Source organism: Callospermophilus lateralis, chromosome 9, assembly GCF_048772815.1.
Source record: "Callospermophilus lateralis isolate mCalLat2 chromosome 9, mCalLat2.hap1, whole genome shotgun sequence".
Taxonomy (NCBI): Eukaryota; Metazoa; Chordata; class Mammalia; order Rodentia; family Sciuridae; genus Callospermophilus; species Callospermophilus lateralis.
In genome coordinates, this window is record NC_135313.1 from 5,856,802 (window position 1) to 5,966,964 (window position 110,163).

The 110,163-nt window shown below is 49.0% G+C and overlaps 1 protein-coding gene and 1 non-coding gene across 2 annotated transcripts; one reads left to right on the plus strand and one right to left on the minus strand.

The window, feature by feature from the left end:
* Positions 1 to 10,544: 10,544 nt before the first annotated feature.
* On the minus strand, positions 10,545 to 81,286 carry Trpm8 (transient receptor potential cation channel subfamily M member 8). The gene is made up of 24 exons (XM_076865950.2): positions 81,170 to 81,286; positions 78,038 to 78,111; positions 72,661 to 72,817; positions 71,677 to 71,854; positions 69,259 to 69,431; positions 64,516 to 64,690; positions 63,488 to 63,555; positions 61,362 to 61,559; positions 56,888 to 56,990; positions 55,837 to 55,955; positions 51,739 to 52,029; positions 50,149 to 50,244; positions 48,414 to 48,543; positions 46,951 to 47,096; positions 44,291 to 44,403; positions 43,739 to 43,955; positions 39,131 to 39,222; positions 37,922 to 38,063; positions 36,808 to 36,979; positions 34,906 to 35,083; positions 26,778 to 26,968; positions 19,338 to 19,437; positions 18,337 to 18,370; positions 10,545 to 10,595 (listed from the first exon to the last, which is right to left on the minus strand). The coding sequence occupies exons 1-24, from the start codon at positions 81,284 to 81,286 to the stop codon at positions 10,545 to 10,547; spliced, it is 3,315 nt and encodes a 1,104-aa protein (XP_076722065.1).
* Positions 13,680 to 13,751, plus strand: Trnav-cac (transfer RNA valine (anticodon CAC)). Its single transcript has one exon. It is a non-coding gene; the product is annotated as a tRNA-Met (tRNA).
* Positions 81,287 to 110,163: the final 28,877 nt, after the last annotated feature.

The following is a 110,163-nucleotide window of genomic DNA, read 5'->3' on the forward strand; positions in this document are numbered from 1 at the left end:
GAGTAGCAGGCGACTAGATTTTCACTTTGAAGGTGTCGCTTCTGGCCTGGGCTTGGAGAAGAGGTCAGAGGGGAAGTGCAGGTCAACAGGGAAGTGCCAGAGTCTAACACCATGGTCAAGGCCAAGATAGCAGTCCATGCTAGACAAGAGTGACAGCCGCAGGGGGGAAGAGCCGTGTGGGTTTCAGAAGAACTCAGAGGGTTTTACCAACCGCACGAGAAGGGAGAGAAAGGAGAGCACACCAAAGATGAGGCTGAAGAGACGGTCAGGCCTAAGTGGCCAGGCCGAGGGGCGCATGCACAGCCGGCGTGGGGTATGGTAAGAACCCGAGCTGGAGTTGTATACCTGGGAATGCCCAGCATCTAAATGGAAGTGAAGCCATGGAGGGAGGGAGATGACGGGGGTGACAGAGAGCCGGGAGGAAAGCCACGCTTCGGGGAGAGAGCAGAACAAATCGCAAAGGGCGCTGGGAAGTTGTCGTGAAAGGTAGGAAGAAAGTCTGTAGATGCTGGGTTCCGAAAGCCAGAAGAGGGGCTCGGAGAAGGAGGTCATCGACCTGGGACTGGGGAATGTCCTTGGTGTAAGGACGTGAGCTCACCGGCCACCCTGGGGAGAGAGCTCTGAGGGGACTGAAGGCTGAATCACGTCAGAGAGAGAAGGAAACGGAGACGGGGGTCAGGGACAACTCCAGACTACGACAGAGGACACAGAAAGGCCAGTGGAGGGTGCAGGGCCCGGGTTCGTATTTTGAAGATGCAAGAGGTTTGGACAAGGTGAGATCGTTCCAGTGGGAAGGACTCGGTGGAGATGAGGAAGAGAGACGGGAGGAAAGCGCGAGAAGGGGTCAAGAGCACGCAGGTCCTGGAGCCCATCCCGGGAACGGCATCCGCAGCACAGAGGAGGGGTTGACCTCAGTGAAGACCAGGGCCAGCGCCTCCGTCCAGGGGCGAGACCCCAGAGCTGGGCTGCCAGGGGAAGAGGCTGGGCGGTTCCCACGCGGACGGAGGTAGAGAGAAGACTGCCTGCCAGGGTGTGGGAGGAGACCCTGGGACCGGGCAGAGGAGGTCCGCAGGACGGTGGAGAACGGGGATGAGCCAAGGGTCAGAGAAAAGCACAGGAGTTTCAGGTGCTTTAGGCCACACGCGCACTCACACGTGGCACACTCGTGGCCCCGACACCCACGCGGGCAGGCGGGGCCCACGCCACTCCTCCCCACACTCCCTCAGGGTGCTCTCAGGCCCACTGCAGCCTCCTCCCCCTCCACGCCTGACCGTCCCTCATCTTCCCTCCACCAGGTCCAGTCTCGGGACAAAGGTGCCTGATGAACTGAGCGGGGACCTCAGCCTCCAGGGATCTTTGGAGGAGGGCACAGGAGGACCGCCTCCAGAGCTCCTTGTTCTGCATCCGGCCTTTCCCCTCAGCCCCATTGGCAGAGATAGACGGAAGGGAGCCCCAGTAACCAGGCAGAGCAGACGCGGGGGCTCCTGACTCCCCCTTCAGAGAGTGAGCAAATGAGGGCACCCAAGAGGGCACAGCCTCAGCGGCTCACAGTCCAACTCCTCCTCCTTCCCCTCATGAGGAGGCTAACGCCCAGGGAGGGCTCCTGATGGGTCTCGGGTGGGGATGGTGCCTTCTCTTGGGGACAGCTCATGGGCACACCAGCTGCAGAGACCAGCAGGGCGTCCCCAGGGGCAGGAGCTCATCCTCCCTCCCCCACTGAGAAGTGCTGCCATTCAAGTCGGCCGCACCCCTGGCCTGAAAATGAAAGCCCGTCTTTAATAGGGTGAGAAACTGTGCCCCCTAATTACAGAAGGAAGAGAAGAGGAAACAGCCCAGAACAGAGACCTGAATCCGGGCTCTGGAGCTGGAGTGCAGAGAGCTCCTGGGGTGGAAGGGAAATTGCCTTCTGACCGGGACATGCCCTCACTTGGAAGAGACTTTTGCAGCTTCCCAAGATTCCACAGGACCGAGGGGGCAATGCCCCAGAGCCCTGCTGGGCTCTGAAGGGCCTGCTGGGTAGGACGGGACCTCTGCAGCAAACAGGCCGGGTGCTGGTGCCCTGGGTGCTCCCCAGAGGGTGGGCTGTGCAGAGACCCGCAGGGGCACTCAGCCGCTCCCCCTCACCGGGCCAGGAACTCCTGCATCTCCGCAGTTCCAGGTCACTGAAGGTGCACCACTCAGGGTAAGCATCCTGCATCATGTTATGCATCTGAAAGAAACTGACAGCTAGCAGAGCTGGCGAGGAGACCCAGGCAGGGCGCAGAGCGAGCTGCGGCCCAGCAGGCTCAAGGCAAAGCAGGGAGAGCCCCGGGGAGTTTTCATCTTGCAGTGGTTTTGCCTCCACGGGGAGACTCATCCAGAGGACAGGAGAGGTGAAAGGAGGGCAAGAGCCTTCTCCATCCACCTGGAAGAGTGGCTTCTTGTGTTCTTCACTCATCTCAGGAAAAAAAAAGAAAAGAAAAAGGAAAAGGGAGCAACATTGTGAGTGTCCCAGGACTAAAAGGAAGCAAGCCGGAGGCAGTGAGGGCAGAGGGCGGGGGAGAGCACCCGGTGGGGCAGGCCCTGAACCACCTCCCTGGCTCTGTGTGGGCGTGGCCTGGGTCACCGCAGACCTAACAGGGAGCAGCACTCGGTGGCAGGGGTCTGAGGTGCTTACTGAAGAGCAAAACGGCCAACTGAGCTCAGCGAGGCTGTTGCAAACATCGTCCTCCTGCTTCAAACCTGAAAATAAGGCCGAATGCTCTCTCTGACATGCAGATGCTAACTCACACTAAGGGGGGCTAAGGAAGAATAGAGGCCTGTCGCGTTCCACACGACTCAACACTCAGGGTCACTCCAGGGGAACTGGGCTAACTAGGCTGCGTGACATAACCACACAACAGACAGATACCTTTTTCTTTGGGGGTGCTGTGACAGCTCCTCTGGCCTTAAGGGTCCGCAGAGAGAGAGCGAGCGAGAGAGAGAGAGAGAGAGAGAGAGAGTGCTGACCCCTTTTATTGAGGAGAAGCCATTCAAATGAGGCAAGGGGTCAGGTGTCAGGGGGCTGAGTCTATCTTCATGATGTCCACTGTCAACAGGTGACTGACATCTAGGAAGGCCACACCCAAGGGCACAGTAAGAGAAGGGGACACACAAAGGGTGTTTCCATGGAATATGCCCCAAACAGGGCAAAGGGGTAATATCACAAAGGAACAGGCGAGCGTAGCTCTACCCATGGGGCTGCAGGAAGGCGCACCCACACAGGAGGACACATTTGGTTGCATTTTTACTGCTCTAAAGATCAGGGCTACCATCTTCAGCTACTTCTAAGCAGCCAGACCACGGGGAGTGACCCACAGTGCCTCAACCAATCAGGAGAGGAAAACGCTGGTCACAGGACATGACGGCCTCCCACAGAGGTACTCTGGATTAGGCAGAGGGGAGTGAAGGGAGTGGAGAGGGTCTGGGGGTAGGAAGAACACAGAATGAATCAGACATCATGACCCTGTGGGCAGCTATGACTACACAACTGGTGGGATTCTACGTCAGGCACAACCAGAAGAATGGGAAGCTGTACTCCATTTATGTATGATATTTATGTTTGGAAGGGAGACCCAGCCATGGGCACCGATGGTGACTAGTAACGCAGCTTCCCGGTCAGCGTGCCTGGCCAGGAAGAGCTGATGGAAACACCAAGGCGCTGAGTCGGCAGGTGGCATGTGAGAACAGTGACGATTCGGAACGCTGACATTCGCAGAGCAGCTCCAGTGGGCCAGGCCAGGGCCTCGGGACTCTCCACTCCCCCATGGAATCCCCTCAACCCTCCGAGGAACTGCGGGCATTTCACAGATGAGCAAACCAAAGCATACGGAGTCCATGTGACCTTCTCAAAGTCACAGAGCCAGCAGGCAGCAAAGCAGACTTGTCCCTGGTTCTGAGTGACGGCACTCCACGGCTCCTAGGAGAAAGTCCACTGAGACAAGAAACAAAAGAGGGAAAGAAACCCACGATGGGGGGACAACCCAGGCAGCTTGGTCTCCCCAAGGCACCGAGTCTGGATGGCCAGGGTCAGAACCTTCCAGGAAGAAGACACGTGGCTCAGGATGGGCCCCGCCATGGGGGCTGGCGAGAAGTCACCGCCCACACGGCTTGCCCAGGGTTGAGAACTAGGCGGGCAGGGTCACGGGATGTCTGCTGAGACAGCAAGGGCCAGGAGCCGAGACCTGCAGGCCCCACAGTCAGAACTCAGTGGGGAGCCACTGATGACCCATGAGCAAGGACGGGGAGGCTCTTCCCGGGTCCCAGGGAGATGGCGCCCTTGGCCACAGTGAGAATGAACGGAGCGGGGAGAACTCTGATGGAAACGTGGGTCTGAAGGACACCTGGTGACCGGGTCTGCTGGGAGCCACGGGAGCCTCAGGCGTGGCGCGATCCGTGTTCTGGAAGACTCTGAGCGTTTGGCTTGTTTTTCTGCTGGGGATGGAGTCCAGGCCTGGCACGTGCTAGGCGAACTCTCTACTGCTGAGCTGAAGCCCAAGACTCATATACTTCTTTTCTGAAAATTTGCACCATCGCAGAGAGGGGTCCCCCAAACACAAGCTCCTCAGCTCACCCCTCTAGCCTGCCCCACCTTTGTGTCCTTTCTTCCTTCTCACTCAGTCCTCCCCAACATCCCCAGCAGCCTCAGATGCCTCGCCCGCCCCGTCACAGCAGGTGGTGACCATGTTTAGCTGCTTACGTCTTGCTCTCCACCATGAGGTGCTGGTGGGGCACTTCTGCCGCTTGAGGGGACGGTCTGGTTGCATGCCAGTGGAAGAAATCCCCCTTCCGGGGAGCTGACTTTCTGCACCCACTGCCCAAGCCAGGGTGAGTGTCCCCAGGGACGTCTCTAATGCCTCCACCAGAACCTCCTGATTCTGGGTCCCTCTGCATTGGCATCTGGCCCTGTGTCTCTCAGCATGAATCCTCTTTTTTAAATGCACCTCATCTACTCCATAGACTGTAAAACGGTAGAAGACTGAGCCCGCCAATTCCTTTCATCTATTTTGCAATTCTATGACCAAAGAAGTGTTCACAGGAGACATTCAGTGACAACACAGAGGGCGGGTCCCAAAGGGTGCTTTTCTGCAGATTTCCATCTTCAGGACGATATGTGTCTTCATGTATGGGCTGAAGGGTCAAAGTGGACAGCGAGTGGCTGCATCTCCAGCTCCCACTTGGGGTACAGGGTTGGGGGACCTGACTTGTGAGCCTTTATTTCTGAGACAGAGGCTGTAGGTAGCAATCGTCTCCATGACAACCACACACTCAGTTCCCCATGCACCAAGGAGGAGCAGTTGGGGAAGACAGGCTTTCCCAATTTTTCCAGGGATATCCATGGATCTGGACCAGAAGGACCTAAAAGCACTCAAGGGGACACCACCTAAGCAAGGAAAGCCTGTCCCACACTGGAGAAGGCTCCATTGTGGGGTGGGATGGTGGACAACGGATTTCCATGTTGGCCCCAAGACAGAGCCTGTGCACCTGTGTGTGAGACCCCTGCAACCTCAGAAATAACTGCTGTCACATCAGGGTGGCTCTAGGTGAGTGAAGCTGGTTACAGATGTGACCCTAAACATAAACCCACCAAAGATCCAAAGAGTGCCTCTGCTGACAAGAACCGGAACCACAGGGGGCTTCCTTCCACTGGCGTGCAACCAGAACGTTCCAGTCACCACTCAGAAATGGCAGCTCTCGTAACTCCGGAGAACCAAATCCCTTCAAAAATGACTCGGACTCAATGAAAGAATTTTATTTTTTTCCACTCTCAGGAAGAATAGCAAAAGGAACACACGACAGATAATTCCTCTGTTATTTAATTATTAACAGTCATTTGGATCAAGCCACAGAGTTCTCCAGTTGTGCCTAAGACCACGGAACACACTGATCATACACGAGGATGTAGCACCTTTGAATGAGGAAGGAATTTCCATACGTGTGCTGTTTTCATGAGCTACACTGGAAGCAATTTCGCATAAGCAAAAACCACGTCGAGCAGCTGTGCAGAAACGTCCAGCAGACGAGACGCACTGGAAACCATATGAATAAGTCCTCTAGGGGGTGACCAGCAAATAGGTGGCGCTGACCTTCACCTCTGGGCGTTCTGACTTGATTTACTGATTTCATTCAAATTCCTCACCTGAATTGAGGGACTGGCTCCCTGAGCCGCTCTTTGGCCTGCACAGTCTTGTGTTTGCCATATGCGTTCCTGTTTCCAACCTGCATGGAGAGGAATGACCTTCCTGGGAGTTTCGGAAACAGCAGGTATTCAAGTCGCCATGGTGACATGCAAGTGACATTCTCTCTCTAAGGGAGAAATTTTGAACTTTCTATTCATTGACCATTTTTGTCATGTAAATTTTGTCCCATCCACTTCCCTCACCGAAGCCATGAACTGATAGACCCTATTGAAGAGGATTCCCTTTCAGGCCATTACTGGAGTTGAGTAAAAAGTCACCTTCTATTTGAATTCATTCCCTGAAAACCTTATAAAGGTGGTGAATAGTCATTTTAAATATTGCCCATACAAAATGGAACTCAACTTTTTTGGTCGATGCTTTGTGGTTTCTCTAATTAGCCGTTCACTGAATAGCTGCCTTCCAGGGTTCCCTTCTTCAGCCATGGCATTTATAGTCTATTCAAAGCTGAAAAACCAGTTATGGCATTTAAATCGCCTGATACACCTCCAGTGCTTCTCTTTGGAGCTCAGATACCACCACTTTCAGAAAAAGAGAGGCCTAAGGAAGCTCAGTAAGAGAATTCTCAACTCTATACCAATGCCTTCACCACCCACAATGTTTAAATAAGCATAGGAGCTTCTTCCTAAACTAAGGATTAAATGTGATATTTTAATAGTTGTAGCTTTATGTGTCTCATATCATATACTCAAGTTAACAATTCCTATTTGCTATACATTTATGAGAAAGCCTTGGAAGTGGTTTGATAATCACTATAGATATTCCTTGAAACCTAAGCCTTGGGGAATTGGCCCAATGCAGAAAAAGATTCATGCACAAAAATGTTCATCCCAATGGCCAACTGGAAACAGCCTTCAATGACCAACAGTAGAGGCATCACTAGAGGTGGAATATCATGGAATGACTGATACAACATTGAAGAATACCATGAATACAAAGAAAACATCTTTGATGAAATATTATGTGGAAAAGCTTATACAAAACCATATATGCAATATAATGGCATTATTTAACATTTTGAAAGGGAAATAAAATGTGCTTAGAAAGAAACTAGACTTGGAGAAACTCCCACAAACATGAACGGTGATGACCTTTAGGTGTGGGTGTTCTTCTACGTCTCTGTGTGGTCTAAAGCTTCTATCCAGGTATTATTTTTAATGAAAAAATAATAAATCAGAGGAGCACCCAGGGAGATCATAGCGCCTCTTGAGGGTCCACTACCGATGACTGTTCACATGGTCAGGAGCAGAGCAGCCCTCAGCAGCAGCACCCCCCGCCAGGTGGAGAGGGAGTCACCCCTGGGCCCCTGCCCTGGTGCTGAGAAGCTGGAGGAGGAGTGGAAAGAGCCCGCCCCCCGCCCCCGAGCACAGCGGGGTCCTCTTGCTACAGCACATTTTAGAATCTGACCTGATTTGGGAGACTTTTAACAACAGGTCAAGAAATCAGTCCCACAGTACAAAAAAGGAAACGGTAAGGACTCAACTGGAAATAAACAAGAAAACCACACGGAGTCAGGCAGCCAGGCCGTTCTGTGCATGGGGGACGCTCTCCTAGTAGGATTGTGGTCAAGAGTAAGAAAGGCGAGGGAAAGAGTCCAGAACAGGCAGACTCTTCTGCAGGTGGCTCGGGACACAGAGCAGGGGACGCACTTTCATCGTCTTCATGTTGCTTCTCAGGTTCCGGCACCCTGGGGTGGCTAAGAACCACCCGCTCTGTGTCCAGGAACCTGGAAACTCTCATGGAGCAGCCAATAGCAGGATGGTGACCAGCTTCCCTTACACTTGCCTGGCGGGAGGGTGGCGTCACCTGTGAAAACAAAGGCAGAGCCTGGGTAGGAAGAGGCCAGCCGGGTTTGCTCCGTGGCATGCCGCGCTGGGACTGGGGCCACGTGTCCCACCACAGACAGGGGTTTCTTTTGGTGTTGAAGTGGCTCCAAGAAGGTTTCTTTCTGAAGGATGTGTGCTCTGGCCAGTGGCCGGGGTGAACTCGAGAGTTAGGTAGGATGCCCAGGCTCGACTCATGCAGCGAGGTCAAGACCCCGAAAGTCTCTGAGCGCGTTCTTTACTCAGTGGTTTCTGCACAAGAAAAACAGGGAGTTGATAGTGAAGCGAAGCCCGGGAGAACCTGTCCAAATGGAGCTCTAGAAGACTCCCAGGACAGCCTCGGATCCTCTGGCTGTCAGAGGGCAAGCGCTGTGTGAGGAGGGGCCATCTCAGGGAGCTCCGCTGCTCAGGTACAAAGGGGGTGGAGAATGGCCACCTCTCACCCTGGACTTCCTTCCTTTTAACCACAGTGTGGAACACAGCCCTCTGTTTATTCCCTCCCAAGACATGGGATGAAAGGCTGATGTGGGGATAGAGATGCGAGAACTGGGAAAGGCCTGTCCCTGGTCAGCTCTGCCCTGCTGGACCTGTGCCAACTCACGGTCTTCTGAGCTGAGCTTCGGTTCCCTTGACTGAGACCCAGGGAAAGGCGGCCACCTGACCCTTCAGAGACAGAGGCATCAGGAGGCACCTCAAGAGGAACATCTTAACCACCTGTAGCGGGATGCCTATGAAATCAAATTTTCAGCAAAATTCTTAAGGATACAACAGACAGAAAATGTCCCAAAAAATCATCTTATATCTAGAGGTAAAAAGTACACAAAAATTAGATGCACCAAAGTCACTGTTCCCAAAGATGTCAGTGGCTGAGGGTGGGTGGGACACCTCTCTCTACCTGTTCTCCCGCACGCTGTCTTACCCCAGTCTCTTTCATAGGTGTGTGTTCTCATACACTGGCACACACGGCAGCCAGGTGACGCCATCCCAGTTCATCTCTGCTCACCATTTAATTAACTCTCAATATACTACTGAAGGCCTGTGGCCGAGCAGAGGGCAGTGGACAGGGATGAAGCCCATCTATCACCCACTCACCACAGCCAGAGCTTCCAGAGGTGGATGCAGGTCTGAACTTGAGTCTTTCCTGGTTATTACAACTCCTTAATCACCACTTAGCCATCCTGAATTGTTTTATCTGTTCATGATTGGGTTTTATCCCCTATCTTTTAGACCATAAAACAAAATGGCAAGTATTTCAAAATCCAGGTTATAATTTATTACCAGGTTTACTAGTATTGTTATTGAACACTGCAGTGAACAGTTGAAATGTTATTCCTGAATATGCAAGGCTTATTTCCTTTATTTATATTGTTTTATTTCATTTTTCAGTGCAGGGCATGGACCCAGGGCCTCTCCCATGGTGGGCAAATGTGCGCCCACTGGGCTACACCCCAGCCCCGGCAGCTTGGTTCCTGAGCGCTCCAATGTCCTTGCCTTTCAGATTATGTCAGATACGCCTCCATTTTTCTCTAACAAAGCCCTCCACAATGAAGGGCTTTTAACATGATCTGTAAGTGTCAGCACTCAAGGGAAAGAGCTGAGTGACCAGAAGGATGGCAAGGAACACAATGCCCCACGATTTCCCCCGGAGCACAGCCACTCCACAGATGGAAATGCTGCGGTCTGAGTGCTTAATGCACAGCCCTCGGTGCAAGGGTCAGTGCGGGTGGCCACACAGCTCCGGGCGCCCAGCAGCCACTCGCTGAGTAACAATGGCGGTGGGGTTGGGGGAGATTCTTTGTTTCCATTCTCTGAAATGTAATAAGCCCACAGCTGTTCTGCCCTAACGTCCCACGTCCTTTAACATTTGGTCCCAGGATTTGGACAGGTAACAGGAAACATACTTAGAGAACACGGTAAGACCCTGGAGCAAAGCCTTGAGCTCCGTCTTCCCAGTTACCCTAATTACATCCTCACCGTGCAGAGGAGCTATTGCTAAAACCCCTGACTACCACACAAAAGCACTTTGAGCTAGAAAACATGATCACCCTCCATTTATCTATCCCAAATCAAGAAGACAATAATGAATTACAAGATATGTACATCTTAGGTGCTGATGTATAAAGATATCTCCGATATAATGTTAAGGGGGAAAAAAGTAGCAATTTTAGAACAGCGTGACCGCGTTTCAATTCATGTCAAATAGCGGAATAGGCTGCAAGCACTTTCAAAGCTCCCAAAGGCTACTGGTGCCCCACAGCTAGCAGTAGGCAGGGACACGTGGGGACAGGCTCCCATGTGCTCATCTCTGTAGCCCTAAGTTATTTGGTTTTCGGTTTTTGCACAATGCTTTATTTTCAAATATGATAACATAACATAAAGCAAGTGAAATTATTATCATGATTTTAAAATCATCTTAAAGTATAAAATTTCCAGACCAAAGAAAAAACCCATTAGAACAACTCACCTTGACATAATTAGATTTTTCTCCACACACGTTCATGCCATTTTATTTGATTTTATTAGCAATCTCTTTCAGAAGACCCTTGAGATCATTAAGCTTGAAAAGGGAAAAAAAATATGTTCTTAAGATGAATTTTCCAACATTCAATTTTAAATGATTGCTCTATGGCTTTTCCATAAAACAGAGATACATTGAAAGCAAATTCCAGACATCAAGGTTAGGGAAGAATGAGAGTAGCACATGAAATTTCAAACCCTGTTTATTGCTGACTTCCTGAGATCATAGCACTAGAAATTTATAAACCAATTAGTAAACCAATTGATATTATCTTTACTCAAATGCCAATCACTAGCGGTTCCTTCACAGAAAAAAAACAGATTGCAAGGATACAAAGGAGTGAGATGTAAAAATAAGAATGTTACTTGTAATATTATACTAAAATATCATCAGATACTATTGGTTTTGCTTTGTGAAAGTATAATACTGATAACATTATATGAGATGATACTAATAAATCAAAATGTTTGTCAATGAAGCCTCCTCCCCAAACACACCCACAAATAGTTTAAACGTTAAAACATGATTTAAATAAAAAGTGTAATAAAATTATTACTTATGCACATATGTTTCACAACTCTATTACACAAAATGTATGAAGTCATTTTAAATTACATGTCACATTGGTATTTTGATTAAAGTCCATGGTCATAATGTTATTTCTTTTTTAAATATTTATTTTTTAGTTTTAGGTGGACACAATATCTTTATTTTTATGTGGTATTGAGGATCGAACCCAGCACCCCGTGCATGCCAGGCGAGTGTGCTACCGCTTGAACCACAACTGCAGCCCCTCATAATGTTATTTCTATACACCTGGCTTAGTAACTTGGTATACCATTCATTAAAGAATCTCTCTTTAAGTTGGACTTATTTTCAGTAATAACCTCTTCTTTTAACTTAGAAAAAGAAGAAGAAGAAAAAGAAACCATAAGGACTAATGGATACCTGACAAAAAATAAAAATAAAATAGGGCACAGTAAGATCTCTATTTACATACTTAAGGTCAGTTGTAAGTAACTTTGTTTCTGATATAATGAGATGGAGAAATTTTTTCATCCTATGGGAGATTTTGTTAATAGTGAATTGACTTTAATAAGCTGTTTAAAGTAGAGCAGAAGACTCCAAGAGCAAAATAAATGAAATGAGGAACAGAAAAACAGTTTTAAAAGAATCAGCAAAACAAAGAGATTTTGGTGTGTTTGTTTTTTTTTTAATTGATAAGCTTTCAGACTAAGAAAAAACTCATTTCCTATTGTGGTGGCATCTTGAATTCACACCTTCCATTTGTCTTCAAATGGGGCTTCCTCAACCCAGACCCCATGCTGGAAAGAACAGTCAGCTCCCAGGCCCAGAGCAATGGTCAACAGGCACATGGGATGTGAGGTGGACAAGAACCACAGAGCCTCTGCCGGCACACACAAGTCTCCCGTGTGAGGAACTCCCTGGTCACAGGTCACAGCTGTGCAATAGGCTGTCCCTGCAAGGGGCTCTCTGTGAACACTCCTCCAGCGTCTCACCATTTCCTTTAGTGCAGGTTCCTAACCGTTCTGGTCTAGAGCCTCAGTTTAGCTTGGGGCGCTCAAGACACATACAATCTACCAAGACTGAATTAAGAAGCAACATAAGGCCTGAGCAAACCAATGGCAGACAAGGAGGCTTCTAAGGATGGGGCTGGGGCTGGGGCTCAGCGGTAGTGCACTTGCGTGGCATGGGTGAGGCACTGGGTTCGATTCTCAGCACCACATATAAATAAATGAAATAAAGAGCTATCAACAACTAGAAAAAAATTTAAAAATTAAAAAAAAAAAACTTCTAAGAAAGAAAAGCCCAGGAACAAATGGATTCATGAGTGAATCCTACCAGATATTCATACCAGCCCTTCTTAAACTCTTCCAAAAAAAATAGAAGAGATGAGTTTGAAGCAGGCATCACCCTGGCACCAAAGCCAAAGACAACAGAAAAAAAAAAAAAAACAGATTCATATCCCTGGTAATAAAGACACAACAATCCTCAATAAAATACTAGCAAACTAAATTCAAGAGCACATTGAAAGGATCATACACCCAGTGATATTTATGTCTGGGATATAAGGATGATTCAACATATGAAAATTAATCAATGTGATGAACCACATTAACAGAAGGAAGAACAAAAACCACATAATCAAGCTCAATAGATGCAGAAACAGTAGATGACAAATTTTGACATTCTTTCATGATAAAAACTCAACAAAAGAGGCATAGAAGGAATTTACTGTGACACAATAAAAGAGATGCATATCTATATCTATTATCTATGTATCTACATAGAAACATACATTTCTCCAAAGACAGATGGAGAGACGTTTCATGCCATGTTAAGTGGGGGAAAACAAAAGCTTTTCTTCTAAAATCTGAAGGAAGACAAGGATGTCCACTCTCATCACTGCTATTCAAAATAATATTAGAAGTACTAGCCAGAGCAATCAGGCAAGAAAAAGACATAAAAGGCATCCAAATCTATTTACATGTGATATTATATGCAGACAACCCTAAGGCTCTACCAAAAAAAGGCTGGAAATATTTAACAAATTCAATAAAATTTCAGGATACAAAATCACCATACAAAAACCAGTAGCATTTCTATACACCAAGAATTAACTGTCCAAAAGGGATATTAGGAAGATAATATCATTTACATAGTAACCAAAAGGATAAAACAACTAGGAGTTGACTTTGGTAACCAAAGTTAAGTTAGTGCACCAAATATTAAAATAACTGATGAAGAAAATTTAAAAGATACGAACAAATGGAAAAGCAACCCATGCTTATGGATTGGAAAAATAAAGAGTGTTAAAATGTCCCTACTGTTCAAAGTACAGTTGCAAAGCAATCCATATCAAAAGCCCAAAAGCATTTTTTAACAGAAATGGAGGAAAAGCCTGAAACTTGTATGGAACCACAAAAGACCCTAGGTAGCCAAGGCAATTCCGCCCAAGAACAAAGCCAGAGGCAACATTCTTTCTAATTCCAGCATACATTACAAAGCTAAAGTAATCAACACAGTATGGGACTGACATAAAAATGGACACATAAACCCGTGAGGCAGAATAGAGAACCTAGAAAAACACAAATGGGGCTTGGGATATAGCTCAGTTGGTAAAGTGCTTGCCTCATATGCACAAGGCCCTGGGTTCAATCCCCAGTACCACCACCAAAAAAAAAAAAAAAAAAAAAAAAAAAAAAAACACCATGTACTTGTAGCCAAAGGATCTTTGACAAGAAGACCAAGAAGGCAAAGAGGAGTCTCTTCACCAAATGATGTTGGGGAAAAGACAAGCAAAAGAATGAAATTGGGTTTTAAAAAAACAACTAAAAATGGATCAAAGAGTTCAATGAAGCATAAGACTTGAAATTGTAAAGCTCCAGGGAGAAAGCATGGGGAAATCTCCACATCTTTTTTCTGGGCAGTGAGTATTTGGGATACAGACCCAAAAGCACAGAACAAAAGGAAAAACAGACACATGCGTTACAGACAAGAGCTTCTTCACAGCACAAGAAAGTCAGCAAGAGGAAGGGCAGCATCCAGGAAAAGGACATCTGCAAACCATGTGTCCATGAGTGGTAGCAACCGAAATCTGTAAGGAAATCCATGCACAAATGCAAATAACCCGTGCAACTAGACACGTCTTCAAACAAGCAATTTGAATGGCTGACAGGTATGTGAAAAGGTGCTCAGCATCCCAAATCCCCAGGGAAAGGCAAATCAAAACCACACGAGATGCCTCCTCACACCTACAGGGTGGCTATCATCACAAAGACAGACATTGGTGAGAATGTGGAGAAGAGGAACCCCTTGTGCACTGTTGATGGGAACAGAAATTGTATCACTATATGGAGAACAGCATGGAAGTTCTTCAAAACATTGAAGACAGAACTACGTAGGATCCAGCAATCCCAGTTCTGGGTAAGTTTCTGAAAATTTGAAATCGGGGTTATGAAGAAATGTCTGCATTACCAGGTCCATTACAGCATTATCTCAGCAATAGCCAAAATCGTGAAACAACCTGTCAATTAGCAGATCAAAGCATAAAGAAAGTGTGCTGGACGTGCACAATGCAGAACTCTTCAGGTCCATTACAGCATTATCTCAGCAATAGCCAAAATCGTGAAACAACCTGTCAATTAGCAGATCAAAGCATAAAGAAAGTGTGCTGGACGTGCACAATGCAGAACTCTTCAGCCTTTAAGGAAGGAAGGAAATGCCGCCATCTGCAATAGCAGAGATGGAGCCAGGGAGCACTGTACCTGGTGAAATGAGCAAGACACAGAAAGATAAAACCTACATGATCTCACTCTCATGAGGAACCTAAAATAATCAAACTCATAGAAGCAGAGAGTTGAAGGGAGGTTGCCAGGGCCTGGGGTCAGGGAAATGGGGCGATGTTGGTCCAACAGCATGAAGTTTAGTTATGCAAGATGCAGAAGTGCTACAGATCTGCTGGTCAGCATGTGGACACTAGTTACCAACACTCTATTGTGTATGTGAAATTTGCCGAGAGGCAGGCCTTACGTTAAGTCTCTCCATACACACACACAAATAGTGATCAAGAAAGAGCTGGATGGCGGTGATCATTTCACCAGGCACACCCGCAGCAAACAGCCAGCCATCTGCCTTAAATAGACACAATTTCTAGGTCAGTGACATCTCCATCAAACCGTTTTAAAAGAAAGCTAATTTAAAAGAAAAAAAGACTCCAAAACCTTGCTCAAGAAATAAAACATCAGAAGATGATCCTGAAACTATGCAAGTGGAAAGGAGGGGACTTTTGCTGTTCAGGGTGGGGGGACAGAGGAGGAAGTAAGAAAGGGGGTCAGGGCAACACGGGAGGAGGGGGAGAGGCAGCGAGGCAGCACAGGCTCTGCGCTGTGCAGCTGAGGCTTCCTGGGATCAGCCTCCATTCTGCCCAGACCTATGAGATGCCTGGTACAGAGAACCTAGAAACAAACCCATCTACTTTAGCTGAAGGGGGGAACCAGAGAAGGGCTGAGCTCCATCTAGGTGGGTGCAGGGGGGGACAGCCTGCACCACGTCTTCAAGGTCTACAGAGATCCCTGGCTCAGGTGTTTATGGGGACAGCTTTCACTTCTCCGTGTCTCCCCAGGTCACCACCACCATGACCCCACTGCTCAGACCCACCGCCCCCCGTGACCTCACAGGTTAGGGGTCAAGTTCCACAAACAACCTGAGAGTCTGGACAGCTTGTCCAGTGTCCCCAACACTCTCAACTCTCCTGACCCCAGGGCACTGTGCCATGTTCCTTTCGGGCACCCTCTGTCTATTCTGTGCATGTCCCACCGGAGGGTCTGGACGAGGTGTGGCGTGGGGCAGCTTCATCACAATCCTAAATTGGCTTTCCACCCAAATAAATCCATAAGTAAAGACAAAACGACTAACTAACACAGACAGTGACTCTACAAACACCAGGCCTGGACAAGTGCCTAGCACCTTGACAGCCCCACCAGATTGCCCAAGCCCTTCCCATGCAGCCTCGCTGTAACTCCGTGCCGGGCGAAGGAGCACCACAGGCACGTTCCTCTTGGTGTTTAAGAGCCTTCTTTTGCATGGAAGTAAAATTCAACTTTCCACAGAGGCAAGTGGGTTTCCATAGGCAATCATCCCAGTCTCTCCACATCCTTCCTCCCCACTCCCCTGGCCACTGCTATGCTTCCTTAGCTCTTAGAACAATCCTCACTTCTTTCCTAGATCTTCAGAGTTGCCCAACCCTGCTTCCTTCCCAGGCAAGCTGTTGAATGCCTGCCTGAATCTGCAAGAATTGATATTACCATTCATTCCTACATGAGTCAACTTGAAAATGACCCCCTATACCCAAACCGTTTAATAAAGGATTAATTCATAAAATTCAGGGGCCAGGTTTGCTTTGAGAGTCAGCCCAATGCCTGGTAGATAGCAAGTACTCAGCAAAACATTCTGTGCCGTGTGGTGCACATGCAGATACAGCAGATGACACATTTAAATATAAATGTGTGATGTGGAAAAATTCAGGTATTATAGAGGGTTCTATAAATGTCTAATGTAAATACCCCATCTTAGAATCCAATCTCCTGTCTTTCATGTGTTCTGTTGATAGTCTTCTCTACTCCTTCAAAACATGCAGAGCTTTGCTCTCCTCTCTCCTCTGACTATAATCATGGGGCACATCCTGGCATGATCACCAGTGTACAGGTGCTCAGCTCTAATGACTTGGGGTCTTCCCAGACCCTCAGGAAAACCCACGTGGCTACAACAAGACATGCTACTGTGTGATAGCAAGTCTCCAGAGATGGCCACCACCAGCCCACTCTCCTGTATGTACAGGCCACTCCCACACCAAGGGGACACATCTGTTCCTCCCTCACCTGACTCTGGTGACCCCTGGCTGCTGGGACACTGTACTGGAAGGGACACCCTGCCAGTGCAGGCCTGGCCTCTGAAGCACGGGAGGCTTGTTTTCTCACTCTTAGAAGCCAGGCTGGCAGGTCCCTCCCAGTAAGCAGGGGGCTGCTCCAGGACCCCATGCTGTGGCATACCCAGCCACATGGAGACCTTGGCAAATGGGACACCATGTGGTGGGTACCAGCTTCTGGCCTGGCCATCGGCTGACCCAGCCCAGTAAACCCAGCTGGGACCACAGGAAGCAGAACTGCCCAGCTGAGCCCTTCTCGGGTTCCTGACCCATAGCACCATGAGGAAAATGCTTGTCTGAAGCCGCACCACGATAGGCTAATCAGGTGTGGTCCGGAAGTGGACAACCAGATGGTGACCAATGCGTCCAGTTGTCAGCACCACACCTCACCGCCTGAGTAGTCTCTCCAACACAGAGGCCGTTCCAGGGGAGGGAGCAAGAGGAACTCGAGGGACGGAGGAGCTCCAGAGGCAGGAAGACCCAGCACGGGGCTCAGACCACCACGCGGGTCTTCGAGGTGCCCCAAGGGGGCCAACAGGAGAGGCCCATGAACAGCCCTGAGTGTTTAAAGGGTGGGAAGCTACACAAATCAGTCAACAGGGACCACGAACAGAGAGTTCTCCAGATAGAGCTGGGCCACGGCGCTTTTCATCATCCATTCCACAAACACTACTGAGCCCCTATGTGAACAGGTGACCGGGTGCTGGGGGTCCTGCCAAATCAGATGGGGTATCGTCAGCTCTCAAATGGCACGACACCATGTGAGTACATAGATGTCACCATCCAAGATGCCATTTCCAAAGCACCAGGGTAAAATACCCAAAATCTCCCCCTCGGAGCCTGGCAGGGATCCTGCACTTAGGACTCAACTCCAGCTCCTGCTGAGGCTGAGCCCGGCCGGCTGCCTGCCAGTGTGTCCCTGCGTGTGCCCACGGGCTGGCACGTCCCTCCCAGTCAGGTAGGTAAGGAGGCAGACTGAGGGCGAAGCTCCCTCCAGATGCTCCTGGGGCTTCCCTGGAGTGACCTACATCTCCTCCACATCAGAGAGAGAAAGATAAAGACGCACACCATCTTGGAGTTCCTGAAAGCAGCACTCAGAACTTCTCTCCGTGGGGTCCGGGAGCATGAGCGGCCATTCCCCAGCCGCAGCCCCCAGCTCTACCCAGTGAGTGGAGACAGCTGAGCATGAAATAGTTGCATCTGATTTTTTTAAAAAAATAATTAACTTCTTTTGTTTTTCTGACCACTGCCTCTAGTTGAAAATCCCAAGATATTAAAGATTAAAAAAAAAAAAAAAAAAGCCCAGCTCCCAAACTACAAATAGAGCCATACCTTTGTATCCAGCTGTTTAAACCGATGCCTCATCCTAGAAGTGGGGAAATGAGGAAAGGAGAGGAGTGAGAGAGAGAAAGGCTCCCCGGCCCCGTGTGAGTCTTTCCAAGGACAGGGACCGGAGCTTCTTCATTTTCAGTTCCATTAAGGGTCCACTGCATTTACCTTTTTAAATTCCTTCCTAATACCCAAACGAGTCAGAATTCCTTTCTCACCCCAGTCAGAAGGACAGCAAATAAATGCTGCTTCTGCTGTTGTCTGTCCCCAGTTCCACACCCAAGATCTCAGAGTCCAGCACCTCCAGGCACCCACCTTGCTGTTCAGAAGAGCGAGCTGCCCTTGCCTCCTGAGAGCTGTGTCCAACCTGGTCAAGGGACTAGTTGTGCTTGTATTTATTCACACTTTGTTAAAGCAAATTTGAGGCATGTTCTCAACTCTTGGGAAGAGTGGCAGCTGTCAGGGAAGACAGCTGACCTTCATAAGCAGAGCATGCTTCTGTGGACACACACACTCTGTGCACACCTACAGTCTGAGCTGGGGCTTCTCTAGGAGATGTGTAGTGACTGTGTGTATGGATCTCACGGACATCCATAACAACTGCATACAATTCAAAAATGATGTTCAGGACTTTTCAGAGACAGCTTGTATCAGATCAACCAAACGTTTCTATTTTGTAATCTCTGTACTTCTGCATCTCAGAGATAAACAGGTGAGTTGTCCCTGCAAGATAATGCCAATTGCCCGAGTTCTTCCTGGAAGCAATTTCTGCAGGCCTGGCTCTTGGTACCTGGTTCCATGCTCCAAATACCTCTTTCTCCCCCAGGGCCCTGAAGGACAATCAGGATAGCCAGGCAGGGGGTGGATAATATTTTATGGGTGCTATTGCTTCTCAGTAAAGCTTTTCTGAGCCTTACAGAGCATGCTCACATAAGCTGCCTGCATCCCTCCAGCTTACGTATACAAAAGGGGCCTTGCAGAGCGGAAATGAGTGACGGACATACTCCTCCGAGGTGTCGTTGGCCTTCGTGTTGATCTTGACCAGATAATTCTCCTTCATGACACCCTCCCAGGCCAAAGTCTCATTGTCCTCATTTCTGAAACCTTGAATAATAAGAAGAGAAAAACGTTTGAATTGTTTCATTTGCCTCTTGCTTCCTAAATCAACACCTGCTAAGCCTTTGGGGAGGCTCTGGAACCAGGAGGATTAGATTCGTCCTGCACCAGTCAACTGGTGACTGCTACTTACTAGCCGCGGCACAGAGCAATAGGGATGATGTGTTGGTAACACTGAGGAATTGGCGCTGCCTGCATGAGGTGAGAATGCCATCTATAGTCTAAGTAGGAATCTGCTCAGATACTGTCTCTGTGTTTTGTGACTCAGCAAAATCATCTCACTGATGAATTTAGTTCTCCTCTTCCATTTTGATGACATTACAACACTCAATCACTCAGTTGAATAATTAATAGTGTTCACTAATTCTCAACCTAAAAACAGGGTAGGAGCTTTGAGGGAGAGGAACATAAGCCCATGGCACTGTTCCTGTCCTCCAAAGCATGCAGTCTGGGAGTGGACCTCAAAGAAAACCCTTACCTCTGGCCTTTACCTGTAAGCCAGGGCGTGCTGTCAAACTGGCCTGGGACAAGTCCCCATAAGATTGTTAGTTCAATTTGTTGAGGTGCCTGAGCCTTTCAGATGTCAGGCAAACGTCATCATGCCACCCAGGTTTTAGGTACCATGCCACAATGGACATCAAAGCTCCTCGTAAACTCATGGGTTCAGGAAGCACAGGTTTGTGCAGGTGGCCACTTGGATTTATGTAGGTTTTACTTTTAACTTACCACTTAAAGGTATTGATTCTCATGTTAGACTTCAGGGATTATAATATCTTTCTGGATTGAAATAGAATTAATTAGGGCCAAAGACAGGATCACTATGCAAGTGGCTGATCTTAAGCAAATCCTCCACAGCAGATTCATTTCTAAATGCTGATTACTCACTTTACAAAGTTATTCTTACCCAATTTTTCTTCAATTGTATTTTTCCTAGCAAAGTAGTTGGCAATGTCATTTGTTCAAACTAAAGTCTATGCAGGAGCCCAACAGAAATACTTAAAAATCAACACAGAAAGGTTCAAGGCTCCTGACCACGGGTGGGCAGAGAACAGGAATGACAAATGACCGACCTCTTTAACAGAGAAATGCTAGCTGGGCTGAGGACATAGCATTTTCTCTGATCCCACTGCAAAATTAGCTGGGTCTAAAATATTGACTATGTGCTGTGTTGGCAAGGATGTGGAGAAGCAGGCCACCACAGGATGGAAAAGTCTGTCACTACTACAGCCTTTGGGGTGATGGGATGAGAAGCTGGAGGTGGGACAGGCAATGCACAAGCTTGAAAGTATGCATAGTCTTTATCTGGAAATTTCTTTTCTAAAAATGATTTCTAAAACTGGTTCTATAAATCATTATTTCTAGAGTTACTCTAGAAAAAACATTAATGATGTGCTAAGAAAATTAATGATGTGCTGGGAAATTATTGCATAAAATCCTTTATCATAATATCATATGCTAATAAGAATCAAAACAACCTACATGTTTAACAACCAGGGATTGGTTAAATTAATTATATAGCCATACACTAGAATGTTCCACAGTTCACAATTATTATATATTTTAAATTTATGGATGTTGGATATTGAAAATGCTTACAATGTAATGTTAGTAAATAAACAAATTCAATTAGAGTGCATATGCATAGAATAATTCAATAATTACATATCCACATGAGAGTAATAGAATAAATGCCAGAATGCTGAAAATATTGATCTCTGAATGGGGGATTACATGTGCCCTTGATCTGTACTTGTGATTTTCTGTATTTTCCAAATGTTCTGTAATGAATATGGATTGCTTTCTGAATCACAAAAAATATATATTTTATAGAAATGCAATTACTGAGTAGCATACTTTTTATTACTTGAAAGTGTTCCCAAACCTGAAAGTTTGAATTCAGCCTTCCTAAAAGTTATTGGACAAATCTTGCACTTTCTTCCAAAGAAGGGCCATTTCAAAATTAAACCATGACTTCCCCATCATCTGGAGGCAAATGCAAAGTACGTTTAGGAAGAGGATTGCCAACAGGCGGCTCTGGCCATGGCAGAATGCTGTGGTTTCTGGAATCTCCGAGAAGCAAATGAGCAGGCAGGCCCAGACGGCCTGGGCGTCTCTAGCAGCACACTGGCTCTCCATCCTCGCTGGCCATTGTGGTGGAGAGGACCCTGGCCTGCTCTGGACTCCCCTTCCCTCTATTTCTTTGCTCCATCCCGAGAATAAGAACTGATGGAAGAAGCAGAATGCCCGCCGCTCACAAAGGTGCTCCACTTACTGTGCGGTCACACTCCCCCGGGGCTCATAACAGGACGGGCCACATCACACCAGCCATTTCTGGCCCATCTGTTTGCCTCCTTGAGCTGAAGCTCTGTCCCACTTGGGGCCAGTTGGGGGACGTGACTGCATCCTGCGCTCACATCACACTTAAGCACTGGACGCGCATGGGGGAAGGCAGTGCTTCCATCTTGCTCTCTCAACCTGGCCCGAACCTGGGGGCTGCTGGGTCTCCTTACACACTGATTTTCCTGGTTCCCCGGGACCTTTGGAGGGTGGACCTTAATCCCCTAGAGCCCTTCTGCCCACCTCTGCCCCCCTGAATCCCGGTGCTGGGGGGCCATTCACTGCTGCACGGGGCCGTTGGTCTCCTTTCCAGACAGCACAAGTCGCAGTCACTGCTTTCTCTTCACACTGAGTCAAAATCACCCTCACTGCGACCTATATCTGCTGATTGTTTTTTATTTGAATTCACTGAGGAAAACAAGTAAAAGAAACTTAATAAGCCTTCCTAAGGCATGTGTTGGTTCCCTGAGTCTTCTCCCAGGTCCTACGGCTGCTAGTCTATGAAATGGTTTCGAGACAGAGCCACATCAGCCCAGGGAATGCTATTACGTGCCCCAGCGACTTAGATATGGTCTTAGTGCCCTGAGATTCCAGAACAGGACTTCCAGTGCCCACTCTCAGCTAAGACTCTTCATTCTTTTATTGGGAAGTGACTCACTTTGCTTTCTGAGGCAAAATTACGGGAAGAGAGAGCAATTTCTCCAAACTGTCAACACACCTTCCTATAGAAAGGCAACTTCTTGTGGGTCACAGTAAAGGACATCTCCAAAGATACAGTTGGTGCCTTGATAATGCTGCTATAAAAGGTGACCATGACACTCTAGAGTGTGATTGGTACACTGACATTCCGGAAGCCTGTCTGTAGGGGGTCAGAGCTCTGGGGATAGCCTGAAATATGTTAAACCAACGTTTAAGGCCATATTTATGTATATCTGGCCTCTATTTCTACGTAAAAAAAAAAAAACTACAAAAAATTATGGTTCTTGGCAATTTCAATTTTTCTTAATTGTCATCAATTATCATGTTTAGGTTAGTAAAATTCATATTTTTACTTTCTGCTCAATGTGGAACAGGAACCCCAGGGAGGGCAGCTAGCGACCATTTTGCCTAACACCAAGGAAGGGACAGGACCCGACACATCCAGCAGCCACTGGAGACGCACACCTAGCAGCAAGAACAAGTCGGCGATGGGAGAAACCCTAGCTCACCCGGCAAAAAGCCAAGAGGAGAAAAGAACACGCTGACCATGTTCCTCCAGTGGCTTAGACTGGATTCTCCTTAGATTTCCACCGTCCAGACTGCCCTCAGCTGAGATGGGACACCCTCAGGTCACATGCAGATATGTGGCAACAAATCCCACCATTACGTGTGACCATTATGCACCAATAAAAATAAGCAAAGAATTGTCCTCAACTCCCGTTTTCTCCCATTATAAGGAAGACCATTCCCTCCCAGTACTCCCTGGGGAGGAAAGATCTTAAAATCCGACCCTCCACTCCTCAGGGGCTACTCTTCCCAGGTCACGAGAACGCGCATCGGGAACTCAGAGGCAGAATGTCCCCCGGTGATCGTGACAGCCCCAGAGCAGGCCTACAGGTCCTCTGCTCACGTCACCTGAAGAGAGCAGGCCCGGTCACCACCAGGTTTGGAAGGCACGCTCCTCCGTGACCCTGTCACCGTCTCTAGCTGAGTCTCTTGTCTACATTTTTCCCTCTGGGATTCAGGAAGGTGCACTGGGACACTGGGGCCTGGGGCACAGGGAGGGGCAGCGGGATCCAGGACTTGGCTGGGGGACACGCATAGACCTTATGTTAGCCTCCACAGCCCCCCACTTCCTCTGACCTCTGACCTGCCTCTGACCACTCCTCACTGCAGCCCCATCCCAGCCCCGCCTCTTCCAGTCCACTCCAACCCCTCCTCTGAGTCTCGGTCTGTCTATTCCTTCCTCTAGAAGGTCTTCCCTGCAGTCCAGGGCTTAAGGGTCCTTACGGGCTACCCCACCCCCGACATTCACTCTTCAAAAGGAGCAATTCCCAAGCTTTTCAATAAGGCTTTTTAGTTTTCGTATCCAACCCCTAGTCTATGGGCCCTGGCGGGGGCACAGAAAGTCTCTCTCTCACTTTCACTGTCCACAGCGCCAGCTACTAGGTGAACTGATGTCCCTGGGCCCCCTTCCCCCCTGTGCCACAGGCCCCCCACAGTACTCTGCTCCATCTCTGGTTTGGCTCCCATGAGACCTCGGCCAGTAGCCCAGCGCCACGGGCCACTTTCATGGCTGTGCCCCCAGAACCGAAGCCGGTACGTGTGCAGGACCAGGTGCCTCCTGCTGCAGCTCTGCTCTTAGGGTCCCCAATTCCTGTTTGCAGAAGGGGTGTGCCCCCCCCCTGCTGAGCTATTCTTGCCTACCCACAATTCCATCCATCCTGGTTCTTCGTCTGTCTTTAAATTCGGATCCTCAGGAAACGTTGGTTGGGTTTCATAAAAACTCTCCCAAAGAGAATGGTGGGAAGAGAAGTCGGTCGGCTCTTGCTTTTGAAAAGTACGTGAACCCGGCGATTTCCATTTCCTCTTTGACATTTTATGAGAACATGTCCACCGGCCCTTGGATAAGTGGTGGTGGGAGGCAGGACAGGCTGCCCCAGTACAGCACCTTGCATGTCAGGCATCTCAAGCTGCAGGGGTTAGGGAGAGCGGCTGTGGGGCCTTCTCTCTGACTCTCCCTGCCCTTCTCCCCTGAAGCAGGTCATAAACCAGGACAGGACCCTCTGACTCACCCTGAAGCAGGCCTAAGAGCCCAGGTGAGATGGGCCGTCCTCATGGGGAGGAGAGAGGCATCCCAGCCTCTGAGGCTGAGGGCACAGAGAGGAGGCTGAGCCATGGGCCCCGCCACATCCCTTAGTTCATCACCTTTAGAGGAGACCCCTGGCCCTAGCCTGTTCCCTCTACCCTCCACTCTTCATCAACCCTGCTATAAAAATAAGTCTCCAGTCTGTCTCTCCCGGCCTTCACCTCCTCCGGAGGCCCCTGGACCACGTGAAATCCATATGGAATAAAGGCCCGGGCTTTTCTGTGGCTGCACGGTGTTTTCTCACAGGAGCCTCAGCCACCACCTGAGACGGGGAGAGGGAAAGGTACCCTTCCTCCTCCGCGGTCACTAGACTGACCGGATCAGTCATAACTTCACGCAGATCTGGGAGCTCCTTTCTATCCCAGTTGCTAAAGGCCATGCTCTGGATTCGAGTCGGTGCATTTCCACGGCATCCGCGGCGCCCGCAGGTCCTGTCCAGGGAGGCCTTTCCAATGATGGAAGTAAAATCGGATCTTCAATCTACTCATGGGAACAGTGGACTTCAGAGGTGGGGCAAAGGGCAGCGAGCTGAGAATGGGGTAAGAGGAAAGAGCCATTCCTTTCACAGGCTGGGCGCCCCATGCTGGGTGCTCAAGCCCAGGTGCCTGTGGCACTGCGCCTTCCTGCAGGCTGGCTCCCAGGTGGCACCGTCGGGAGGTGGAGGGACAGTTGAGCAGTGGGGTGGAGGAAGGTCCTCAGGTCCTGGGGACGCACTTGGGGGGTGTGCACCCCAGTCTCAGGCGCTGTTTCCTGGTTCACCACGTACGTAAGTGGTCCTCTCCACCACACGGTCCCTGCAGAGCCACCCAGGGCCCTGGACAGAGGCCCAAAGCCGTGGGGCTGCCCCATCTTGACTGGACCCACCACCACGAGATGATTAAAGCTTTTCAGGTTCATCCTCAGGCATTCAGAGTGACAGGAAGCCAGTGAGGAGGGGCGGCCACTGCCTGGTCACACCTGAAGGTGAGGGACAGCCCTCGGATGTGGCCTACAGGGGAGTCTGGAGGGGTCCGGGGGAGCGGGCAATTCTGGTGGGTGTGCAGAAAACCAGAGTGGTGTGGACAGACAGTGGGCAGCAAAGACAGAGCTTCACATGGGAGGGGGGCTGTCCTGGGACGGGCTAGAGGCCACCCTGGTTGTACCACAGCAGAGACTCTGCGTGTTTGTCTTCCCCTGGGACTTCCAGGGAGGCCACGCCTGGAAGGGATGGACTGGCTCACCAGGGAGGACGCATTCAGGCTGTAGCACGGACATTCTGGCTGCTTTCAGCCAGACTCAGAGCCAGAATCAGAACAAAAAGGAACAGAAAGACTTGGAAATTTTACAATGTGGCCAGGAAAGAATAGAAAAAGGCTCTCCAGGTCCAGCCAACGAGGGCTCGGCTGCTGAAGAGACCAGTGCCAAAGAAGCCAGCGCCCGGTGCCCCCATGTCCAGCCAGCAAGACCCACAGAGCTAGGCAGCACTGTTGGGAGGTGGGGATACCTCTGATAGGTGGGGCCTAAGTCACTGGGAACTTGCCCTTCAAGGGGATGACGGATCCGTCTCTGAATCACTCCTGCTTCCTGGCTCGTGATGTAAGGCATTTGTTCCACCATGTGCTCCTTGCCATTGCCACCCAGTGCCCCCGCCAGGCCCAAAGTAATGGAGCCACCCAATCTTGGAATGGAACCTCCAGAACTGTGAGCTACATAAACCTTTCTTCTTCATAAGTTAATTGCCTCAGGTAGTTCATTACAGTGCTGGAAAGCTGACAAAGATAAGCAACCCAAAAAGTCATGCACCCTGCTGAAGTCAGGGCTATGAATTTCATGTACCAATGAAATGCAAAACCAAAGTCACAGTTTGATACTATCCCATGAACTCTGCTAGTTCAATATCCTGCTAGTTCAACTCTGTCAGTTCAATTGTTTTACCTAGTTAATTAACATACTATTTATGTTATGATTATGTCTGTCCAAAAGTTATCCCCCCAAAATAAGGCTACCCAGCAGATCTATAATGCCTTCCCAATCTTCCCATGCCTCATCTTTAGAGATGTGCTGATGTGAGCGGGGAACTGAGAATCCCCCCTGTTGCGGTGTGGACCCCACGTTCTTCCCTGAGTCCCTCGCTGAACCCAAGCCCTGAGGCTGAGCCACTCACAGCAGGCGGAGGATCCCACGCTCCTCTCCTTGCAGCAGCACTTGAAGCACTTCTTCACCACCATGTAGAAGTAGGCGAAGACGACGAAGGGGAAGGGGATGTTGAGGCGGCTGCAGTACTCCTGCACCAGGAAGTACCTCTGGAACTTCCAGACCTGGTCATTGTTCTCCTGGACGGTGCCCACCGTGTAGCTGGCCGGAGGGGGAAAGGCAAGTCTTAGCGTCGGCACGTGTCCACCATCCCGAACCCCGTAACAGTGACATTAAACAACTCCCACCACTGCTGTAGCCCAGATGGGACCCAGTCCACGCTGACACGAGGACCAGGTAACCTGCCACCAGGCCACCTTCAGTCCACGCTGGCCCCAAGAGTGTCTACCTGTTGCTTTGTTCTTTGCTAATCACAAAAAACATGTTCAATGAACTTTGAAATCATTTTAACTTCAAGATCTTTCAAGGATTCTCTTTTTCCACTTGTTTGCTATTGTGTTAGCTAAAGAGGCCCAGAATGTCGACCCCCTGGGAAGAATTTGCCCCCTTAAACATGCCTAATGCAACCAGTCTGGAGAAAGGGTTTGAAGTTTTTATCAAGACTGTTAAAAATGACCTTCCCTTTGATCCAGGGACTTCACTTCTGGGAATTTAACCTAAGAAGGAAATACTAAGGAAAAAAGATGACAATGGCTATGCACACACAGGGGTATTGGCCACGGCACTGCAGGTGACCACTGTCCTCGTCCAGAAGAAATGAACTACCTGATATTAACAGGAAGACAATATATTGTGAGATAAGCTCATCAATAAGGTTCTTCAAGCAGCCTTGAAGATGTGTTTATAGAGCTGTTTGCACAATTCATGTAAGGGACAATGACTAGCCTTGAACTTGTTCTTACCACCTAATCTATGAAAATCACACACAGGGAGAAGGGGCCTGTCCCCAGTCAGGGTCATCTCCAGCACTACCTCTGGTGTCCTTTCTCCTCTTTTCTGCTTTCCAAGTGTCTTACAATCAGTGTGAGATCTTTAAGGGTAAGGAGTTTGTGTTTATTGAACACCTACTATGTGAAAGCTCCTATACCTGGCCTATAAAATGGTCACTTGACTGATCTTCACACCAACCTTCTGTGGTAGATTTTTTTAGGTGGAAGACAGTTCCGTGCTCTGTCATAGCACAGCACACTGAATCCAGGAGTCAGCCTTGCACTTCTTCCAAATGTAGGCCAGGCTGCTTGGAAGCTAATACCAAGCTGTGCTACCCACCTTCTCTGGTTCTGATGCCCACAAAGGACACCGTGTACTGCTGCTGCTGCTGCTGCAGTAAGACAGATCCATGGCACCTCCCAAGTTAATGACATCCAGCCTGAGAACTTTCCAGAAATCACAGTTTCAGACTTTGTGCCAAACAACTGGCCCAAGTTATTGTCCCTAAAAACATCTTAAAATTTGACCTATCTCGTCCAGAATGGATTATACTGACTGCCCGAACACCAATGCACATGAAAAAGGTCTGCATCTGCTTCGATGGGTCAGATGCTGTCTGCAGAGGTTTTATCTGAAAGAAATTCATGAGTCCGGCTGAAGGGAGGCACGTTTCTGCAGCTTCCAGTAGGGCCCTGGCCTCTCTAGCAGGTGGGCCTCCCTCCCTTTCTTAGGGCTCAGAATAGAGCTGCTACCAGGAAGGGCCACACAGGAAGAGACGGCGCTGTGGCTTACCTGGTCACTGGGGGTCAGTTAAAACATCGGGCACCTTCTAGATTTGCAGGAGGAGGGGTTGGCAAACTGTAACCAGGGTCCAGTCCAGCCCCTCACCTGTTGTTGTTACCGTCCTTGAGTTAAGAATGGCCAAGAGGAGTAGAGGGGCCAAATGGGTGCCAGTTCACTGGGCACTGCTTCTTTGGGGGCTTGGAACAAAGCAGAGACCCCAGCTGCCCAGACAGCAGGTCTGCACCCCTGACCCAGGGCCTGAAAAACATGGCTTTGCGTTTGTTTCATTCTCCATTTGAAAGAGCTCTGCCTCACATGTCATTGGGTCATTTCTTCCTTGGGAGAAACTTCAAGGACATCTTGCTGTAACAGCAGCACTCAGAGGAACGTGTAAATCCCAGAACCAGCACCCTTTCCCCACAGTGGCCCGGATGTCAATCCCACGAGCGGCTCTGCTCAACCCCACGGGCCCTAGTTGGCCATGCGGAAGCTGGCCTAGACACTGAGGTCCACCTTCCCTGTATGAAGGCAGCTTCCACAGCCCCCAGTCAATTCCAGCTGGAGCCACACAGAACAGGGTCCCCCTGGGGTGGCTGATGGTTGAGCACTGCTTTGCTAAAGGACTTTATATATTGTTTAGCCATTACTGTCATGTCTGTAGAGGACAAAGGGTATCACAGAGAAGGGCTTTCTGGTGCCAGCATGTGCACACCGCACCCCAGGGCCACACACGTGTAAGAGTGGCCTAGGGACCAGCCATGCCCAGGGTCTCACCACCCTACGGATGCTTCCTGTCTCCCCGCCAACCGCTGACCCCAGCCTGCCATTTTCCCTTCAATGCCACATCTCCCCTGGTGCCTGTGACCTTGAGCGTCCTGCCCCTGGTAACCCTTCTGTTGGCTGGAGATGACCAAAGTCAACTGCTGAGACCAGCTGAGCAGCCCCAGCTGAGCAGGGCAGGAAGAGGAAGCAAAAACCCCACAGAAGGCCAAGTCCTTAGAAATCCACTGAGCCTGGAAATGTCCCTGACAGATAACAGACATTTAGAATTCAGAGAGCCTTGTGCACAACGAAACCCAGAAGTATGTTAAAAGAATAATATGCCGTGACCACAGGGTGGAAAGATGACTAAATATTCAGAACAGTTCTATGATTTATCATTTGTATAATACATCATAACACTAGACCAAAAGGAAAATATGATTCCAACGTTGCTAGAAAGTCTTCTGGCCATGCCCAACATCCTTCTCTGATTAGGAAAAAGAGAAGAAGAAAGGAGCTTAATAAATAGGGAATAAGAAGAAACTACCAGAATGTGATAAAAAGAAAAGAAAAAAGAGTCAGTTCAGGAACAAGACTTGTTCTAAAAGAAATAAGCAAAACGTTAATAGCCTTCCTACACATCAGAAAGTAGCCATTGGAAAAAACATAATAGCAATTCTGTTCAGAACCATAAAGGGCTGGAAATAAATTAACAAAACTCTGCCAGACCCACAAGAAACCCAGGTGACTTTACTGAGAACTGTATATAGTTGAATACACGGAGATCAACTATTTTCTCTAGATAGTAAGGCCGACTTCTCCTAAATAATTCTAAAAAGTCAGCATCCTCACAGTAAAATTCACAAGATTCTTTTTTTCCTTTTGGAAGGAAAAAGAAAAGATTTGCAAGATGGGCTTTGAGTTTCTCCACACAATTAAATACACAAGAACAGCCAGGAAAGCTTGGAATAGGAATAATGAGAACTTGTACAACAGATGTTAAAATGATTAAAAAAATTAACATTTCAGTAATGAAAGCCATTTGGTAGTAACACCAAAATAGAAAGACTGATTACACCAGAATGCAAAGTCTGTGCAAATTTCACAAAGAAAGAGTAGATGCTAATCCCATGGAAGGACCTCAGGATAACCCGAAGCACAAGAAGCGGGTCAGCTGGACGTGGCTTAGTGGACACCCCTCCCAGCTCCCAGCTGATCCCAACCTTCCTGGGCAGTCCAGCCGCCATGTCTATCCAGTACTGCCCCACGCCTGGGGGCCACCTATGTGCCCTCCAGCTGTGTGGGGGGCAGTTGACACATCCGGTTCCCTCTCATTCCCAATAACAGTGTGTTTCAAAATAACCAGAAGAGAGGAATTTGTTTTACCAACATCCAGAAATGGTAAATGCCTGAGAAACTGGATATGCTGATTATCCTGATTGATCACTACACACCATGTACACGTAGTGAAACGTCACACCGTGCCCACAAACATGCACAATTATCACGTGGGGATTGGGGAAAAAGTTTCTTTTCTGAAACTTAAAGGCAACTGAGCAGCAGTCAAGGAAAATGGTGAAGATGTCCTAGTTTCACTATTTTTGAAATGAAGTGACTTTTTTTTTTTTTTGAAATGAAGGGTGTGGGTGGATCTGAAGTGGGTTAGGTAAGATCCGAGAGGATGTGGCTGATAAGAGGAAATAGTGTGATTATCCCAAGATGAGAGGGGAGGGGCCAGCAGGAAGCCAGCAGCTCCAGCAGGGAGTGGCACTGGCACCAACAATGTCAACTCACTGGCCTTTAAGTGATAATTCAACTTAGTCCATAGTGTTGCTATCACAACCAAGATGGCGCCACGCACCTGTGTGGAGGCCCAGGAAATCTCTTTCACGTGCAGGAAATGCCCAGGTCTTTAAAAGAACCTTCCGCATCCACTGCCCACCTCTCCGCCTCCTCCCAACCTCACTCATGGTCCCTGCTTCTCCAGCCCCCACTGGCTCTCTGGGCTCTGGGTACCAGGACCTCTGAGCACGGCTCCTCCACTTGGTCACGGCTGACACCAGCTCTGCTGCCAATATTCCCTCTCACGTCACGACTCCCCCCCCCCACCCCGTAAACAGCTTTTCCATGATGATCAGATTACGTCACAACGTATCATAACGATATCTATGATATCATACTATATAATATCATGTCATCAGGTCACATGTTGTTGAAGTAGCAGCAAGCCTTTAGTCTACACGGGGGATTATTTTCTTCCTCCTACTTTTCTGCATGTTGATAATAAAGCATATATTGTTCCTCAGATTTGTAAGTAATCATTCTCGGAAATAAGTCCAGACCCCATGGTTGACGGCTCCTGGCCAGAGCCGCAGTGGGTGAGTTCCCCTTCAGGACACAGTGCTTCAAGGGCCACTCCAAGTTCACTTCGTGCCTCTGATAAGCCACATAGGGCCTGGGACAGAGCATTTTAACGTAAAAAAAAAAAAATCACAGATGTTTGCAACCATTTCCTTTACCACTAAATACCGCCCTGCAGCCTGCCTGTGTGACTCAAAGGTATGTGTACAGTGCCTTCATAAGGTGGCCTTTGGGCACGGTGGAGTTTTTAAAGGAGAGTTTTGATGTGGCACCAGTCGGGGGTCACAGTCAGGGACAGCTCAGACAGTAAGCCCTGAGCAACATTAAAAGTGACCAGAAACAGTGCTCTGAGGACTTAGTCCAGGGACCACAATGGCCCCTCCAGCTGCTCTCAAGCCAGGGAGTGACACAGGAAAAGGCCCTGGGTTAAGCCAGGCTAATCCAGGCTCCCAGGAAGGGGGTCCCCGGCTCTCACTCTGAAACACCAAAGGGGCAAGAACCGCTAGGGCACGGCTGGGGGCTCACAGAAGAGACGAGTCCAGCCAGACCCCTGGGGTTGGCCCAGATGGGAGCTGCGGATTTACCTCCTTACCCACCAATGTCAGTTTGGGCTCCTATTCCTCTGAACTCCAAATCCTACCACCCACGATCATGATGTAGATGATGAATTACAAACACAGCAAGGCCTTCGTAAATGGCTTTTGTGAACAATTTGCAACACAGATTCTGAGACCAACTGAGCTGGTGCAACTCACGGGTCACAGCCTCGTGTTTAATTTCTGCAGATAGATTCACTTCCGGCTTTTGCTGCACCTCTCCAGGGTAAGCTCAGTGGAATCTGTTGTCACTGTAGAGCACCAAGCCCCACTCCACCGCCCTCTTGCTCAGGTTTGAGACCCACTCTTCTTCCCTTGCCTGTGATGCATCGCTACCTGTCACCTGCCATGTCTCTGCGGCTGGGAGGTGGGGGACATGTAGATATCATTTGGACATGGTGACACTGCCTGGCTTGCTGAGGGAGAAACTTTTGGGTTCCTGAGTCCCTCCCTAGTCACGAGTGGGAGGGAAAGGGTGGCACATTCCCTCTGGGGGAACTTGGGACACCAGTGGCCACACGGCCTCCGTGGCCCAGGCACGTGCACAGAGCAGATGCTGTACATTTTGTGACGGATCTCCTGCTCTGCTGCTCACCACGAGGCTCCTCAGCCGTGACACCCCAGGAAGCAGCCTCGGGACCACCAGCTGATTAGTGAACAGGACGTGCAAAGGACACTGTCCTCCTCCTTCACCAAACCCACAGGGTCCCAGGGCTGAGATCAAGGCGCAATCGCCACCCTCGGAGCCTCCTGTCCAGAAGAAACGTGCTTCGTGGTCTAAGGACCCTCTCCACAAAGGAAAGAGGACACCAGGGAGGCTGAGCTCATGAAGGGAAAGAAAGGAGAGGACAGAGCCGGGAGTCCGGAAGCAGGAGGAGCCTGCACAAAAGCATGGCGCCGAGCAGGTGGCCCTGCTTAGGGAGGGACAGGGGGACTTCCTGGGGGATAGACCTGACAGTGTGTTCCAGGGTCAAGTCACACAGCCCCCTGGGGAAGATGAGGAGACTGGAATTAAAATAAAATCCTCCGAGGGTTCTAAGCAGAGCAAGTGATGCACTGGACCATGGGAGACCAGAAGGCCACTCCGCGTGATGTCCCCAGAGGCACATGTCCCACGTAGATGTGCCTGCCTCTGACAAACAAAGCAGGTGACCCTCCTGGGTAGTCTGTACTCCTCACAGCCTCAGGCCTCTGTGTAGCAACTGACTGTTCTCGTTCTCTTCCTAAATTAAAAAGCAGTATGTGGTTGTAACAAGTGAAATGTATAACTGAAGTTTTAAGATATGAGTGTTAGTGATTAGAAAATAAGAGTACACCCTAAAACTAGTCTGTGTTTTTTATATTAAAAATGCCATCCTTCAATAAACACAGAACTTACTTTATCTTTTTAAGGATTGTATAATATTTTATAGTACAGATAAAAGACGCTTTATTCAATCATTCCCCTACCAACAGGTATTAAAAATGACCCAGGAAACACCTTTGTATGCCCCTCTGTCAGATTCCCAGGTGTGAGAAGGTTTGATTAAAGCCTGTGTGTTTTTCCCTTTAGTAGCTATGATCAGATTACTTTCCAAAGACTTGGTGGCTGTTTGTGCCCCAGCAGCAATGTCACTTCCCAGCCTCGTCTGTGACACCACAGGCTCCCTTCAACTTGCGCCCATCCGATGGTGCAAAACCAGCATCTGTCTTAATCTGAACTTCCCCTCCCAGAGGGTGGAGCTCCTTTTCACAGGCGGTTAGCTACCTGAATTTCCTCCTCTGGACGCATGGTCATTGTCTCTAGCAGTTTTTCTCTGGGCTCATCTTGTTATAAATTCAGGAGTTCTTCCTTTATTAGGAATTAAAAGCCTTTGTTCATCATATGCATCAAAAACATTTTCCCCAGTCTTTACCACTTCATTTCAGATCTCTTTTATCTTAAAAAAAAATGTTTTATGAAACTAAATGTGTTTATTTAGTTTGTCATTCATAGCTTCTGGGTTTCTGGTTTTGACTGAAGGGTTCCGATCCACATCAAGCTGTAATAAATAATTTGTTAAATTTGCGTATTTGTTTGCAAACGTCTGTCTGCCAGAACTGGTGTGGCTGAAATTGACCGTCTACCCTAAAGGACAAGTTCCCCCGCTGACACCACCACCGGGGACTCTGAAACCCTCTGGGAAGATGAAGTGTGAACGCACAACAGCGTTTTCTAAGTGTATGAAGGAGAACTGCCTAAGCCAATAAAGATACGGTCAGGTCCTGGCAGGTCCCACTCAGCCTCGTCAGACATGTGTCCCAGAGAAGACGCTCTCCGGGCTCCACTCCCTGAACTCCCATTTAAACTGAACCATTGAAAGCAGCAACTGAGCTCCTGTAAACGCTAGAATCTACACTAGCGAGTCCCACAGAGCACAAGCAACCTCGGAGCGGAGCAGAGCTGCCCCAGGGTCACCGTTGTGCCGGCATCTGGGCGCCTGGGGACACTGCTCTTGGGTGCTGAACACCGGGCCTCCATTTGTCACAGGTGGCTGGAGGTGCTCACCACTGGTGTCAACTTAAGGCTCAGCTCCTAACGGTGCTTTAAGTACGGTCCCTTTAAGGCCCCAGCCCTGAGGACCCTGCTCTCAGCCCCTCCAGGGAGGCCCTTGGCTGCTGCGCTCACGGCCCTCCTGGCCTGCCCGGCGCGGGGTGGACACCCGTGAACACGTGACGGGCACATACCCGAACATGGCGACCAGCAGGTTGACGAGCAGGATGTTGGTGGACAGCATGTAGATGCACACCAGGGGGATGGTGACCCACTCGGGGAAGCGGGGCAGGCTGTGCTCGTCCAGCTCCACGCACAGCGGCTTGGACTCGTTGCCGGTGAAGGTGCAGTGGGCGAAGTCGTACGTGGTACCTGAGCGGGTGGAACCAAAGGCCCAGTGAGCCCCCTCCGAGGGCCCAGGGCCCTGGCACACCGGGGACCCAGGTCGCGGTCATGGAAATCCAAGCCAGGGACACGCCTCAGAGTCACCGGTCCCTCCACCCCGAGCTTCCTGAGCTACCTCCCCACTCCTTGGGGACTTCACTGAGGTCAAGATAAAGCAAGGCACCTGCCCCATGGCCTCCACGGGTCAGCAGGTACCGGGCACAGAGCTAGAGGTCCAGCCTGTGAGACACGCACAGGGGCTCTGGGGCCACAGACGGGGGCAGTCCACCCAGAGGGAAGGGTCTCTGAGCTGAGAGCAGAAGGCTGTGCAGGAGCCAGCTACGGGGCGAACGGGAGGAGCAGGGCGTCCCAACAGAGCCAAGGCCTGCGGCGCGGGCATCACTGAAGACATCATCCCTCCCCAAACGAGAGATCTAGATGCCCAGCGACTGGACACACTTTTTTTTCTTTTTTTAATTTTTACACTAAAACAGCGGGAAGCCATCAGACTGTTTTAAGCAGGGGACAACACATCAGACTCTCCTCAACTGGCTGCAGCGAGGATTGTGGGGAGCCAGAGAGGGAGCTGGGAGGTTGGGAGGAGGGTGCAGGCAGACAGAATGGGATGGTTAGGGTGAGCTGGGGGCGGGGACACAGCAGGATGTCAAAGCATCTTAGAGACAGAGTCCACACAGCCAGCTGAGGACATGGATGTTGGGGTAGACTCAGAAGAGGATCAAGAATGACATCGAGGCTCTGGGGTGCACAGATGAGCTCATGGTGGGGAGACTGGGACAGAAAGATGGAGTCGCCCCCAAAAGGGCACACAGCACACTAACAGCCGAGATTGCTGTCCCACTGGCCACCATGTATACTCCCAAGTGGGACCAAAACACCAACATGGAGGACCGTCCCGAGGACAAACGCAATGGCTTATGGGAAACAGCAAGAACAGTGAGCAGACGGGATAATAATGACGAAGAGGAGGAAGAACCCTGTTTCTAACGTCCTGGAAGAGGCTCCAGCACAGGGGGGCCAGAGAGACTGAAGAAGAGAGAGCCACAGGACACTGAGAGGTGCCACCAATCAGGGCAGGCGCTGGCTCCAGGAGGCCGTCAGCATCGTCTATGGCGGGCAGACAGGAAATGACGGGCAGACAGGAAATGACGGGCAGACAGGAAATGACGGGCAGACAGGAAATGACGGGCAGACAGGAAATGACGGCTGGGCTGATGTCGGCACCATAAAGATGCTTCGCACAGTTCACGGCCAGCACCAGCACACGCCCTGCTCTGCTCGCAGGCGCTGGGTATGGGCGAATTAAGCCACCGGCCACCACCGCTGCCTCCCCAAACCCGCTGGCACTGGGCTGATGTGAAAGTTTAAATTCCAGGTTCAGACCAAATTTCTCCACGTTGCTCTTTTTAAAACAAATAGGTGCCCCGTTACCCTGTTGTAGGAAAGCACAGCGGGGTTCCTCCAGCCGCCACGTTACTCTGAAAGCATTCTTCAAAAGGTTTGAAAAGTGAAACGCTGGGGACAAGGGAGAATCCTGCTTAGGAGTAAAGACAAGGTTTGGGGCTTGCTTTTTCAGTCCGTGGCTCTGGCCCCCGCTCAGTGAACACCTGGAGCTGCGGTCAGGGTCAGCCCCGGAGGCTGCCTCCTGGTGGCCCCCTCCCAGCCCCATCTCCACCTGAGCTACGTCGGCTTACCGTCCACGTCGCTGGGGACCTGGCCGAACATGGCCAGGTAGGGCTCGTAGATGACGGAGCGGAAGATCCACCTCCAGCGCTGCTCGTTTTGCCTCAGGATCCCTTGCCTGGCCACCCCGAAGGCCACCATCCACACGGCAAAGAGGAACAGGAAGAAGAAGACATCGACCAACTGCCAAGGAAGGACATCAGAACAGAGTCGGGGCCGTGCCCACGGGCAGCGGGGCCGCAGCCTGGCTGTTCTCAGTTAGCCCTGGTCCCGGGGCCCTGAGACTCTAGGTTACCTGTGCTCACTTGCTAATTTTTAAAAAATGGCCGGCATCACCTTTGGGTCTGGGGACAACACTTTTCCAGAATTAAACCTGAAGGATGCCTGTGTGTCCACCAGTCTCCAAACCAGCTCGGCACCCGCCGCTGAGTGACAGCTCAGCTCAAGGACATACAAAGACCTACGGGGAGGACCTCTCTGTGTCTAGACCTCACGTACTTGCATTCTTTAAACCCCTAAATTATTTCTGTAGGTTTCTTTTCCTTGGGAAACAAAAGCAGTTCTTATTAGACAAGAATGGACAATTTGATTTTTTATTAAAGTTTTTGCACACACAGCATGACTTCATAGTGACTCCCTGCCTCAGATATGCTTTGAGCGAAAACCACAAGCTCAGCCTCAGTGTTGGAAAGGAACGTCCAGATGAGCTCATCCAGACCCATCTCGCTGCAAGACAGACAGTGGAGGTCTGAGCCACATGGAGAATCAGCCTAGGGAGCCACTGCCATGTGTGATTTCCCCTCTGGTGCAATGTGAGCCTGGGGGGTCCTCCCTGCATGTGTCCCGGGGTCTGAGGTCAGGTTCCAATCCTCCCCTCCCTGCCCACGCTCTTAGCAAGTTGTTCAGACTCCATTGGAAGCCCACTGTAAAGTGTGCATCTGAACGCGGGTGTTTATTTCCTACTCCCAGCCGTCTCTCCTGAAAGTTCAACCTGGGAGACGCCCCTCATGAGGACACGTGGAAGAAAGCAACCATCACTGATTGAGAAATGCATCCTCCTGTCAAATCATTAGTGGAACTGAACGGAGCAAGAGAACCGTGGCTGGAGAGACTCTTGACTCTTACCATCCTCTGCAACATTATGATCTTGGGTCCTAAATTTCTGCTTACAGTGAAAATGTGGATCAACCTTAGGGTGAATATAATGTAATCCAGGCAGAAAATGACTCGGCCGGAGTACAGCGAACTTTTATTAGAGGGGTGGAGCCTATGGAGAGAAGGAGAACAGATCTGTGAGATGTGGACAAAGCATCACAACGTCGAGTTTTTAAAGTAACCAAGCATCAGGGAGCGGCTAAGAGCCAGGAGCTGAGCGTGTGGAACAGGACAGGAGCACCACCACTGCCCTCTGCCACGTGGGCGCCAAAGAAGGCCCCAAGAGCTCTGGAGGCTCCTGGCTCCCTGTCCCTCATCCTCACGTCCTCCTGCCATCTTTCCTGGCTCACAGGGAGGTGTCCAGGATGATGCCAACCCCACCCCCAACCCCTGGACTTGGCTCTGCCAACTTCCCTCAAAAACTCACCTGGGTCTCCCTGACACTGATCAGCTAAGCCCTGCTACCAGAGGACACCCCTGTCAATTCTGAGACCCTCAACCTCAGCAGGAAGGATTGAGGAGGAAATGGCATTCTCGCCCCTTAGCCGTGGAGGGCGAGCATGCCGTCTTCACAGGGGCAAAAGGGAGCAGATCGGCTCCTCTGCAGAGTGGCGCCCTGTGGGCCTGTCGATGAAGCAGCCCCCCCCTTTGGCCTGGAGGGACACGAGCAACGGAACCACGCCTGGGGCTTCCCAACCGCTTCCACAGGGAGGGCGGCTGGTGTTTTGCCCTCAGGGGCAGCATTGGATTTGTCTGATGACACACTCTGGCTCCGGGATGGAGGATTGTGCTGGCAGCTGAAGGACAGGCTCCGTGGCCAGTTTTCAGGTTAAGGTCACATGTGTCTTAGGTTACACACCCAAAATGAACCAGTAGCCTAAGGTATTCGGCATCCTCATCACCCTTTACTCTCCTTGGTGTGTAGTTCCCTCTCCCCAAAGCCTAGAAGGCCAAAAGGAAAGATCACAGATCCCCGAGAGGGAAGATAGGAAACGCTACCCCATGCTGACCAGGCTGATCCGGCTGACCAGGCTGACCAGGCTGACCAAGCTGACGGGGGCCTTTCCAAACAGTCGACTCCAAGCAGCAGCCCCCAAGGGCTCAGAGGGTCCCAAGAGTTTCTCTCCACTTTGGTGCCCACAATGTCAAAAATTAGGGAAAGCAATGAGGATAACTCACCGAAATACAATCCCCGCTATGAAGTAGAACAGCCCCAGCGTGTCCATTACGTTCCACAGGTCAGTGAAATAATTCACCCCGTTCATGTACCACTGCAGCCCAGGGAAAGAGAGAGGTGTCAGCAGCCTGGGACCACCGTGTGCTTCCCGTCCTCCCCCAGGTCCTCTCTGTGCCAAGAGAGCCCTAACATGCCCCTGCCACCCGGGGGACCTGAGGCTGGGCTGGGCCCCAGGGGCTCTGCTATTCATGTGGTGCTGGTCTGACAAGAGAAAGGTCTCCTGGTCCTTCTGCTCCTTCAAGATGAAGCCGCAGAGGGCGAGCACCACCTGCCTGGGCACCTGGGAAGCACGGGGCCACCTTGTACGGTGAGCAGCAGTCACACACCTCACAGTTACAGAGGGGCTATCCCTGCTGGGCTCGTTGTCAGCTTCTGTATCCACGTAAGATTTGTCTGGCACATGACAGTAAAAGGCCTTAACTAAAGGACTATCCAGGAGGAGACGCCTCTCTAGCCACCGTAGACTGGATTTGGGGAGTTCCAGGGGGTCCTCTAACCTGTTATCTGTCCTCCTACTCCAAGTATGTTTCCTGGGGGCCCACAGGATTGCAAGCCCTGGGCCAGCCTCCTGGACACAGAGAGATCAGTGGGTGCAATACCCATCCCCAGGAGTCCACTGTTCCATGGAAAGACAGGTGTGAACCATGTTAAAACCAAGTGTGAAGAGGATGGGAGAGAAGACAGAAGTTCACCGGGGAGTAAGCTCAGATAAGGGCCACCATATTCACTGTGCACACCAAGAAAGCCATGGCAAAGAGGGCCCGGAAGGGCCAGGCCCACTCATCTCTCCACCCGAGATGGCTGGTACTCGGGTCCTGCTTCCTACCCTGATGGGGACACCGAGGCCTGGAGGCTAAGGCGCCGCCCTGAGCACAGGCCTCCCTGTTCTGAATCTCCAGGCCCCTCAAGCTCCCACCTGGAGGAGTCAAGACGCACAGCCCCAGGCACCTCCTTCCCCATGAGTGAGTGGAAAGAGCAGCTGAGTGGGCAACAGAGGAGGCTGCTGGGAACCAGTACCCCTGGGAGGCCACGGCTGGAGCAGCCCTGGATGGACCGCGTGCTGGGAACTGACCATTGGGGAGGTGGCAGGGGTGTCCACCTGGCTGGGCAGCATGATTCCAACTGCCATTTGCTTTCCCTGTGCCTGCTGAGACGAGGGTCTGCCCTGGCACTGGTCTGCCCCTGCCCTCCGGGACCCAGGCAGATACCAGCAGCCTACACAGCCTACACGATCTTGCCCAGGTCACCTTCAGAAGCCACCCTGGCCTTCATGCAAAGACACCTTAGGCCAGTTCCAGGGCTCCAGGAACCAGTGCAGGGAGAAAGCTCTTTTTATTTCTTCATCATCATCATCATCATCATCATCATCAATGAGAGGAGGCCTCTTCTCTGAGCGTAAGAGCAGAGGCAGACTGAATTTGTAAACTACCAGGTTTACAGGTTCCCTCTCAGGATCTGGGGACATGGTGGGCCTCGAGATTGAATGGTGTGCTTTGTGAAGGTGCGGGCGACTTGCTCCATCTTAAGCAAACACTCATGGTGCCTGCTTAGCAGAGCCCAGGTGATTTAGCAACTGTGCCGTGCTATTGACTGTCCTGGTTAAAAACCCCAAGTCAGCAAATCAGTATCTGCCTCCAGGCCAAGGTCACCTGGAGACGCTACAGAGCAAGGCTCTTTGACTCCCAGACACAATTTAAATCAGGTGGCCTCTATTTCAGGGTTGTTTTCCTCTCACAAATGTGAATCAGTTTAATGAAGACCACACCCGGCCAGCAGAGCCACTTCCTGGGGGAAACTAATCCCTTAGGAGTCCAAAGGCACCGGCTGCAGAAAAGAAGAGCAACAGCGACCCCAAGTGGCAGGTTCTTTAACAACAAGCCCCTCATGGCTACAGTCTGCGGACTCCCTGGAAGGCCACGCAGCCGCCGCAGGCAGAACCACTGAGTTAGCACAGGCTCAGTGTTGGATAACGAACACTGACTGGACACCCTCAGTACCACCCACCAAGCACCCCCATTCTGGACGCAGAGGGTAGGGGCTCTCCGGCCTTGCGGGCTTCCCTTCCTCCAGCAGCCCCAGGGAAGACTCTAGCCCACTTTCCCTTCTGATGTTCCTACCCCCCTGTCCTCTGTCCACTCACACTCCATGTCCCTGCCCTGAGCCCTCCTTGCTCTCAGCCTAACCTGCCCCAGGCCTTCTCCAAGCAGGATAGCTGCCTGGGTCTCCCCCCACAGGCCAAACAGGTGACTTAGTGGCTAAATGCACAGCTGATGCTTGTATGGAGATGTCTGTGATCACAGCAGTTCCTCTGGGCCAACCTGTCCTACGGTGCTGGCCCCCACTCAGCTCTCCTCAAGAGCTCCTGGAAGTGACCCCACCAGTCATCCCTGAGGGGACAGCTCCACGGGCACAAAGATATCTGTCTGGTTCATTGCTGTATCTTCAGGGTCTCGTGCAGGGCCTGGCACGCAGTCGGTGCTCACTAAATACTTGGTGAAAGACAGGATACAGGAAAAGGGACTGGGCTTCCAGAGTTAGGCCCGTCTCCCTGCGGTTCCAGCCAGGCCGGGCTCTTCCTTCTACAACAAACAGAAACAAGCCCCTTTTCTCAGTGTCATGGTTCCTGTAGATGCCTAAGGACCCGCCTGGCAGCTTCTGTGTCCTAACGTGACGGGAGCAGGGTCCGGGATGAGACTGGCGGGGGAACGTGTGAGAAGATGGGGGTGGAGGAAGCAGGAAAGCTTTTCTTACTGTTTACCAACATTCCAAGATGAGGCACCAAGGTCCCCTCCACTTGGAAGGCCGCCCTGAGCACCTTGAGGCCAGGGAGCACCTCCGGGTGCTTGCTCCCTCCCTGTCCTCGGGACTCACTTCCCGCTTCCCTTTGCTGCTGCCACACAGTAAGTCAGAGAAGAACTGGGCACAAGGCTGGCCACTGCAGAGCGCATGGGCCGTGTGATGGGCTGAATCATGTACCCCAAATGGAAGTCCCAACCCTCAGCACCTCGGAGCAGGACCTCGTCTGGACGGGTCACGGTGATGTGACGGAGTGAGTCAGGGGGGAGTCGAGTGAAGCAGAACGGCCCCCACCCAAAGTGACCGCTGTCCTCAGGAAACCAGGAAATCAGGACACAGACAGGCTCACAGGGAAGACACCACATGGATGTGACACAGGGTCACAGTGTTGCATCAACAGGCCCAGGGACAGCAATGATGGCCCAAAACTACAGAAGCCAGGGAAAGGAGCCAGCCCCGCCCACACCTGACCTCAGACTCCAGGCTCCAGAACTGTGAGCAATGAGCCCGTGCCACTGAAGCCACCAGGCCATGGTGTTTTGTCACCACAGCCTTACAAACTATCACAAAGCATGACCCGGACAGGGCCATGGCCTCAGGAGGCAGAGCATGGGGCTCCCATGGGGCTGTCGTGAAATCGGGAAAACGCTCTGCACCCCTGCAGGACCTGGGAGAGCTGCAGGAGACAGCCCAGCAATCGGCCACGTCCAGCACTGATGGTCACTTAGCCCTTCCTCTTCACCTCCACCCAGCCCCACCCCACCCAAACCTCCCACCTCAGGGCACAGGAAGACAGGAGGAGGGCACTGGCCCAGGACCTCCCGCTCCTTCCACCTGGCAGACAGAATGGATCAAGAAGCTCCCTGCTGAGAACAGACGCCCTCAGACTCTTCCCAATCCAGGGAAAGGCTGCTCAGACCAACGTGGGGTTCTCAGGGTCGTCAGGGCCCTGTGACGGACAGGACAGCATCTTCTATCACTGGGCCTACTACTCCCAAAACTGCAAGCACCCCGTACGTTCTAAGGGCCTGGCACACACTGCGGAGCCCACACATGTTGAGGCTTGGGCTCAGAAGGGACAACAGCAGTGGCAGCAACAGCAGTTCCTAACAAGCTGTGAGCCCCGATCTGAAGGGTTTCTCAGACAGCTTTTCCTACAGGTTCAGGGACAGCCCCACTCTTCACCATCAACATGATTTCTTTGAGAATTACTAACTAAACACCTGCGACAGGTGAGGCCAGGGCTCAAGTTTTGGATTCAACAGTGGAGAGGGGAAGCCCAAAACCGCAGATGCCCAGAAACCAAGAAAAACCCAATCATCATTTCACACCGACTCCCTGAATCCCACAGGGAGCCCCGCTTTTTGCTCTGACACAAGGCATCACGATGCCCTTAGCTGCTGGAAAGTCCCCCCAGATACCCTGCCACCTGCTATACTGCCCCCTCCCAGGGCGACAGTCACGGTAGGAACACGGATGACTCCTGATAATGGCAGGGGCTGCAGACCAAGGTCTCTGTCCCTTGAACACCACCCCACCCCTGACTGACCCATCGTCATCGATTAGCCGCAGGCAGAGGGCAGAACATGGGGCTGGCAGATCTCCCCAGATGACCAGCAGCTTGCGAATGCACCCCAGGTTCACGGGCAACCAGCCAGCAGGGACGCTGACGTCTGACTTTGAGCCCCAGCTCCCCAGCGGCTCCCCTCTGCTGGGCACTAGGAGGACGTGGCCGCGCCCTCGAGCCCTCCTACCTGCCTCACTTCATCACAGAACAGGACGAAGACCAGCGCGTACAGGACCAGCTCGGGGGTGTGCGGCACCGCGTGGAAGTCCATGAGCAGCACGTAGGCAAAGAGCAGGAGGAAGGCGATGTAGAAGACCACGTTCCAGGAGAAGACCACGAACGGGGAGGTGAAGAAAGCCACGTAGTGCCACAGGAGCCGCTTGTGCTTGTCCACCGGCTTCTTCCTGAAGGAGAGGCCAGACGCCACGGTCCAGGCACGCGGTGGAGCCGTCGGGTCCAGCCCTCACGACACACACACATCCAGGAAGGGACCACACAGGGCTCCAGGACTGACCCTGCCAGACAACGCCGCCTAGATAACTGGCCCCACCACCCGCCGTCTGGAACCAGACTCAGGAAAAGCCTCCCTGCACTGAACCATCCCTTACCCAAGAGCGCGCAGGTGTGGACGCGCATACACACATCACGCTCGCACACGCGCACACAAACACACACACACACACACACACACACACAAACACACACACACACACACACTCGGGGGTGCCCCAGTTCCTACCTGAACGACACGAAGCCACAGCCCACCAAGGGTATGAGAAACAGACACAGAATGATCTTCCAGTTCTTGGTGTCCCGGGAGATCTCTCCATACCACTGCTTGGAAAGAAAATTCTACAAGGACACAAGACAACACAGATTTGATTCATGCAGGTGAACCTCTCTCCCAGCCCCCACGCCGCCCCAAAACTGATCTAAGTTAGTATTCTTATAAGCTGCCTGGACTCGGGAGGGCTATGAGAGAACAACTTAAAATCCTGTTTGATTTTAAGTTTTCTTCCATGTTGGGTATGTGAGCTTTCAAACAGCCACATGAGTGCGAGTTCAATGCACCGATGGATCTTTAACCAGCTAATTCTCACTACGTAAGTCCACACCAGTATCCTTCTGACTCCCTTCTCTAATGATCACAAATTCACGGGCATGGCCAACCCTGTCTGTAGGCCCCCAGGGATTCCTTTCTAGACACAGGCAGGTGTCAGTCTTGCTGGGAAACTAAAAGGAAATCAGGGAGGAAGAGACCAAGGTCAATGACAATCCAAGCTAAAATGCTCCCAAAACTTTGCCCAGACTGTGCCGGCCCCTGGAGGTGGGGCAGGGCTGTTTCTCCAAGGTGGAAATTAGAAAGAGCTGGGGTAGGAGAGAGGGTGAACCTGACCACAGCCAAGGGACCCACAGCTCTCAGACAAGAGCCCGACGGTGGGAGGAGCTTGTGGGGGGAGCGGAGCAAAGGGAAAGCTGGGGCCTCCTCGGTGCCCACCAGAAGGGCTGGGACTGGCCAGCAGTGCCCACAGCTCCTCAAGGAGAAGGAGGAGCATGAGGACCACCAAACTCAGAGGAGGAAGAGGGCTTCTGTGACCCTCTGTTCAGGAGGGGCAGGCTGGACCCCAGGAGCAGCCCCCAGTGAGCAGCAAGTGCAGGTAGTGGGTGAGGACCCCCGGAGGAGCCACATGGAGGCCGACTCTACAGGGTCTCCAGGGGTCCCAGCGGGCGGAGCCCCAGTGGCCTCAGTGAGTTTCCTCCTCAGCACTTCGCGGCTCTCTGCCTCCAGGGACTCCCCGTGGAAGGCACTGCCTGCCGATCCTTGCTTGGGGGCCCACTGGATGGGCAACAAGGCAATGAGAGGTCAGACTTCCTCACTCCCCAGCTCCTGCTAGAGCCGAGCGTACCAAGCCATCACCTTGTGGCCCCATTAGGCCCCAGTGGCAGCGCTCCTTGGCTGTCACGGTCACCAGCAATGGTCTGACCCCACACAGCAACCTGACTGCAGGAAGCAAGGTCCCTTCCCTGGCGGAGCCACCAGGGACCCCGTGGGCCCAGTGGTGGATCTCCAGTGAACATTAGTGACCCGGCATCTGACCAAACCCTGGAATAGGAGCACCGGCCAGTCGCCCCAGGGACTCCAGATCCAAGACCTCAGAAAGATGGGCTGGGGCCTGAGAGGTCATGAGCAGAGGGACTCTGCCCAGGCGGCCAGCCCAGCCTGCCAGGTACACCCCAAGCCCAGGCCAGCCTCACTCCAACCCCGCCCACTGCAGCAGAGGCCAAAACAGACCAAAGAGACCCTGAGTCCTTGTCCTAGCCCAGGGCTAGTGTCGGATCCAGCTCCCTCATAGGAGCAGGTGGACTCGCTCATGTTTATGGTGAGACCGAAGGCTGCATGCGTAACGTGTGCATCGTGGTAGGCTAACCACGTAGGAGCAAACCCAGCCTGCTGCTCCCTAGCTGTGCAAGCAGGGGCTTTCCAGAACCCTGAGCCCCGAGCCCCATCAGCAAGGCGGACACCACCTCCATGTGGGCTGTGATACCAAGCGTGTAACCGTGTGCCTGGCAGTCACTCGCTCCTCCACCCCTCCTGCCCCATCTCACGCCCACAACCCTCCCGGGAAGCCTGGGCACCAGGTGTGGGCGGCTGCTCAGTTCAGAGCAGAAGCCATCAGGATTGACTCTGCCCATTCATAGGTCTCTCTACTCGACCCCTACTGCCCGTCACTGTGAGAGTATCAGCTAATGTGGGGACCGGCCCTTTCACAGTCTCCGGCTGAACCCGCACACACTCCTCCCCACAGCCACCACAGTCTCCCACTTGCCCATCAAAACCTAAGGCCCAACCCACTGAATGTCCCCCACACACCCCACGTGTTAACGACTTGGTCCCAGCTTGGTGCTAGTGGAGGTGGTGGAATGTCCAGGAGGCCAGGCCTAGTGAGAGGACGTGGGTCTCCAGGGGTGTCCCTGTGAAGGGGACAGCGGGACCCCAGCCCCTCTTCTAACTTTGCTTCCTGGCTCCGTGAGCTGAGCAGCTTCCTCTGCCACATGTCTCCTGCCAAGGTGTGCTGCCTGGGGCCTAAAACCCACAGGGACAACCGACCCCAGACAGGAACCTCCAAATCCGTGAGCAAGGAAGCATTCTCTCTTTATAAGATGATTATCTCAGATATTTTGTGACAGCAACAGAAAGCTGATTCATACACTCCTGTAGCCCTCTTGAAGCGAGGATCTCGGCCCCCACCTAAGGCAGCCACCTCCCACATCATCCCCCAACATCTCTGCTATGGCTTTTATGTTGCAGAAGTTTAATTTTCAATATTTTTAAAGCTGCTAATGGCATCTGATGTCAAGGCCTATTTCTGGGCACCTAGTTCTGTGGCTGGTGTTTACCTGCACCCCAGGTTGGGCGATGAAATGCTGGTCTGTGGCCTCCACCGCCAGCTCCAAACAGTTGCTTCCGCCCCAAGCTTCACAGGAGTAGACCAGCAGCTGCTCTGCCAAGTCCTCATCACTGCTGTAGCACTCTGTGAAGAGCTCTGCACCATCACCAGAGACGGAAGCCAGAATCAGGGCTGGCACCTCAGGGAGCAGCTGGCTCCCAGCTGACCCCCAATCCAAGGACAGCGTGGGCACGAGAATCTCATAAAAGGCACAGAGAAGCCATCACAACACAGTCACTACCCAGCACAGAGCTTTTTAAGATGCACCACACCCTGCAGGGCCAGTGTGATAGTGGGTGTCAATCAGAGCTCATGGGATCAGACACAGGAGCCTCCCTCGTTGGTGGGCTTTGGTCTCGGTCCAGGCAGAAAGACAGGAGACCCTCTGCCTCCCCTTAGCTAGCACAGATTCTCCATCCCCTGGGCTTCTGTGCTTTCTTGGTAAAATTTCTTCACAGATAAGTCACAGCATATAAACAATAGAAGGTGGAGGAAACACTGACTTGGAGCATTCAGGTGTGCTCAGTGACAGAGACCGCTGGGCAGAACCTCAGAGGAAATGTTTTAAAGTAAAAATACTAGAAACCATGGCCACCTGAGGTCACCTGGAAATTAATATATTGAAAGAAATGGCTTCCCACCTCTTTTCCAACACCAAGAAGCTAAACGCATTGTTACGTTAGATTAGACAGTAGACAAAGGTGTCAGGCAGATGTCACCCTGCAAACTTAAAGCTGCAGAGGAACAAGGGAGACACTGAGCAGACCCAGAACTCTCTGCTGTTGGATGACAGTTGCTCCCAACTCTCCCATTCGCACGTGGTCCTGTCCTCTGCAAAAAGGGGTACTGACCAGCTTTAATTAAGGATTGGATAGCAAAGAGCAGCCAGATGACCGGTCCCGAGGCATCCAGGAGAGGACGGCTCAGGAATGCCTGCTATCCCAGGCCGTGGCTGATCTCCCCCAGCCCTCCTGGAGCTCCAAGGCTCCTACCTTCAGGGACCTGCTCGCCAGTCATCACTGGAGTCGCCCTGTGGGTCACTGAGGCCTAGAAACCCAACTGCTGCCTTTGCCATTAAAACCAATTCTGCATCAGACCCAGGGACCTGAAGTCTTCTGAGAGCATTTATGTATACACCAAATGCAGACTCACTTGTTCACAGTGTCTTAGCTATGTCCAAAAAACACCCTGAAACCTCCTTAGGTGTTGAGCTACTTAGGCCTGAGCCAGGTAGCTTTGCAATGGTAGTACTCAAGATTTTCACATTCACTCTTGGAAAAGTCCCAAGAGCAGGAAGCCCGTACACTGCGTGGGTGTCTGCATGGGTCTGCAGCCTTCCGTGAGGCCAGCAGGGGGAGCCCAGACACTCCAGTCCACCTGCACCTCCCCGGGAGTCCCTCTGCTGTGACTTACCCACTGCGCGGGTCTCGTACTCATTTGCCAGCTCCTCGGACTCCCCAGCAGCATTGATGTCATTCTTCACTTTGGCCAGAGTCTTCAGAAGCTTGCTGGCTCCCAGGGCTGCCAGAGTACAGCCCCTGGTCTTTTCAAGGGGTGGAGAAACTTAGGTTAACTCAGAATCCCTTGAAGCAGTTGAGTGGACACTAATGATGAACAAGAATGAACTCAGAGCTTGAGCAGGAAGGGGCAAAGTCCCAACTATGTGTAACATTTCAAAGTAGAATTTGTAATGAGCACAAAAGAGTCTTGGACCTGAATATGTTCAGTCCTAAACGGGGCGACCTCGAGCCTGAAGCTACTCAGATGAAGAAGCAGCGCAGGAAAAGAAAAACATCAAGATGAATGCCCCGAGAAATTGCCAGTAAGAGGGGATGGCAGCCAGTCCTCTATTACAGCTTTGTCGGGCTGCACAAAGAGCTCCAAGACGGGGACAAGTGGGTAAGGACATAAAGGACCTGAACAATGTAACCAGAGGCCATATGTGTGAATTCAGTAGTCCGCACCCAACCTGATGCTCTCAAAGTGGAGAAGCTAGTGTTATGTGCTAAATCACAAATAAAATTCTCAATAATTTTTCAAAAGCGGACTTTTACAAGCCCTATTTCCTGTTCATAAAGCAATAAAGCCAAAAATTAACTTTTTATACTAAATTTCAAATCCTTACCAACTGAGAAATATTCACACACACTGAGAATCAGGTGCCCACTAGGTGCCCCCCAAGGCAAACCCACTCTCCAGGGACCACCCTCCTGAACACACCTCCATCAACATGCAGCACAGCCATGACACACAGCCATGACCACCTGGCATCTGCAGTGTGGGAGCAGTGACAGAGAATGGGAGAGCAGTGTCTGAGATTGGAGTCTCTGACGACTTAATGACTGTTGCATGCTTGGTGCCTGGGAAAGTTTCTGTGCAAAGGGGCAGCATGTCTAGTTGCTATGGTAACATCCTCCATGAGAAGGCTCTGTGCTAGACTCTTATCAGCCTCAACCTTGCTCTCAGGCACACAGCTCCTGGGAATAGAGGAACTCTCTTGCTAGACAGCCACAATGTGTCACCAAGCTCCTGAACCTGCCTGCCTAACGGTAACTTTAAAAATGGACTTTCTTTTTAAAAAATATTTATTTTTTAGTTGTAAATGGACACAATATCTTTATTTTAAGTGGTGCTGAGGATCAAACCCAGGGCCTCACACGTGCTAGGCGAGCCCTCTACCACTGAGCCACAACCCCAGCCCCTAAACAATGGACTTTCTTGAGAGCTGCACAAAGCTCCTAACATTGCACATCGCAACTGTAGAATATAACAGCAGAATAAGCTTCATAATGTTGCTAACTCTGTACCTTTCATGAATACAAAGAATAATGCTTGTACAGTTTTTAATCTGATAATGAGGCACAGATAAATAAAGATGGCTGGTGTAATTCTTAGACCTGCTTCTCCATCAGAGAGTAGAGCTCCACCTGATCCCAGCCATTATCTTCAAAATCTGAGTCCGTAAAGTGAGTTTTTATTTTCCTAATCCCCATCGTCTCTCACCAGAATCTGCTAATTTGGCCTCACTAGTCGCAGAACTGTGGCCTTTTTTTTTTTTTGGGTGATGTTTTAGAGTACACGTGAGATTCGAGGTCAGAATTGTTACAACCAAGCATGCCTTTGGTGTGAACTCAAGCTGGACATTTACCTGTTCCCAAATGACTTTGGAGAGCTCCTTCTTGTTCTGCAGAATGGCCCAGATGAAGAGCGCTTGCAGGGGGTGCCGGGTAATGAAAGACACATCCTGGGAGGGGGCAGAGCACAGGGTCAGCTGTGCAGATGCAAATCACTTCAGGTGCCCAGGAAAAGGGGGTCAGGAAGCCCAGGGGAGCGCCCTGTGCTGGAGGCTCTGCGGCTGGGCCATTGGAACAGCAGAGTGACGCGATTTCCATCTCTGCCACCCTCCAGGGGGTGTAATTTGATGTGAAATCTTTCATCTATCATAAAATATAAAGTACAACTAGAAGAAAAGGTATCAAGAGTGAAAAGAAGTGCTAAGAGCAATTTAAAAACTAAAAGACCTCTCACAAGCCAGAGAGAAAGCAATTCCTTCTCATCATATAACTCTGTTTCTCATCTAGGGGGAAAAAATTGTTCAGATTAAATTCTAACTTTCCTGTGGTTAAAGTTCAACTATCAGAACATAAAATGTGCTTCTTTCTTTGGATTCTTATTCAAAGATTCGACTCCTAATATATCAATTAGAATCCCAGCTGGTCTTCAAGATTCAAGACCTGTCCTGATAGAAAGCATGTATATATTCCCTTTCGACTTCTTTTCATGTTTCGCCAAAATCTTACATGCATAATGTGTAGTTAGGAGTTGTGCTGCAAAAAAAAAAAAAAAATTCACATAAACAGTGTCCAAAAGAAGCTCTCTGGACACTTCGACTTCTTGAGAACACCTAGCTTCTTCAGATTTTTAACTCACACACACTTAAAAGTCCCAGAATTCCAAAAGATAATGACCGTGTTTGGGTTTCCCCAGAAGCAATCCCGAGATAAGGATTTGATAAGTAGGTTGTTTGGGAAATGATCCCAAAGAAACCAGTAGGAAAGTGAGGAAATGAGACATGAAAAGAGAGACATCAATAAAAAGTGTGGAATCAAGCATGCTGCCATGGTGGGTACTGGAGATCCACTCCACTGGGCAGCTCTAGAAGATCAGGCAGAACACTGCCCCAGGCATGACCAGCCAGTCACTGGGCTCTGATCAGCACAAGCGTTAGCCACAGTCGCTGGTGCTGGTCAGTGGAACCCGGCCTGCCTGCCCTTCACATGGAGGACCCAAGCCAGCCCAGGAGCACACCCACCCACCCTTTCAAGTGGACACCTGGATTATCCTTTGGGAAATAGTCACTGTCCCTTCTATGCCCAGCAGTTCTTCAGTCCTTTACGTGGGCAGCAGGGAGGTACTTCAACCAGCTCATGCCCGGTAGACCAAGAAGTGAGCCAGCAGCCATTCGTTTGCCCCTGCTCCCCACTAACTGCCTTGAATGCTGCACCAAGCTTTATGATTAAGAAAAGCTGCGACCAATTTAAAGCAGAGCATGGAGCAAAACATCAGAAAACTCACCAGATAGCATCTAAAATAAAGGCAGTAGAAAAAATCTTATGTCAATCTGTTGGCCACCTTATGGCAATGAGGAGGGAGTAGGAGAGACAGAGATAGAGGTGTTTTTTATTTGTTTTTCAAAGAAAACTCAAAAGATGGGAGAATTTAAGCAAACAGTACATACATGGAGTTCCACGTCCAAATCGTCCCGGCTATTTCTGTCTTCCTTCCAGAAGCCTCTTCGGAAGTTTGCAACCAGCTTCCAGACGAAGGTGAGGAGGGCGTCATTGTAGGAGTTCTTGGCAATCTGCAGGTTCCGATACACCAGGGTGCTGAAGTGGCTGGAGAAGAGCTCCGTGAGGACGTCATTGGTGAGGAACTTCTGCAGGTTCAAGCCGTTCTCCAGAAAGAGGCGCACAAATTTGGGACGGTCCTTTATGAGAGCCGTGAACATGACCTCCTGAAGGTCCGCTGACTAAGGAGGAAGCAGAAAGCGCACTCACAGCTTCCGTCCCAAAGAGGACACAAGGCAACGGCCTCCCTCCGCCACATCCTATTTCCAGCTGCAAAGTTAGAAGAACTCAACTCTCTTTCAACACGTCACTGAATTATAGTTTAGACTCCTGGGGGACGCAGCATGGTGGATGGAGTCTGTGGCACTGGCCTGCTGTGGGCATGGGATGCCACCTGGGCTTCAGCTTGTGTGGAGCAGAGAGAGGTTCACACGTGTGGGAATTGACCCCACCATCTGGCACAGCAGGAGCACCCAGTTAGGGGTGGGTGGCAGCAGTGCAGCCGGACCCTCTCTCTGCAGTCTACAGCAGACACAGATTATCAGCCAACCAGTGCAGCCTGGGACCAACCAGTCCCCTGGGACCTACTGTGCTTCACACATGCCCACAAACCTTCACCTGGCAACCCGATTCTCAAACACACTTGGAAAAATGGGGTCCATGGAACCACATGCCACCAAGCCCGCATCTGCTCGTGTTCCATACCCCAAGTCACTGGAACACATGGCAGTTAGACCTGATTTTTAGTTACCTTTGTCTCCACTTTCTGAGCTCCTGATAAAACTAATACCATAGAAACTTGCTGAGAATCTTAAAAAAAAGCCATCAGTGTCGACTTCAGCCACAAACCAGTAGGCTGCAGACTAAGCCAGCTCCCAGACACATTCCGTGTCCTCCAGAGGATTTATGGCAGTTTGGTTCCATTGTCAACATTTAAAAATTCAAAGATTCATCAAAATCTATAATTCCAGCATCAAGATTTAGGAGTGGAAACCAGACGCCCTGACAACATGGGACCCCATCAGCTAGAGTCCGGTGGCAGCTGCTGCTCCCAGGCACCCACACCCTAACTGAGTGCTTCTGCTGTGCCACAGTCTGGGGACAGTGCTCTCTGTCCCCTCGGTCCCCACAGCTCCCCACTGCTGCCCACCCACCCACTTCATCTGCTTATGTTTCTTGTCTGAGCCCTGATCCGGGTGAATATCTCATGCCGATGGCAGCGCTAATGGCTTTTGTTTCTGTCCAATGCTGGTCTCAGAGGATCACATGTTGCCTAGAGAGGGAACCGTCAAGGGTCCTTAGAGTCCCTGCCCTGTGCATCCGACTGGGCTGAGCCCCGAAGCAGCTCCCCCAGGGACGAGACAGCTGTGCTTCCTCTGCCTCAAGGCAAGTGTCCCCTGTGCCCAGCGTTTCAGATTTCACTCTAAACACGTTTCCCTTTCCACGAGTCACAGACTGGAGATGTGAGCAGTGGCTCTCAAACCCAGGGGCCTTGCTGAAATACAGACTGTGGGGAGTCACCTGGGGATGACTCAGCAAGTCTGAAGTGGAGTCCTGCTAACAAGTTCCCGGGTCATGCCAGTCATGCTGCCACCAGCCTTGGGACACACCAGGAGCACAGCTGGCACAGGGGAAAGGGAAAGGCTTTGCAGTCAGACATGTCTTTGTTCCAACCCAATTTTACCATTTTCCAGCTGTGTGACCAAGGGTAAGATTCAGTCTCTGAACCTCAGTTTGCTCTTCTTTGAAACGGGTAGCTGTGAAGGTGAAGTGAGACAGTTGGCAAAATGGGGTCCGTTGAACCCCCTGCCACCAAACAAGTATCTGCTCATGTTCCATACCCTAAGTCACTAGAAGGCTGGCAGTTAGACCAGGTTTTTGGTTACCTTTACCTGTATGGGTCAAGCTCCTTTCAGAGGTTCAAGTTCAGAGCAGGCCTTGAATAAGTCATCAGAACTTCCCCTCCTGCAATGCCCACAGAGCTCTGGTTTGTCAACCAACAAAAGGAGATCATCTTGCTGTGGATCAATGTGAGCAGCAAATCAGCTAACACAAGGAGACTGCTTTGTGCACCGTGGAAGCTTAGACAAATATCAGCATTACTCCAAAGATTTTATGTTTAAACAAATATTTATACAGTGCTTAATAAGTGCCAGTGTTCTAAGTCCTTTAGAAGCATCATCTGGTTTGATTGTAATGACAGCACAGTGAGCTAGGTAGTGTGCTGTTATCTCCATCTTCAGACAAGCAAAGGTGTGCCGGTAAAGGTTTAACACCAGCTTTTGGAAAGAACTGTAGGCCCTATTTTGTAGTGTTTGCCGATTCCTGTGGTGTAGATACTCCCACCGTGGCAAAGTTTCAGCTACCAGTGTCAAGTCAGTGACTGCAGAATCAGTAGCAGACCACATGTAGTATTTCCAGGAGGCAGAAGCAACACACAGAAATAACCTCCAGAGCACAATAGTGGTAAATGCAGCAAAAGAATTAGTGTTGAGTTTTGATTGATTCTTACCTTTGCTTTTCATTAAATTTATTAAGATCTAAGTTCACATAACTTGATTTTTAATAATAACTATATATAACAACTAACTCACAAAATCCCTAAATATTTAGCAGCCAGCACTTGCAAGTCAGTGCAAAGTGGCTCAACACACCATTGTAGGAAGAAACTGAGACACAGTCCTTGACCATGTCATGCAGATGAGCTGGCTCCAGAGAACATTCTCAACCACTGTGCCCTTCATGTTTAACAGTCTTTATCTGAGCTGATCAAATTAAATGTACAATTCAATATGTGACTGAGTTTATGTTTATTTGTACCATCTAAACTTACCAAAATACAACATTTCACACACAGGGATTCATTTAGGACTCAATTAATAAATCTATTTCTAGTTCCTAACTAAAGCCTGCAACGTGGAACAGGGCTTGCTACACTGTACAGAACAAATACAAGATGATGTTTGCCAAAGGAGGGGATAACTTTAAAAATTCATGAGCCATTACTTTATTTGTACTGCCATCATTAAAACTGATCACATGGAATACAAATCCAGTCCTAGTCTTTGATTAAAAAAAGGTCTGAGAGTGTTTTCTGAACCTAGCTGCTAAATAGGAAAGATATGAGGTATATATACCTTCAAATCAATGCCTACTTGTAGAAAACTAAATAAAGCACTAATGACTTCAATTAATTCAGAAGAACTTAAACTTCAAAGAAGCAGTCTTGCAAGCCTACAGTTAGTAATTATTCCTGTCAAGCTGAACTCCTAAGGCTGATTGAACTTTCGCTGTGTATAACAGGTCCCCACTAGAAAATAGGGGCCTAAAACACGGGTCAGATTTAAAAGCAAGAAAGGCAGTCTGCTGGACAAGATGGTTTTTATTGCATGTGCAAATTCTATATCCAAGATGCTCACTTGGCTCTGGGGATTCTGAGAAGCTGTAAGGCATTCATGGGGTGTTCTCAATCAACTCTTCTGCATCTCATTGCTGATAAATCTCTTATCAGAATTTGACTAAGTCAGGGGGTGAGCAAACATGGTGCTGCTATCTTGATTTTGTGTCAAGCTACTTTCCAAAATCCTGCACCTGTATTTCCCATACTTCCTGCACCTGCATTGCCCATCCATCATAGCATTGCCCATGGTTATCATAGTATTTCTGGAAAGTACAAAATCCTGTACCTATATTGCCCATCCACTTCCAAGAGCAGATCTGCAGTCCCACACCAGACAGAAGGCCACCTCTCACACGGAGGCTAAAGGGCTAGAAACCTCAGGTGGCATAGGTGGGTGGATATTCTGATGACACAGCCTTCAGCTTTACTGTCTCTTCACAACAAACCTATAAGTCATGATACCATCCCACACCACAGAAGAGAAAAATGAGGCTGGGCAACACTGCACCAGAACAGAACAACCCTGACAAGAACTCACTGCTGAGACCACTGTCCTCCCTGACCCTGGAGACCCAGGCCCCTCATTTACCTCCCACCGGCGGTCATTGGTAAAGATCTCATCGCTGGCCAGCTCCAGCTGGTTCCACTCCAGCAGAAGCTTCAGCTGCCCATTCCAGTTGTCCTTTTCTTGCTCATTGGTGCTGAAGGCTGTAAGAAGGCAGGAAAAGAACAGGCAGAACAAAGACCCACACATAAGAGGGTCAGACTCCACATGGCCGACCACCAGGGCCACTTGTCAAAGGCGATTCTCAGTCTGCTCTTGGAATCAGGGCCTCCCTCCATTGTCACTCACTCTCACCCACAGCCTCTGCCCTGAAGTATGCAACAAAGACCAGCTCAGACCACAGCCTCTCCCCCACATATTCTCTCATGTTGCCACAGCACACTGACATTTCCACATAGACTTAGATGCAGCCTGAGCTCTGCCTCAAGGGTCACGTCTGACATGGATTAAATCTGACTCTGTCAAGTAATGAACCATATCACAACAGTGCTCTTCATGCCTTTGCCACATCTAATATTTTCTACATCTAGGCGTCTATACAGACATAATTTCAATTTAGTAAATACTATGATATCCAAATTTCTGGAAAGTACTAGAATGATTCTAAATGTAGTTAAGGTCTGATCCCTTATCTGAACTCCTCAGAACCAAAAATGGTTTATATTTCATTTTTTTCAGATTTTGGAATATTTGCATATATATAAAGAGATTTTCCAGGGTCCAAGAGTAAACATAAAATTTACTTAAGTTTTATATGCATGTTATACACATAGCCTTAATTTGAAGCATTTGTAATAGCTTTGTATATGTATGTGAAATAGCTTCATGGTATTATGGAATTTTCCACTTGTGGTATCATATCAACACTAAAAAGTTTCAGATTTTTTAGCTTTTTTAGATTTTTCTTCATTTGGGATTTTGGAGTAGAGATTCTCAATAAAATTTCTTTTAAATAATAAAGTGTATAATAAGTTTATAATAATAATAAAGTTTCTTTTAAAAAGAAATACATGCCACCAAAAGTCACAGAAAACAACACAAAGCTAAAACTGCCCAAGGAGCTGTTTTCACTTACCTTTATACAGAGCATAGGAAATAGCATTGCTCACAATCTCATCCCCAGCTTCTTCCATTTTAATAACTGTTAACAGGTGAGAACTTTCAAGAATTTCTTTGAGCTGGCAACATTTAAAGAACAAAGTTGTCAATCAGCTGATTTCAGACATGAAAAACATAAACTCTCTTTTGGTGAGAGATCTTTTTATTCCATATTTTTCAAATGTCCACTTAAAGCGGGTTCTGTATCTCTTTCTCTTATCTCCAACATCTGAACCCATAGCTTCTGATTTCTAAATTGTAATAATGAGTCCTTGACCTCAAAGACAATAAAGTACTGGTTATATAAAAGTACACATAGAGACTTCTATAAAAAAGCTAACTAGGGAAGAGAAAGAAAGAGAGAGAGAGAAATATGAATATATGTGTGACCAACCCTAGCACATTAAAGATCTCAATTGTTGAATAAGTAACTAAATGAGGAAAGAGCAAAAGAAAACCATAAAAAAAACATCTGAGTGTTGACATAAAGATGTAAGCATCAGAAAAGGTTTAAATGCAAAAAAGAACCAAGGGGACTTGGTGATTAAGTAAAGAAATTAATAACTTTCTTTATTCTCCTTTGTGATCTTCCTATAATTTTAAATTTTTAATCATGTTTTATAATGAAAGAGCCTCCTATTTCAAAGTTTGGGAGCACTGCTGAGCCTTGTAGGAGCTCAGTGAGAAAGGGCTCCTTGCTTCCTGCTGGAGGAGAAAGAAAATCTGACTTCAGCTGGACTGAGTTTGAAGAGATGGTGGATTCTTCTGGCAGAACTTGGAAATGAGAACCTGGAAATGCAGATTTTCAGCTGGGTGGGAGAGAAAAGTTGGAAGATGGCATGATGTGAAATAAGAAGGATTCTTGAATTTAGAAAATAGGAGGTGAGCTTTTAAGGCCTCTATTTCCTGGGAAAGGTGATGATGGAGGTCTTGGTTCAGAAGATACAATATCCAGATGTGATGAGAAAATAAATGAAAATGGCAGGAAAACACAAAACATAAAGAGTTTGAGATGGGGGGGAAGATGAGAGCATGGAGGAGAAAGCCATCTTCACCATTTTTGCAGCCTTTGTTCATGCTGAAAGAAAGGGTCCCAACTAGATATGACAGGCAAAAAGAGGGATCCAAGTTCCAAGATTATAGAGTACAATTCAGAGTGGGAATAACCAAGGGGTGAGATATCTTTTCCTTTGGAAGGAATTAAAAGGAAGAAAAGAAAATGAATATGGATACAGAGCAAATTGGTGAGAGCCAGAGAGAACTGCAGGAACCTCCTAACTAGTATCTCCCTTCCCATTCACTTTTGCCTCCTCCAATCCTGTGCCCCCACTATAGACATTTTGAACTTTCATGAACACAGCTCTGATCACATCGTCTCCCTGATTTCAGGCTTTCAATGGCATCTTTTTATACCTGAATAAAGATTAAAACCTCAAAACAAAGAGAGCTGACTACTTGGGTCCCTCTGAACTCTTCGGCTTCCATTCACACTACCATCTTTAAGCTCCTTGGGTATGTCAGACCAGCCTCTCACCCCAGGACCTTTGCCTTGCCATTCCCACCAACACAATCTCAACCATCTTCTCACCCACTCTCATCCTTCACACACTGGCTCCCATATCACTTCTTCTGCAAGCCTTTCACAAAGCCCCACAGCAGGACCACCTCCCTTGGCACATGTCCTTTTTATCATGTTATTTTTCTTCAGAACGCTTATTTCAATTTGAAATTATATGCTGCATTTATTGTAATTATTCAACATAAATTTTCTTCAACTTCTTCTTCCTCTATGAATACAGACTGTTCTGTTGCATACACAATTTTTTCTGTAGTGCCTATGCCAAAATATAGCACACAGTATATGCTCAATAAATACCAATTAGATAGTTTAAAATGAATGAATGAACAATATCTAGATTGGCTGATGGATTAGGATACTACAGAAGATTAAGTTCTTGAGAACTTCAGGAGCAGATATGGGAGAATTAGTAGGAGAAGTATTAGGAGAAGAAGTGTGGTCCCAGTAGAAGAAGTATAAGGGATTTTTTTGGAAAGGTCAATAAACCATGAGTTCAGGCTTTGATGTTGGACATCCACATGATCAGTGAGGAAGATTGATCTTACCCAGGAAGATTGCTTCTATGCTTCACTAAATGTAGACATTCATTCACTAATAATCCCACTTTTGAGCCTGGTCTTTTAGGAAATCTGTTTCCATGAAACCCTTTAGGAGTGTATAATTAAAATGCAATGATTTTCATTTTTGGTGTATGTCTTCTGATTGACATGATTATAAATGTATTTCATTAGATATGAATGTGAATTAGATACAAATCCCAGAAAGGATAATAAAAACACAGGGGTAAAATGTGCCTAACTTTTAGTTTAAGATGAATTGTCTGTGTTTTCTTGAAGTAGAAATAAGAATCCCTCAAAAGTGTTGGAAAACCCATTAGATGGCTTCTGTTCTTCAACATGACATGGTGCAGACCCCACATGTCAACCTGTACAAGGAATAAGAGGAAAGTCACTGGAATGGAGCTGAGCCACCTTTGATAGATAAGAGTTGCCTATTCCTTCCCCATGAATACCCTTGCACTGACCACTGAATTTCTCCCACCCAACAGAGAACATTGAAACTGGAGACCAATATGCAACATCTTGCTCTGATACAAGACAGTTGGGATCGGTCTATTTATGTGTTTATAACTGACTCAACCTATTCAGTTATGAGAACGTAGGGAATCAGTCAACAAGAGGAGGGTGACCCTTCCCTTCCTCTCTGCAGACTGCCACACAGGGAGCACCATCGGAACCAGTCCCCCGGCACTCTCACCCTTCACCTACTCAGGGTGGGGAGTGACACTGGCCTTGCCCAGCCAGCCCTTGGCTGCTTATCTTGTTGGGATCTGCTCCTTGCAGAGTGCTAGGGCTCTGGTCTGCATCTACCACCTGCCTTGCTGGTGGGGAGGCCAGCAGGTCCCTGGTGCTGCCGTGCTGGGTGGGCCCACCTCTCCTACCTGGGCCTAGGCATAAGGAGGCCTGTGGTGGAGGCAACTGTACACCTCATCTTTCAACTTTGCCTTCACCACCCATAAAGCTGCAGCTTTCATCTCAATCTGATTCTTGTGTATATCTCTCAACTGGATTTGGATCAGACACAAGAAAATCTAAGTGAAAACTTCCATATAAAACTACCCATTTTAGCTTCTTTAGTAAAGTCTGGAAAATATGATCTCTCAAGTAGAAATATCACATAAACAAACATTAGAGAGGCCCGACTCAGCATCTGCATTCTGAGTTTTAGACAGTGAGGTCTAAATCAGACAGGACTCATATCCTGCTCATTTCAATATCCCCTGCATCAGGGTGATCAGTAGGATCCCTGTCGTGTGAAAGTAAAGAAGAACAGGAGGGTCCCATTTCCTGGTCCCAAGAAGGCGGGGTTGACTCTTATCATTGTTAACTAGGATTTCGTTTGCCCTGAATTGTCATAAGAATGACAAAGGCCACCATGAGCAAGAGGAAAGGGTCTCCTCTATTCCAGGACGCTGATTTGCTGCATTTGATATTTGGAATTAAATACTGTTAAAATACCAATCTAGTGAAAGGATCATCATTATTATGATGCATACTAAATCTAACCTTCAAGTCTCATGATGAAATGGGCTCTGTGATGAAAATAATTCTGTGTCTGAGTCTGTTATTTTCTTTATGGGAAAATTCCCAAGTGGCAGCTCATGGTCCTAAAAATATCCAAATACCCCAAGGCCATTTTTTAATGGGTTGATGTGAATGCACCTGTTGATATTTATGTGCATTCACATCAACCCATTTCCTAATGAGCTGAGCAGTAGGAAAGCAAGTCATTCCAAATCAACAACAATCATGAATCAAAGAAAAATGAGAAAGTATAGCACTAACATGTTCAAATAGTTTTATAAGCCCAGCCATTAATAGCCTAGTAAGTTTTCCAATAAGTTCAGTTTTCTCATATAATCCAGAAAGAAAGGTGAGAGACTCTGAGCTGAAACTCAGGCAGTTAGTGCAGAACAGCAACTAGTCAGGAGGGAGTTTCTTCAGTAGATGTAGGCTCAATTGGAGTCTGCACTTCGAAAATTTCATTACCAGGGATTTCCTCCTCGCCATCACCACTACACACAAAACACAGAAGCACAGTTGTGGCATCATGGCCTAAGAGACAGATTACAAGCTTTGTAAACTGCCCTGCATTTAAACACTTTAGAAGGAGTGGACGCTTGGAGAGTCACTTAGCTCATCCGCATTTCAATTTCCAGCAGGACGCTTGGTGTGGGCCAAAGCAGAGCCTCAAAGTCTCAGAGGACAGACCAAGCACCTGCAGCAACCAGTGGAGTGGGACGTGTGAGGTTCCCCTTCCCACGAGCTCAGCCTCTTCTCCCTCAGCTCTCCACCTCTCCCTCTGAGCTCACCCATTTGATCCAGCTCTCAGTCTCCTCCTCGGGCAGCCGGGACACTGTGCGGGGTAAAAAGCGCACCAGCTTCTCCTTCACCATGGAAGACGTCAGGGCGTCCTCCTCCTCCACCAGGCTCGCAATCACATCGGCGATCTGCCCCGAGCCCTCCACCACCACACAAGGGATCTTACTCTTGATGGAGGTGTTGATGGCCTGGGAGAGCAGAGAGTTGAGCAGACGTCACAGACCTGGGTCATCCAGAGCCCAGCTCGGAACTGAGGTTCTAAGGCAGGTCAGTGAACAAAACCCATCGTCCTTGCACTTATTCCTTGGGGACTTCTATTTCAAATCAGAAGCAAATGAAATACCTGTACCTGCTTTAAGAACAGTAAGGAGCCCTATGGCATCCTGTGTCAACATCAACTTCCAAAACAAAGACTCCTGTGACACCACAGGTGCTTCAAAATATCCTTACATACAAGCCAGGCATTCCAAATGTTGATACAGCTTTAAGTGACAATGACTAAGATTCTGTTTATCATTACTGTTGATATCTTATCTGATAGAAGTTACTAAAACTCATATTTTGAAGGTCTGAAAATACCTTAAAAGCAGTAGCCCCGATTTTGTGTTCTGTTCATTATATATTTCCCTTCTTGAATAACTTAGTTTGCCCTTATTATTAAAAAAAATAACCACATACCCTACTTTTATTTTCTTTACAATAATTGCAGAGGTCAGTAGAATAAAGTGATCTATCTACACATGGGCAGAGAGATACTGCGAGAACCTTTCCTCCAAGACTAAATGCTTCTCCTAGGGAAGATGTGTCCCCTAGAGGAGGGTGTGGAGCCCAGCTATCGGCTGAGCAAGCAGGCTGGGAGCCCTCTGCCTGCACTGGAGGAGGGTGCAGGGCATGTGCTGCTGCAGAGCTGGAGACAGCCAGCTGTTGCTCTCTCCCCTCCTGAGTCTCCTGTGCCCCTTCTGTGGGTTGTGAGCTAGCTAAGCAGCCCTCTGTGCCTGATGCTATGGAAATACCACCCTAGACCTGCAGGGGCTCTCTGCTCTTCCCCTCCATCCAAAGCCAAGAAATCTTCATTCCAAATCTAAAATGTGAGAGAAGCATGATACATGCAGCCACCTTTCGGTAACTCTCTCTCTACCTCTTCCTCTTTTTAGTATTCCTGCTCTTTAGTATTCACTGTTCACATTGGGAAAAAAAAGTCCGTTTTAATTATTTCCTGAGAAGTCTTTCCCTGAAGGACCTTTGTTCAACAATGGTCTCAAGAGCAGATCTCACAGTGGGTACTTGTTAAATAATTGTTGAATGAAGGAGTGAAAAGACCACTGTTTCAGAAAAGCATAGAGAGAGGAGCTGTCTAGGATTCCAGGTAACTCTGCCGGCAAGTTCCTGCAACAGTAGGGATGTTGTCTGGCCAAAGGAGGGGAGCAGGTGAACGACTAGAGTCATCTTTAATCTAACCCAAGATCAGGGTACAAATTGGATGGAGAAGGGCCATATGGAAATCACTTAATAAGAGGAGTTAAACAGGACTTTCACCCAATGTCCTATTTCTAGAAAAATGATCTCTTCAAACACTGACTCAAATACCGTCAGCCTGATGCTCTCTTATAAAGACCAACCGAAGCCCAGCTGCAGGCAAGAGGGGCTCAGCCATGTGCAGAGCCTACATGGGGGCTAAGAAGCTGAGATTTGCTCAGGAGCTCAGTGTTGTAGGTGCCCTGTCCCTTCATGAGAAGGGCCACAGGTGGTCTGGGGATATCTGACTTGGTAGCCGTGGGGGTGTGATAGCTCCTCTCCACGCAAGTCGGTTTTCCAACACACACACTAGTTGCGACCCTTCAGTTTTCTGAGTGAGTGGCACCTGTCCACTTTGGCAGGCTGACTGTCAAGCTAAACACACAGCCTCCTCATGTCACTTCACATCTTCCTCCCAAGTCTCCTCTGCTGAGGAACACCCTGTGTCTGTTAAGGAGACAGCATATGGTGCAAGACACTTCCCTCTTGTAGTCACAGAAGAAACTAGTCAGGAGAGACTGGATAAACCCAAAAGCCCTCAAAATACAAATTTTTAGTAAGCTTGGTAACTAATCTTCTTGAAAACTAAACGAGGACTCACTTTCAAAGTCTCTCTTCCACCTCCTTGGGCAAAACACACAATGGGGATCTTGCCACCATAGTTGGAATCTGCAAAACATGAAAAGTAAACTTTACTTTGGACTCAGTAGAAACGCTCCCTTACCTGAGGAGCAGGTGCACCCAGAGCTTCTTCCCTGTGAGCCCAGGGAAGGATGTGGGCAATAGATGCTCAGCCCGTGGACTTGACCTTGACACTACTTGTTGACCACAATGGGTGAATCTAGGTGTACCAAACTAGGAATAGTATGACTTGGAGCCATTTTGCAATCTGTTACTGATATTTAAAATGCTAAAATCCGTGCTTGTTTGCTTTGGCTGATATAATTAGAGTAGGTTCAAGTTCATCTTATAATAATGATTCTCATTTGCCCAGTGGGGTGTTCTCTCAATAGTTTAATGTACACGTAAATATATCCCATTGGGAAAGGAAAACGAGTGGGAACATCTCCAAGATGTCCCTGTGGTGGGGTCTGTCACTAGGTCACCAGGTAATCTGGTTCCATGGCAGGACACATCTCAACACCTTGTCCACAAGAAGAGAAGGTGGATGTCACTGATGACATCAGATAAAGGCTTTCCCTGCATTGTCCCCTCAAGACTGATGTTCAAGTGGTTGCATTCACAGAAAGAGCCAAGATTCAAACCATCCAACTGTTAAATAAGTGGGTCAGTCTTTTTATCATTTCTATCCCAACTAAAGGCATTGCTTTTAAAACTGTATTTGCCATCATGGGTTTTATTTGTTCTTAAGTGCTGTCCAGTGGGAGAAAAGGTGGCAGGCAGTCCATATTGACAGAGGAGAGTGGAGGAGACAGCACTAGACATGCCTTCAGCATGTCAAAGGGCATGATTCACGGGGACCCCGGCAGAGCCACCCCTTGTGAGACCTCGTGACTCCTCCTAGGCACCCAGGAGGGGTCTTCAGGTTCGCTCCACAGCTGGCAGACACGATTGTTGGTGCCGCCCTATTACCATGGACATGGAGACTCACACTTCCTGAGCACTGACCTGGACTCGTGCGCTCAGAGATGTACTTCTCCAGCTGATTCCGGAGCTTGGCTTCGACCGTGGGGTGTCCGTGACATCCGTTGTCCACAAGCAGCAGGTGGGTGTGATTGTTGTCCAGGATATACAGAGGGTCCCTCGTGAAGTCATCCATGATGTACTGAGCTGAAAAACACCCCTGGAAAGTGCAGGGGACTTGTCTCTGAGATTTTATTCATTGACCGAGACGCATGATGACATCTTATGGTCTCAGCAAAGCTAATCCTTTGGCTCAACTACACTGATGCCTCCTCCCAGATCCCTAAGTTCAGAAGAGTCGTGAGTATCTGGTGGTGCAGGCTTCCTTATAAATAGAGGGGAAATAAAGGCTTGAAATGGCTGGGCCAACTTACCCACTGTCACATATATGACCAGTGGCACTATAAAGATCAGATTCCCAATCCAGTTCTTGGTCCGTTGCCCTGGGCTTCTTTGTATAAATTCACTAGAGTGCATAGCATTCAAAAAATTACATATCCTTGTGTGTGTGACTGTGTAAGCGTGTGCACATGTACACGTGCACATGTGTCTACGTGTCTGGATACACGAGCAGAGGCAGACACTGTTAAGCACACATACCTGTTTGTCTGGAATCTACCATATACTGTGCCAGGGTCAAGGGATTAGGAAATGGATAAAAGTCTTTGCACTTGAGAAGTGCTCAGTAACAAGACCCTTAAAACGTAACTAAATAGATACTTTGTCCCAATAGTACCAGAGGAAAAAACAGGAGAAGAATCCTTGCCAAGAGCATTCCTGACTCTCTAGTTCACCCAAGTTGTCAGGGCTGTAGTAAAAGGTGTTACAACCTTGACTCTAAGAATGGACTGTGAGTTGGAAACCCAATGTGGAAAGCAAAGCTATTGATTCTACTAATGATGTGTATGAAATCAGAACAAAATTAGTGGGTCAGTTTTTTTTATCATTTCTATCCTAGCTAAAACAGAAAGAAAGTAAAATTCCAATAGCATAATCTCTTCTCTAAGTGACCCTTGTCCAGTTAGAAACTCCAAGCAGGAAACTCCTGACCGTGACAGGTGAGATGATATTTCCAAAACGGGCACATCCATGAGTTTGAACAGGAGCCCCACAAAGTTTCATGGAACAAATAATTCCCATTTCCTTTACACTCTTCCAGAATACAACCTGATTCCAAAACCATGACTGGAAAAGAATCAGAAGAAAAAGCCAAAGACCTCATACATACATCTCTCTGATACATAAGCATACAAACAACGCCCCCCTCCAAAAAGAAAAATCACTGGCTAATTAAAGGCAGCGGACCAATAAAGGAATCTTCTGTGCTGTTTTCAGGAGTCAGCCTCTTCAATTATGAGTTAATAACCCATAAACACAAAAGACCTTCCAAACTCAGCTCTCGTTCTTGATTTAAGAAATTATAAACTAGAAATAAACCATGATTCTTATGACTGTGTTAAGTAGGTGCATATTGAACCTTAGCCAAATCATGTAGATCAGTAAAATACTAGAACCCTTGCCACTCGTTATGAGACCAGCATGCTAGATGCCTCTTGTGGTCCCTGATTTCATAACTACCACTACTCTGAAAATTCTAGCCAATGCAAGATGATAAACAAAAGACATGGGGTAAAATTAAATGAAAGAGTTGTTTTAATTTTTAAGTTACTTACAATAATGTGGTTGTAAACATAGAACAGTCAGAGAATCTGCTGAAAAATTATTAGAAGTAGGAAGAGTCCAGTAAGTCTCTGATTCAAAACAACAATAAGCAAATAAATACTTTCATCTGTACCTGCAAAAATTACTTCAAAAATTACACTAAATAACCATAAAAATATAAAATCCCTAGAAATAACATAGAACCTAACAAAGAAATCTACAGAAGTATTTTCCAAGACTCAGACTTGCAAAAGCTTAAAGACATATATTATTGGAATAAGAAGGGGTATTATAATAATTTCAACTTTTCCAGTATCAATTTAAGGTTTAACATGATCACACTCAGCGAGTGCATTATTATTCTTGTTTTGTCCTATGACTGTATCTGACAAAGTTCTTCCCAAACTTATGTGGAAAAAAGCACGGTAATGAATAGGAAAGAAAAATTTGCAGAACAAGAATAATCAGGAGATGCCTGTGCATCTTTTTTAATGCATACACACACAGTGCCACGATGATTTTTAAAGTGCAGCACTGCCTCAGGAAAAGCAGATGCTGGGGATGAGGGGGCGAGTACTGAAAGAGATCCTGTTTGTGAGGCGTGGCATTGTTTAGGTCAGCTGGACGTCGGGTGATGGGTTCTGCGATGGAACCTTGAGTAGAAACCAGAGGATGAGTGGCCACCAAGCTATTACAAACAGGTGGTCCAAGGACACCAAGACCAATCACTGCAACCCAGGGGAAGAGGAAAGGAACCAGGAAACCAGCCCCAGGATCGTCCGACGTGCTGTAAATCCACATGACATCACCAAAGAGCATCATTAACAGAGGTAGCACCTTACGGCTCCAAGAGCAACACGTTTATCATAGAAATGAAATAAAGGAAGAAAGGGGGAAATTATGATTATGCTTAATTCCATGACCCAGTGGTAGACACATCAATAGCTTAGTATGTTCCGATCTTTCTAGATATAACATATATTTATAACAGGTATTATTCTAGGTAACTAATGTATATTTATGTTTTATATGTATAAATATATTTCATAATTTCATACTAAAAAATTATACTTTCTATACTATGAGAATACCTTTGGAAATAATATATTTTAATAATTCCATGATTTTTCCCTCATATTTGCAAAGTATCCACCTAAAGATTTCCCTATCTAATAAGAAATGTTATCAGAGAATAAAAATATAATAATAGAAATTGAGAAATAAGTATTGCTTGATATTTAGGTGTATGCCAATCCTTGCCTTATAAGAAACGTTTCAGTGAACATCTTTGCCCAGGTATTATATTCTCTAGTGATACATTCACAAGCCTGATTGCTGGACCTACTATATGCAGAGTTTATGCTCTAGATACAGATAGCTTAGGTTTGCTCTTTATCCAAAATTTTATGAAGATACCATGCTTCTGTATGTAATGGAAGGTTCTAAACATTTTCTAAATCAGCAATGGTTAGACTATCATCGTCATTCACTGGCTTAAACCACCCGACTCAGTGTGATATGGGAGGTAAATTTTCCTTGCCCTTTACCTATCACTCAGGGATAATTCCTCTACTTGTATTTTCTCATTCTTCTTAAATCAACTTTGGAAAACTATACTTTTATAGAAAAAATATCAATTTTCATGAGATTTTTCAGATTTATTGATATACAACTAGATGTGGCATTCTCAGAATTTTTCTCAATATTAAATATTATGTCTAATTTCTCAGCTCCATTTATTCCTTAAATTATATTCTGGAAAGTAAATTATTGACGCGCAGTATTTATTTTCCAGATGGCTGGTTGTTTGTCTATTCATTTCTGAGTGATGGACATTTCCATTAAATCCTTACACATCATCTCATGTTTTACTTGTAGGCTGAGAAGAACCCCCGACACGGCCTCCAGGGAGAACGGCCCCCTACACGGCCTCCAGGGAAACCCTGAAGTCTTTTCATTCCAATTCAAGGGTAAAACCACAAACTTCAGGGATGTTTTGAGATGTTGCAAATCAACATCTGTACTGTATCCACCATGGGGATAATTACCCACTCTAAGGTGCCTCCTTGCGCCTGACAAGCGATACTGATAGAAGATGACACTCAGTCCCACCCAGCCTGCTGCCACCTTCAGACCCTGATCCAGGGCCCCTCAGCCCTGAGGGTGCCATTTACTGTGAGGCCATTCTGCTATTGCTTTTTGAGCATCTAGTAATAATAGAAACCACCATTCACTGAGACATTTAGATAAAGTCACCCTGTGACTATGCAGGCTGTGATCTGAACAAGTCACAGAGGGACCTGGCTCAAGACCGTGTCCTGGGAAAGGAGCGACACCCAGACTCCTCTCCACCCTCCTCCACTCTACCAGGCTGCCTCGTGGGACGCTTGGCACACCACTCTCCTTGGCGCACCACAGTGATCCTGAAACTCCCTCATATCCACTGCATGAACTTCTACAGAGCCCTAGGTGGAAGAAGGTGGGGAATAAATGAAGGTTTCTAAACATTCTAAACAGCTTCTGGGCAGGGACCACCCACTGCTTAAGGTCCTCAACTCAGCAGAAACACTGTCTGAACAATCCCACACTTGATAAAGACCCCATGCGGCCACCTTGTGTTTTGAACCTGAAAGCTGCCTTGATTCCTCCTGGATACATTCACAGGAAACATTAGCCAGGTGGGTCTCACAGCCTTCTCACTGCCAAACTAAGTAGGGAGCACAGTAATTGGCCTGCATGCCTGTGGGTGTAGCCCAGCAATGAAGCTACGACACGGGCATTTGCAGTATTTTGGGGTGGATTCAGGTCCTGGTTATGAAGAATGAAGGAGCCAACCCTAACATGAGGTTGCTGGGAATGAACTGTAACCAATAAAGCACATCCACCGTCAGGCGGTTCTGGGGAGTTCCTGAAGCATGCCACGCTTGTGCGCAATCCAGAGACCCACAGGCCATCCCTGTAAGGCAGGCCTCTGAAGGCTGCCCTGGGCACCCCAGAGCCCTGGTATCCAGGCCATGCCCCATGTCCTCAGCTCTCTCCCACATCACCTCCCCATCCCACCCGTACCTCAGTATCGCAGTTGCGGATGAGGGTGTCCCGGTTGGAGACCATGCCCCACGCCGCTATGCCAATGGCCACAATGTTCTCTTCCGAATTCCTGCTGATGGTGTTGTCTCTCACCACCTCACCGATATACTTCATCAGGCCATAATGGGTGCCGCCCGTGAGAATCCAAGCACCTGTCAACGGGGGGAAAGCAACTGTTCTGCTGGTACCAGGGGAGGTTTCCAGGCTGTGCTCCCAGACCCTGGTGAGCACCAGGGTGCAGCACTGGCAGCCAGGCCATGGGATAGGTGAGGGACGTCCCCTAGGCTCCCGAGAAGCATTCCTCAGGAAACAGATTCGGGTCCCACTCTAAATCTGTGTCATCAGCCTCTCTGGGGCTTAGGGTCAGCAAGTCTGCATCTGCAATCAGTGTCCAGGGGAATCTTTACCAGCAGTAAAAGCCTGGCCTGAGCCTTCCAGTGAGCTAGGTTGTTCTGCCAAGGACAGCAGTTTTACTCTGCTCGCAGAACCTGCAGGTCAGATTGGAGTGGGATCTTCCAGGAATGGCCCTGGTGTCTGCAATTTTGCTTTGCTTTATAATTATGTAATCATTATAATTTTGCACATAGGTCAGGTCCGTATTTGATAATCACAATGGCAAGGGATTTGCAAAAGGATGCATATGTGTGTGTTCAAAACTGAAGTACCTAAAATACCTACAAAATATTATTTAGCATAATGGAAATGACACTGGTCTAATCTGCGGCTCGAACAGGAATCCACCGAGGGTAGTGACCGGCCTCTGGGGGTTAGCCCTAGCAATGGAAGCCCCAGGAAGGGGCTCTCCAAGGCAGCCTCTCCTCTGGCTGTTAGAAGGTATTTTGTTTACCATTTGCCTCCAGGGTCTAATCAGCAAAGAGGGATAAGCTCAGTCCCTTCCCCTTCGGAGTCCTTTCGGTATTTTAAGATAACTTTGCTGTGGCCCTTACAAGTCTTCTACCCACTTCCTTCAGCTAATTCTCATAGGGCTGACGTTCCCCCTAAATGACCAACATGGAGGACCAGGAGACTATTGGCCACCTCACTAACCTAAAGACTTTGGCCACCTCACTAACCTAAAGAGAAACGGGCCTTCATCCTTGACAGGGATTTTTTCTGTTTTCTTCTGCTACATTCTCAGCACCTAAAATGATTCTGGCACAGAGTTGGCACTTAATAAATGTTTGTTGAATGAATGAATGTTGTGTGCGTGTGTGTGTATTGTCAGGATTTAGTAGGAAGGAAGCTAAACTGCTTAATTCCTTAACAAAGTGACTAACACAGTGACCACTCAAATTGGTGAAGAAATTGAGAAGAATAAATGGGGGGATCACAATTTCTTTTCTACATTACAGAAAAATTCACATCTAAATAAGACTCCTTAGTTCTGCCGGTCAAATTATCTTCATAAAAGAAAATGCAAAATGTTGAACTCAGAGAAACTGAACCTGCTTATAAGAAAACACTGTCCAAGCCTGAACTAAAGGTCAATCCCCTGAGCTGTTGGCACTTACTCTGCAAAATGCAATGGAGGTCAGAGAAGGGTTGAGGACCTGTGCTAGAGAGGAAAACTGAAAAAACATTGGTTGAAAGCTCCATGGATCAGGAGTGCAGATGGACGAAAGGCAACTTTTGTTCTAAAAGACACTGTAGGAGTGTGAGGGATGGCTGTAATCCAATAAGAGTACCAGTCAGTGTTGACTGTCCAGGGCTTGAAGGCCACATGGGGGTGAGGGAGGTGCCTGCTCTTGAGAGAGGCATGCTGAAGAACTGGGGGGCTAAGGCCACCAGCCTGCAACTTACTTCAGATCCTGCCCCCCTAAAACATAACATGTAGATATTTGTGAAATAAGAACAGACACGTGGGAAAATGTTAACAACTGGGGGGTCTAGGAGAAGCTTGTGAGGATGTTCATTGGATCATTTTTGCAGATTCTCTGTAGATTTGAAAATTTTCAAAATAAAAAGAAGGAGGATAATATTAATATTAAGTTGAATATTTCAAGTAACAAAGTCACCATGGTTTTATCTCAAATGCTTACATGGTACTTAGAATTTGCACTCTCTCTTCTTTCAAAAGTGTATCATTGATCTCAAAAATTAAAGGACAATCAAATTTTCCTTTTGGGTGCACCAGAATATTCTGGGCAAAAACTTATATGTGTAAATAATAAAATGAAACCTTTAGATTTAAATAAAATAAAATCATCCTAAGGAAGCCCCTTAAGGGGGATAGAAAGGGTTACCTGGTGAAGCCCCTGCTGAGCGCCCTGTCTGTCCATTTGAGAATGCTGCTAGTACTAAAGCGGTGGTTAATCGCGTGGCTGCATGGAGGATTCATCCTGGGAGCCCACCACACAGCGCGACACCCACACCCACACCCGTCCCCGCCCGGGGCACCTTTGGACTGCGCGATGTAGATGAGCCGGCTGAAGATCTTGCGCATGCGCGGCTTCAGGGCGAAGTTTTTGGCGCCTCCCGTCACGGAAATGACCAGGTTGGGCGTTTTCAGGTGCCAGTGCTGGGTCAGCAGCTCGTAGAGGGTTTCTGGGTCCGTGTCGCAGGACAAACGGATGTACTGTGCCGGAGGGAAAGCGTCAGGATGGTGTCGGGACCCGGGGGCTGCGCGGTGGAGGGCACGAGGTGGGCCCTGAGGCCCAACCCGGTGCACCCCGGGGCCTCCACCCCCGCCGGGAAGTGTCTGGAGCAGGGTAGCTGCGGCAGATTTGCATCTCGTAGTCCCGCTGCAGTGTGGGGTACACATTAAGGGGCCCAGGCTGGGGTGGGCAGAGCTGTGCGCAGGCAGGAGACCATGCTGGGCCATCCTGGGCACAGGCCATGGAAGAGAGCAGTGGAGGGAGCCCGTGGCCTTCAGGGCCACCAGGACAGGGCTTGGGACCGAGAGGGTTCCAAGGCCCAGGCTTCCAGCCAGAGCAGTCTGAGGACAGCGCTGTCATGGAGACAGGGAGCACCCAAGGATTTGAAGAGGCCCTCATCTAACCATTGGACACCTTTGCAAAACTCTGTGTGAGAGCTTACAACGGGAGCAGGTAGAGGGGCATGTCATCTTGTCAGGACACATGTATTTCACACCCAAGCTAAGTGGACAGTTTACAAAAGTATTCCCTGACCTTTTGTGGCATGAGGTCCAACATGGGTGTTATAAAGAAACCCACAGTGTGTGTACAGGGACAGCTGGGTGACCACCTAGTCCAGCTGAGCGTAATCTGGTCACTACTTTGTGACTTTTGCAAAAAGTATCTTTTTCTGCTGTCATTTCTGGACACTCCTGCCTCCATACCATTAGACAATTAGCAGTACTTCAAGGTAGCTCAAGTTGTCTCAGCATTCTAATTAGCTAGCTACATAGAAAACCACACTTACCTTGCCTTTCTTCCCCAACGTCTCAAACTGGATATCCCCAAAGGCATCTGTGGGAAACTCCTTGGTGTGTTTCTTATAATTCCATTTCTCGCTCTGGTTGATCTGGGTGCCTTCCATGTGGTGGCTCTGTGTGTAGCCACATCTGCACACGTTTTCCCTGAACCAATGATATTGATAGGAAGGAGCAGATTTCATTCAGTCTACTTAAGTATCGCATCATGGAATAACCATACATTATTAACTTAAACAAAGAAAGAAATTCTACCATCATGTTTTATTTTCAGACCATTTTCCTTATCTATGTTGTTTGTACAGAAACTATTTTTGATGTCTAATTCCTGTTTATTTTCCATTTGCCAACATACTGGCCCTGTGCCAGGAGCTGGGATAGGAAAGCAGAGCCCTGCCCTCAGGGAGCCCAATGACCATGCAAGCAGGCGTGGGGCTAATGTGGGATTGGTCTCTGAAACCAGGGGTCAATTTATTCAGCTTCTCCTCTGGGTCATAACACCCAGGAGCCCTGGGGAAGGCCTCAACCCCAACCCCACCACTTTTCTGGCCGTTACTGCTCTGCCAAAGTGAGGTGAGCAGTCCTTCCCAACGGCTGTACTCACTGGGCATACAAAGACCCCTAGAAGGGGCCCAAGTGTTCCAGAGTTCAGAGACCCACCTTCTATAACAGATAGCTACTTGGGAGACTTTCAGTAATTTGGGCGAGACAAAGAGTATTGCAATAAACACTAGCTCTCCCCATTAGTACAACAAAACTAAGTATAATTGTCCATAAATGACACATGCATCACAGGAAATTGGAAGAGTACAGAAAGATAGTGATAACTCCTCTTCCTCTTCTCCTTCCACAATGTACTGTAATCACTCAACAAATATTAACTGAAACTGCACTCTGAGTCAGACCCGGACTGCACTTTGTGACATTCCAGGATGAACTAGATGCAATTCCTGTCTCATGATCCCTTGGGAACAGCCGAGCACAGACCTGGCCAAGTGTATTGAGGAACAGGAAAAACACTTCCTTTGATCCTGGCATAATCCCATCCCTGTGAGGCTGACTGTGAGGGCTGGAAACAAGGCCAGGTGTGTAGCTGGCCTGGTCCACAGTGTGTGCTCTGTACAGGTGACCCTCAGCTGATGGGGGTCCCAAGTATGCAAGCCAAGAAGTAACAAAGGAAGCAGCAACCCAAAAAAAGCAAAAAAATGCAGTCAAAACATCCAAAACAAAAGTTACTTGACACCTTTGTCCAGAGCTAGTTACTTCTTTAGTTTTGGATTCCCAAAGAGTTGGACAGTAACAAAAGAAGTTCTAATTTGGCAAAAAAGAAACAACTGTTCATCCTCCTTCTGTTTTTTTTTTTTTTTTTTTTTTTTTTTCTTTCTGCCTGTCCCACCCCTTGGTTCTGTCTCTCCTGGTCTTTCTGTCATCAATCTTTGGACAGGATTCAGAATAGTAGGAATTTGAGGGACCAGGGCCAGTGGAGGAGGACAACAAGAGTGTGGTCATAAAACTTGCCCAGGGTCACTACCAAAGCCATCCTTGAAGAGATACAGCAATGGGGGGGGGGAATCATCTCAGCAGGGGTCCCACAAGTCACAGGCTCCCCTAAGGGAAATGGCTAGGGGAAGGCTGTCACTGATAGGTCAGTGGGGGCTCCTAGTGGAGATTACCCATTTGACCTGGATCCTGGGGGCGTTGAAATGACTCACAGCCTCGTCCATGCCATCAGCTTCTGAACCCTGTGAACTATCCACAATTGATAGGCCCAGGAACAGAACATTCCTCTGGGATGTTCCCAAGAAAAGTAGTTCTTTTCTTGGGAATATGGGACTAAAAGAATTGTTCCCACCTCCCTTCAGGACGAGGCTTGGCACATGGAAGATACAGGCAATACAGCATCAATCTGTAGGTGCCCAGGAGGTGGAGATGAGAGGTGGACAGACAGAACTTATGGAATCCCCACATGTACAGTCATGGTCCCCAGCCATCCTAGAGGTCCAGTTTCACGGTCACTCTTCTCTTACATGGCATTCCTGTCCCTTTAGCAGATCCCTTCTTTACAGCTAAACTAGTTGAGTTTTTTGTAACCAAAAACCTTAATTACTATAGAGTATGGAAATTATCTTTATTCAAAATATTTGTCAAAATATTAAATATTTGCTAGAGCTATAAAGATTGGGCTAGAGACCAGATCCCCAAATTGCCTCTCCAGCAGCACCCTGTCCTCCAACCAGAACAGCTCCCAAGGGTACCACTCCATTTGGCCAAGAAAAACGTCACACAGAATTGAGCACGGTTTGCTCAGCCCTTTCTCTTACAAAGTCCCTGGGGACATTCCAAGCTGTGGCTGACACCCAACTCTCCTTTCCTGTCTCCATCCTTTGGGATGTGTCCTCACCCACCCAACTTCATTGCAGGATGGGAAGAGAATTCCTTCCCTCCTGTCTTTGCCACAACTGAAGACAGACTCTCGACTCCTTTTCTCTGCTAAAGGTCGGAGTGAGTCTCGGGTGACTTTAACCAAGAGAGTTGTCTGGTTTATTGGCCTTCAGCACCAATTTGTATGAATTAGATACAGATGAAGAAGATGGTTTGCCAGAAAGTCATGAGGAGCACATTATCTGAAGGAGGAATAGGGATGGGAGAGAAGAGTTGAAGAGGACAGCAGGCATCAGGACCCTAGGTCTAGCTCTCAGATGAAGAAGGCTGAGTCCTACAGAGCTATGCTATCCAATATGGCAATATGGCAGCCAGTAATCACATGTGGTTAATTTTGCATTGGAATTTAATAAAATTAGGGAATCCAGTTATTAGGTTGTAACATCCACATTTAAAATGATCAGTAGCCACACATGACTGGCTTCCACATTGGACAGCACAGATAAAGAATACTTCCATGGCCTTGGAAAGTTCTGCTGCACAGTGCCAGGAAAGTGGCATACTTCCTGTTTCTGCCTGGAACCCAGCATGGCTGAGGTAGTGAGAACTGAGGAGAGCAACCAGATCCAGGAGACACCACCTCAAGAGTGCCAAGAGGTGACCCCTTAACTAGGTGGCATGTCTCAGAGCATACCCAGCAGGGGCAATGGTCCAGCATCACCCTCCAATGACCTCTCAAGAAACAGGTACCTACAAGGGGTTAGAGTTGACTGGACTTGGCACATATGTGACAACCCCAGGGTCTCTTTGGGGAGACTTTAGGCAGCTGGTCAGCTAGTATGGAAAATCGCAGCTAAATAGGGGTGTCAATATTTACAATCACTTCCCTTGATTCACTTGTCTGATGGCATATTCACATTACCTAGGGAGAGTTAGAAATAATAAATAGGGGGAACTTCAAAGCTTATAGAGTCTTTCCCCTGGACACTCTGCATTCCTTGTACAGTGGGAATTGTAGGCCCTGCTCTCTGCTTGTGTTGCTGAGATCTGCGACAGCTTAGCACACCTGCCATAATTCTGACCCAACCTTGAGATGTAATCCAGCCCTGTAAGGTGGACAGTGATACGTTTCCTTCACTTACATCGACTTCCTCTTCCGCTAGCAAGTGCACCCTGATTTTCATCTGAGGAAGCCTCCCTTTCTACACTGAGTTACTGAGGTCACATCACCCAAGCTCAACTTGGAATCGGCATATTTCATATTCCAGCCCCAGGAGTTAGCTGAGAAATGGACATAAGGCCCAAGCTAGGACAATAAAAGCCATGAACATATGTCTAGGATATTGGAAGAACCTCTAGGGACAAGGCCCTTTCCCCCAGCTAATACAATGGGAAACTATAAATATATAAGCCAAAGAATGGAGACCATTTATCCACCATGTTTGAAGAGCCTACTCACCACAGAAGGATAAAACCTACAAGTGGGGATACCAGGGACAGGGTGACATCATGGGAGCCCTGGATCTAGCTGGGCTTTTCAGCCATAAGACACCAGTATCACACTCCACAGACCCTTTACTTCCATGGAAGCTCATGAGACTGAACATCTGGAACTGAGGCTGTATTGATGAATTTGACCTGCCTGAAGCACTGCCATTATTAAAAACAGAAGCAGCTGGGGAGAAAGAAAAGGTACAATCTTGGAATCAGAGAGCCTAAGTTCAAATCACTATCCATCTTCCATGTGATCATGGAAGAATACTAAACCCACTTGACTCATCTGTCAAATGATAATCACAGCTACCTTGCAGGGGCATCGAAGTGTTATGAATCAAGTAGGTATAGTCCTGTGACATAGCCTATGCTCAGAAAATACATGTTGAATGAATGAAACTATGTTCTCTACCAGTCAAATGAATAGATTGACAGCAGAGTCCTTCAGGGAAGCATTTGAAGAACAGATAGCTGGCTGGCGGAATTTATACTCATCAGAATGATTCATTAGGAGCAAGTTTATACCAATGACAAAGCAGAGATCTCCTAGTTTCTTTGATGTTCATTTTCTAACTCAAACCTAGTCAGAAAACACATCCTATTGAACCTATTAGACTCATGGTAGGTATTTTATGTGCTACCTCATTGAATCCTTACCAGAACCCCTGAGGTTTGCTTTTGCTAGGTTTTTAGGATGAGAGAATTCAATTCATGAAAAAATATAATGGGCTCAAGGTCACATAGTGAGGGGCAGCCAAGTCAAGTTTGGAACCAAAGCTGATTCTAAAGCTTCTGCCATTCCTACATCGCTGCTCTGCTCATTGCCTCCATTCACAGAGGACCAATCCTCCAGTTACTGCAGCCATGGCTTCCAGTCCATTACCAGCTACACTCTAGCAAAAGAGGAGGAGCAGAGAGGAACAAGAAGAGCAGGTCTAGGCTTGGAATGGTTTAAGGAGATCCAGATACGTCTTCCAGCAGCTTTGCACCCGTGCATTCACTCCCTCGCTCATGTGTGTTGGGCTCCAGGGTGCCTTTTGTAACCCAGCCTTGATGTGCCCAAATTCAAAGTAGATGAAAGCCCAGTAAAAAGGGAAGGCGCAAAGACCACAGCTGGGAACAAGGGACACTCAGATTGACACATTTGCACAAAAGTGTCGTTGCCTGGCAACTGCAGTTGAGCCATGTCTGTTGCCAAGGCCCCCAGGGTGGGCTCCCAGGCTCCTGGGAGTACTGCAGGGGGTGATGGCCCCTCTCAGCAACCTTGGCAGCTGCTGTATCATCAAAGCTAAAAATACACAGGAAATGATATAATTAGGGAAGAACTATAAGATACTTGCCAGATCCTCTTGATCACACACCATTTCTGGGAATTACAAGATGAAAACAACCTTTATAATGCACTAATGGGCTTTTATTTGTTTGTTGTAATGGTGGCTAATAATAAATTTTTAAACACGGAAGCAAAAATGGAGGGAAACAGTAGCTTACGTGGCCTTGGAATCTTTGGTAAAGAAGACACATTCCCGCTTCTTAAAATTCGCTTGAATAAAATTCACCAGGTCCTTTGGAGAAAAACATTGGATAACACATTACTGCTTTATTCATGCCTCCTGATGAGATGAATGAATACTAAATATATCCAAGCTACTTCAAAGGTTATAACAACTCCCCCCAGGCAGCCAACCTTTGCTCATGCTTTGGACTACACCAGGATTTTATTGGTGGTGGTAATGGTGTTTTAAAGGGAGCAAACATTTAAATTTTTATAACTAAATGCAAATGTTTCCAAATGTTACTTAGAGTTATCTTGTACCTAGGAATCATGTTTTTCTGTCTCTAAGGCTACCAGGAAGAGTAAGCACTGCATAATAGTCTAGCATTAAAAAAAAAAAATAGTATCAGCACATGTTTCCATTAATCTTCTGCTTGCTTTTTAAAAGATGTTTCAAAACCTCCTTCCATGGTTGTATTTATTCCCCTGTGGGCAAGGTGGTTAGGCATATCTGGGACTAATTCTGACAAACACCAAAGCCTTTATAAACAAAAAAAAAAATTGCCTTTAAGTTGGCAGAAGCAAGCTATTTGAAAACAGATGGAAAAAATGAATGAAGATATCTGCAACATATGTTGGTCATCATATGATTGGTGATCAGAATACATAAGGATAGGGGCTGGGGATGTGGCTCATACGGTAGCAGGCTGGCCTGGCATGCGTGCGGTCGGGGTTCGATCCTCAGCACCACATACAAACAAAGATGTTGTGTCTGCCGAAAACTAAAAAATAAATAATAAAATTCTCTCTCTCTCTCTCTCTCTCTCTCTCTCTCTCTCTCTTAAAAAAAAAAAGAATACATAAGGATAATAATTCAGTAAGAAAACGTCAGATAATCCTGTGGGGAAAATGGCAAGAGACAAGAGTAGAAGCTGAATAAAAGAGAACACAAATAACCCATGAACACACAGAGCTGGATCTTATTACTAATGAAACAAATGTGAAGTAAACCACAGTGGGATCTCATTTCATGCACCCAGTGAAAAAGACAATAATACCCAGCAGGGTGAAGGGGAGAGCTGTGGGTCTCAGGGTGGAGAAACTGGTACAAACTTGGCAGAAAATGGTCCACTGTTGCCTATCAAGTCATTTCCCTGGGGAGCAGGCCCTTGTGGAGAGAGACAGGGGTTCCCCCGTGACCCATACACTCTGGATGCCTGGTGATGAGGTTGTGGCTTCAGAGAGCATCTTCACCTTGGGAGCTGGAGCTGCTGGGGTTTCTCTTCCAAATCCACGCCCTGCAGAGCACCCATGCTGACTGTCAGAGAGCTCAGGCCACTTCCTGCACAGTCACCTCATAGAGGTCGGCAGGGAAGCCAGGCCTGGCTCCTCCCCACGGCAAGGCCTTCACCAGCAGCAGTGCACAAGGATGGGGGCCCTCTCCTGGAGGTCCCTCCTCACACCCCATCCCCTGCCCAGGCAAGTCCTGAGGAATAGAGAATGGGCACCACATCTTCCTCTTTCCCATCCTTTGAACCTAAGTTCCCCCACAAATTCTGTTTCTTAAACCCAAACGCCATGAAGGAGAAATAGACACGTTCCACTCACTGGTCTCAAACCCAAGGACACGCCTCAGGAGACCTGGGAACACACCCAAGGGTGTTAAGAGTAGTGTCAATCCTCATAGCAAAGGCTAGAAACCCGGAAGTCCAGCCCTCAGGCTGGACAGACACATGCACGTGGCAGAACTCTGCACAGCGGGGAAATGAATCAGCAGCAGCTGCTCGAATCGGTGTGCACTAATCTCAAAACCAATGTAAAGAACTCACCAAAAAATCTTTACAATACAATCCCAGGAATACAAAAAGTGTCCCTAAAAAGGCCAGGAACCAGCAACCGTGACCCAACATTCAGGACAGTGGTTATGACCTCTGAGGCAAAGGCCTGACCTCCCACAGGGAGGGCACAGGGGAGTGTCCGAAACACTGGCCACATCCCATATCTCAAACTGGTAGTGGGTACCGGGCATTACCAGTGACCTCTAGGCTGGAAATTTCATGTGGATTTCACAGAAAAATAGTTCCAATGCTCATCTGTATGGAAGAATTTTGAAAATCTGTGATGTCCATTTTTCCTAGTAATATTTTTGATTTACTTAAATAATTGAGTCTGCCTCCCAAGATGTGAACAGTCAGCAGCCCTGCGAGCTGTGGAATCAGGCTCACGGCGGAGGGCGGATGATAAAAATGGCCTGGTTCTGATCATTTCCTCTGTAAATGCACTCTGCAGAGGTATATGTGTCTGCTTGGGGGCAAACAGGAGCTCCCAGAACTGAGAATCTCCCGGGCGGCCTCAGCAATCCCACCTGCCAGGGCTGCCTGCACCCGGGAAGGGCCACCCTCAGGGGCAACAGGAGCACGGTGAGGAGACAGCCCTGGTCCAGCTCCCAGGGCACCAATGCCTGAGGCTGAGTGGACCCAGCCAGGGCCCTTCCTCCGGGGTACTTCTTTGTTTGGGGTCAGAGAAGAAGAGCAAGGGGTAGGAGCAGCGGGGAAGCCACCACAGCCTCTGCATACCGGGCCTCTCACAGAGCAGGACTAAGGCGAGATGTGGGCAGGCGCTAAAGAGGTGCTCAGTACTGGGGGCTGCAAGTGCAGGGCGACAACCCAGGACAGCGCCTCCCTCCTTTCACACCTGAGAATCTCACTGGCCCTGTCCTGGCCCTGGGAGGCGGGCCCCAGCAGGAGGAGGAGGACAGCGGCTTTAGCTGTGCACAGAGCCAGGCCTGAGTAACCACCAGGCAGAGCAAACTGACCTGACCAGCACCCGCCCTCCCCATTCCTGCTCCTCCCTGTCTGAGAAGCCAGCCAACATCCTGACTTTAACTCTAGTCAGAGGGAACTGGACATCAGCCTGGAGGGTTATCTTTATTTCCTGGTGAGTGAGAGCATCTGAGATGGCCAGAGAGTAAGGGGCTGCGGGAGGGAGCTACCTTTGTGTTGGGAGATGGCGTCCTGCTGGCATGGCGCCCTGAGGACAGTGAGAGGCTCCTTGTAAAGAAGGCAGACAAGTCACCAAATAATCCTAACTGCCCAAGCTCTGGGCAAGGGGCCGGGCGCCCGACTTACGCTTTCACTGTAAGACACGTCCATGCTCCGAGACACACTGGAGTAGAGGGTCCGCGTGCTGCCCAGAGTGCCATTCCTCCTGCTCCTCATGCTGAACCTGGCGCCCTCGAAGGACATCTTGCCTGGGAAGATTTGGGGATTAGTGTAGGTTTCCCAGCAAAAGGGTCTCCCTCAGAGCTTAGCCCCGACACCCCTTCCATTCAGCACCTGTCTCCTCTTTGCCATGATTCCCACACTCTGTCCGACCCACCAGGGAAATTGTACCCCTGGCCCAATTCCTATTCAGGCTCTGAGACCCAGCTGGCCTTTCTGCCCTTCAGCACGTCTTCCCCTGGGTGAGCCCCCAGAGCGGCAGAGCACATGGTGCCACACTGCAACTCCCTCCAGCCTGGGCGCTCTGGGAACACTGTCTGGTTCGTTCCTAGAGCACCTCACAGGACTCACACCAGCTACCTGCTAGGTCGATGGATGATGTACCTGGCAGATTGCATGGACAGAGGACATGGCCACTGGGCCAGGAGAATCCTGGATCTGATCCAGTCAAGCAAAGAGGGAAAGGGACCTTGAAAGAGAGCCCCAGAGAGGGCCTGAGGATATGTGCCCCAGGACGACCTGAGACTCTGAAATAGCTGGATGGGCCCCAGAAGGCCGGCACTTTCTCCTGGGCTCAGGGACAAGCCAGGGAACCTCATGTGTCCTGAACATGCTTCCTGACTGTTCTCACTCCTCCCACACCAGGACATTCTTGTCTAAGCTCCGGAGACCCCCTTGTCTCCTGAGCTCTAACTTGGACCTTCATCCCAAGCTCCAGAAAAAACCTTCTGACCAGACTATCTCACTTCCCCAAGTTGTCCAGCAGATTCGATCAACAGGACATTTCTAGAACAAAATCATCATCCTTCCTATACACGTTGCCTCCCATAACTTCCAGGTGCAGAGCACACCCGCCCACAAGAGTATCCTGGTGTGAGAACAGTGAGGACCGTCAGGAAGCATCTTCACCCACACTCTGTTCCTCACCTCTGGGCCTGTAAGCCTGACTCCTCATGCAGATCACAGGTCCCAGACTAGGTGCAAACTCTCCTGAGCCACAGAGATTGGACACTTCTTTAAAACCCACTCATCATGGGCGGTCCCGACTGTTTAAATCCCTGAGTGATTCTTTTACTTCCCTCTCCAGGCATTTCCAAGAGACTTGAGTATTAATTGGTACTTTACATACATTATGGTAAAACCACAAATCAATCCTGCAAGGTATCTATTCACAGTGACTCCCATACAGCAAATTGCTCCTAAGCAGAATGCCAAGGTTTAGAAACTGATTTCATTTGCCTCACAATGAAAAATTGCTTATTTTGTTACAAAGGCAAAAGCGTGTTCTGGCTTTTGAATCACATTTCTGCCAACGAGAAATGGGAAAGCCCGCATAAGACACATAAGACTTGCAGCCGCAGCCCTGGCCTGACATCTCCCGGGCACGAGCCTCTCACCAGCTCTCAAAGGCCAGCTGGTGCCCGCTGCTCTGGGGTCTGGGCACCCTGCACCACGCCCTCCACAGCAGGCTTCTAGGTGCACAGGCTCTTTCTCTTCCCAACACATTCTGCCAGGATTTAGACCCTGCAGTGAGGGAAGCCAGGCCTTTGGAAGAAGAGCCATAAGGCCCAAGGCCCAAGGGAAAAGATGGAGGGGAGTGAGAAGAGAGGGCCCCAGGGTGCCAGAGAGGGTGAGCAGAGGACGAAATTCCCTGAAGGAGAGAGCCGGAAAGGCAGGAGCCAGGAGGCAGGAGAGCAGAGGAAGCTGCTCTGGGAAGGAGCCCAGCAACCTGTCTGTGCCAAGAAACAGAAGCCCCCGCAGGTCAGGACCCTAACCCCCGCCCCCAGGAAAGACAGGCAGACGGCCAGAGTCCAGGTCCACCAGAACACAGATCTCCAGTCCACACGAAGACCCTCCCAGTGAGCAGTGAACACCAAGGGGGGGTCCGGGTGCCAGCATTTGCTGTCGGGGCAGGTGATGGGCAGACTGTGGAGACCAGGAGCGGTCATGTGATCGGATGGGAGGTCAGGAGAGCTGCTTCACTCCGTGCAGGGCCTTTTGCCAGTGATGCAGTGAGACAGTGCGACGTGATCACGTCGCCCCAGTGATTGGCTGTGGAGAATCCAGCAGAAGAAACACGTAAACAGGTCACCCAGAAGATGATTGCTGCTGAGAAATTTGTACAAGGGAAAATTGGAAATGATCTGAATTTCTGTCAGTAGGAGAGGATTCTACCCAAGAGGTAAGATGATGTGGAAAAATGACTGTGATGAGTAAGTCCCAGCAGGTATCGCTTGGACACGGAAGCAGGAAATCCTGGTACGTGAAGGCTCTGACTTTGGAGCTTGGGTTCCACCTTGAGCAAGAAGCTCCTTACCCAGGCGGTGCCCCTGCAGTGAAGGCAGCCATTGTGACTACGCCAAAGCAAATGTAGACAGGAAGCTCCAGATACGTGGAACCAGCACATTGAAAGGTCACCCACCGCTACATGGGGCGAGTGAGACCACGAGTGGTTTTAACTTTATCCTTTTACTTTTTATGTTTTTTTCCCCAATCTCTCGCTACGTCATCTGGAAAACACAATGGACAAGTAGGAAGTGCATCTAGAGGCTGGGCAAGGTGGAGTAACCAGTGACCTCACAGTGTCCCTCTCAGCAGGAGAGAGGATGGGGATAACACAGGGACGCCCTGACGTCCCAGGTGGCTGTTCCCCAGGGCAACGGCGGGGTGGAGCTGGGGTGCTGAGGGTCGAGGCGTCTGAATGTTAGCAGAGGGAGAGACCAAGGAGGGGAGACATCATCATATAATAATGTGCGAAGGGCAGAGCATAGAGGAGGAGTCCGTGGGGGGTGGACGGGAGCAGGGAGCTAAAAGAAAGTGAAGATGAAGAGAAAGATGGTCGACACTAGCACAGTCATTACTGAGGGGAAACTCTGAATTTTTCCCATATCATATTCTTTGAAATCTCACCTGGACGTGGAATCTGCTTTCCTTCCACACCTTCCTCTGGACCATCCAACTCTTACTCCAGAGAACCACAAGTCTGCCCACCAGCAGAAGCGTGATGGAGCACTACAAGGTTTAGGGGCCTCGGTCATCAGCCAGGACTAGAGCAGCAGTTTAAAAGGAGCTTCTCAGCCCCCACCCCACTGCCGGGGACTCACAGACCCCTACCTCACCACAGGAGCAGTGCTATGTCTATCAGGCTATGCATCTGTGGTTCTAGAAGGTTCCTCTTGGAGAAGGACCTCTGCTCTGGAGCCTTTGGTCCACTTGGTCACCTAATTGACCAGACAGTCAGAGGGACGCCTGCAGCTCCAGTCTCTTGGAATAAATAAGAGAACCACTGCTTTACCTAGGAAAAAAGCTGGTCAGTGGCTTCCTTAGAACAGGGCTCCAGAGGTTAAAGCTGATGGACTTACTCCATCAGCTGGGGAGGCTTGCTCCATGGCCAACCAGCCCCCAAATGAATCTCTTGGGGTCTCGGTTTCCTGATCTCTTAGAGTCTCTCCATGTACCCCGGCAGCTTCTCATGAGCCAAGGGAGCAGCTTGCACAGACCTGGCCCAGGGATTGAACGGCAGGAAAGTCAGAGCTCTGGCATTACTGCTCTACTAGTATTAGGACTTTGAGACAGTAAGGTGTCTGGGAAAAGCCAGGGGTCGGGGAAATTCATAGCAGCAAACTTCAAAGACTGCTCTTTACCCGCTCCACTCCCAGGGCCATCTTGGAAGCCACCTTGCCTTTTACCTTCAGTGGATTTCCAGGGCTTTTGTCTTGACTGACCTCAGAGTGAAGAGGTGTCAGTTATGTAGAGAAGCCAAGTAGATTTGCTCCCTGAGGAGCAAAAGGAGAAGTGTGGAGGGGGAAGGAGGCGGTGAGAGAGGAAGGGGCCTGTGAGCACAAGAGCTTTGTGAGTGGGAGGGAGAGGCCGGAGCACAGATTGATGAAGACCACGGTGCTTCCCAGGACGCGGCTCCTGGAGGGCTGTGGACCTGAGGCTGCCCAGGGGTTTTGGCTGTAGGGGGTTGTCCAACAAAGCCCAGAACTGAGAAGGCCCAGAGAGTGTGCCAGCAAGACACAGCCACAGAGCCATTGCCTTGCCTTAGCCTCCTGATTAGAGGCAAATCACTACATAGAGCCCGCACTCAAGGAGAGGACCCCACCCGCGTCCCTGGGGCCATCTTGGAAGCCACCTCGCCTTTTATCTTCAGTGGGTTTCCGGGGCTCTTGTCTTGTCGGACCTGAGTATCTTTTTCACACAGCACATTGCGTTCCAAAGGCCCCAAGCTCATCTCACTGCGTGCCTCGGAGGCTGAGTCAGTGAAGGGAGTGCTTGTCACGGTCTCTGACTCCTGTCACCCAACGTCCCTACAGTGATCAGCTCATCTTGGACTAGACCCATCTTGGCACTATGAAGCTATTTTCATTAAGTACATGATTAAAATTAAATTATAAATATATTTTTTAAATTGTATTTTATTAACATATGATTAAAAAACGTATCTTTGCCTTTGAGAGTAAAGCTACCTTCACATTAATTTTCACTGGCCTGTAGTGAACCAGAGGGAAAGAAATGAGCAGAGGGTAAAATAAGAGACCAGGGAAGTGAGGGCTCACCCAGCCACGTGGGAAGCCTGTTTTAAGGACCTGGGGAGGAGAAGGTGCTAGAGATTGTATGTCAACCTGGCTGGTGGCCAAAACAAAGGGACAGACATGGTCAACTGCCAAGTTTCAGGGTCCCTGTAAAGGAACATGAAACCCACGTTGGCCACTGGAGAGGCCAGCTGGGAAGACCTGCAGCTGGAGCCAGGTGCTTGGGGAGGGCAGTGGGGAGCACACAGGGATGGCTCCGGGGCTCTGAGTGATGGGCAGACACCACGCAGGCCTGCAGACCTCCTCCTCCCGAGGGTAAAATGCTGCTCACACCACGGGCACGTCAGCAACTGTCTGGGTCCTGGCACAATACTGTGGTTTTGCGGGATGTTACTGCTGGGTGAAGGGTCCAGGGAACGCCAGTGCACTCTCTTTTCAACTTCCTGTGAAGCTATTATGATTTCAAAATAAGAAATTGGAAGGAAATTATGCTTGTCCAACACACTGGGTCTCCTGGTGAGAAACGTCCTAGGCCCCACCGTGAGTTACCTGGAGCGAGGCTGTCTTTTCTAACACCCTGAGCGCAGGCTGAAACGGCTTCACTGACACACACTCAGTGGGTGCCTCCCAATAGCAGGCCCAAGCAGGGGGCCCCCAGGGAGAGACCTGAGAGTCCCGCCAGTCCTGGGACTTATCGAACCATGTGAAACCTCTGCTTTCCTGTTTTTCACCCACACCTCTGTTAGTTCTGCTATCACCTTTGGTCTCAAGGACCGCAGATGTGTCTAATGCATTTAGCGGAATCTGATCACCCACCACCGGGGTGGGTGCCCTCAGTCAAAATGCCATCAAATGGGCTCTTGAAACACCATCCACGGTCTTCACAGCTTCATCACAGATGCTGAAGATGTGCCCAGCCTCCACCCAGGACGCAGGTAAGTGCATCAGGCTCACTCCCCAGGCTTACTGAACCCCATGGCTGGGCCCCCTCTGGGCTCGGGAGCTCTGGGCTGGGCCCAGGTCAGCATCTACAGTACATTTGCAGGCGCTGACGAGGACACTGGTCTCAGGGCCACACGTAGAGAACCATGGTCCACAGCAGGGTGCTACAAGTAATGCCAGCCACCCCCTCATTGTAGGACTGCCATGAAAAGCTCTCATGACTCATGATCAAATATTTTAGAAACACAAGCACGAAACTAAAGGGTTGCAGAAGAGGCAGCCTCGGGCAAACCTCAGCACAGGGGCCTTCTGCAATCACAGCCTGGATCTATGAACAGTGCAATTGGTTCTGCTAGCACAGAAAACCACTCCCCCACCAGGACAGGAGCACGTCCAGACCTCAGGCACCAACAGCAGCTGTGCCCTGTAACGCCCTCCGTGTGCCAAGCCCTGTGCTCTCCCTTCATGCACCAGTTCTTCCAATCTCCCTGTGAGTTATATGAATTATCATCTCATAAACAAAACAGAGAAGCTAGTGACTTTCTCAAAGTCACAAGATTCTCAAGTTACAGGATTCATATCCATGCAGGCTGACCTGAGGGCCCAACCTTTAACTTTTAGTCACTTTGTTCCACTTCCATGATTCTTTTGAAAGGAATATATTGTGATTTCGTTTATATTAATATATTACCAAACTCTAAATAATTAGGAACCTCATTTGTTTGCTGGAGCAAAGGTTGGCCACTGCTGCTTTTTTTATTGGTGCTCACAAATAATGTTCAATAATCTAGAAGTCACCATTAACAGCGGACTCTTGCATTCTTTAAGCCCAGGGAAAAATTAGTCTGGTTTGTTACTGTCCCAGCATGAAATGGCATTTGGCATGTTTTCATAACTGCCTTTTATCTCATCCCTCACAGGGACCAAACCAGTCCCAAGATGCCGCTTTCAAGCAAGAAGCACACAGTCCCTTTGTAAGAAAGGCGTCCTTACATAGTGCGGAACAGAGCTCTGGGGAGGGTGTTCCAAAGGGCCCAGCACCAAACCCCGCCTTCTCCTCCCTCCACTCCCTTCTGTTATTCATGGTGTCAGCAAATGGGACATTTGCAGAGCTTCAAACACAATGACACCCTCTGGTGGTGTGTCACAAGGACCCGCAGGGTGGATGTGCACCTGGCCACCTCCTCTGTCCCCTGGCAGGAGGAGAACCTGGCTTTCCGCTTACCTCTGGCAGCCAGAATTCTGAGGTTTGAATAAACGGTGGAACCTGGAGAAAGGCCAGAGCCCGTGGAGGCTCCTAAGGTCACTGACCCCAAGAGGCCCTGCTCCAAAGAGAGAGAGGCAGGGGACAGGAGGAGGACAGACAGCAGATGGAGTTCAGGAGGCCTCAGCCTCCTGGAACAAGGGGACAGGCAGGGTCCCCAAGGAGCCTGGACCCTCCAGCCTCCACGGGAGCCGAGAATGACATCCATCCTTAGGCAAGACGGAAAATTAATCACAAACGGTAACAACCTGGTTCCAGATTTTAAAGAATCATCAACCCAAAGCCACAACCTGAAAGGAAGCTCTTCCCACTCAAGATCTGATGAGCTGAACCGCTCATCACGCAGGTCTGTTTCTATTAGCAGAGAGAAGAGACTTCAGGAGCAAGCTCTGCACTCAGCTGAAGAAGCTTAAAACCAAAAAAGCGAACACGGCCACAGTGGACTTGAGACACACCGAGATGAGACCTTTGAGTATTCATCCAAGCAAGTGCTTCGGTCTGGTTTCTGAATGTTACAAAAGTGAGCGTGTTTCAACCTCCTTTCAGACTACAGGAACCACAGCACGTGAGAGCCAGGTGAACATGCCCCTCTCCCGGGTCATCAACAAGGTCACTGTGTTTCACCGTGGTCTTGATTTAAGAAAAACTTAAACTCTGACCCCAGTTGATGTGAGAACATAGACTGAGAGGTGGTCAGTCGCCAAGCTGACGGTGGATTGTGGATTTTGTACTAGAGCTCACTTGAGGAAATATCAAACTCTGTCAATCAGAAAAAGGACTCTGCAGCCGTATTTAAAATCATTCATAAATCTAGCAGAGACTTATGTACTTCTAAAGAAGTCCAAATGAGGAGAGGTGTCTGCCAGCTGCAGTTTGCTTATGCCCCCATCTCTGAGGAGTGTTAAATCGTTTCAAATCTTCACAGGAAAACTAAGTGACATCCTTCCCAGAGACATTGAACATGAATCAATGCTGCAAGTAACAGGGAGGGTAATGCTTATGGAAAGAAGAAAAGCAAAAGTTGAGAACCTACCGTAAGTGGTGGCTTCAGGCAGGATTTCCTTTCACCCCAAGGAGCCTGCTGTCTGCTCCCTCTCAGGAGGAGGGAGGCTTTTATAACTGGAGCCTTCTCTGCCCCGCCTTCTCCTCTGAGGTTCTCTAAAGAGAAGAAAAAAAAAAAAAACTGAACACTCTAAGAGAGGATTCTTACAGCCACAGCATGCAGCACAGTCAAGAAGGTGGCATTTTAAATGCTTAATAAGGCAGTGACACCCCCCACCCTGGCTTGCCGGTAGCACCATAGTATTAAATCATACCACGTTTTAATTTCTACAGTTATGGCATATTTTAAAAACCGCAAATGAAATGGAAAATGCTCATTTTGGAAAGCAATGACAAGATTAATTAATACATTAAAAAATCTTAATGCAGGTTAGGAAAAAATCCTTAAGTAGAGGAAATATAACAACATTGACTTCTTTTTTTTTTTTTTTTTTCCAGATTTTGTTAACTTTCTCTACACCAACATATATTCAGCATGGGGCTAGCTGGGCAGGGCTTGGGAGGAGGCCATGACTGGCTTTATTAATTCGTAGTTATTTCTAGGTCCCCTTTAAACTATTTTCTTTGTAAAAACTCTTCCAGAAGAGAAGAAATAATTGCCACTGGTGACTTTCAGATTAAATGATGCAGTATGAACGTAATAGTTTGGCTCTCATTAATGGCCCTAGTGTTGGCTAATATCTCTAGAGTGTTGGCCACCATTTCTAGAGTGTCGGCTGTTACTTCTCTCACGCTGTGAAGCATACACTATACCAGGTTCACAAAGGACGGTGTAATTTAAAAGTCAATGACACAGGGAATCCAGCTGCAAAAACATGACAGGTTAAGCAGGATGAGTGTCAGGGGATATTCTAGTGAAGAGAGGTTTGAGCAGGGGCTGAAAGGAAGGTGGGATGTTGGTGTTAACCCTCCAGGAAGTTCTCCAATTCACCCCTCCCTGAAGACAGAGGAAGGACTTAGGACAGAGGTCTGCAATCACGTGCTCCAGGCCATGGAGGTGAAGGCCATGGCCACGTGCAAGGCCAGCAGGTCAGGGTGGGGACAGTGCTGATCAGGAACCAGTGGTGCCACACTCTAATGAAGACCCGTGTGAGAAAAGGTCCTGCCAGAAAGGGGGAGAGAGAATCAGCAAATCTCTACATCAGCCTCAAAGTAGACCCTCGGCCCCAAAGCTCCCATAGCCCCCTGATTTCCCACACCTCCATACCCTCTTGCACATGCCTGCTCTGACCAGGCAGTGGACCGGGCCTCTCTTCCTTGGCCTGCAGTGTGCCGGTGCCCACCAGGTATCCTCGGGGATCCTGCCTAGGATCCAGAAGGCAGAACCCAAATCCCAGTCTGAAGAACAAACCAATGAGCCAGAAAGGATGAGAAAGAAAGACCAATAGGCCCTGCGTCTACACTGCAGGCTCGGGTACCATGAAAACGAAATCAGGTTAAAATGACCAAGGAACACTCCCAGCGAGCAACGGCCCCAAGGTGGTGGGAAGAGAGTGAACAGGGAGGTGTGCATGAGAGAAATGGCCAAAGAACGACCCCTGCTTGAGGCAAGGCCACGAGCCAGGAGCACGCTGACCTGCAGCTGCATTTCCAGGACAGATTCAAAGGAAGGTGCCCAGTGGGGGGTGCAGGTCAGGACACAGGGTGCACAGTTTCCCCTTGGGTTTAAAATAACGCAGAGAGAAAGAAAAGGAGAGTATCCCTGGGGTCCGCAACATGGGGGCTCTGCTGGGGGCTCTGGAGCGGGGTCTGGAGGCTCTGAGGAATCAAAGGCTGACGGGAACCTGGAGACTAGAGGGCAGACTTGGATTTGATTTGGGGGGTGTACACCAACGGTCACCTGGAGGTGAGCTGGAGGGTCCACACTGCAAGTCAGGCAGGTGTGTCAAATCAACCCCAGGCCTGGATGACACACCCGCCTCACGCTTCCTGCAAATGTAGCTCAGCTTCATTACTCCCCAGAATGCTGGAGTGGCCCCCGTGTGGTCTGAACTGTGTCCTCTGAGAGTCACATGGTGAGGACCCAGCCTGACACAGAACCCTGGGCTGTGACTGTGTTTATAGACAAGATTTTCAAAGAGGTGACTGAGGACCCCTAAGGCCATGAGCTTGGGTCCTGATGGAATACGGCTTGTATCTTTATAGAAGAGACCCTCTGGGCAGACTGACCCAGACAGACCCTGTGAGGACATGGGGAGAAGGCAGACATCTGCAAGCCACGGGGAGAGTCTCAGCAGAACCAACCCTGACCACAGCCTGACCTCAGACTTCCAACTTCCAGAAGTGTGAGGAAGAAAACTTCTGTCTTGAAGCACCCCGTCTCTGGCGTTTTGTTATGGCAGCCCTAGCAAACTAATACAGCTCCAAGGTCAAGTGTAGGTTACTTGACCAAGCCTATCCGTGGGACAGCCAGGACCCCCAGAGGTGCCCAAGAAAGGCAAAGAATCACAATGGGAGCTTTGGCACCATCCCCTGACACCTCTTCACAGCGGGCAGCTCCGTCTGCGAACAGAGACGTGGCCTTTCACCATAGCCACAGAAATGTCAGGAGCCAAGCAACACCCCGTTGTTCTCAAAGTGGAATTAGCTAAGCTAGGGTGGGCTTTTCTCCTTCATTTTTGGGTTGCTGAACAGTCAGGCTCTTTGTTCTATCCCAGGTTTCAGTCTAATTCCAAACTTGTTTTTTCTACAACAAATACAAGATGCTCTGGCCTGAACAAGGTCCGACCAAGGGTCTCTAGCAAACCCCGAGAGTGGTGTGTGAGGGGATCGCAGCAGCCAGCAAGCATCTGCAGAGCAGGAGAGTGGGAGACGGAGGAGAGAGGCAGAGAGGGGAGGTGCAGGCAGGTCACCTACAGATTTGCCATTTCACCCAGCACTGAACAGAAAGCCCAGCTCCACCCAGCAGGGCGACAGGAGAGGTTTTCAATGTGCTACCTTCCAACGCCAGGAGGCGGCTGCCCCCAGGGAAGTCAGTGGAGAGAGCCATTTTCACCACCCCCCCCATCCTCGGGAAGGTGCTGGCCTGGCTCTCTGGAGCCCGTTCCCCTTCTGAGACCAGCCGAGCCTTCAGCTTGCTCCCTGCCAACTTTCTAGAGCCAGACTCTGCATTCGCTTCCCCTGTGTTTGTGCCATGAGACACCTGTCAACATCAACACTGCATGAACTGGAGATGGCAGAACAATGAGAGCACACGGGATCCTGCCGAGCGACACACTTAGCCGACGTGGCCAAAGCTATGCATGTTTTACTACAATGAAAATAAATCTGTTTGTTTGCTTATACTGGGGATTAAACCTAGGGGTACTTAAGCACTGAGCCACATCTCCAGCTCTTTTTATTTTATTATTCTTTTTTATTTTAAGACAGGGTCTTGCTAAGTTGGTTAGGGCCTTGCTAAGTTGCTGAGGCTGGCCTCAAATTTGAGGTTCTCCTACCTCAGCCTCCTGGGTTGCTGGGATGACGGCATGTGCCACCACACCCAGCTAAAAATAACATTTTCTAAGGTTGAACGAAATCAGCTCTCAGTTTGAATTGGGCTCTGACACTTGTGTACCTCCAGGACTTACTCATAGTCAGTAACTTAGAGCTCAATAAGAGGGGACCCTGTCACCTGTGTCTCAGGCCAGGTTAAGATTTTGTGTGAAACTCTGAATTAGAATCCCTCCTCCCCCTGATTTCTGCTGTCCCCTGCAATTCCGTGTCTGTGTGTTGGAGTTTTGTTTTGCAGAGGGTAGCAGGGAGAGCGGCCTTCCTTCCGGCTGCCCAGCACCACTCAGTGAGGAATCCACCTGCCATCAGCTGTGAGCCCCAAGTGGTGCATGTCATCAGGTAGCCCACGGCCAACCTCCACCAGGACCTCAGGGAACGTGGGCTGAAAACGAAGCCCCAGGGCTCACCCTGGACGTGCCGAGCAGGACCTCTGGGGAGGGGGTGGCCTGAAGGACCCGATGAAGCTCAGGTTCAGCAGGGTCCAAGACCCACAGCTCTGAGACAGTGCCATCAGGAGAAATGCAGTCACTCAGAGGGAAGAAGGCAAAGCTTGGCCCACTTCCTGGGATAAGGGCAGAGCGGGAAGGAACTGGGCAGTGACAGAGAAGTGACCACAATTCCACCCCAAGACTCAAGGTCTGGGAAGGCCAAGATAAAGAGGAGAGAAGAGAACCAAAAGGTCAACAGGGTGATTCACCCGAGTTTGGAGTTCTTCTGCACGATACGTCTCAGCATTGAAACCCCTGGGTCACAGGAAATGTTCTTAGGCCACTTGGACACCCACAGAATCCCTCTAGAAAGCAGCAGATGGCCTCTCCAGTTCTGCTGAGTGGGCAGTTCAGAGCCAGGGGCCTCCCACGCCACTAGCCCTGTAGGGGACACAGGCCCTGAAGGAGCCAGACACAAGCAGGGATCAAGATGCTCACTGGGGTCCCCTCCCCTTCCCCAGACTGCTCCTCTGGATTTTACCTCCCACTGCAGGACTGGATTCTGGGTCTGCTGGCTCCCCGCTGCCCCAGGCACCCAGGCTGGACTCCCCCCCACCATGGAGATGGCCCACGGTCAGCACAGCCTTCCTACCCTCTGGCTGAGGTCGCTCCATGGGAGCTGGTTGAAAGGACGTGGCCCTCTGGTCCTGGGCAGGGAAGCTCCCCTTGGTGGTCACGTGAAAAGTCTGTCCTTCATGTAGAGGTCACACTTGGGACTTCCCATGAGCTATGTCACTCTCTCCATCCAGGTCCCTATGGGCCCTGGCCCAGCCCTTCCCAGGAGCCCAGGCTTCCTGCCCCCGGAGGCTTTGTCAAGGAAAGAAGCCTCAGGGTCTAGTTGAGCAGGCCTATGGCCCAGAGGCTACTTCCCACTGGTGGAAGACCACAGTCTGGCGGCAGAGGGAGGACCTGGCCCATTCTGCTTCTCCCACTGAATCTTAGTTCTGGCCAAACACAGGAGAGGATTTTGCACACCGGTAATAAGAGGTCACCTTGCTCAAGAGGCATGGATTCTCACTGCTGCAAACTGACTTCCAGGGAGAACAGGCACAGCCGACGAGCACACCAACTGTGGAGCCCACTGACCACAGATCCACCCCTCCCCTAGAGCAAGGGTGAGTGGTGCTGTCCTCAGCCATCTGCAGGCAGGAGACACAAGATCCTGCCTTCTCCAGGATGGTTGGCAGTGTGGCTGTCACTTTGCAAGCTGCCAGGCTTGGCCCACCTGCATCCTCCAGCCACTGACCCTCTGCAACCTCTGAAGGAGGTGTGACTCCTCAGGAAGGAGAAAGGTGACCATGGCACCAGAAGCGCAAACATCCAACAGACGTGGGACTAGCAGTCCCTCCCGGTGAGTGTATTCACTCACAACCTGTGGCTAACCTTGACATCTCAGCGTGACTCTGAGGGCAGGAAGCAAGGCATCTGCTCCCCCAAGGGGGCTGGCTGAGAGAGCCGAACACAAGTGCTAGACTACTGCACTGGCCGGGACTAGACAGGTCCCCAAGCATGACCACGGTGCAGGAGGCTGGTGGCATCACCTCACCCCAGCACCCTGAGGTTCTCTGCACATAGCCTGAGCGTGCTCTGTGTCCCATCTTGGAGCTCCTCCCTTCCACGGCAACAACACCCTCTATGTCCCTTGGTGGCCAAGTTTCTCGTATTCTTTGCTTGTTTCAGTCCCCAAGTCACAGCTCCTCAATCCCTTTCATGGTCCCCAATAAAAGGTGTAGTAAACCCTGAGAGACATGCTGAGCACAGCCCTCACTATCTGGGTCCCAGAAATGCTCCTCCCTTTTCCACCCAAGATCCCTCCAATGATGGCTAAGAGAGAAGAAGCCAGATTCTTAGCCCCGCTCCCGAGATCAATATGGCAGATCTCACCAGCTCAGAATCGTTTATGATTTAGGCAAATTCACCACCAAAATCACCATCCCATAGGAACGGTAGCTTGCATCCCAACTCCTCCTCTGAAACACGTTGATTTTGAACCTGGACAAATTTCTAGCCAATGCAGATCCATAGGACCCCCCACACCAGGCCCCTCGGGATCAATCCGAGCAAAATCAACTCCACACCCCGTGCCCTCAGCCCTCCCTTGAAGCCCAGGGCTTCTGCAGAGGAGTAATAGAGCAGTGCTTCTCAACCTCTCTTGCAATCCCTTGAGAGTCTGGTGGATACAGATGTGGACCCAGCAGGTGTGGAGGGGCACAGAGGAGGCTGCCAGTTGGAGCTGTGGTCACAGAACACACTCAACAGTAAGGATGGGAAAGCGTCCTTCCTGCCAGCACCATGGCCAGCTCCCAGGCCGGCAGCAAGGAGAAAGGCAGGAGCCAGGACAGTGGTTAGAGAAAGCGGCCCGTGAAGCAGAACCTTCTCTGCAGAGGGGAAAAGAGGCCCCTTGGGTTCTGGGGCCCCTCAGAGGCCTCCCCAACCCCAGGAACTGAGCTTTCCCTGAGAAATTCAAGTTTAGGCTTCAGGCCCCTTCTCTAGTCCCTGCTGGGCTCAAGCAGGATGGTCCTGTTCCAGTGTTGACTCAGATTCAGGGTGAGATGACCATCACCAGCCTCGCCCTGGGTTCCCCCCCCCTTATTTAAACTTTACCCTTGCCAAGTCCGTCGTGGGTGAGACCAGGGGTCTGTAGGGGCAGCGTATCTTTATAAATTGCACTGTGTGTTTTGGGAACCTTGACGGGAAATATACTTCTACCTATACCACAAAACCAAAGCACTCGGGGGTGGGGGGTGGCTCAGCAGTAGAGCAGAGCGCTCACCAAGCACGTGCGAGGCCCTGGCTTTGATCTCAGAACCACATTAAAAAAAAAAAAATTTTAAAGTATTGTGTCCAACTAAAATAAGAGTCTGAAGGATAAAGTATGGCATTCTAACTTGCACACGAAGGAGACGGGGCCTTTTATTCTTGTAGAATGGCTGTCATTTTCATGAGCTTTTCACAATTTCTTCTTTCAAGTGGGAGTGTAACAACGCCTTCCAGCTCCTACTCTCTATCCGAGCTTGACAAATTTGATTTACTCTTCAGAATGTACCTGAGTTCTGTGACTGCACCCACGGAAGTGTCCCCTCGCCCCTGTCCTCTCATTTTAACTCAATGCTGTTCTATTTCTAAACCCTTTTTTAAAAACAGATTTGGAGTTTGTTTCCCTCCTTCAACAAGCACCAAGGAAAGCTGATCTCTCACCCACTCACTTGTTTCTCTGAGAGAAAAAAATACACAAATACACACATATCACGATAGAACAAACACGGTCAGATTGTGTGGAACAAGATAGATACTTAGAAAGATTTTTCTTTTATTCTGGTAAACATCAGTAGCCCCTAGGGGGCTTCTAATTAAGAGAAAGAGTGATCTGGTTAGTTTTTAAAAGAGCCCTCTGACTGCAGGATGCACAGGTGACTGTGGGGGGGGGGTGCTCACAGGGCTCTGTGCTACTGCAGTGGTCCCGGCTCCAGGGGAGAGTGTCTTGGACCTCCGAGGGTGGGGTCATGTGGCATGTGAGGTCCTCAGGTCAGGACTATCGTGAAGGCAGAGAGCTGGCACAGTGTGCTGATAGGCTGGAGAGGGACGCTGGGGGCTTGTGGGTGGAGATGCAGCTGGGAAAGCCCAGAAGAGGAACAGCGTGAAAGCAGAGTCGGGTGCAGAAGTCCACAGTGAGAAGCAGGAGCTTCTAGCGGCCATGTTCCCGGGGACTCTTCCCAGGTCCGCCAGACCCGGGGCCCACACAGTTCTCAGTGGTTTTCCTGTGAGCCCGGGTTGGAAACAGACATGAGAAGGAACAAGAGGAGATGTGGACAGAAACCCAGGAGAGAAAGGAAGAGAGAGGGACAGAGACACAGAGAGAGAAAACAGATTCGCCCAATAACAGGGACTTCAGAGGGAATGGCGTTCAGCTACCTGCTTCAAGTAGGCAAAGCCAAGGGGGTGGGGGGAGCTGGCTTTTGAGGAACTAATTTTTCCCTGCTTCCAGCCCAAGTGCTCTTAGTGTGACAGAAAACGAAACTACTTTGTGTATTAAAAATTCACTCGTGGTCAATTCGGCCTATCTGACCTACAGGTCCCACTTTAGAGCCCCAGAGCACATTCTTCCCTTTTATCCAAATGACCGAAACTTGGCTGTAGAAGGTGAAGTAAGTTCTGAGCAACTTCTGACCACTCCTGTGTGGTCATGGCGCGGCCAGGCCAGCTCCGACAGCGGCACTGCTGCGTCTGTCTTCCGAGCCAGGCCATGAGAAACCCATTCCCACTCAGCAGAGGCCAATCGCTGCTTAAAAGCCTGCTGGCTGGTGGCGAGGGTAATGGGAAGGGCACAGGAGGAGCTATGGACAATTAGGATTATTAGAAGTATTACCAGCCCACAGAGTGGTCTCTGGGCACAGAAAGTTCAAATGCCAGAGACGAAAATAGCCAAGTGACCCCAGACAGTGATTGAACACATGCCCCCAAAGTAACCTGACGGGAAAGACACTTTCCAAGAGGAGAAGGGGCATCGGGTCCACTGGCCCTCACAGCCCTGTCCCCATTCATCAGCTCAATATGGACTGGTGCAGGCTCTGGGCTGGGGGCTGCAGATTCAGACAGACCTGCAGGAAGCCCACACACAGGGAACTCAGGCTAAACCAATAGGGAGGAAGAAACAGGTGCCTGAGTTAAAAGATCCTGGTCTCTTATGTGGGGACATCCCATCCAACGACCAAGGGCAGGCTTCTGTTAAGGGTATACACACATACACTCGTACTTCACCAGCGTGCTCTCAAGCAGGAGCTCCTGTTCAAACAAGCCTTCAGTCACAGGCTCTCTGATCTCTCGACACTGGGCACACTCTCTGTGACAGTCACTGACACTTGCTGAGTGTCTAGTAAGTGCCAGGCAGCTCTCAGTGTTGCACATGAGCTGAGTCACAGAAACTCCGACAACCCCCCAGGTGGGTGCCCCCGGCACCGCCAGCCCTGTGCTACAGATGATGCAGCTGAGGCACAGAGACATTGAGTGACTTACCCAAGGTCACATGAGCAGCGGGGGTGGATCCAAGTCTGGAATGCAGGCCTTCTGTTTCCAGGGAGCTTTTGCTTAATGCCTTTGCTGAACCATCAGAGGCGCATGCAGGCACACACACATACACACTTGCATGCAGAGTTACTCAAAGTAAGACACCGGGGCAGGCTGGTCCTGCTGAAACTCAAATAAAAGTCAAAGCTGTCTCAGATGCTTTTCTCAGCTCCCCTCAACTCCATTACACACTTAGAGCAATGCTTTTCTGAAGAAATGTTTGCTGTTGCTATTAGAATCATTCATCATCATCATCATCATCATCATCATCATCATTTTGATTGATTATGACCTTGGACTCTGAAGGTTCAGACCATTGTTCAGACCCTGGAAACAGAAGGCCTGCATTCCAGTCTTGGATCCACCCCTGCTGTTCATGTGACCTTGGGTAGGTCACTCAATGTCTCTGTGCCTCAGCTACATCATCTGTAGCACAGGGCTGGCGGTGCCGGGGGCACCCATCTGGGGGGTTGTCGGAGTTTCTGTGACTCAGCTCATGTGCAACACTGAGAGCTGCCTGGCACTTACTAGACACTCAGCAAGTGTCAGTGACTGTCACAGAGAGTGTGCCCAGTGTCAAGAGACCAGAGTTTTCCCAGTTATAAAATGCAGATAATTTACACATTCCCTAGGTATTTTGTGAGGATTTCACTAGTTAATACATGGATACATTTTATTAGTTAATACAGGCCTGACGCAGGGCACTGAAGTTACCAAGACTGACAGGATTCGGGGCCTGCTTGCAAGGAGTTTCCACAGAGCCCAGGAGAAGGTTCAGAAGTGGACACCTGAAATGCAGCAGGCCAAGGGCACTGACGGCAATGTGGGCTGCTGCGTAGGAGTCCCCAGAGGGGTAGCAACCTCCAGGGAAATGAGAGAAGACTGCCCCTCCACGGGCAGCAACCAGACACGGGAGGAGGACAGCCACCAGGGGGTGCACTGGAGCTCAGAGTAGGGTGGGGTGTTTGGAGGAAGCTCGGTGAGTGGGCGGGGGAGGCTTTGTGAGCCTGCCGGAGAAGTTTGGAATCTACCCTGTGAGTAGCACATAGGTCCCGATGAGAAAGGGAAGCGGGGTCATGCTGGAGAGAAGGGTGGGCTTAAAATACTGGAGGTCTGCTGGAGGGACCTAGGAAGAGGAGGGGAGCAGAGCTGCTCCGTGCCCAGGGGGATTGCTCCCAGGTCCTTCTCACTCTCTGTCACGGTGCTGAAGGCAAGCGAGGCAGAAAGGCTCTGGCCAAAGCTGTGGGACGCTGGGTTTCTCTGCAGGGCAGCAAGAAGTCCAGGCTCTTGGGAAGCATTCCATGTAGATTGCTGTGGCTAACAGAACAATGGCCCCGGGAGGTGTCTCCATCCTAATCCCCGTGATCAGGCCCCCTGGTACAGGGGGATTAAAGTGGCAGATGGGATTAAGGTTGCTAATCTGCTGGTATTAAAGTTGGGAGATTACCTGGATTACCTGGGTAGATCCAACGGAACCACAGTGAGAAGGGACGCAGGAGACAGTGGCCTGGGAGCTGGCAGCGCCCACATGCAGCAGGGCTGCTCTGAGGAGGGGGAGGGGCCTCGAGCCCAGGAACCCAGGTGGCCTGGAGAAGCTGGGAAGGCGAGGACATGGATTCACCCCAGAGCCTCTAGAATGGCACAGCCTGCCAGAGCCTTGGTTTTATCCCGACCAGACCCATGCTGGACTTCTAACACCAGGTAGAACTGTACGATGGGAAATTCACACTGAGTCAGTTTCAGTTCATGAAGGTTTCTCACGGTGCCTAATTAGTCATCTTCACATTACTAAACAGAATATCTGAGTCAGGCTTTTTTATGGAGAAATAGCTCACAGCATTGGAGGCTTCAAGTCCCTGGACCTCTCGTGAGCTGATGGCAGGAGCACGTGTCAGAGGAACGTCATATCTCAAGCAGGGAACACAGAGGAAAGACGGGGATCCCACATATAACCTCTTTTGAGGGGACCCCCAGTGGCCCGAGGACCTCCCCTGCAGTCCATGGTACCACCCAATAGCACCGCCCTGAGGACCAGGACACTACGTACATCCAACCACAGCACAGCCTTCTTTGGTCTCCTCACTCGGGGAGCAGTTCTCGTCTCACGTTTCACAAATAAGGACGTGACAAAACCTCCTCCAAACCTCCCCACGAGACGTGGTGGAGCAGGGACCAAATCCTGGGTCTGCACAGAGCCCTTCCTGCTCCCCGTTGCCTCACCTATTTCGAGTGACCTTTCACACTCAAGGCCACTTCCTGGGATCACAAAGCTGACAAATGCAATGTGAGGATGTCCTCTTAATTTAGTCCTGCATTTAACAAGCAAAGAGCGAGGCAGAGCCACTGCTGGTGACAGAACGGAGTGTGTTCCCAACTCTCGCCTTCCCCTTCCTCCTTCCTTCCTTAAGCACACGCAGAGGTGATGACATCAGGCAAGGTGGAGGCTACGAAGAGCCACAGGCTTCAGATTCTCCCCTCTGAAGTGTGAAGGGCGATACTGGATCACAAAGAAACTTGTGACCATTAGGCCTGTGCAGGCCCCAGAGCCCAGGAGCTCCTCACGACACTGACCACCACCCACACTGCTCTGCTGCCGTCCACGTCCTGACACCACCAAGAGCAAGCTCTCTGGAGCAGGAGCCTGTCCCTTGTGTTCACCACTGAATTTTCAGTGCCGGAAAAAGAACCTGGCACGCAGTTGATGCTCAGTACATACTTACCAACTGAATTTAAAGAAGAAAAAGAAATGTGTGATATTCTAAGCCACCAAATTGGTGGTCATTTGTTAGAGCAGCAACATGAAATTATTATAGTTTCATAGAAGCAGCAGGCTTTCATTTCCACATTCATTTTTCATCTATTTCTGGAGTATTTAATTAATTTACATCACTATAACATCAAATAAAGCTGGCAGAAACAGACATTCGGAAGCAACATATCTGCCTCTTGCTTCCTCAGACCCTTTAAGTGGTTAGAGCTCAAAGGCTTTCTGGAGAGCGACTAGTAGCAACCAAGGTTTAGGGGTTTATGGGCCCAACTCTGCAGACTGTATCACATCTGGTGACTCGCTAAGTGGAGGCCAATTAACAACACTGCTTCTGTGAAATGAATTCATTAACTCTGCCAGTTCCCCTTGATTGCCATCACTGCATTAATTGTGATAACCGAGAAAAGATGGAAAAAGTACAAACGGCAGGCAACACATTTGTTGCCAGCTGTGTGCTTGGTTGAAGGAAGCCAACAAAGCAGGGTCACAGGATGGCAGCCCGAGCACCCTTTCCCCAGTGCTGGCTGTGGGTGGCCCAGGAGCACTCCAGGAACCCATGCTGTCCCCTGCAGAGCAGAAGCAGTGACACCTGCCTCCTTCACAGATGTGACTATACTGGGTCAATTTTGCATGTAGGGAAATGCTGTTTCACTCGGTCTCTCTTTGTTCCCTGGGTTGTCACTACACTCCCAAGTTCATGTACCTGCAAAGACCCAGCACAGGTGTCATGGGGGGTGGGGGGATGCTTGGTCAAGATCAGCTGAAGCGCCAGCAGGACTCTCCCAGTATTCATGGGACACAGGAAGAGGGCCAGTATGACCTGAAGCCACTCCAAAGTCCTTCAGAACAGAGACCACAAGACCACAGAACACAGGAGAAGAAAGCTTGAGATTTTCTATTGAATACAATAGAAAATTGTATTCAATACAATTGAATACAACCTGGCCAATCGCAGGTTGTGGATTAAGAATCGGCTCCAACTTACCCACCTTTAGCCTTTACACCAGACAAGTCACAGCTCTGCTGACAACCAACACAGAAATCACATCAACATGGAGTCTTGGGGACAGTAGCTGCATTCATGTGTGTTTTACTTTGGAACCCCTGATTAACTTTTCCTAATCTATAAAGGGGCAAGTAGCCTGGGCTCATCTGCAATGGAGTAAATAACCTAGGCTCCAATAAGTTCTGCAACCAGCATGATCCCTGTCCCCTCTCCCTCCCAGCATTTCCTACTGTTCCTGTTCTCCTCTCACTTGCATCAGTGTGTCGGAATTCTTGTCAACCTCAGCATGACCACTGAGCCAACATTCATCTCAGACTCGGAAGTTGCTGGGTCTCGTTGGCCCCTCTGTGGCGTATCTATTTAAGGAGTGAAGATGCTATATTCACTACATCTTCTAAAGAAAGCAGTGTATCAGTTTCCAAGTAAACAAACAACCTGCCATCCAAGTTAGCTTGAGTACACAGGCTTGGTGTCTGAAGGAGCAGCTGCCAACCCCTGGGCCTGGTTTCTCTCTCCTGGCTCCAGTCTTCTCTCTCTGGTTCATTTTCAGATAAGCTTTCCACTCATAGCTGCAAGATGGCCAAAGCAGCTAAGGTCTAACATCCTCTCCCAGACAAACAAAAAACCAAGGAGTGTCCATCTATGACCACACAAACAGAAGGCTTGGACTTGACTTCTTTAGGGTTCTGATCAGCCCAGCCGGAGTCACGTGTCTATTGCAACTCAGACACCCCAAGCCCTCCCCGTGGGATGTTGTTGAACAGGGGTCACCAACCGGGAGCCAAAGGACTGAATCCAGCCCAGAGATGTGTCCTCTTAGGTCAGTGTGGTGTGTGAGATGTCTACTTGTAACGTCTAACACCTTCGGCTGGTTCCTCCACTCCCCAGTCTCAGCAAGACCTCTTTCTTTTGCTTAGTTTGATTTATAAACTGATACCACTTTGATCCTGGCAGATATTTGATTTTGGACACTATTATAGTTAGACATCAAGAATTCAGTGTAGCTGAACTAAATATCTCTGGGGACATATTCTGCTATGTCCCCATTCCTAGCAGAGTATTTCACATAAAGGGAACATATAAAAATGCGTATTGAACTATCCTTATTAATCTACCAGCCAACAAGTGGAAGGAACCTTCTCAGAGGGTCTATGGGACGTGGGGATTGGCTTTAGTTTAGCAAAACATCAATCACAGGGCTTGGGCAAGGCTCTGAACCTCAGGAGGATACAGGCTTGTGGGCCCACAAGAACCTGGAGGCCCTTCTGTAATTGTCAGTGAGGGCTCATTGCTGTGACAGCAATCCTTATTTCTGAAGAGTGACACAAAAAAAGTTTGTTTCTCACTCGCGTCCCAGGTGAATGTGAGTGTCTGGCAGGCGTCTGTGCACAGGGTGCTCAAGGATGCAGAATCCTCCATTCTGAGGCTCTGGCACCCCCAGGACCTTAGAGGCCCCTGTAAGGTCAAATACACCCAGCAGACAAGGAGGAGGAGCTGGAAATTGAGGAGGTGGGCCTAGAAGGGGCAGCCATCCTCCTAACTCTACCACACTGGCCGCAACTCAGCCCATGTCCACACCTACCTGGAAGAGAGGCTGGGAAACGTAGTTCTGCTGAGTCAACAGGAAGAAAGGAACACGGGATTCACCATCCACTAGCTGGTCTCCACCCAGAGCCAGAAAGCAAGTGGTCCCAGGCTCCACACCTGTGCCTCGGTGGCCTCAATATGACAGCCGCCATTCATGGAAAAATCAGCATTAGGACAAATTCCCCTTTAGATACCAAGGATTCACTTTCCCAGGCCAATCATGAAGGAAGAAAAAGAAATAAAATGAGAATAAAACACAATTTATTGCTAAAACACTTGTCTCCTGGAATTCCTGTTCACATTAGGAATAGTCAAATCCTCGGGCTAAGGTTATAATGTTGGAAGTTGCCTAGAAGAGGATAAGGAATCATTTTTGGTAGCAGGAAATGGAATTGTCTAGCAGGATGTGCTATATTTTGGGTTTGCGTGTCCTTGCCAGCCTCTTGGGTGTGGTGAGCCCTCTGAACGTGGGGCTAGGTCACTGGGAGTGTGTCCTTGGGGGCCCAGCCCTTCCGTTCCTCTCTTTGCCTCCTGGCTGCCATGAGGTGACGGGCCTCCTCAGCCACGTGACCCCACCATGGGGTACTGTGCCACCACAGGCCAAAGCAACAGGTCTGAGTTCTGAAACCATGAGCCAAAATAAACCTTTCCTCCTGGTCAGTTGTTCCCTGGGCATTTTGTCCCAGAAATGGAAAACTAACACATAATGCTTGAAAGGAAATCTGTAATTTGTGTTTTCCAAACTAGTCTTCGTGGGTAGGTTTGATTTCTGAAGCTTTGAGGTTTTGGGATGATTCATTAACTGTCCAAAGAGCCTCTGCTCATTATTACTGTCCCTATATGATACATACGAACCAAAGGGCCAGGTGGCACACCCTGGGTTCAGATCTTTTCTCTGACTTCCAGCGTAGGTTGTCCTGATTAATTTTCAAATGCTCATAGTCATGTACCAAGACCCTAGACTTCAGTTCATGGAATTCTCTGGAGCGCCTGTGAAGCAGGTATCATGACTCTAGTTCACAGATGAGGAAATCAGGACTCAAACATGTAACATAACTTTCCCAAGTCTCAGCTTCTGGCAAGTGTCAGAGCCAAAACAATGGGACCACAGTTTGCCTGATGCTCTAGACACTGTGCTTCTGATAACAAAAATCCGTTCTTTTTGATCAGGCAGGACCAGGTGGTCATCGCTGCTGCTACTGCTGCTACCACTTGCCTGCACGTAGTATTGTTCTTCCGATGACTATCTCATTGAATCCAGAACATGCCGAAGCCTCACTCCCTATGGAACCCTGGTCCAGGCCTCCCCGGCGGACCACACTGTCTGGGCTGTCCGCTGGCCTCGTGCCAATCGGTGCTGGCTTGTGCTCTGCAGGTTTCTGAGGCAACAACCTTCTGTGGAGGTTCAGTGGGAGCCTCCTGGGAGTGACAGGCCACTGAAGGGTGCCCCAGGGCCTCCTGGCCATCCCCCATCCTTCTCTGGTGTCACCAACCCATTTAGAAAGGCAGGAAGAGAAGGTAAGGACGGACCACCGAATCCCAGGCTCCTCAGATGCCCACATGGAGAAGAGCTCTGCCTCTGAAAGCAGTAGAAAGCAATTATTGGAAGCAATTTAAAGTCTAAATACACTGGATTTTAGAGAAAAAGAAACCCATGAAACGACACTTCAATGAAAAATATATGAGGCTGCTTCCAGTAATTACAGATCAGTGTGGCTGGCTGTGTCTCTTTCATTGGCCATTAATTTATATCAATTATTAATCAAGCCCTGTGCTGCTGTGTGCTTAGAACCACTTAGGACTGGGTGCTGAAACGTGTTCTTTAAAGGGACAGGTTATAGATTCCAAGATTTTTTTTTTCTTCCTATGACTGACATGCAAAGAAAGAATCAGCATTTAAGATAAAAAATCAATCAGATTCTTAAAACAAAGTTATTTTCCCCAGCTTTCACCCCCTAAAATTATGGCGTGAGTTTTTACAATGTTTTTGCCATTAGCTTCTCTGACTGCACAGATGTTGCTGTTCTTGAGGACATTCTTGAGAATATTGATGGACACAAATGACGGACAAGGTAGGAACAGTCCTGACTCAGACATATGGCTGATTAGATGACCCACTGGGTGCCCTGGCCACACCCATCAACATAAGATGATCTTTCCCAGGCTTCTTCCTGACATCTAGCCACCAAAACAGGGGGTGGTAGTGGGTCCTCAGCACCAACAACACAAAAACTCAAAACTCAGATCTGGTTGGCGATGGTTAACTTCCTGCTGTCTTACTCTTGCTACTTTTGTGCTGTTTTCTGTTCTTGAGTCTAATGATTTAAAAAAAAAAAAAAAGTGACAGCTCTAGGTTGAATAGAAACTCCCTGAATTCCAGGGAAGAAGAATTAAGAAAAACATTCCAGATGGAGATGGTGGTGCCGAAACAGCAGGAATGGCATGTGCAGCATCAGGGGGCATTCGTTGACCTCAGGATGAGCTGACTTCCTGGGCCACCCAGGGGACAAGTCCCCCCCTGGCTCAACCACCTTACAAGCTCCTCCAACCTCCCTGCTGCATTTGACCCTGACCCACTCACTGATGACCACTGCCTTCTCCCTTCACTGTTGCCTGGATCCTGGTTCAGCGAGCGGAACCCCAGGACTCCCCTCACCTGGAACCTTCTCTCCTCCGTGCTCTTGATGTGGTCGCTCTCACCCCGGCACTCTCTCTCCTCTCTGCCTGGCCATCTCTCACTCAGTCCTGGTCGGTCTATCTCCATCGTGAGCACTTGCTATTTTGAGAATTTTTCTCAGATGGCCCCTGTCTCTTCCCATCTTTTGTTTCCCTGGGCCATGCATCCTGGTGACAGTAACTGCCATGTCATCCTCAGGCTCTCCCACTGTGTCACGACTGGTAGGGCTTAAACAATGTCTTGTGCATCCTGGTGTTTGCAGAGCGTCACAGAGTAATTAATGTACCTCACTGAGAGCTAGAGAACAAATCCTGGAGGGCCCTGTGAGAAGACCCTACCTGAGGACAGGCTCAGACATGCCTTGCTGGCCTCAAATCCTGGGGTGTGAACTCTTTTTCTCCAAATGATTCACACTAGACTCCTTCCCCAAATTTTCTAACAAATGTAGCTTCATTTCAAACTTAGCTAGTTGGTAGCAATAAATAATAATAGCCTGAAAAAAAAATTGGACTGAAAACCTAATTCATTTTTTTAAAAAGGGATGAAGCAAATGATGTTGTCATAGATTCATCCTTTTAGTAAGAGAACAAGATTGCAAATGGGACTTGGTAAGACTAAAAATAATAATTTCTCATATTTACATAGTTCCTTGTCAGTAACAAAGTACTTTTGAATATGGATGCCCTTTATTCACCCATGTTTCAGTTAAATGCTACAGTAGATAAAACTAAACCCAGGCAGCTGGCATTGCACAGGTACACACTTCCGGGCAGATCTTGCCCAAGAGGTCAGCCTTAAAGCCAGACTAGGAAGTCTGGTTCCCAGACCATGAGGGACGCTGTGTGATGGGAACCAGACTTCCTAGTCTGGCTTTAAGCCCCTCACTGTCTTGCTGTGAACCCCAGGCAAGCTGCATCTCTGCCTCAGTACCCTCACCAATAAAATTAAAATGGTACTTGACTTTTTTATTGTGAAGTACAAAATGAGTTAATGTGTGATTCTCAACCAGGGCTACATATTGCAGTCATTGGAGAGCTTTAAAAAGTAACAAACAGGGGCTGGGGATGTGGCTCAAGCGTTGGTGCGCTCGCCTGGCATGCATGCGGCCCGGGTTCAATCCTCAGTACCACATACAAACAAAGATGTTGTGTCTGCCGAAAACTAAAAAATAAATATTAAAAATCAATATCTCTCTCTCTCTCTCTCTCTCTCTCTCTCTCTCTCTCTCTCTTAAAAAAAAAGTAACAAACAAACACTAGTATCAGGCCACCTGTGATGGTTTTTATATAACATGATTAGATTAAGGAAAACCTTGAGAACTGGTAAAGCATGACTTCTGGCTGTGTCTGTGGGGTGTTTCCAGAGAATTCAGCATTCCAGCTGGTTGACTGAGCAGAGGAGGTCCACCCTTGGGGTGGACAGGCGTTACCCAGTCTACTGGAGGCCTGGGTAGAACAAAAGAGCAGATAAAAGGAGAGGTGCAGAGTTTCCTCCCTCTCTTTTGGAGCTAGGACCCTCCTCCTGATCCTAACCATCAGAACTCCACATCCTCCAGTCTTTGGACTCTAGGCCTCTGACTTTGGGCTCAGAATTACACCACTGGCTTCCCTGTTTCTGAGGTTTGGGGACTTGGATTGAGCCATACTGTAAGCATCCTAGAGTCTCCAGACTGCAGATGGCCTGCATAATCACACAACTCAATCCCCTTAGGACAGTATTCTAGGTAGACAGACAGACAGACAGACAGACTATTGGTTCTCTGTTTCTGGAGAAGCCCAACTAATACACCACCCAAGACCAATGACAGCAGAATATCCAGGTGGAGTCCAGCTGTCTAGACATCAATCTTTCTAAGTCTCCTACCTTCTATTACCTCAGAATGTGACCCCAGAATGTGATACAGGGTGGTCGCAGATAATTAGTGTTGGACTAAAGTGGACCCTAATCCAAAATGACTGGTGTTCTTAACAAAAAGCAGAGATTTGGAGACAGACACACACAGGGAAACCTTGGCATGCAGATGAAGGCAGAACTTGGGTGATACTTCTATGAGCCACAGATGCTTGGGTGATACTCTATGAACTCTAGATGTTGGAAGAGAGACATGGAACAGAATCTCCCTCAGAGGTCTCAGGAGGAACCAATGCTGCCGCCATCTTGATCTCTGACTTCCAGATTGTGGGAACAGGAGACAGTAAATTCCTTTGTTCACACATCCTTCTTATGATCCATAACTAGCTTGGGAATCTAGGATTTGTTTTTAACAATTCATAGCTTAATAGGTAGGACTATTTTAATATACAAAATTTGATGGCTAGTCCTTAGGTTTATTGAGAAATTTTTATATTAAGGATATAAACTATTTTCACAAAAACACAGAAACATACATTTGGCTGGTTTTTTTTAGCAGTCTACATCTGTGCTATGAATCAATTTCATAGATTAATGAAAATAAAATACAGAAGAAAAAAGAGCAAAGTCCTTTGACCAAATGGGTTATTCCAGGGTTGTTTAACATTGGGAAACTTGGAACTATAATTTATAATACTAGATAGACAAAAGCCAAAAACAGTGTGAACATATTGATATATGTCAAAATAGAAGTTGACCATATCACATATCAAAAGATTTAGTAAAATGAAGACGAAGAAATTATCTTAAAAGGATAACAAGAATGGCCAAAAGCAAATGCTGCCTTCAATGATTGTGAAGAATACTGTCCTTTATGAATGACTACATTAAGAGCTTTCATGATTGGAGCTACATTAGGATTTTCATGATTGCCGTTATTGTTGTCTTCATGGGCCTCTTCCTCCATAAAACATATAGATATACAAAAATATATAATCATATGCTTTCATAAAAACTAAACTAATCTAGGATGGGCTACATCTGTTTTTCCAATTTTTGAAAAAAAAAATATTTCTGGGACCCCTAAAATATTATAGGCACTAACATTGCCTCTCGTGTTGATAAAGAAGCCTAGCAGATGTGAAGTATCTCCCAGCTGCTGAGAGCACAGACACCCTCCACAGCAACAACTCTGGGCATGATTTCAGCTGAAGAGATGCCCTGGCCCAAGTGGTACCCCTTTCTGGGGTGGTCCAAACCCAATGACTGATCTATGTAGGCATCCAAAGACCTGGCCATCTTAGTCCAACAGACAACTCTGAAGAACCACTGAGCTCCAGAGCCCTTTGTTGGGTCAGGCTTTGTTGGGTCTCCAACCACCCAAGTTCCCCCTCTGTCACTTCCATTCCCATCCTTTCCCTTCCTCAAGGTGCACCCCATCCTGTGTTCAACACCTTCTCAGAGACACTCAGGGAAACCAACCTGAGACAGAAGCATCACCCCAGAAGCGTAGAAAAGGAAGTATCATTTATCTAGTTTTCTTGGAATCATAAACTCTGCCATGTGCTCTTCAGCTGTGGGACAACTGTGTCCCCAAACTGTCTCATCCACATTTTCCAACATGGTGGAATTGCAGAGAAGAACAAGGTAGATAAGTAGTCATGAGGGCCCTTTTGGTGGTCTTACGAAGTCCCTGGCTCCCCTCTGACCTGCACCAGGTCTAAGTGTTTCCAGGAGTGATGAAATGAGTTCCCTCATTACCTGCTCTTCCCAGCAATGGGATATATGAGCCAACCTTCAGGATGCTAATTTCACAACAAATAGCCTTCTATGTGACAGCAATAGACATTCTCTCCTCCCAGGATTTGTATTCAATTAAAGAACAAGTGGACATCAAAATGGATGTATAACCCTCAATGTGAATGGGACTCAGAGCTGACCCCCTACTCTCCCCGAGATGAGCTGCTGCAGAGAGTTCAGCCCAAGGAAACACAGTGGTTTAGAAATGTCTTCACCCCAATCCTCAGGGCTATCAGAAAGGTTAATGAAAGCCTCCCATTCCCATAAAGAAGAAAGCCACAGCCTTCAAGGTAACATTCCCCGTCCCGGCCATTTCAGAGTTGCGGCAAAGAAGTGTGAGGGCAAAATGGTCCATCAGTCTCCATC

Coding starts and splice junctions, on each gene's coding strand:
- Trpm8 (XM_076865950.2), bottom strand. CDS start 81,286: ATGTCCTTCGAGGGCGCCAGGTTCAGCATGAGGAGCAGGAGGAATGGC. Junction 63,556..64,515: donor CTCTGAGCGCACGAGTCCAG/GTCAGTGCTCAG, acceptor CATGTTTTGCAG/ATTCCAACTATGGTGGCAAG. Junction 47,097..48,413: donor GTACGAGACCCGCGCAGTGG/GTAAGTCACAGC, acceptor GTGATGGTGCAG/AGCTCTTCACAGAGTGCTAC.